The sequence below is a fragment of the Nicotiana tomentosiformis genome, chromosome 1, assembly GCF_000390325.3.
Source record: "Nicotiana tomentosiformis chromosome 1, ASM39032v3, whole genome shotgun sequence".
NCBI lineage: Eukaryota > Viridiplantae > Streptophyta > Magnoliopsida > Solanales > Solanaceae > Nicotiana > Nicotiana tomentosiformis.
In genome coordinates, this window is record NC_090812.1 from 149,684,117 (window position 1) to 149,828,295 (window position 144,179).

Consider the following 144,179-nt stretch of genomic DNA (forward strand, 5'->3'; position numbering starts at 1 on the left):
CTGAAAATCACAACTTTAAGTTCATTTGAAATGAACAATTTAAGCACCATAGATTTCTTTCCGAGAAGTGGAGTAAAATGATTGGCAATTGATGCGCAAGTTTAAATCATCACCAAATAACACACCATTTATTCTTGACACGTTTTCCCTCCACAAAGGGCAATACATAATTTCTACTCACGAATATGTAAAAATACAAAACACATTGGAAATAGTCACAAAGCATAGTATTTGTTAAAACAACCACTTATGGCATGACTTGAGTACGAAAGCTTTTAGGCAATTCTATTTTCTAAGTCATTTTAAAACATTTGAGTCGAGACTCATTTTGTAACCTTTCTCACATCATTTCATTTCATTGGCACCATTGGCCACAAGTATAACTTTCACTCTTGCACATTGGCCACATTTTATATCTCAATTCACTTATTTCATTTCCAATCACCTTTATAGGCTATCAACAATAATACATTTCCAATCCAGACTTTAGGTACACATATGAGCAATTTCAAGTCTTGAGAATATTGAGATTTTCTCACACAATTAGTATACTAGTTCTCATCTAAAACACAACTACAAGCCACAATATTTTAATATGCAAACCATACTATGAACATCTATCTTTTGACATAAGTCTCATTCGGAATAAACAAGTTTATAGGGAATAACCCAAAATATAGAAGTTAGGAATCTTGAGCCAATCATACTTGCTCTTACGGAAATATTATGGATATCTATTCTAAGAGAGAAAGTTTATCCAACATACCTTGCTTTGAGATTTCCTTAAATTACTACAACGTTCTGGAAGATATAACATAACAAAATGAAGTGGTCTCAGCTCATTTGAGACATAACAAAATTGAACCATTATTAGGAAGATATTCATGGTCTCAGCTCATTTGAGCATTTTATCTAACAATATATGTGCAAATTGGTTACAAGATTATTCCACAAGGTTTCTTTCACTTCACAACCCAATCTTTACCCATTTGAGCTCAACAATCTCCCCATAAAACTTTTTGGTACATGAATGTATAAATAATACTCTCACACCCAAGAATCATACTCCAAATCAACCATCTTTTACCCAAATTCGAAATTAAAAACTAGGTTATGTAACCTTACATCTTAGATCAAGAACTTGAGGGATTTCTTGTTGGATTTCAAGGCATGGACAAGATCTTGATGAACAAAGCACTTGAGCTTCTTCCTCTCTCTAGAACACTCTCACTTCTCTCTAAAAATATCATATTTTTCCTCCAAAATGAGCTTCAAGGGTTATTTATCGAAGTTGGATCGGGTTATAACAATAGAAGAATGGATACTCAAAAAATTCCAGACCAGGCTACAGACCTGGCCTCGCCAGGCTAAAGCCTGGTCTTAGTGCGCTACAGGCCTGGTCTTAGCACGCTACAGGCCTGGTCTTACACCTGGCCTCGTGAGCTCTTTAGGGAGCTACAGGCCAACCTTTGGGTATTTGATCATAACTTCTTGTAGGAATGTCCGAATGACGAACTGTTTGAAGCGTTAGAAACTAGACTCAAAGGGCTTTAATTAGATATGTATATTTCCTTATAGGTCGTTATACTTTGGTAGCCGCATACGTTTGAATTAGGATCTTATGCGAATTGAGACATCCTTTCCACTTAATGTATCCTACTTGTTCCACACGAATTCTTTCCATTCACAAAACTCCTTAGTATATTTCAACACACCTTAAACATATACTTTTCATTTCTAAATAATATGGTTCTATCCCATGGGTATCCTTCAATACTCTAACACGTTATTCCCAAATACCGTTGGCATACTTTAAAATATTAAACCGTTAGAAAAGTTTTCTGGGGCTTTACACTTATGACGTGGCTAGTCTCTACAGGTGTTTCGTGGTAATGATCTTGGGTTTTGGTAACCTGCATGGCTGGGTAGAGTTAGATAGATTCGGTTCAGATAGCTTAGTTGTGTGCAAAAGGGTTTCGAAGAGTTCTCAATGGATTTTACCACGGTTCGAGGAGTATATTTTCTATCGGCGTGAGGAATATGTTGTGCATTGGGATTTTCTCCGGGATGATATCAAATGAAAGGCTTCTGACACATCGAGTATGTATTCTTATTGTGAATTAGAGATGATTATGAGATTCTTATACTCTTCGCAAGATGGCATGGTAGACGCGGTGTATTGCTTGGGATTTAGATTTGCATGTGCAAGGTCACAATTCAGTTTTAAAAGGGAGGTCCTGAATTCTTAGGTAGCATAGACGGTTTCAGATTACTAGGTAAATGATATTATTATTTGGTATTGCTTGATGAGAGTGTACATTTCAGAAGGGGCACTATCCATTTGAATTATGGATACTTCATTGGTATTACGGCACTCTCCTGGTTGATCGATTGCTGATATTCAAGTTTTTCTATGTGGCACGCAAGAATTTTAGATGTATTTCTCGTGGGATGAAAGTGTATGAGAGATGTGTTAGACATTCTGGCGGTGGAGTTGGGATCAGATATGGTGATTCGTGTGTTCTATGGATTTGGAGACTAGGAGTTCTCAGGAACAGATTGTTTCATGGGTGTGGATGGTGAGGTTGTGGCCAAAGCTAGCCAGATGATAGAAAGTGTTATGATTCAGTCATTGTGGACTTTCAGAGGCTATTTATCTATCTGTGGGTAACTAGAGCTGATTTGGGAGTCCATTGGTAGGCTCAATTAGGATGTGTATTCTACATCAAGCCAGATTGGTTGGCTCCATGCTGCTATTGTTGAGGGATGTGTCATTTGATTGTTGTTGAGCTTATTCTTATTCTGAAATGATCTGTGAGTTACTCTTCTATGCTACGACGAGTTGTGATTCGTTGGTTATATGCACATATGGTGCGGTTATATTGTGGCCTTATAGCGGAATTTGAGCGAGAACAGTATTGGGTATTGCTTGGTTGATGACGTATTAGTTATGTTCTTTCGGGTTTTGTGTGGCATGGTGTTATTTGCTTCTCCGTGGTTATGGTAATGCAGTTTGGGTACTTGATGTCGAATTTCGCGTGGCTATTGATTTTGAGCACGGTGGCTCGAGGTGTCTCATATGGGTCAGTGTTTGGATGGGGTTGCACATTGCGGCAGAATTATGTTAATACATGATCCTTCGTGTTAGATTCGTTTGTTTTGGTTCTACGGTGTGTGATAGGTTTTTGGCATTGTGTTGGGGTGGTACCCGTCGAGCTTGTGGGACGGTTCTCTTGTTTGAGTCATTTTCGTGATTGAGTACATCTGGAATGTTGCTTATTGGTGCACGAATTGCACCGGTTGTGTCTTTAGATAGTATTTGTCACGACCCAAAATCTCAACAGTTGTGATGACGCCTATTTCAATACTAGGCAAGCCTAAAATCTTAATAAACCACCATATCTTTTTAATTTGAAAACAAAATAATTAAATTCAGCGGAAGAAATCTCACAAGTATAAATATAACACTCCCAAAACTCGGTGTCACTGAGTACACAATCATCTAATATGAATACAATGTCTAAATTATAAAAAACACAGTATGAAAGTATAGAACAATACAATAACTGAAGGAAAGAGAGACAAAGTCAGCGGACGCCAGACAACTACCATGATAGTCTCCAACTGGTAACACACTGAGGTCTAATAGCCACCGTGTCCAGAAACACCTGGATCTGCACACAAGGTGCAGAGTGTAGTATGAGTACAACCAACTCAATAAGTAACAAGACTAACCTCTGGGCTGAAAGTAGTGACAATCTCTGCAGGTACAGTCCAGTATAAATAATGGTACAAAATATAGGCATGCTTTCACGTTCAACAGTGAAACTCAGTACAAGTGAAATAGATCAATTCTACATGATATAAGGAATATGACAACCCAGTAGAAAGATCACTCGGTAAAGTTTATGGCCAATCCAGCCTTGGGGTGTTCCAACCTGTATATATATACATATCGACTGACAGTCAGTCACTCAGTACCGTATAAGGCCAATCTAGTCCTGGGGTAATTTATCCCCAAATATAAATGATACGGACAAGATCCATATCCAGATAAATTCATTACAATACAAATAAGTAAGGCAAGTTCATGCCTTGAGAAAATCCACCCCGAATATATATATATATATATATATATATATATATATATATAAAATCAGTAAGTAAGGCAAGTTCATGCCCTGGGAAGTCCATCCCGAATATATATTAACATCTACGCTCACTGGGGGTGTGTACAAACTCCATAGGGGCTCCTTCAGGCCAAGCGTGATATAAAGCCTTTATGGCCTACTACAGGCGGGTAGTCCCGATCCGTATAATAATAAAGCTTATAAGGCCTGCTGATTGCGGGCAACCCCGATCCATAAAACAGTAAAGCCAATAAGGCCTGCTTCAGGCGGGCAACCCCGATCCAGAACAATAATAATGTATAAAGTCATACTGGTCTGCTGCAGGCGAGCAGACCCGATCCATTTAATAATAACATATATAAAGCCAATATGGCCTTCTGCGACGCGCAACTCGATCCCATAAATATCCTCACAATGGACGTATATGATTGAGTGAGAAATGTACATTTTTAAAACAACTAATTCAAGAGCAACACGCCCCCATGGGTCCCAACATATCGGCACGTAACCTACACATGATTTTTAATAAAAGTCTCATCTCACTTTCTCTAACATGTTCAGATAATAACATGATTCTTTAATCTTTACAACTTCACGGGATTTATTCAAGTCGCAATTTCTTTGGTGCACGTCCACGCGCTCGTCAACTATCGTGTGCGTCACCTACAAACAGTTTGTATAACACAAATTCGGGGGTTCATACCCTCAGAACCAAGTTTAGAAGTGTTACTTACCTCAATCCGAGTAAAACTCTACTCCAAAATGTGTTTGCCTCTCAAATCGATCTCCAAATGTCCTGAATCTAGCCACAAGTAGTAAAATACAATCAATATAGGCTAAAGGAATAAATTCCACAAGAAAATATGAAATTATAGACAAAAATCTAAAATCGGCTCAAACCCGCCCCCCGGGCCCACGTCTCGAAATCCAACAAAAGTCACAAAACCGAAAGTCCATTCAATCACGAGTATAACCATACCAACAAGTCTTAAAGCATCATACGAACTTAGTCGAAACTTCAAATCACGCAAAACAACACTAGTACCACGAATCATACATCAATTCAAGCCTAATGAACTTTGAAATTTTAAGTTTCCACAAACGACGCCAGAACCTATTAAATCAAGTCCGATTGACCTCAAATTTTACACATAAATTATTGGAATATTCTTTAATTGTTATTTATAGTAGGATAAATCTGTATATATAGGGATTTACATTATCAATACAGGGCAGAGAATTTTCCACAATTCCTTCGTATTTTCTTTCATGGTATCGGAGCAGCAGTAGCTCGATCCAAATATCTTTTCTCTCATAATATAGTATTCAACTATGGCAAAAGAAGAAGTTCTTCCAACTCCCTCTACTCTTATTTCCTTTGGCTCAACCAGTCAAACAATTTCACAGGATGTGAATCATCCTTATTTCCTTCACTCGTCTGATGCTCCTGGTTTGAGTCTTGTTACCACTCCTTTTGATGGTAGAGGCTTTGCAGGATGGAGGAGATCAATCCTCATAGCACTTTCAGCCAAAAACAAGATAGGCTTCATAAATGGGGTATGTGAGGAGCCAAAACACGATGCACAAGATCACCCTAAATGGAGAAGATGCAACTTCATGGTGACTTCTTGACTTCTGAATTCTTTATCTAATGAGATAGGTGACAGTATCATCTATTCAAAATCTGCAAAAGTTTTGTGGAATAGCCTTGAACACAGATTTGGACAAACTAATTGAGCCAAGTTGTACCAACTGCAAAAGGAAATATCAATGTTAGTTCAAGGTAACAACAGTATTGCTGGATATTTTACCACACTTAAGAAATTATGGGATGAACTTGATTCTCTCAACTCTCATATGGTCTGCTCTTGTGACTATATTTGTGATGGAAAAAGGAAAGTCACAAAGTTCTTAGAAGACCAAAGGATCATTCAGTTTCTAATGAGACTAAATGGTGTCTATTCCCAGGTAAGAGGAAACATCCTTATGATGAATCCATTGCCTGGAATAGATTTTGCTTATTCTCTCCTTCTTTAAGATGAAAATCAAAGGGAGATACATGCAAGACCACAGTTCAATGCTTATGCTTCCTCATTTATGGTAGGAGTTCAACATAGGGCTCCACAAAGAAACAACAATCAGTCAACAAAAGTCATGGACTAACTCACAAAATGCTAATAACACACAACAGAAACCTAAGGGAAGGAGAGAAAAATTTAATCCTAATGTGACCTGTACACATTGCATGAAAAATAAGCATGTCAGGGCAGACTGTTACAGGCTAAATAGGTTTCCAGATGATTTCCAATTCACCAGATCAACACAATTCAAGGCTAATGCTATAATTGAGGGACAAGACAATGACAATGGGAGCACTCAAAGCAATGATGCAACACCTCAAACTTAGTTTTTCAGTAAGGAACATATGTCTAAGCTGATGAACCTAATCAAGTAGGCACAATTTGGAAATACAGCAACACCAGGAACTACAATCAATGCAAATGCAGTAGCTAGTACTATACTTAAATATATTGGAACTTGTTAGGCAGTTTTTAACACAAAAACCTGAATCATTGATTCAGGGGCTTCTGAACACATGTTTTGATTCAAATTATTTCTTAACTTTAGATCCACTTCCTTTTCCCGTACATATTAGCCTACCTAACTCATTTGAATTATATGTCAGACACATAGGTAGTGTTCATATTCATTCTGATACGATTCTTGAAAGGGTTCTTTATGTTCCTTCCTTCAAATATAATTTACTCTCAGACTATAAGTTGTGTGTCCAGTTTCATTACTCACTCAATCTAACTTCTAGTGGATGCATCATTCAGGCCCCTTTAATGAGGAGGGGACAAGTTTTTGGTGAATCGAGAGGAGGATTGTACCTACTGGAGCCTAGTCCACCTAAGATAGATTCTGGTTCTAGTTTAAATACCAATGTATTTTCAATTCCACAAGGAAGTTCCCAGTGAAGTTTCTTGTTCTGTTTCTAATTCCAATAAAGAGGACTCGAATGTACTCCAATGGCATGTTAGATTGGGGCATCTGCCATTCTCAGTAATAAAAAATCTTTAGTTCATTTATTTTCCTTCCAATTTCAATTGTGTGTGTGATATTTGTCCAAAATCTAGACAAACTAGATTACCTTTTCCTTTGAGTCAAATCAGAACTCATGGAATTTTTGATCTTATTCATATTGATGTATGGAGACCATTCAAAAATACCACTTACAATGGATATAAATATTTCTTGACCGTGGTCGATGATTTTAGAAGGGAAACTTGGACTTTTCTTTTAAGTTCCAAAAATAATACTTTCATTGTCTTACAATCTTTCTTAGTTATGGTGGAGAGACAATTTGCAAGGAAAGTTAAAAGAATCAAATCTGATAATGCAATGGAACTGGGGAAGGGATCTTTTCAGTCTGATTTCTTTCAGTCTCAAGGCATCTTACATGAGACTTCATGTGTAGGCCATCATTCTTAAGAAGAACAGTAATGAAGAAGCATTAAAATACCTAGATTTATACATATGGGATAAGCAACAAGAGTAAGCTGGAATTTAGTAGCAGACCTCAACAACGATAAATTGAAGTAAGAGTTATGGTATATCATGACCTACCTAGATGCAGTAAAGTCATACGGATGGATAACGAGATCTATGAAATAAGATATAGAAATATTCGTAAATTCAACAAAGTACCGAGCGAAGAACTTCAGTATACTTATACATGCCCAGAAGGACATCTTATCAAGCTCTGTATATGTTTACAAAGTGAGGGCTAGAGATTAGCTAAAAACTGGAGGAAAAAGGAGAGAAGAGTCGCATAGACGCACTTACAAAGTCAGAGTCGTATAGGCTACATGATTAAAGGTAGCAACAGTTACAAGATTGGAACAATTCCGACCACAAGTCATGGTATGAGAAAGAGGCTTTAAGGGGGGAATGCCCAAAGGTTTATTCACAGAACAGTTGCCTAGATGGCAAGGAGAGTACTAAAGTATTCAAAAGACATAAGTTACGAAAATGATAAGTGCATCAGTCAACATTCGAGGACGAATGTTTCAAATGGGGGAATGATGTTACACCCCATGTTTTCGTACGTAAAAGTACGCCATAAGTAAATTGATGAAAGTTTGAAAATGAGATTTTACATCCCACATTTTCGTACGTTAAAATTCCGTCGTAAGTTAATCGACGTGAATTCGGGAATGAGGTTATTTTGAAATTATAAGCATTATGCTATTTCAAACACGTGATGAGTAAATTCGTGAAGGATAAAGGGTAAGCAAATCGAAGAAAAGGAATTTCGTCAAAGTTTGACATTTTGGATAAAATACGACCCAAGCTAAAATACCCGATATTTATGGACTAGTACCATATAAGGTACCACATGGCTATGATAGTAAGGTGTATAAAGTGTGTTAAAAGTGAGTGGTATTTTAAGTAATTTAAAATAATTCTTAATTATGTGAGTAATTAGTTAATTGTTAGATTAGTGGGGAATAAAGTGTGCTACCGCCGACTTTAGTGATGGAAGAACGAATAGAAAAATACGGTAACCCTAATGAGTGGAGGGAAGACCAATTTATAGAGATTCCCATTTAATTCGGTATGTTGATCAAGTAATCGATAAAATTTGCTCATTAATTAAATATTAATTATTGGCCTTGAGCCACCAATATACGTATTAAAATCTTACACCCCACCCTGTCCCTTTCTATACTCTCAAGTAATCTTCATCTCTTGCCTCAATTATTCAATGAATAGTTAAGGAACATGACTCCATTATGATATTTTTGTCTTTTTGTGGGTTAAAAGCAGGAGTAGCACTTTTTGAAAAGAGGAAAAAAGGATAGTTTTTCTTACATTACCCGGTGTGTTTATAGTGTGAGGTCTTAGGTTCTATTTCTTGTTGGTTCATTTGTCCCTTTTTTTCCATTGTCTGGTTTGTGTTCTAGGAAGCTAGTTTATATTATCTTGCAATTCAATTAATAGGTAAAATAAAGCTCTTTGTAGAGACTATTTCAAGATTGATTAATGTCTATTTAAGATACTAGAGGCTCATTCCGTACTATAAAGGGGATTAAATTTAAGATAAATTTATTTTATATTTGGTTAGATTAAAATACGGTATAACTAATCTCGAAATTAGTTATTCGCGGATCGTAGTGTTATTTTTATTCATATTGGAGGATAAAAATCGCGGGATAAATTATTTCCCAATCAAATAATATGGATACCAAAACTACTAAACCAACCAATAAAATTTCCTATCATTGTTTAGGTTTTCAACTTCAAAGAGGTATAGTGCAAGAAAATAACAAAACCTTAAACATAAAAAAAATTAATCTCTTCGGTCCACTTTAGTTGATTTTTTGGTATTTTTCTTGTGGATATTAAGAAGAAATTAACTTTTTTTCTCAAAGTTATCCGTAAAATAAAGGGCCTAAAAGTATTTATTATATTGTATAAACAAAATAAGGTTAAGATGATCATTTTCATTGTTAATTAATACTAGAATATGAATTCCATTAATACGTATAAAAACAATTAAAAAAGAAACTAAATTCGGCAGAAAGTTTAAGGGTGTAGTTGGCCTTTGAAGAATGTAGAGCGTAGGATATCATTCATACTTGAGCAATAATTCAGTAGAATCCAACTCTGCACAATTTCTAAAACAATATTCATGATATGGTAGGCCCAATATCAAGGGAGGCCTACAAAAAGACAAAGACTTCATGATATGGTAGGCCCAATTCGGAAGAAACAATATTCTCCAATATGAAGTCTTTCTAAAACAATATTCTCCATTATGAAGGAGAATTTTATTTTGTAAAAATAATACAGGCTAGCAGTTTTTGTACTGGTCATTTAAAAATAGTCAACATTTGTAAAGTTATTGAAAAATAGTCACTATTTTGCTGCAACAAGAAAAGTTCCAGTATAATATACTGGAGATCGGTGCATCTGTATGTGAATTTTCAGCATATTATGCTGGAACTCCAACACGCGGAAAGTTCCAGCATAGTATACTGGAGATTGGAGCACATGTGTATGAACTTCCAGCATATTATGTTGGATCGATATATTATACTGGAACTCCAGTATATTATGCTAGAAGTCCAGTATACTTTGCTTGAACTCTAGTATAAATATAGTAGAGTTCCAATATACTTATGCTGGAACTCCAGTATATTATACTGGAATTTCAGTATATTATGCTGGAGTATTTTCGTTCAAATTTATCTTTACATTAAAAATTGCTAAATTTTAATTATTTTTGAAACTACCGCCAGTAAACCGGCCTATTTTTGAATTTATTTCTTTTATTTTGGGTGAGACTATAATAGTTGTATGAGGCAACCCTTGCTTTTGACAAATGTGCTTGTGGGGTTCATTTGCTGACACTTAGTTATAATTATAATTAAACAAGAAAAAGTGAGTTTAGTGGAATGCAGGCCAACCGAAAGATTAGATAAAATAAAAATGAATGTAAAGTGAATTGTGGTCCCGCGCAAAACCACAAACTTCTCCTCTTCGTTTTTTACCATACCCAAAATAAAAATTTCCCCAACTCAAACACCATTTAGTGTATTAAATTATTATTCACACTAATTTCTTGTACTTAAACCAATTCTTGACCGTTTCATATCTACAATGTTTAACACACTTTATATTCTTTCACTTAACCAAACTTAGATATGGTATTGCTTTGAATGCAACTAGTAAATGGGAAATCAATTAATTGTTGATTGTGATTAACTTCAATGCAAAATTGTAGTTTGTACAGATCAATTTCTGTTAATTTAGCTCAATTCTAAATATCTTCTGCAATGGATTTAAGGTAAAATCTTTTCTCAGAAAAAAGGAAAGTTTTGCTTTTATTTTCAGCAAAAGCAAGAGGCAGATAGCACGGAAGCAGCTAGTATTCTCTGAGCATTCTTCTTTGCATATTACTCTTAGCATTGAACAGGTAAACCTAAGGCTATTTTTAAGATCGAAATATTAATCCTCTCCAAATTGTTATATCATTTTGTGATTTGCTTTGCAACTTTCAGAAATGGATATTGGCTTTTAGCAGTTGAAGAAATAAATTATGATGTTCTGAGAGTTAAAAGTGGAAGACCAGCATCAAAATCTTGCAGAAACAAGCAACAAGCAGGTAAGTGACCTCAACTTAGCAATTTTGTTGAGTTTATAGTAATTATGATGTTCTGAGAGTTTATAGTAATGCAGATATTCATTCTTGAGCTTTGATCTGTCTACTGGACGTCTAAATTCCATTTTTTTCCTACTCAAAGGTACATGAGACAGAATATTTGTTTTCTTATATATAAAAGACAAAAGACCATGTTAAGGTTATTATGTATGATCATCTCAACTTAGCAATTTTGTTTTTCTTTGTCAGGATATTGGTAACTTCTTGTAAACTATTACAACTCCTTAGTCAGTTGGTGAAAGGAAAGTTGTGCTGATATTCTCTATTGAATAGGCAATGACCTCAACTCTGATCTGTCATCAGAATGTAAGTGAAGAATCATACTTCACTTTTGTGTGTAATTTGCCGGCATTAGTTCTCTTTAATCAGTCAGTGAAAAGGGCTAGTCATTTCTCTTAAGTCATCCTGAAGGAGGATTGTCTATTAAAACAAGGTGCTGTAGCAGATGTGTCACGATCCAAAATCCAACTAGTCGTGATGACACATAACTCAATCCTTTAGGTAAGCCAATTACCAAATATCTCATTCCAATAATGATTATTAAAGAAATTTAAGTAAATAAATGTCTTAATCTTATACCATCCCCAAGAACTGGTAGTACAAATCATGAGCTTCTAAGAAAAGAGTATAGAAAACGGAAATGAATTAATTACATAGTATGTTATAATAATACATAAACAGAGCATTTATAAATCTAAGGCTACCCTAAACAAGAGGCAGCTACAACAGGAACGCAGGTACATCTTCAAATCTCGTAACCATCGAGCACAACAACAACAACCAACATCTGCACGCAATGTGCAGAAGTGTAGTATCAGTACAACCGATCTCATGTACTTAGTAAGTAACAAACCTAGCCATAGGTTGAAAGTAGTGACGAGCTTCCACCAAAATCGGGTCCAAAACCAATAGTCGACAATAGTCCATAACAACATAAAGCAAATAATACCAGAAGTAACTCAGAGATAACATGCTCAGCCAAATCATGATTTCAAAAAAATAATAGTTCTTCCTTTCAAATCCATCAGTGAAGACTCAAATCTTTTGCCGAAGTTGCCAAAAATATGACTAAGTTTGAAAACAGTAATTTTTCCAAAATCATTTCAATAATAAATAAAATGTCTCATTTTCTTTCCAGATAACCAGTGTAAAACAAATGCATCACTATGCCCATCTCTCAACATGTGTGAGAAATCACGAATAATATGATACCGTACAGCATGAGGAAAACACATCTTTATAAATGTATGCCATTGTGCATGTCACCGCATGGAAAATGTCAAGATTATTTAACTACAAAATTCCACATAAACAATTATGTTACAATTTCTATAGTACACGCCCACACGCCCATCACCTAGCATGTGCGTCACCTCTCAACAATTCATGAAATACATATATTAAGGGTTCATACCCTCAACTCCAAGATTAGAATAATTACTTACCTCGAACAAGCTAAACAATGCTCCAGAAATCCCATTATACGTGTATCAACTCCCGAACGGCTCGAATCTACCACAATTAATTTGATTCAGTTCACACAAATCGGTATTCAAACTTAAAAAAATCGTTTTGTGACATTATAGAAATTTTCTTCTATTTCTCTTCAAGATTCAATACTCTTACACCAGAAATGAAGATTAATTCATGGAATATAATCACAAGGGAGTTAATAACATTTACCCCAAGTTGTGTGAAAAATTTCCTCTTCAAAATCGCCCAACCCGAGCTCCAAAATTCGAAAAATGGGTAAAAATGTCGAACCCTCGAATTTAAGGTTTTGTCCCAGCGATTTTCGCATCTGCGGACAAGGGGTCGCATTTGCGATCTTCGCTTTTGCGGAAAAAATCTCGCTTCTGCGAGAACAGCTTGGCCAGCGATAATCGCTTCTGCGATGCCAGGACTGCACCTGCGGTCGCGCTTCTGCGCTCAAAGGTTCGCACCTGCGGACCTGCCTCTTCCTCAACTCCACATCTGCGGAGCCTCGCTCGCACCTGCGGGCTCGCAGATGCGGTTAACTCCTTCGCACCTGCGCCCTGCCCAGGCTAGACTAGCTCTGCTTCTGCGTAAAAAGGATCGCATCTGCGGCACCGCACCTGTGGCCAATTCCTCGCAGGTGCGATCACACCAGAAAATAGAAATTTTCTAGATTTCTTCCAAGTTCGAATTTGATTCGTTAACCATACGAAACTCACCCGAGTCCCTCGGAACCTAGTCCGAACATACCAACAAGTTCCATAACACAATACAGACCTACTCGAGATCTCAGATCATATCAACCAATATCATAACGATGAATCGTATCTCAAATCAAAATCTATGAACTTAGAACTTTCAAATTCTACGTCTTGTGCCGAAACACATCAAATCAATCCGGAATGACTTCAAATTTCGCACACAAGTCACATTTCACATTATAGACCTATTCCAATTTTCAAAATTAGATTTCGACTCCGATATCAAAAAGTCAACCCCTCAGTGAAACTTCCAAAAATTCAACTTTCGACATTTCAAGCTAAATTCCACTATGGACGTCCAAATAATTTTCCAGACACGCTCCTAAGTCCAAAATCACCATACGGAGCTTTTGGAATCATCAAAACTTCATTCCGGGGTCGTTTACACTTAAGTCCACATTCGGTCACTATTTTAACTTAAGTTTTAAACCTTGTAACTAAGTGGTCCAATTCATTCCAAAACCTCAATGGACCCGAACCAATTACCTTGTCAATTCACACAACAACTGTAAAGTAAAATTTGAGCAGTAAATGAGAAAACGGGGTTGTAATACTCAAAATAACCAGCCATATCGTTACATTCTCCCCCACTTAAACATACGTTCGTCCTCAAACGTGCCAAGAGTTGTTTCCAAGCCTTCAAATCACTGTTCCATCTTACCGCACACGTACCCGGGGGTGAACCCACGTCACCCTATTCCATATAAGCTTGACAACAGAATACAACTGAAATCATTGATTTAACTTTAGCCCATAAACCTTGGAATTTAATTTCCACCATTCAGAAATTCCTTTTCAAGACACGAATCTTACATTTACACACTGTATGAGTTTGAACAAGTTGTATCAAGCCATAACCATAACCACGAATATAATTAACTAATATATTACACAACTCACATGCTCATAGCACTATTTCTGACCACAATGACTACTCCAAAACCAACCAAATACCAATATTAAACCCATATCGAACCAAACCTCATCCCAAAATATTCGTACACTATTAATAATAAAAGAAACATGTGAAATTTCATGACCACTTACCATATCAACAAGTCACGGAGCTCTCTCACCCCAACCGAAACCATAATCACTTTCTGAGCCGACTCTCAATATTATACTCCCGAATATACTAAAATCAAACCTGATACTAAAACAGATGCACCATGGCTTCTAGCTGGTCCATAGACTGGTTCAACAGGAGAAATGTGTTGAATATCAGGCAACAATCTATGATTGGTAAAGGAATGTCTATTATAATTAGAACTAATAGTAGGCAACAACCTATTATTGGAAAATAACTGTCTACTATAAGTGGAACTATTATCGTCAAACTGAATGCAAATCCTACCATCCGGATTTTGAGTAATATGAGAATACTCAGTATTACTGACAGTATTAGTTATCTGACTGGGGGATATAACCGAATCCAAAGTCCATGTAGTTGAAAAATTAATTTCATCCCACTTAATAGGTCTCCTCGTGGTGACCTTAGACTTTGCAAAATTCGTTTCCACTAAAATAGTCTGATCAGATGTATCATATAATTTACATCTGGGGTTTAACATAGATAGCAATTTGAAATAAATCCTATACGATAAACATATAAGTTCAGAACTAGGCGCATAATTGTAACCATGCATTTTCACATTTAATGTTAATGCATCAAGTATATTAACATCAGATAAAGATAATTGCAGATTGGGTTTGATATTCCTACTAAATCTCGACCTTGTCAGATGAACGCAGAATTAGTAGAATTTTACAAAAAAGAGATTGATAGCTTGCTACAAAAGGGTTTGATAAAACCCTCAAAATCTCCTTGGTCTTGCACAACGTTTTATGTTAATAACGCAGCTGAAAAGGAACGTGGCGTTCCTAAATTAGTCATTAATTATAAACCCTTGAATAAATATTTGAAATGGGTTAGGTATCCTATTCCTAATAAAAGAGATTTATTGTCTATATTATATGATACCAATATATTTTCAAAATTCGATTTAAAATCTGGATATTTGCAGATTCAAATATTTAAAGAGCATACTTATAGGACTGGTTTTAATGTTTCATTTGGGCAATATGAATGGAATGTTATGCCTTTTGTTTTGAAGAATGCCCCTTCAGAATTCCAAAAAATTATGAATGATATTTTCAACCCCTATCTAGACTTCATCATTGTTTATATCGATGACATTTTGGTATTTTCCAAAACACTTGAAATGCATATTAAGCATTTAGACATTTTTAAAATAATTGTTATACAAAATGGTTTGGTTATCTCAAAACAAAAAATGAGTTTTATTCCAAACTAACATTCGATTCTTAGGACATTATATTTGTCAAGGAAAAATTACTCCTATACAAAGATCGATAGATTTTGCTTCAAAATTTCCCGATATTATTACTGATAGAACTTAGTTACAAAGATTTTTGGGAAGTTTAAATTATATTTCGCCTTTTTATAAAGATTTGTCGCGTGATTTAGCCCCCTTATATGATAGGCTAAAAAAGAATTATAAAAATCCTTGGACTGATAGTCATACTACTTTGGTTAAAAATATTAAGCAACGTATTAAATCTTTACCTTACTTAACCCTTGCTAATCCTGCATGGCAAAAGATTATAGAGACTGATGCGTCTAATATTGGTTACAGAGGGATTTTGAAACAGATAAATCCCAATAATAAGCATGAATATCTGATTAGATTCTACTCTGGTAAATGGTCTGAAGGCACATGAAATGTTAACAATAGTAAAATGTGTTTTAAAATTTCAGGACGATTTATACAATCAAAAGTTTTTGATAAAAACTGACGCACAATCTGTTAAATATATGTTTAACAAAGACTTTAAACATGATGCCTCGAAAATGATATTTGCAATACGGCAGGCTCAATTAGCCCCTTTTGATTTTGAAATACAATATAAAAAGGGAATTGATAATTCTCTGCCAGATTTCTTATCCCGTAAATATTTACAGGATGGAATCCCCCTAGGGTAGGGGAAGAGGTAGAGGTTGGGGAAGATTATCCCCACAGTCCAGAGGAAGATCATCACCTTCAGGATCGTCATACGGATCCTCAACAAACTCCCCAGTTATACAAATGGGAAGAAAGAGTTTAACCAATGAGAGGATATCTCTCAGAGAAGAATCATCGATCGGACCATCTGTCCATCTGGAAGATATTTCAGAAGATAGCCCGTTATACGCACATTTGCAGGCCTATTTGACTGCTCAAAAATAGAAAGATATTTATGCCAAGCAAAGTGATACTTTTGCTTCCATCACAAAAGATGACAATGATGATATCAAGTCATATGAGAAAGTGTCAAAAAAGGAAATGATATTTCTTTTAGAAAACTCTGACATTCAGAGAAAAGAAGAGCCGTGGAAGATATTCCAAAGGTATTTAATAAATGGTTTATATTATCCGGGTGAGTGATACAAAACCCGCTCTTATTATGAAACAATACTAACCAGTACGGGCAGTGCAAATTTTCAGCACTTTTCTGGGTATAGCACAGACGAGAACGTTTATAACTTCTCAAAAATTATAATTAAACAGATCATATCTGTTGAAGACTGGGGTATATCCACAATGAAAGAAAGGCAGATAAGCCTTAACAAATCTAGAATGAATTTTACCTATTGGGATTATATCCAGGCATTTGATAAAGTGTTATACTACAATAATGATCGACACAAACATACTTGGTTTATTAAAGTATGTGCAAAGATATTTGCAGAAGCTGTTCCTAATTGGTTTCTGAACTGGTGGTCATACCACGGTCCAACAGTAAAATTTTTACCAGATCCATTTCTCAGGTTATACAAAGAATGGATAAAAATTTCCCTTTTTATAAACAACTGATATCACTCAGATCATATATGTTACCCAGATAAAATTAACCAGATTTATTTCTTTTTGGAATTCTCTATTCCCTGGATATACAAATGGAATCCAGAAGTCGGATTCACCGAAGAACAAGTCTCATGCTTATACATGACTTTTTACAACTTTTGGGACAAGTTAATGAAGAAGGATTACAAAACAAAGACTTTATATGGTCAAGAACTCTTGGATTCAATCGAAATAAAAATCCAAGAGTATTCCAGCCAACCTCAGAAAGAGGTAATTGATGACAGCTCAGTAAGGCATATTGCCAGAAGAATTTCCTTTCAAAAAGAAGATAAAGCAGAAATGATTAACAACTACTTGGAAGAAGTCAAAAGAAATTTACTTTATTCCATTAATCAATATGAGAAATCAGACACTTCTATGCAGAGTGAAACCAACAACGATGATATTGCTGAAGATTCTCAACCATTTGAATCAAAAAAATACTTTCTGATGAAGATTTGCGGAATGCGGAAGAATTCATCCGCAAAATAAAAGAAACGGAAAAAAGACCAGCACAGTGAAACAGCTGGACCCCACAAGAACAGTGAAGCCGCCGGACCCATAGCACAGTGAAGCCGCCGAACCCCACTTAAACAGTAGATACACTGTTTCAACAGTAAAAATACTATTTTGTATAGTAAAAATACTGTAACAGGGATCCACGAGACCCACTTTTTACTGTTCATAGATTCTTTTCTTTTCTATTTATACGTTTCATTCGTTCAGAAGAAAGGGAAGCAAAGTCGAGACCCTCTCTCTCTCTTAAGAAGTGAGGAATACAGACTTTATTCTGACAGATACTCGTATTAGGAAGTTTATACTTTATATCTAAAGCATGTCCGGATGCAGATCTAACCATATGAGTAGTTTTTTGAAAATATTTCGTAAGTATTAAACCTTCTTGAATGCAGCTAACATCTGCTCCACTATCAATCATGACAATGTTTGTAATTGAAAAACTATTATCAATGAGAATAGTACATTTGATATACCATTTATGACTAGTAATAATTTGCATCATTCCTAAAAACACATCATGTTTAGGATTAAAACTAATAGGTTTTTCTTCAATATCATTTTCAAAAATACCTTTATTTTTATCATTAGATTTCTCAGCTGGAGAATTGATTTTCTCAATCTGAGTAATCCTATGATCACAAATCATTTGATTTTGTTTAAGAGATTTGATCTCTCGTTTCAATTTTTTAACTTTAATTTTTAAATCATCGAAAGAAGAATCTCTTACTGGAGTTGCATTTTTGTTTAACAGACGGTTATTAACCTCAAGTAAAGAATAAAGTGGAGAATATTCAAATTATTTTTCAAAAGGTTTTACAAAACTAGAACTTGAATTAGAACTTGAACTAGCAGCCAAATTAATATTTTTTTCACGAAGTTTTTCATCAGTAACTTCTTTTAAAAGTTCTATTACATTATCAGATGTAATAGTTTTCATATTCAAATTTTCAAATTGTGATTGTAATTTATAAAATTCATCATCATAAGCACATGTATCACCTTTGCAAGTTGTACAAGTATTATCAACATTTTTTTCACTATCAGATAAATCAAGTAAATCTATTTCAGCTTCGGATTCTGACTCAGAATAATAATCCGATTCTGATCCAGAAGTGTATAACAAACCATAAACCTTATCACGTAACTCATCGTCTCGTCCTAAGGTTTTCAGCTTTTGAAGCTTACAATTCGGAGCTATATGGCCAAATTTACCACACTTATAACACTTAATGTCAGCTAGATCTCTCTAAAGAAGTGAGGAATACAGACTTTATTCTGACATATACTCGTATTAGGAAGTTTATACTTTATATCTAAAGCATGTCCGGATGCAAATCTAACCATATGAGTAATTTTTTGAAAATATTTCGTAGGTATTAAACCTTCTTGAATGCAGCTAACATCTGCTCTACTATCAATCATGACAATGTTTGTAATTGAAAAACTATTATCAATGAGAATAGTACATTTGATATACCATTTATGACCAGTAATAATTTGCATCATTCCTAAAAACATATCATGTTTAGGATTAAAACTAATAGGTTTTTCTTCAATATCATTTTCAAAAATACCTTTGTTTTTATCATTAGATTTCTCAGCTGGAGAATTGATTTTCTCAATCTGAGTAATCCTATGATCACAAATCATTTGATTTTGTTTAAGAGATTTGATCTCTCGTTTCAAGTTTTCAACTTTAATTTTTAAATCATCGAAAGAAGAATCTCTTGCTGGAGTTGCATTTTTGTTTAACAGACGGTTATTAACCTCAAGTAAAGAATAAGGTGGAGAATATTCAAATTCTTTTTCAAAAGGTTTTACAAAACTAGAAGTTGAATTAGAACTTGAACTAGCAGCCAAATTAATAATTTTTTCACGAAGTTTTTCATCAGTAACTTCTTTTAAAAGTTCTATTACATTATCAGATGTAATAGTTTTCATATTCAAATTTTCAAATTGTGATTGTAATTTATAAAATTCATCATCATAAGCACATGTATCACCTTTGCAAGTTGTTCAAGTATTATCAACATTTTTCTCACTATCAGATAAATCTAGTAAATCTATTTCAGCTTCGGATTCTGACTCAGAATAATAATCCGATTCTGATCCAGAAGTGTATAACAAACCATAAACCTTATCACGTAACTCATCGTCTCGTCCTAAGGTTTTCAGCTTTTGAAGCTTACAATTCAGAGCTATATGGCCAAATTTACCACACGTATAACACTTAATGTCAGCTAGATCTCTCTTAGAAATGAAGTGGCAGGCGGTAATCCTCCATGCCTTCTCAATTAAACTAAAACAGAAATCACCGTTTGACCGGAAACTGGACTTGTTTCACACCTCACATCTGACATTTATATGTCTGGAAGGTTTCCACTAGTTAAAGATTTCTATTTTAACATACTTGAGAATTCTTAATCTAGCTAATTCAGTACCCTTATATTTAAAGACTGGCGATAATCCGCACAATCAGTAAGGATATAAGAATTGAAATATACTTGAATTTTATATATAGTTTAATGACTGTATGGAAGGTTAAAACCTTTACTCAAGAAAGGGGTCTGTCGTAATATAATACATACTTTTATTGAGCCCATGTGTCTAGCAGTTCTAACCGTGAAAGAAGATGCCCTTTTAAACTCCTTTATCGGGCTGAGGTTCACGGCTGGCTAGACGAAGCCACTAAGGCAAAGCCAATAAGAGCAGTGTTATATTAGACTGTACCAACCATCTTGACACCAAGTCAAAACTCTATATATAAAATTAATTTATATTTAAATAGATGCCATCTCTTTCATGGTTTATATAGGAGAGAAGTTAGATATTCAACATAGATATGATGTCTCTTAGCCGGACATCGTCATGGCCAGAGAGGAAAGACTAGAAGAAATACTAACTAAGAAAGAAATATGTACCTTTTGGCTAAGATGCAAGGCCCTGAAGATGAAGAACTGAAAACTTTATTTACTTTTGTTCTTCTATTACAAGCTACCAGCTACAAACTCTTACTTACAACTTTAGAGAGAGAGAGAGTTTTAGAGAGAGAGGGTCTCGACTTTGCTTCCCTTTATTCTGAACGAATGAAACGTATAAATAGAAAAGAAAAGAATCTATGAACAATAAAAAGTGGGTCCCGTGGATCCCTGTTACAGTATTTTTACTATACAAAATAGTATTTTTACTGTTGAAACAGTGTATTTACTGTTTAAGTGGGGTTCGGCGGCTTCACTGTTCTAGTGGGGTCCAGCTGTTTCACTGTGCTGGTCTTTTGTCTGTTTCTTTTATTTTGCGGATGAATTCTTCCGCATTTCGCAAATCTTCATCAGAAAGTATTTTTTCTGATTCAAAGGGTTGAGAATCTTCAGCGATATCATCGTTGCTGGTTTCACTCTGCATAGAAGTGTTTGATTTCTCATATTGATTAATGGAATGAAGTAAATTTCTTTTGAGTTCTTCCAAGTAGTTGTTAATCATTTCTTCTTTATCTCCTTCTTGAAAGGAAATTCTTCTGGAAATATGCCTTACTAAGCTGTCATCAATTACCTCTTTCTGAGGTTGGCTGGAATACTCTTGGATTTTTATTTCGATTGAATCCAAGAGTTCTTGACCATATAAAGTCTTTGTTTTGGGATCCTTCTTCATTAACTTGTCCCAAAAGTTGTTGTAAAAAGTCATGTATAAGCATGGGACTTGTTCTTCGGTGAATCCGACTTCTGGATTCCATTTGTGTATCCAGGGAATAGAGAATTCCAGAAAGAAATAAATCTGGTTAATTTTATCTGGGTAACATATATGATCTGAGCGATATAAGTTGTTTATAAAAGGGGAAATTTTTATCCATTCTTTGTATAACCTGAGAAATGAATCTGGTAAATTTTTTACTGTTGGACCGTGCTATGACCACCAGTTCAGAAACCAATTAGGAACAGCTTCTGCAAATATCTTTGCACATACTTTAATAAATCAAGTATGTTTGTGTCGATCATTATTGTAGTATAACACTTTATCAAATGCCTGGATATAATCTCAATAGGTAAAATTCATTCTAGATTTGTTAAGGCTTATCTGCCTTTCTTTTATTGTGGATATACCCCAGTCTTCAACAGATACGATCTGTTTAATTATAATTTTTGAGAAGTTATAAACGTTCTCGTCTGTGCTATACCCAGAAAAGTGCTGAAAATCTGCACTGCCCGTACTGGTTAGTATTGTTTCATAATAGGAGCGGGTTTTGTATGACTCACCCGGATAATATAAACCATTTATTAAATACCTTTGGAATATCTTCCACGACTCTTCTTTTCTCTGAATGTCAGAGGTTTCTAAAAGAAATATCATTTCCTTTTTTTGACACTTTCTCATATGACATGATATCATCATTGTCATCTTTTGTGATGGAAGCAAAATTATCACTTTGCTTGGCAGAAATATCTTTCTGTTTTTGAGAAGTCAAATAGGCCTGCAAATGTGCGTATAACGGGCTATCTTCTGGAATATCTTCCAGATGGACAGATGGTCCGATCGATGATTCTTCTCTGAGAGATATCCTCTCATTGGTTAAACTCTTTCTTCCCATTTGTATAACTGGAGAGTTTGATGAGGATCCGTATGACGATCCTGAAGGTGATGATCTTCCTCTGGACTGTAGGGATGATCTTCCCCAACCTCTACCTCTTCCCCTACCCCAGGGGGGTTCCATCCTGTAAATATTCACGGGATAAAAAATCTGGCAGAGAATTATCAATTTCCTTTTTATATTGTATTTCAAAATCAAAAGGGGCTTAATTGAGCCTGCCATCTTGCAAATATCATTTTCGAGGAATCATGTTTAAAGTCTTTGTTTAACATATATTTAACAGATTGTGCGTCAGTTTTTATCAAAAACTTTTGATTGTATAAGTCGTCCTGAAATTTTAAAACATATTTTACTATGGTTAACATTTCATGTGCCACAGTAGCGTATTTTTTTCTGGGCTTCAGATCATTTACCAGAGTAGAATCTAATCAGATATTCATGCTTATTATTGGGATTTATCTGTTTCAAAATTCCTCCGTAACCAATATTAGACGCACCAGTCTCTATAATATTTTGCCATGCATGATTAGCAAGGGTTAAGCAATGTAAAGATTTAACACGTTGCTTAATATTTTTAACCAAAGTAGTATGACTATCAGTCCAAGGATTTTTATAATTCTTTTTTAGCCTATCATATAAGGGGGCTAAATCACGCGACAAATCTTTATAAAAAGGCGAAATATAATTTAAACTTCCCAAAAATCTTTGTAACTGAGTTCTATCAGTAATAATATCGGGAAATTTTGAGGCAAAATCTATCAATCTTTGTATAGGAGTAATTTTTCCTTGACAAATATAATGTCTTAAGAATCGAATGTTAGTTTGGAATAAACTCATTTTTTGTTTTGAGATAACCAAACCATTTTGTATAACAATTCTTTTTAAAATGTCTAAGTGCTTAATATGCATTTCATGTATTTTGGAAAATACCAAAATGTCATCGATATAAAGAATGATGAAGTCTAGATAGGGGTTGTAAATATCATTCATAATTTTTTGGAATTCTGAAGGGGCATTCTTCAAACCAAAAGGCATAACATTCCATTCATATTGCCCAAATGGAACATTAAAAGCAGTTCTATAAGTATGCTCTTTAAATATTTGAATCTGCCAATATCCAGATTTTAAATTGAATTTTAAAAATATATTGACATCATATAATCTAGACAATAAATCTCTTTTATTAGGAATAGGATACCTAACCTACTTCAAATATTTATTCAAGGGTTTATAATTAATGACTAATCTAGGAACGCCACGTTCCTTTTCAGTTGCGTTATTAACATAAAAAGCTGTGCAAGACCAAGAAGATTTTGAGAGTTTTATCAAACTCTTTTGTAGCAAGCTATCAATCTCTTTTTTGCAAAATTCTACTAATTCTGCGTTCATCTGACAAGGTCGAGATTTAGTAGGAATATCATCCTCAGAGAAGAGTGACAATATGCTTTTTTTAATTCCAAAAAGCACTAGGATGCTCAACACAAATATCAATAGCAATCTGCTCGGAAATCAATTTGATTTTTTCTTGTACTTAAGTAGAATTCAAAGTATCAAATATATTCATACTAAACAATTCTAATTGTAAAGAATCAACATGTTTTTGCTTCATATCAATTAAAACATTAATATCTATAGTTACTGGATCTGTAACAAAAGTATAACTTATTTCTTTATCCTTATAAGTAGCAGTAAAACCTTTCGAGTCTATGCTAGTAAAAGGATAAATGGCGTTAATAAACAGTGTTACAAGTATAATTAGAGGGTATAACTGGTTTTTTACCAAGAAAAAGAAGTGAGGAATACAGACTTTATTCTGACAGATACTCGTATTAGGAAGTTTATACTTTATATCTAAAGCATGTCCGGATGCAGATCTAACCATATGAGTAGTTTTTTGAAAATATTTTGTAGGTATTAAACCTTCTTGAATGCAGCTAACATCTGCTCCACTATCAATCATGGCAATGTTTGTAATTGAAAAACTATTATCAATGAGAATAGTATATTTGATATACCATTTATGAGCAGTAATAATTTGCATCATTCCTAAAAACATATCATGTTTAGGATTAAAACTAATAGGTTTTTCTTCAATATCATTTTCAAAAATACCTTTGTTTTTATCATTAGATTTCTCAGCTGGAGAATTGATTTTCTCAATCTGAGTAATCCTATGATCACAAATCATTTGATTTTGTTTAAGAGATTTGATCTCTCGTTTCAAGTTTTCAATTTCAATTTTTAAATCATCGAAAGAAAAATCTCTTGCTGGAGTTGTATTTTTGTTTAACAGACGGTTATTAACCTCAAGTAAAGAATAAAGTGGAGAATATTCAAATTCTTTTTCAAAAGGTTTTACAAAACTAGAACTTGAATTAGAACTTGAACTAGCAGCCAAATTAATAATTTTTTCATGAAAGTTTTCATTAGTAACTTCTTTTAAAAGTTCTATTACATTATCAAATGTAATAGTTTTCATATTCAAATTTTCAAATTATTATTGTAATTTATAAAATTCATCATAACAAGCACATGTATCACCTTTGCAAGTTGTACAGGTATTATCAACATTTTTATCACTATCAGATAAATCAAGTAAATCTATTTCAGCTTCGGATTCTGACTCAGAATAATAATCCGATTCTGATCCAGAAGTGTATAACAAACCATAAACCTTATCACGTAACTCATCGTCTAGTCCTAAGGTTTTCAGCTTTTGAATCTTACAATTCGGAGCTATATGGCCAAATTTACCACACTTATAACACTTAATGTCAGCTAGATCTCTCTTACACCTATTTTTGGTAAATCTAGTAGCCTTACGATGGGCTTTCTTAGCTTCTCGTTCTTCTTTGGATCTATATCTAGATCTCTTTCTCCTATAAGGACTGTCTTGGTTTGGGTATCTATGATACTTATATTTCTTCTTCTTATGAGTAGAAGTCTCGGGTAGACCGAACCGAGTATAAAAATCTCCTAACTGGGATTTTTCCCTAAGCTTATCCATTTTAAGCTGTTTGGACAATCTTAATTCATTGCACAAGTTTAATCTTTCCTGTGTGTAAATTCCTATCAACTTACCATAGGTATAGTCTCTGTATGGAATTTCACCATAACTACCTCTTAGAACCTTCTTAACTCTTTCAGCAAATAAGGAGGGAAGGCCATCTATAAACTTAGCTTTCCAATATTCAATCTTATTCTCCGGTAGTTCCATCACTCTACTCATAAAAGTATCTTTATACCATCTAAACTCACCTAAGGTCTTACATCTAAGGCCATTAAGAAGAGTACAGACAGTCTCATTCTGATTGGTAAATCTACCATTAAAGTGTTCTAAAATAGTAAGAATAAGGGTATAAACGACATCTTCTCTATTTGCCACTAGGCCCATGCCTAAGTTATCAACTCCTTAGTCAATGACTTTAGCGTTAATAATCATTGCCCTTTCTTCGACAGTCAAATAATTATCCCACCAGCCACTAAGTTGGCCAGTAAAACCTGCAACAATTATTCTGCAAATATTCCTATCTGTATTCTTCACACTTTTACAGATAGTTGCATACATAAGCATTCTATGTACTAGAATAGTTAACTGCCTATCACTCAAACCATCAAGATTCCATTCGTAAATTTTGGAACCACTATAAGACGTATTAGTCTGATTTCAATCATGTTCCTCTATTAAAACATCTTGAGGAGTAGGACGATTATAATAATAAGTTTGCATTCTGGGTTTATCAGCATATCTGCTATCTGTAAACTTACTATTCTTTTTGGGATAACTTTTGAGTTTATTAAACTCTAATAAAACATCATTTTTATAATCAAAAGTAGCCTCCATTTTATCAGCAAAATCTTTCGATAAATCAATAGGTTTAATATTTAAACCGGATAACTTTTTATCAAGAAGTTCTTCTAAATCATCAAAAGATTTAAATTTAAAATCCTGAATCTCAGGGGGTCTTTGAATATGAGTAACAACAATTTGAGGTTCTGATTTGCTTCTTGAAGTAGAGGCAGTATCAGTTATTCTCTTGCTAGTACTCATATCTTTTATCAAAATTGTTAAATTATCAAGTTTTTCATCAAGAATCTGTTCTCCCAAAACTTTAACATATAAGCTCAAATAATTATTTTGAAAAATTAATTTATTAATTTCTGCGATGCTAACTGCATCAACATTTTCATCAATAAATTTTTGAAATGCAGTAAAAGTAATACCTGTATTATTAGGTAAAACAAAAGGTGCTTGAAGAGGGTAAATGACTTTAGTAATATTGCCACTCCCGTCTTTATAAGATCTTTCTAAAACTTTTATAAAAAGTGGAAAATATGAGGTTATAAAACAATGAACAAAATACATAATTTGATTATGTAAAGCACAAGTTTTACAAAATTCTTGAGAAATATTATTCAAATCCTCTTTACTATAAGTATCAAAAAACCAAGTTTTAAACTGGTTCCATTTATCACTGGAAAATTCTTTTTGAATATAACCTCTAGCTTGTGACCCGGGACAAAAATCCATTTGGTGTAGAATCATTTAAACACCATTTGGGTCAAAATCCATCTAGGACGCCGAAGGAATATCCTTATTAGAAATATTATCACTATCCTGGACAATATTTGTCTGGGGGTTAATCTTAACCTTTTCAACAGGTTTAACCCTTTCAACTGGTTTATCACCTACTTTTATAGAAATTGTGTGCAAAGATGCAGCACGACTTCTAGCTGGTCCATAGACTGGTTCAACAGGAGAAATGTGTTGAATATCAGGCAACAATCTATGATTGGTAAAGGAATGTCTATTATAATTAGAACTAATAGTAGGCAACAGTCTATTATTGGAAAATGACTGTCTACTATAAGTGAAACTATTATCGTCAAACTGAATGCAAATCCTACCATCCGGATTTTGAGTAATATGAGAATACTCAGTATTACTGATAGCATTAGTTATCTGACTGGGGGATATAACCGAATCCAAAGTCCACGTAGTTGGAAAATTAATTTCCTCCCATTTAATAGGTCTCCTCGTGGTGACCTTAGACTTTGCAAAATTCGTTTCCACTAAAATAGTCTGATCAGATGTATCATATAATTTACATCTGGGGTTTAACGTAGATAGTAATTTGAAATAAATCATATACGATAAACATATAAGTTCAGAACCAGGCGCATAATTATAACCATGCGTTTTCACATTTAATGTTAATGCATCAAGTATATTAACATCAGATAAAGATAATTGCAGATTGGGTTGAGTATTAAAATATACTGGGTCGTAGGCAACAGTAGATTCAATAGAACCCATTATAGAGACTGTCTGAAATTCAGATTTCTAGCATCTCTAAGAGCGACCAAAAACGTCTCTGGTAACCCTTTAAGGGTTAATGGCTTAAAAGCAATTTGTACCATACCAATATACAAATAATTATACTGGTGTTTATATACATCTACATTATGCTTGTTTAACAAACGAATAGTCTGTTCAGACGAATTCAAAGCTAAAGATTGCTCAGTTGTTTTAACAGGTTGTTTAGAAGAGAGTTTATCAAACCATCCATAATCATAGATTGTTCTAATAGGGACTTTAAGAATAGTCCATTTGTTTAACAAATCAAAGTTTTGAGGTATATCTACCTCTTCCAACCTAGTATTTTTCATACTAGTTTCTCCTAAATCCATATTTCAGAAACATATCTATGTCGAATATTTCATATCTATCTTATATATACCATGAAAGTACCTAGGCTCTGATACCATTTTAACAGGATCAATGATCTTCCTCTGGACTGTGGGGATGATCTTCCCCAACCTCTACCTCTTCCCCTACCTCAGGGGGGTTCCATCCTGTAAATATTCACGGGATAAGAAATCTGGCAGAGAATTATCAATTCCCTTTTTATATTGTATTTCAAAATCAAAAGGGGCTAATTGAGCCTGCCATCTTGCAAATATCATTTTCGAGGTATCATGTTTAAAGTCTTTGTTAAACATATATTTAACAGATTGTGCGTCAGTTTTTATCAAAAACTTTTGATTGTATAAGTCGTCTTGAAATTTTAAAACATATTTTACTATGGTTAATATTTCATGTGCCACAGTAGCGTATTTTCTCTGGGCTTCAGACCATTTACCAGAGTAGAATCTAATCAGATCTTCATGCTTATTATTGGGATTTATCTGTTTCAAAATCCCTCCGTAACCAATATTAGACGCATCAGTCTCTATAATCTTTTGCCATGCAGGATTAGCAAGGGTTAAGCAAGGTAAAGATTTAACACGTTGCTTAATATTTTTAACCAAAGTAGTATGACTATCAGTCCAAGGATTTTTATAATTCTTTTTTAGCTTCACGCGACAAATCTTTATAAAAAGGCGAAATATAATTTAAACTTCCCAAAAATCTTTGTAACTGAGTTCTATCAGTAATAATATCGGGAAATTTTGAAGCAAAATCTATCGATCTTTGTATAGGAGTAATGTTTCCTTGACAAATATAATGTCCTAAGAATCGAATGTTAGTTTGGAATAAACTCATTTTTTGTTTTGAGATAACCAAACCATTTTGTCTAACAATTCTTTTGAAAATGTCTAAATGCTTAATATTACTAAACACAACTATTTCATAGACATGTCGTACCTATTTAACTCAAAGCCATATCCCGTGCCATCCGTGCACCAATACGCAACAATTCAAATGTACCCAGTCATGGAAAATTATTCAAATGAGAGAACTGCCTTGCCAGATTAACAAGTACCGCCATAACGAAACGTTGAAAATTCATCATACACCATAGAACCATCACCCGATTCTAACACAAGGTTCATACCTTAACATAACTCCGCTGCAATGCGTGACCACATCCAAACGTTGGTCCATAATATATACCTCGAGCCACCCCGCTCAAAATCAATAACCACAGAGAGACAAATGACAAAAATAGTGTCACAAAACCTGAAAGAACATAACCATTACCCAATCGATCATGCAATACTCAAATACTCATCACGTTCAAATTCCGCTATAAAGCTCAAATAGAACCGCGCCATATGTGCACATAACCAATGAATCACAACTTCTCGTAGCATAAAGGAGTAACTCATAGATCATTTCAGAACACGAATAAATTCAACATCAACCGAATGACACATCCCTCAACAATAGCAGTATGAAGCCAACCATTCCGGCTTAGTGTAGAATACATATCTTAATTGGGCCTACCAATGGACCCCCAAATCAACTCAGGTTACCCACAAATAGATAAAAATCCCTCCAAAAATCCATAATGACTAAATCACAATAAATTCTATCATCTGGCTAGCTCCGGCCACAACTTTACAGTCCATAATCATGAAATAATTTGCTCATGAGAACTCCCAAATCTCCAAATTCATAGAACACGTAAATCATCATATTTGATTTCATCTCCACCGCCTGAATGCCTAACACCTCTCTCATACACGATCATCCCACGATAAATACTTTAAAAGTTCTTCCGTGACACTTGAAAAAATTTGAATATTAGCATTCTATCAACCATGTGAGTACCACAATACTAATTAAACATCCGTAAGTCAAAATACAATGCGCCTTCTGAAATATGTACCCTTCTCATGCACCTAGTAGTAATCGTATTCATCTAGTCATATGGAACTGCCCATGTTGTCTAAGAATTCATGACCATTCTGCCCAAACTTCGTTACCTTCTTTCAAGACTGAACTGTCACCTTGTACATGTAAATCTAACTTTTGAACAATTTCTTTAACACATAAAATCACATGGAAAATGCCAAGATTATTTAACTATAAAATTCCACATAAACAATTATGTTACAACTTCTATAGTGCACGCCCGTCACCTAGCATGTGCGTCACCTCCCAATAATTCACGAAATACATATATTCAGCGTTCATACCCTCAACTCCAAGGATAGAAGAGTTACTTACCTCGAACAAGCCGAATCCAATGTCGAGCAAGCTAAACAATACTCCAGAAATCCCATTATGCGTGTATCAACTCCCGAATGGCTTGAATCTACCACAATTAATTTGATTCAGTCCACACAATTTACAGGAATTTATTCCATATCAAAATGCTAATATTTTCCACAAAATTCGAAATTTCGCCCCAAAAATCACCCGTGGGGCCCACATTTCAAAATCCGACGAAACTCACAAAATACGACAACCCATCAAATTACAAGTTCAATCATACTAATTTCACTCAAATTCGACCCCAAATCGGTATTCAAACTTGAAACATTTGTTTTGTGACATTATAGAAATTTCCTTCTATTTCTCTTTAAGTTTCAATAATCTTACACCAAAAATGAAGATTAATTCATCGAATATAATCACAAGGGAGTTAAGAGCACTTGCCCCAGGTTGTGTGGAAATTTTCCTCTCCAAAATTCGAAAAATGGGTGAAAATGTTGAACCCTCGAATTAAAGGTTTTGTCCCAGCGATTTACGCATCTGCGGACAAGGGGTCGCATCTGTGACCTTCGCTTATGCGGGAAAAATCTCGCTTCTGCGAGAACAGCTTGGCTAGCCAGAATCGCTTCTGCGATCCCAAGGACCGCACCTGTGGTCGCGCTTCTGCGCTCAAAGGTTCGCACCTGCAGACCTGCCTCTTTCTCAACTCCGCATATGCGGAGCCTCGCTCGCAGATGCAGTTAACTCCTTCGCACCTGCGCTCTTCCCAGGCTAGCCCAGCTCCGCTTCTGCGTAAAAAGGGTCACATCTGCGGCACCGCACCTGCAGCCAATTCCTCGCAGGTGTGATCACACCAGAAGACGGAAATTTTCTAGATTTCTTCCAATTCCGAATTTGATTCTTTAACCATACGAAACTCACCTGACCCCCTCGGAACCCCGTCCGAACATACCAACAAGTTCCATAACATAACATGGACCTACTCAAGGCATCAAATCATATCAACCAACATCAAAACGACGAATCGTACCTCAAATCAAAATCTATGAACTTTAAATTTTTAAATTCTACGTCTTGTGCCAAAACACATCAAATCAATCCGGAATGACTTCAAATTTTGCACACAAGTCACATTTCACATTACAGACCTATTCCGATTTTCAGAATCGGATTCCGACCCCGATATCAAAAAGTCAACCCCCGGTCAAACTTCCAAAAATTTGACTTTCGGCATTTCAAGCTAAATTCCACTACGGACCTCCAAATAATTTTTCCGAACACGTTCCTAAGTCCAAAATCACCATATGGAGCTATTGGAATCATCAAAACTCCATTCCGGGGTTGATTACACATAAGTCCACATCCTGTCACTATTTTAACTTAAGTTTTAAACCTTGGAACTAAGTGGTCCAATTCATTCCAAAACCTCACCGGACCCGAACCAATTACCCCGGCAATTCATACAATTGTAAAGTAAAATTTGAACAGTAAATAGGGAAATGGTTTTGTAATACTTAAAACGACGTAAGTTATTCTTTCTTTTTTTTATCTCAGCAGCTTTTTATTTTTGGTTACTTTTATTGGCTTGTTTGTTAATTCTTTTCCTTTGTTAAATCTTGTTGAGCAGTGTGGAGCTTATAATGCCACTATGAAGCCGAGGAATCATCTTCAGGTCGGGTTAGATGAGAAAACTAGGTACTTCTCTTTTGCTTGAAATTTGACAGTACTACTGCTCTTCATCAGTTTGAGAAGCAAATACGATGCAATGTTTTATACAGAAGTTTCTTCCATTAAAATGACTATCATTTGCTAGTTTAGCTATATCATCCAGTGCTCTTAACTACCAGCACTGCTTTATAAAACTGAAATGACATTTTTCAGTTTTATATGTATGTTGAGAAAAATCATCTCTAGAATGGTATAATGGCAAATTCAGAACAACTTTTCCTTTTTCTTCTATTTAATCAGGATTTGACAACAGTATGATCGGTGACTTTGCTCTGTTTTGCGAATGATTTGGCTACGATACAATGTCATTTCACCATGGAAGGTTCTTTTAGTCTATTACTTTCCTCTCTGTCTGAGATGTCGACAATTCTTCGAGTATCCAATCCCTTCCGGTCCACTTCTCAAACCACGTCTAGAAGTCGTAAAGAGGGAATACTGGCTAGAAATTGCTCAAATTTCCAGCATATGAATTGATGAGGAATGCATGTAACAATTAAATCAAATGGTGCTGTGATAAATGTAAGTTCTTTCCATCAGTAGTAGTTTTTCAATTTTTTACTACTTACCTTTGCTTGCGTGTTGATAACTTTTATTTGTTATGAAGGAACACGCGATAATCTAAACACATTAGATATCGCGTAAATCGTAAAACGGGAACTTGTTCTTCGTAAAGCGAAAGCGAAAATGGATGAACCGCGGCTGGAATTACTGGTCGACGGTGGTTGTCACGGTGTGTTGGAGGAACCCCCAATTACACACTAAGTGTACTAATATAGGAAATATTAGGGTTAACTAATAACCCTATTGGGCCTTAGAGCACTCGACCTGATTCCCATATTTTCGTGTGTTATAGCCCACGCCTTTCGCATGTGACCGATCCCCCGTATCCGAACCGTCAAAATTTATCCGGACCATGGAAAAAGACCTAAGGTACAATGGTCACCAACCTTCCATGACCGTTCCTCATTTTTAGCATTTTAGGGCCATAAAATGAGAATTCGGCCTGATTCCCTTATTTTCGTGTGCTATATCCCACGCCTTTCGCGTGGGACTAGGCCCCCTAATCCAGACCGTCTAAAATTTATCTGGACCATGGAAAACAGCCTACGGTATAATGGTCACCGCCCTTCCATGAGCATTACTTATTTTTAATATTTTAGGGCCATTAAACGAGAACTCGGCTCGATTGCCATACTTTTGTGTGCTATAGTCAACGCCTTTCGTGTGGGCCCGAGCCTTCGGACTCGGACCGCTTAAAATTTATTCGGGCAATAGAAAAAGAACTAAGAAATATTGGTCACCGACCCGCCATGACTGTTCCTCATTTTTAGCATTTTAGGGGCACAAAATGAGAACTCGGCCCGATTCCCATGTTTTCATGTGCTATTTAACAAAACTGCTCCCCAAGTCATTTATCAAAATGGACCCTTTGTAGCTACTCTAAGAAGCCCAGCTGCAGAGACCATTGATCAGTTACAAGTAATCCGAGCCGATGACTTTGAAATAGATTGGAAAAGTCTAGATGCTCAATGGTTACATCCCAACAATATGATTAATAGAAAATGGTGCGTAGATACGCATTCTTTAAAACAAAGATTATCTTTAAAGATAAATGGATTAAAGATTTAAAAAGAATCAAATGTAATACTGTGTTCTTTAAATGGTTTGAAATAACAGGACAAATTCTAAATCAAAAGGAATACCTGCAAATGGTAGTTAATAAATGGTATATACCAAAAACAAAGTTATAATAGAAGCCACTATTTCACCATTAGAAGAAATTCTAATACCAATCCAAAATGAAGCAATCACAGCTTCTCCTTTCAAAAGAGAAAGCGTGCACATTGAAAGTTGACCAAGTAACGAAGAAATAAATAAAATTATTGTACAAAATAATTACACAAATAACCTATGATATATGGTATCAAACCAATTAAAATATACCAATAAATTAGGGGTTCCGACAAAGTCCATAACAACTCCTAAAATTGAAACACATCCAATAATAAAACTTCCAGAATATTCTAAAGAGAAACAGATAAGCTTCTGGAAAAAATCGAAGAACAACTTAAAACAAAATTGACAATCTCTAAACCAGATACAACTTTCAACCAAGCTAGCACTAGTAAAAATGACAAGACTATAGAACATGTATTGACTTATGTACAGACCTAAAACTTAAAAGTCTTATTTAAGTCTTATTAAAAAGGAAAAACTCCGATCCAAAACAGAGTTAGGAAGTTTCTGCCAAGACTTTGGTTCTAAAAGAGCAAAACAACATAAAAAATCTTCTGAAAAATCCAAAAGACGCCATAAGCGTAAAGAAAAGAAAGAAGGAACCCCTAAAAAGAGAAGGTTCAAAAGGCTTATAAAATCGAAAACGGTGATAAATATTGGTCATGTGGAAAGACAGGGCATAGAGCTAATGAATGCCCAGTCACCAACAAGAAAAAGAAAAAGGTTAACACCTTAGAAATTGATGAAAATACTAAAGAAAAGCTATTCGCTATTCTTGAACAAAATGATAACATCACATCATCATCATCATCAGATGAAAGCTATTCTGACAGTGACGATGAGTTAATCAATATGGCATATAGCTTAGATAATAGCAGTAGCTCTAAATAAGACAACTGTAGTTGCACTGGTGCAATATGTGTGTGCGGTTAAAATTTTATTAAAGTCCTTACTAACGACTCTAAAGAATTCCTATTTGATATCATTAATCACATAGATGATGAGGATATTAAAAAAAAATATTTAACAGAATTAATAAATATCATCATTAATCAGAAAGGAAATCATCATAAAATAGAACCTTTTAATATGAAAGAGGTTATGAATAGATTTTCGGTCAAAGATGATAATCGCACTATTCAACATCTACAGATAGAATTAAAATCTATAAAAGATGAAATAAAAAATAATTAAGCTAAGACTTGACAAAATAGAAATGAAAAATCTCACAAAAGAAATATTACAAGCTGCCAATAAGAAAGAACCAATTGGTGAATATTTCACAGAAGATGATAATTCAAAAAATGATGACGATTCAGTTAGTGGTACAGTTATGGCCAAAATTACAAAAGTAAAAGCCCAAAGCTACCATATTCCCATAACCTTAAAGGTAAAAGATATCACGCTAAATAAATTAGCTCTACTAGACTCAGGAGTAGATATAAACTGCATAATGGAAGGAATAATACCAACTAAGTACCTTGAAAAAAGTACTACAAAATTATATTCCGCCACAGGAGAAAAATTAAAGATAAATTATAAGTTATCAAAAGCCCACATCTGTAATGAGGGAATCTGCTTTATAAACGATTTTGTAGTAACTAGGAATATAAATAAAGAAATTATCCTAGGAATACCGTTTATAACTCAGATTAAACCGTATCATGATAACTTTGATGCAATTTGCACCACAATATTAGGAAAGAAAATAAAATTTTCTTATCTAAATTCTATCTCCAAAGAGGAACGTGACTTCCTCAAATCAAAGACTATATTTAAAATAAACCTGCTTTCAATTCAGGTAAATTATTTAAAAACGATATAAAAGTTCACATAATTGAACAAACTTTAAAAAAATGAGAATGGAGGAAAAGATTAAAATGTTTCAAGAAAAACTCGAACTTGAAGTTTGTTCAGAATTAGGCAATGCCTTTTGGAGGACATGGCACTTGATAGGAAGATGTGGAGGTCGAGTATTAGGGTTGTAGGTTAGGAGGTATTTGAGTTGTGCCTTACTTCGTACCATTGTGGGACTAGCCATGTAGGGTTTTTGTTTAAGATAGCTAGTGGTAATGTTGTGTCTTACTATTTCGCTTTTCAGTACAAGTCCTATTTTCTTCTAGATTTCATGGTGTTCCTATTTTTCTTATGATTGTTGTGGTGATACTAATATTGTCTCCCTTCGCTTTGCATCTTTCTTCTGGATTTCATGGTGTTCCTATTTTTCCTATGATTGCTGTTGTAATACTAATATTGTCTCCTCTTTGTCCTTTTGTCTTTTTGTTTTTTTTTTAGCCGAGGGTCTTTCGGAAATATGCTCTCTACTCCTTCGGGGGTAGGGGTAAGGTCTGCGTACACACTACCCTCCCCAGACCCTATTAGTGGGATTTTACTGGGTTGTTGTTGTTGTTGTATCCAATGCCTTTTGGAAAAGGAAAATGCATGTAGTTGAACTACCTTATATAAATGAATTCACATAACAGGCCATACCCACAAAGGCGAGACCTATTCAAATGAATCATGAACTTATGGAAATTTTCAAAAGCAAAATAAGTGATCTCCTTAAAAAGAAGATTATAAGACCATCAAAATAATCCTGGAGCTGTGCAACTTTCTACGTTAACAATAGTGTAGAAAAAGAAAGAGGAGCTCCCAGGCTTGTCATTAATTATAAGCCATTAAACAAAATCCTATAATGGATTAGGTACCCGATACCTAATAAAAGAGACTTGTTAAAAAAAACTTACAAAGCTAATATCTGTAGCAAATTTGACATAAAGTGAGGTTTCTCGCAAATTCAAATTAGCGAAAAGAATAAATATAAAACTGCTTTCAATGTCCCCTTTAGACAATATGAATGGAATTTTATGCCTTTCGGGTTAAAAATTGGCCCATCAGAATTCCAAAATATTATGAATAATATATTCAACCCATATAGTAGTATGTCAATTGTTTATATTGATGATGTTCCAATATTTTCAGAGAACATAGAATCTCATTTTAAACACTTAAATACAATCTTTAAGATTGTAAAACATAATTGTTTAGTAGTAAGTGCTAAGAAGATTAAGTTGTTTCAAACAACCATTAGATTTTTAGGACACAACCTTTACCAAGGAATCTACAAACCAATCTGTAGAGCCATTGAGTTCTGCAACTTGCTCTGGCCCCGGGTCCTTCCTTGGGAGCATGGGGTGATATCTGCTTTTGACTGATAGAAAGTCATCCAAGTTCCCGGATGAAATAATAGATAAAACTCAATTATAAAGGTTCTTTGGAAGCCTTAACTATGTCACAGACTTTATCCCCAACATTAGGAAAATCTGCGAACCATTATACAAGCGTCTTAGGAAAAACCCAGTCCCATGGAGTATAGAAGAAACATACACCGTTAAAAGGGTCAAGACAATTGTTCAAAAACTTTCGTGTCTAGGTATTCCAAATCCAGATGCATTTATGATAGTAGAAACTGATGCTTCAGACGAAGGGTACGGTGGTATTCTTAAACAGAACATTTCTCCTAGTCTTCAGAACAATTAGTTCGTTTCACTTCCGGAATTTGGAATTTCGCTCAAAAGAATTATAGTATAGTTAAAAAAGAGATTTTATCTATAGTACTATGTATTACAAATTTTCAAGATGATTTAATAAATAAAGAATTCGTGTTAAGAGTTGACTATAAATCCGCTAAAGAAATTTACAAAAGGATGTTAAAAACCTTATTTCAAAATAGATTTTTGCCAGATGGTAAGCATTATTATCTAGTTTTGATTTTCAAATTGAATTTATTAAAGGTGAAGAAAACTCCTTACCCGATTTTCTAACTAGAGAATTCCTACAAGAAAAAAATGAGACCAAACCAGACGGGTCCCTTCAGGGCCTCACCAAAAGGAGAGAATAGGTATTCTGCACTTGCAGACTACTTCCCATCTTTACCTGTGAGACCGCCCTTAAATATAATGGTAACCCCTCCGAGTGTTCCCACTACAAACAAACCATCAACAATGACTGTTCTTGGATCTATCCCAAAAATAGAAGGACCATTCCAACAAGCTTCCTCAAAATTTTCAACAAGCCAAACTAGTCAGTTATTGACCAGTTCAGACTATGTAATGAAGACCCGAGAGTGTTTTGCACAAGCTGCACAAGCAGTAAAGCCCGACACACCATCCAAAACGGAAGGTAAAAAACCAGTTTCTCAAGAAAAGGAAACATTCAAAATTATATCTAAAGCACCAATTAGACAAATGTTATGGAAATTTTGATAAACAAGATTTAATCAGACCTTGCTATACCAATAGAAATTACGTTGAAACCAGTGAGATCTCCTGAAAACAAGGAGGTATTACGAATTAATCCTTACAGATACGGGTTTAGTCACCTTTGAGCATACACTACGAGATATCAAAGATCCCGATAGTATTAGGTATTCAAGATTTACCATTAATAAAGTTATTTGTCCTTTTGAATGGGGAATGGATCACCTGCACACCTCGATTATGCTCTCTGTACAATATAGGCTACAAACCTATAATTTCAAGGATTACATGGATGCATGGTATAATTTTATTTACCTACACCCAGGCTCACCCACATGGTTCGTAAAATATAGCGAACAAGCAGCAAAATCAGTCATTCCAAGGTGATTCTATGACTAGTGGAAAACATTTGGTGGAACAGAGCAATCAATGCCCCGAAATTTTCACACTCACTGTGAGAGATTCCAAATGGAACAAGAAATCTCTACTCTACCTGATCATATTAAAATTTGCAAATATCACTTTGCAAAAAGAATTTCATATATAATCAGTTGGCCGTTCGAAATTGAACATATCGAACGACTTAAATATTTAGTCAAAATATCAAAAATTAAAAGATGGGTTCGTGAATCCAGAGAGACAAAGAAACCCAAGCAAACTAGCAAAATGGGATCAACCAGTTCCCAATCAGAATTAAAAAAGACACTCCTAGAAGTCTTAGCCAATATTGATACATCAAGTCCAATAGAAGTACAGGCCATGCTAGATGCAACATCAGCATCTTCCTCAACGGAGAATCAAGACAATGGAGACTTGGAAGACCCACAAGGTATAGCCCAAGCTTACCATGCCTATGCAGACGAAGAACAACATATGACCCCTTCACAACAAGATAGATGACTTATCCGACAAAAACAAAACAACTTTTTCAAAAGAGAAACAACTCTTCAAAAAGAAAGAGTCACTTGACAACGACAACTGCAGAGGGACAAAAATAGTACCTGCCCCTTCAGCAAAGCAGAAGACAAGCAATCTAAGATCGTCCATTTGTAAGGTTGTGATTAACTCAACACTATAAAAGGCTTTCAAATTGTAATCGTTAATCATCAGAAAAATTCCCAAGATTTTCTTTCTCTCCCTTCTTTCCCTCTCTGTAAAATATTTACTTATCTTTGAATAAAGCTTTTATCAAGTAAGTATTTCTTTCTTACTGTTTTAATCCTCACAAAAGAAATATTACAAGTTGCCAATAAGAAATAACAATTTGGTGAATATTTCACAGAAGATAATAATTCAAACACAGAAGATGATAATTCAAAAAATGATGATGATATTAGTACAATTGTGGCCAAAATTAACAGATTTTAAGTGGTATAAAGACATGTTTATAGAAAAGGTAGTGATTAGAGAAGCCAGAGGTAGTGCTTTCTAGAATGAATGATTTAACAGCGGATTACCAAGATTATTTGTAGAAAAGGTAAGAACTAAAATGAAAGATAGATTTAATGGTCAAATCCCTTATGATAATATTATCTATGGAGATTTAATCAGTTTTATTAATGTAACCGGTGTTGACTTGTTAAATGTGGGGGTTGGGGATTAAACGTGTTAACTGTGTCCTGTCTCTGACGGCACTTCCTAGCCTATGGACGATGACAACTGACAGTAGTTTAATAAGGTTTAATCAATATCCTACAAGGATCTCTCACACTATGAACATATAACAATAACCTCACACTAGAGAATAAGATCTGAAACTTTAAAGAAGATGAACAGTAAACCTATGCAGAGATGAACAATATAGAATAATTAAGATCTATAACATGAACATGATAACAAGATTTCAACGAACCCTAAAGACAGTATGAAAGGTTTAGCCTCTCATATTCAACATGGCTCTGATACCATATAGAGGATCATGGGTTTTATAATCCAGATTATAAAATAAATACGGAATTAAAACAGTAAGAAAGAAACACATACTTGATAAAAGCTTTATTCAAAGATAAGTAAACATTTTACAGAGAGGGAGAGAAGGGACAGAAAAAGAATCTTGTGAAATTTTCTGCTGATTAACTATTACAATTTGAAAGCCTTTTATAGACTTTTGATTTTTTTGAGTTAATCTCAACCTTACAAATGGACGATCTTAAATTGCTTGTCTTCTGCTTTGCTGAAGGGTCGTCTACTGCTTTGCTGAAGGGAAATGTACTATTTTTGTCCTTTTGCGGTTGTCGCTGTCAAGTGACTCTTTTTTTTTGAAGAGTTGTTTGTCTTTTGAAAAAGCTATTTTATCTTTGTCGGACGAGTCATCTGTCTTCTTGTGAAGGGGTTAGATGCTATTCTTCATCTGCATAGGCATGGTAGGCTTGGGCTATACCTTGTGGGTGTTCCATGTCTCCATTGTCTTGATTCTCCATTGAGGAAGATGCTGATGCTGCTTCTAGCATGGCCTGTACTTCTATTGGACTTGATGTATCAATATTGGCTAAGACTTTTAGGAGTCTCTTTCTTAATTCTGATTGGGAACTGGTTGATCCCATTTTGCTAGTTGGCATGGGTTTCTTAGTCTCTCTGGATTTAGGAACCCATCCTTTAATTTTGGTATTTTGACTAAATTATTAATTAGTTCGATTTGTTCAATTTCAAATGACCAACTGATTATATATGAAATTCTTTTTGCAAAGTAATATTTGCAGATTTTAATATGATCAGGTAAAGTAGAGATTTCCTGTACCTTTTGGAATCTCTCATAGTGAGTGTGGAAGCTTCAGGGCATTGATTGCTCTGTTCCACCAAATATTTTCCACCAGTCGTAGAACCACCTTAGTATGACTGATTTTGCTGCTTGTTCGCTATAATTTACGAATCATGTGTGTGAGCCAGGGTGTAGGTAAACAAAATTATACCAGGCGTCCATGTAATCCTTGAAATTATAGGTTTGTGGCCTATATTGTACAGAGAGAATAATCGGGGTGTGCAGGTGATCCATTCCCCATTCAAAAGGGCTAATAACTTTATATGGTAAATCTTGAATACCTAATATTGTCGGGATCTTTGACATCTCTAGTGTATGCTCAAAGGTGACTGAACCCGTATATGTAAGGATTAATTTGTAATACCTCTTTGTTTTTTCAGGGGGTCACTGGTTTTAACGTAATTTCTATTAGTATAGCAAGGTCTGATTTAATCTTGTTTATCAAAATTTTCATAATCTTTGTCTAATGCAAATACTTTAATTGGTGCTTTAGATATTATTTCAAATATTTCCTTTTCTTGAGAAACTGGTTTTTCACCTTCCGTTTTGGATGGTGTGTCGGGCTTTACTGCTTGTGCGAAAGGCTCTGGGGTCTGTATTGCATAGTCTGAACTGGTCAATATCTTACCAGTTTGGCTTATTGAAGATTTTGAGGAAGCTTGTTGGAATGTTCCTTCTATTTTTGGGATTGATCCAAGAACTGTCATTGTTGACGGTTTGTTTGTAGTGGGAACTCTCGGAGGGGTTACCATTATATTTAAGGGCGGTCTCACAGGTAAAGATGGGAAGTAGTCTGCAAGTGCAGAATACCTATTCTCTCTTTTTGGTGAGGCCCTGAAGGGACCCGTCTGGTTTGGTCTCATTGTGTCCGGTAGGAATTCTCTAGTTAGAAAACCAGGTAAGGAGTTTTCTTCAACTTTAATACATTCAATTTGAAAGTCAAAATTAGATAATAATGCTTTCCATTTGGCAAAAATCTATTTTGAAATAAGGTTTTTAACATCATTTTGTAAAATTTCTTTAGCTGATTTACAGTCAACTCTTAACAAGAATTCTTTATTTATTAAATCATCTTGAAACTTTGTAATACATAGTAATATAGATAAAATCTCCTTTTTAACTGTACTATAATTCTATTGAGCGGAATTCCAGATTCCAGAAGTGAAACGAACTAATTGTTCTGAAGACAGGGGAGAAATATTTTATGTAAGAATACCACCGTACCCTTCATTTGAAGCATCGGTTTCTACTATTATAAATGCATCTGGATTTGGAATAACTAGACACGAAAGTTTTTGAACAATTGTCTTGACCCTTTTAACGGTGTTTGTTTGTTCTATACTCCATGGGACTGGGTTTTTCCTATGATACTTGTATAATGGTTCGCAGATTTTCGTAATGTTGGGGAAAAAGTTTGCGACATAGTTAAGGCTTCCTAAGAACTTTTGTAATTGAGTTTTGTCTGTTATTTCATTAGGGAACTTGGATGATAACTCAATAGCTCTACAGATTAGTTTGTAGGTTCCTTGGTAAAGGTCGTATCCTTAGAATCGAATGGTTGTTTGAAACAACTTAATCTTCTTAGAACTTATTACTAAACCATTATGTTTTACAATTTCAAAATGAGACTCTATATCCTCTGAAAATATTTAAACATCGTCAATATAAACAATTGATATACTACTATATGGGTTGAATATATTATTCATAATGTATTGGAATTCTGATGGGGCATATTTTACCCGAAAGGTATAAAATTCCATTCATATTGTCCAAATGGGACATTGAAAGTAGTTTTATATTTATCTTTTTTGCTAATTTGAAATTGCCAGAAACCTGACTTCATGTCAAATTTCCTATAGATATTAGCTTTTATTAGGTATAAGGTACCTAATCCATTGTACGATTTTGTTTAATGGCTTATAATTAATGACAAGCCTGGGAGCTCTTCTTTATTTTTCTGCGCTATTGTTAACGTAGAAAGCTGCACATCTCCAAGTTATTTTGATGGTCTTATTGTCACCACCTAAAACTAGCTCCTGTCGTGATAGCGCCTATCGTGGAACTAGGCAAGCCGACTCATTTCCAAAATAAACCGATATTTTCATTTTAATGAAAATTTCAAGGTTATTTAACATAAACCTTCATTTAAAGAGTTCAAATAAAAAAAAATAGAAGTGTGGAAAAGGAAAGCCCGACATCGGAGTGTCACTAGTCATGAACATATACTACAATCTCTCTAACAATATCAAGGCTAACTCAGCCCGGAAAATAGCTAAATACAACTAGAGGAAGATAAGAGGGAGAAGAGTAGGGGCTACGATCGCCAAACAACTACCTTGCTATCTCCAAGAAAATCTGCAACCAGAACACTCAATAACCGCCACCGTGTCTAGCTACACCTGGATCTACACACAAGGTGTAGGGAGTAACGTGAGTACGCCAACTCAGTAAGTAACAACAATAAATAAAGACTGAGCAGTAGTGACGAGCAATAAAGAATATAAGTTCATATTAGGAAATCTCAGTAAAATACCACACGCTCTTAAAAATAAAGATTTGAATAAAAAAACTTGTGCAAAACCTTCCCTGTTTAGGAATCCCGAACCCAGAAGCTTCTATGATAGTTGAAACAGACGCTTCTGACATAGGTTATGGATGTATCCTTAAGCAAAAGATTTTCATTGAGTCTTCTGAACAATTGGTTCGCTTTACTTCAGGAATCTGGAATTCCGCTCAGAAAAATTATTCTACTGTTAAGAAAGAAGTCTTGTCTATAGTTCTAGTATCGCTAAATTTCAAGATGACCTTATTAACAAAGAATTTTTGGTCAGAGTAGATTGTAAATCTGCTAAAGAAATTCTTCAAAAAGATGTCAAAAATCTCGTTTCAAAACAGATATTTGCTAGATGGCAAACTCTACTGTCTAGCTTTGATTTCAAAATTGAATTTATCAAAGGAGAAGAAAATTCTTTACCTGATTTTCTAACAAGGGAATTTTTACACGGAAAAAGTGAGGCCCTTTAGACCTAACGCTCATTCCAAAGGAAAGGAGACCAATAAACCTCAAATGGCCAGACCATTTGTCCCTCTTGCTATTACTCCTACCAGAACAACAGCCCCTCAAAGGCCACAACTTTCTTTTCAGAACCGGTATACAGCTCTAGCTGAATACCCAAAAATACCAGCACCAATCCTAGTTCTCTCAAAGAAACTAACCAACCTCCAGTCAAAGCCTTTAGAAAAAGGATCAGCATCTAGCTCTACTGTTCAGACAAAAGAGAGCTACACAATGAAAGTTCCAGAAACTTTCGCAGAAGCAGTCAATCCTTCAGCTAAGAAGACACCACAAGAAGATCTTCCTAAAGAAGAAAAGTCCGAGTACATTACCAGCAGGTATTACCTATATTAGCTCTAGATAAGGAGTATGAAGGTCTCAGAATAGAAGACCTAATCAAACCTTGTTACACGAATTCTAATTATGTGGATACTGAAACTCCATACAAAACGAGGAGATTTTACGAAGCCATCCTCATTGATACTGACTCCATTGAAGTAGAACATACTTTATGTCAAAATAGACCAGGATTTATTAATTATTCTAGGTTTACTATTAAGAAAATTTTATCACCTTTTGAGTGGTATGTAGATCATTTGCACACACTAGTGGCACTTACCATGACGCATCGTCCCCAAACTTATTGTTGGCACGATTATAGAGCAGCATGGTTTAATTTTATATATCTTAGGCCAGGACATACTTGGTTTGTTAAATATAGCTTAGATGTTACTAAGACTGTAATTCCCAGATGGTTCTACGAATGGTGGAACTTATTCGGAGGAAACAAAGAAATCCTCCCCCAACAGTTTCTTAACATGTTTGATGATTTTCAGACCAAAGAAGCTATCTCTACCCTACCAGAGCACATAAAAATGTGCAAGTATTTTATCCAGAAACGTATATCCTTCATCATCAGTTGGAATTTCACTAAGATAGAATTTGATAGAATCAAATATCTATCTAAAGAAATCAAGATCAAGGGATGGACTCCTAAGCAACAAGTCCCTACAATCCAGAAGAACATTCAATAAAGCTCTCAGAAAGCTTCACCCTCCAAGGCAGCTCTCAAAGAAAAGCTCAAAACAAGCTCTACAAAACATAGAAGACTATGAAGAAGACCAAACCATGCAATTGATTGAAGACGCTGCTTCTACAGGAGAAAGCAGTAATGGTGACATGTGTGACCCAAAGGGAATTGCTTTGGCATACATGGACCCAAATTATGACTATATAGAATCTGCACCGACAGAGTCTCCATCAACAAAGACCGACAGAGTCTCCATCAGCAAGGACCGACAGAGTCTCCATCAGCAAAAGAATTACCTTTTACTGTTCACCTTTATAAAAAGAGACAACTTTTTACTGTTTACTTTTAGAAAAGAGTGGACCACCCATTTCTGTTTGTCGACCACTATAATTTGTCGATTAAATCAGACCGCACAAAGGAACGCCTAGGATCAAAGGCATCTATCTATCAGTCTATTTAGGACTCCCTAACCCCATTGTAAGAGGCATCAGAAAATTCTCCAATTTTCTAAGACCTCTCCCCCTCTATATTATTATTTTTCTGCTGCAATGTTTTAATGTTCAATCAATAAAACTCTTGTAATTTTTAAAAGGGCTTTTCTTATATTGTCTTAAATTTTTATACTGCATGAATAGCAAAATCAATATTCGTGAAGTAGCTATCATTCACAGAGTCTATTACAGACTCATGGACACTACTCTTGCACCTAGAGCTCGAGTTGAAAGTGTCAAAGGAGTCACTATGCTTATGGAAGCAAATACTGAACATAGCATGGCTAAAATCCAGAAGAACATTCAACAAAGCTCTCAGAAAGCTTCACCCTCCAAGGCAGCTCTCAAAGAAAAGCTGAAACAAGCTCTACAAAACATAGAAGACTATGAAGAAGACCAAATCATGCAATTGATTGAAGACGCTGCTTCTACAGGAGAAAGCAGTAATGGTGACATGTGTGACCCAAAGGGAATTGCTTTGGCATACATGGACCCAAATTATGACTAAATGGAATCTGCACCGACAGAGTCTCCATCTACAAAGACCGACAGAGTCTCCATTAGCAAGGACCGACAGAGTCTCCATCAGCAAAAGAATTACCTTTTACTGTTCACCTTTATAAAAAGAGATAGTTTTTATTGTTTACTTTTAGAAAAGAGTGGACCACCCATTTCTGTTTGTCGACCACTATAATTTGTCGATTAAATCAGACCGCACAAAGGAACTCCTAGGATCAAAGGCATCTATCTATCAGTCTATTTAGGACTCCCTAACCCCATTGTAAGAGGCATCAGAAAATTCTCCAATTTTCTAAGACCTCTCCCCCTCTGTATTATTATTTTTCCGCTGCAATGTTTTAATGTTCAATCAATAAAACTCTGTTACCAAATGGAGACGAGCATCTCTTAGAAGGACGTAGATGGGTACGTCTAAACCTTTCCTAAAGAGAGGTTTGACAACAATCTGAACTAAACCAATATGCAAATAATTGAATCGACTTCTATATCTATTCAAATCTTGCTCAGAAAGTAGTCTAATAATTTCTAAAGAATAATTAATAGCAATAGTGGACTCACAGGTCTTAATGTTATGCTTCTTAACGAAACTGAAATTTCCTAATTCATAAATCTTTTTAAAAGGTCCATTGGGGATGTTCCAATTTTGTAAATCAGTTTCTAATTTAGCAATCTTAGTTGCTGTAGAAGATAAATTAACACTATTTAAAATATGTTAGTTTTTATTTATATTTTAAAAATACAGTCTAGGGGCTTATAAGGCTAAAATAACTATTCAATACGTATAAGTAAACAGTAAATATGTATAACAAGATACAGTACCTTAATCTCTTAGATCTAAAAGTTTCTTAGTAACGTCCTCTTGGTTTTACATCCTTTTCTCTAAAGTCATCTTGGCGACGGGATCACCTAGCAAGGTCTAAACGCCTACCTCGGCAACAACGACCTATTTCTTTCAGGCTAGCCAACGTCTTAGCCGGATATTAATCGGGTACCTCATACTTATAGAGAAAATAATTACCTCATACAGAAACTTTGAAACAGTTAAGAACTGTGATATACATAGATATAGTTTAAATATACCATAATGAAAGTAAATTTTCCATGCCCTAGACAGTATATGTACTTAGCTGCTCATACTAAGTACGCATACTACCAACATGGCTTTGATACCAAATGGAGACGAAACGAAGTGCAATATAAAAATTAAAGACAGTATAAGAAAAGCCCTTTTAAAACTTACAAGAGTTTTATTGATTGAACATTAAAACATTGCAGTGGAAAAATAATAATATAGAGGGGGAGAGGTCTTAGAAAATTGGAGAATTTTCTGATGCCTCTTACAATGGGGTTAGGGAGTCCTAAATAGACTGATAGATAGATGCCTTTGATCCTAGGCGTTCCTTTGTGCGGTCTGATTTAATCGACAAATTATAGTGGTCGACAAACAGAAATGGGTGGTCCACTCTTTTCTAAAAGTAAACAGTAAAAAGTTGTCTCTTTTTATAAAGGTGAACAGTAAAAGGTAATTCTTTTGTTGATGGAGACTCTGTCGGTCCTTGCTGATGGAGACTCTGTCGGTCTTTGTTGATGGAGACTCTGTCGGTGCAGATTCTATATAGTCATAATTTGGGTCCATGTATGCCAAAGCAATTCCCTTTGGGTCACACATGTCACCATTACTGCTTTCTCCTGTAGAAGCAGCGTCTTCAATCAATTGCATGGTTTGGTCTTCTTCATAGTCTTCTATGTTTTGTAGAGCTTGTTTTGAGCTTTTCTTTGAGAGCTGCCTTGGAGGGTGAAGCTTTCTGAGAGCTTTATTGAATGTTCTTCTGGATTGTAGGGACTTGTTGCTTAGGAGTCCATCCCTTGATCTTGATTTCTTGAGATAGATATTTGATTCTATCAAATTCTATCTTAGTGAAATTCCAACTGATGATGAAGGATATACGTTTCTGGATAAAATACTTGCACATTTTTATGTGCTCTGGTAGGGTAGAGATAGCTTATTTGGTCTGAAAATCATCAAACCATGCTGCTCTATAATCGTGCCAACAATAAGTTTGGGGACGATGCGTCATGGTAAGTGCCACTAGTGTGTGCAAATGATCTACATACCACTCAAAAGGTGATAAAATTTTCTTAATAGTAAACCTAGAATAATTAATAAATCCTGGTCTATTTTGACATAAAGTATGTTCTACTTCAATGGAGTCAGTATCAATGAGGATGGCTTCGTAAAATCTCCTCGTTTTGTATGGAGTTTTAGTATCCACATAATTAGAATCCGTGTAACAAGGTTTGATTAGGTCTTCTATTCTGAGACCTTCATACTCCTTATCTAGAGCTAATATAGGTAATACCTGGCTGGTAATGTACTCGAACTTTTCTTCTTTAGGAAGATCTTCTTGTGGTGTCTTCTTAGCTGAAGGATTGACTGCTTCTGCGAAAGTTTCTGGAACTTTCATTGTGTAGCTCTCTTTTGTCTAAACAGTAGAGCTAGATGCTGATCCTTTTTCTAAAGGCTTTGGCTGGAGGTTGGTTAGTTTCTCTGAGGGAACTGGGATTGGTGTTGGTATTTTTGGGTATTCAGCTAGAGCTGTATACCGGTTCTGAAAAGAAAGTTGTGGCCTTTGAGGGGCTGTTGTTTTGGTAGGAGTAATAGGAAGAGGGACAAATGGTATGGCCATTTGAGGTTTATTGGTCTCCTTTCCTTTGGAAGGAGCGTTAGGTGTGAAGGGCCTTATTTTTTCCCTGTAAAAATTCCCTTGTTAGAAAATCAGGTAAATAATTTTCTTCTCCTTTGATAAATTCAATTTTGAAATCAAAGCTAGACAGTAGAGCTTGCCATCTAGCAAATATCTATTTTGAAAAGAGATTTTTGACATCTTTTTGAAGAATTTCTTTAGCCGATTTACAATCTACTCTGACCAAAAATTCTTTGTTAATAAGGTCATCTTGAAATTTAGTGATACATAGCACTATAGACAAGACTTCTTTCTTAACAGTAGAATAATTGTTCTGAGCGGAATTCCAAATTCCTGAAGTAAAGCGAACCAATTGTTCAGAAGACTCAGTGGAAATGTTTTGCTTAATGATACCTCCATAACCTATGTCAGAAGCGTTTGTTTCAACTATCATAGAAGCTTCTGGGTTCGGGATTCCTAAACAGGGAAGGTTTTGCACAAATTGTTTGACCTGGATGACAGACTGTGTTTGTTCTTGACTCCAAGGGATAGGATTCTTCCTAAGTCTTTTGTAAAGAGGTTCACAGGCCTGTCTAATGTTGGGGATAAAATCAGCAACATAATTGAGGCTTCCTAAGAATCTCTGTAGTTTAGTTTTATCAGTAATCTCGTTAGGGAATTTTGATGAGAACTCTATGGCTCTGCAAATTGATTTATAAGAACCTTGGTAAAGATCATGCCCCAAAAATCTAATAGCTGTTTGGAAAAGCTTAATTTTCTGGGCACTAACTACCAATCCATTTCTCTTAACAACTTTCAGGAAGGTGTTGAGATGTTTGAAGTGAGAATCTATATCATCAGAAAATATATGAACATCATCTATATAAACTATAGACATATAACTATAATCATTAAATATTGAGTTCATGATGTTCTGGAACTCGGTTGGGGTATTCTTGGGCCCAAATGGCATTACATTCCATTCGTATTGACCGAAGGGAACATTAAAAGCCGTTTTTGTATATGTCTTTCTCAGCTACTTGAATATGCCAGAAACCAGATTTCATTTCGAACTTACTGTAAACATTGGCTTTGTAAGTTCTTTTCAAGAGATCCCTTTTGTTGGGGATGGGATATCTGATCCATTTAAGGACAGCATTCAACGGTTTATAGTTTATAACTAATCGTGGGGCACCTCTCTCTTTCTCTGCACTTTTGTTTTCATAAAACGCAAAGCAACTCCAAGGATATTTAGATGGACGAATGATGTTGTTTTTGAGGAGATTTGAAATCTCTTTTTTGCAGACTTCCATCATTTCATGATTCATTTGGATAGGTCTTGCCTTGGTAGAGATGACCTGTTCATTGAATCCATCAATGTAGGGAAGTTCGACTAAATGCTTTTTTCTTTCCCAAAATGCATTAGGAAAATCAGAGCATATTTCTTTTTCAAATTTTTTTTGAAGATTAGCTATTTCAGTAACTATCTCCGGGGTTTTTAAAATCTGCTCGATTTTCTTAACTTTTATTTCATCTTTTAAGAAAGTGATATGCTGAGACATTTATTTATACGAAAAACAGTATTTTTTCAAATGAAATTACTTTCATCTTCTGAAAGAGTTTTAACAAAAGGAAAATATATTTCTTTTCCTAATATTTGAGTAGAAATTCTGTCTAAACCAGTAGTAAAAGGTTTTATCTGAGTGATAAAAGGAATACCTAGAATGATATCTTCATTAATATCTTCAATAATAATATAATCATTTGTCAAACAAATACCATTATTACAAATATTAGCTTTTGAAAGCTTATAATTAATACGAAGTTGTTCTCCTGTAGCGGAGTATAATTTTGAAGTACTCTTTTCTAAGTACTGAGTTGGGACAATACCTTTCATGATGCACTTACGATCCGCACTACTGTCAAGTAAAGCTATTTTGTTAATAGCGAAATGTTTGCTAATAACAATCTTGATTGGAATATGGTGACTTTGAGGTTTGATACTCGTAATGACCGTTAGACCGGGATCTTGAGAGGATGAAGTCTTATCTTTGGTAAGACGAAGATCAATAGAGTTTTCATTCTCGGAATGACACTCGCTTTGATGGGGACTGGGTTCTTCATTTTCTGACTTATATTCATAAGTCTTTGCTTGTTTAAGAACCTGTTCTATCAAGACATCAACCTCAACTTTTCCAAGTCTAGATTTAATATCTCTGATTTCGTTTTTGAGTTCTGAGACTTCATGTCTCAGTTCTGAAATAGAAGGTTCAGCTGGTTTGTCGAAGCGAGCCATGACTTGCTTCATGCTGAATGGTTCAACAACTGACCTAGACTTAGGTCTGTCATTCTGCTGAGTGAGGATGAGGTTCTTGAGTTCAATCAAGTACTTCTTCCTAGACTCATCATCTACGATGTGTTGAACAACATCAAACAGAGCTTCTTTGGAGCTATCTGAAAGTACCTTGATAGAAGCCTGGGCTTTATCACAGGTACAGAAGGCTCCAGAACAATGGCATTCGCTGCCAGGTTGGCTCGAGTCAGAGTTATAGGCGATATTGATATCATCTTCATCGCTATACTCATCTGAGGAGTAATCAGGGGAAGAATCTGAATTAGGTTCTTCAAGAATAGAGAAGAGTTCCTTTTTGGTATCTTCGTTGATTTCAAGAAGATTAATCTTCTTCTTCTTCTTCTTCCTATCTGATTTGACTACGGTTTCAATAGCCGTAGCAGAATAGATAGCATGTCTGACATCATCAGAGAAATAATTATCCCACCAATATTTCAGCATGCCTGTAAATCCAGCTACAATCATAGAGGCGGCTTCTTTATCAGAAGATCCTCTTATCTTGTAAGCTGTGATGCAAACTCCCATTTCATGGAGTTTATGGTATATTTGATGTTCTGCTATAGCATCAGTGTTCCATTCGATAATGCTTCTTCCTTCGTGAGAAGTAGAGGCAAGAAAGTGATTTTCCTCATATTGGATATCTGGAAATGAGGGACGCTTATGATAATTTTTGTAATTATGAAAGCGTTCATTGGTAAGCTTATGAAGGAGATCATCCTTTTCTTGGATGGTGGATATTTTGCTATTATCAGGTTTTCCCTTGGAAATGTTGAGATCACCCAATTGCTTGTTGATTTTGTCAAGCACATTTCCACTGACTTCAAAGGTATCTTTGAGTTTTGGATATTTGTCCTTAGAAAACTCAGCGATTTTGAAGCCTGGATTTGTCTCAATGCTCTGGCTAGAACTGGGTTGTGAAAAGGTTGGCTTTCCACTGAATAAAGACTTTTCGTTGGAGTCTTCTATTTGTCTAGAAATGACATGAAGGAGTTGATTCGAGTAATTGTTTTGTTCAACAACTCGATCGAGGTCAGAACAAGTAACTATGTTTGCTTGTTTCTCGCTTTTGATTTTAAAAGGAGAATCAGAGATGACAACATTAGAAATTGGGATTTTTATTCCTTCTAGAGGAGGAGTGACAGATTCAACATCTTTGTTGTTGGCTGTGTACCATTTGTTAATAAGGACTTGCAAGCAGTCCTTCTGATGTTCGTATTTGCCAGATATTTCAAACCACTTAAAGAAATCAATTTCACATCTCATTCTTTTCATGTCTGATATCCAGCAGTTTCTGGATCAAGTTGCGGGCGGTAATCCGCGCGGCCTTCTCAACTAAGCTAAAACAGAAATCACCATTTGACCGGGAACTGGAATTGTTTCGCACCTTCTCGGAACTGAGATGTCCGTAAAGGTTTCCACAAGTTCAAGATTTCTATTTTAACATACTTGATAATTCTTAATCTAGCTAATTCAGTACCCTTATATTTAGAAATTGGCAGTAATATGCACAATTAATAAGGATATAAGAATTGAAATATACTTGAATTTTATATATAGTTTAATGACTGTATGGAAGGTTATAACCTTTACTCAAGCAAGGGGTCTATCTTAATATAATACATACTTTATTGAGCCCATGTGTCTAGCAGTTCTAACCGTGAAAGAAGATGCCCTTTTAACTCCTTTATCAGGCTGAGGTTCACAGCTGGCTAGACGAAGGCACTAAGGCAAAGCCAATAAGATCAGTGTTATATTAAACTGTACCAACCATCTTGACACCAAGTCAAAACTCTATATATAAAGTTCATTTATATTTAAATAGATGTCGTCTCTTTCATGGTTTATATAGGAGAGAAGTTAGATATTCAACATAGATATAAAGTCTCTTAGCCGGACATCGTCACGGCCAGAGAGGAGAGACTAGAAGAAAAACTAATTAAGAAAGAAGTATGTACCTTTTGGCCAAGATGCAAAGCCCTGAAGATGAAGAACTGAAAACTTTATTTACTTGTTCTTCTGTTACAACATTCAAACTATAAACTCTTAATTACACTTTGAAGAGAGAGAGAGAATTCTAGAGAGAGAGGGTCTCGACTTCCTTCCTCTTCGTACGAATGAATGAAACGTATAAATAGAAAAAGAAAAGAATCTATGAACAGTAAATAGTGGGTCCCGTGGGTCCCTGTTACAGTATTTTTACTATACAAAATAGTATTTCTACTGTTGATGAACAGTGTATCTACTGTTTGAGTAGTGCCCGGCGGCTTCACTGTGTTGTGGGTCCGGCGGCTTCACTGTTGTTGTGGGTCCAGCTGTTTCACTGTGCTGGTCGTTTGTCTGCTTCTTTCATTTTGCGGAGGAATTCTTCCGCATTTTGCAAATCTTCATCAGATAGTATCTTTTCTGATTCAAGTGGTTGAGAATCTTCTTCAGCGATATCATCGTTGCTGGTTTCACTCTGCATAGATGTGTTTGATTTCTCATATTGCTTAATGGAACGAAGTAAATTTCTTTTGACTTCTTCCAAGTAGTTGTTAATCATTTCTTGTTTATCTCTGTCCTGTAAAGAGATTTTCTTGGCAATGTGCCGTACTGAGCTATCATCAATTACCTCTTTCTGAGGTTTACTGGAATATTCTTGGATCTTTGTTTTGATATAATCCAAAAGTTCTTGACCGTATAATGTCTTTGTTTTGGGATCCTTTTTCATTAGTTTGTCCCAAAAATTGTTGTAAAAAGTCCTGTATAAGCATGGGACTTGTTCTTCGGTAAATCCAACTTCTGAAGTCCAGTTATGAATCCAGGGAATAGAGAATTCCAGAAAGAAATAGATCTGGTCAATTTTTTCTCGGTAACAGATATGATCTGCGTGATATAAATCGTTTATAAAAGGAGAAATTTTTATCCATTCTTTGTATAACATGAGAAATGGATCAGGTAAAATTTTTACTGTCGGACCGTGGTATGACCACCAATTTAGAAACCAGTTAGGAAGTGGTTCTGCAAATATCTTTGCACATACTTTAATAAACCAAGTATGTTTGTGTCTATCATTGTTGTAGTATAATACTTTATCAAATGACTGGGTATAATCCCAATAGGTAAAACTCATTCGAGATTTGTTAAGGCTTATCTGCCTTTCTTTCATTGTGGATATACCCCAATCTTCAACCGATATAATCTGTTTAATTATAATCTTTGAGAAGTTATAAACATTCTCGTCTGTGCTATAACCAGAAAAGTGTTGAAACTCTGCACTGTGAGTACTGGTTAGTATTGTTTCATAATAAGAGCGGGTTTTGTATGACTCACCCGGATAATATAATCCATTTATCAAATACCTTTGGAATATCTTCCAAGGCTCTTCCTTTCTCTGAATATCAGAATTTTCTAAAAGAAATATCATTTCTTTTTAGGCTCTTTCTCGTATGACTTGATATCATCATTGTCATCTTTTGTAATGGAAGCAAAAGTATCATTTTGCTTAGCAGAAGTATCTTTCTATTTTTGAGCAGTCAGATATGCCTGCAAATGTGCGTATAACAGACTATCTTTTGGAATATCTTCTAGATGGACGGATGGTCCGATCGATGATTTTTCTCTGAGAGATATCCTCTCATTAGTTAAAATCTTTCTTCCCATTTGTATAACTGGGGAGTTTGATGTGGATCCGTATGACGATCCTGAAGGTGATGCTCTTCCTTTGGACTGTGGAGATGATCTTCCCCATCCTCTTCCTCTTCCCCTACCCCAAGGGAGTTCCATCCTGTAGATATTCACGTGATAAGAAATATGGCAAGGAGTTATCAATTCCCTTTTTATATTGTATTTCAAAATAAAAAGGGGCTAATTGAGCCTGCCATCTTGCAAATATCATTTTCGAGGCATCATGTTTAAAATCTTTGTTAAACATATATTTAACAGATTGTGCGTCAGTTTTTATTAAAAATCTTTGATTGTATAAATCGTCTTGAAATTTTAAAACACATTTAACAATGGTTAGTATTTCATGTGACACAGTAGCGTATTTTTTCTGGGCTTCAGACCATTTACCAGAGTAGAATCTAATCAGATATTCATACTTATTATTGGGATTTATCTGTTTCAAGATCCCTCCGTAACCAATGTTAGACGCATCAGTCTCAATATTATTTTGCCATGCAGGATTAGCAAGGGTCAAGCAAGGTAGAGATTTAACACGTTGCTTAATGTTTTTAACCAAAGTAGTATGACTATCAGTCCAAGGTTTTTTATAATCCTTTTTTAGCCTATCATATAAGGGGGCTAAATCACGCGATAAATCTTTATTAAAAGGTGAAATATAATTTAAACTTCCCAATAATCTTTGTAACTGAGTTCTATCAGTAATAATATCGGGAAATTTTGAGGCAAAATCTATCAATCTTTGAATAGGAGTAATCTTTCCTTGACAAATATAATGTCCTAAAAATCGAATGTTAGTTTGGAATAAACTCATTTTTTGTTTTGAGATAACCAAACCATTTTATATAACAATTCTTTTAAAAATATCTAAATGCTTAATATGCATTTCAACTGTTTTGAAAAATACCAAAATGTCATCGATATAAACGATGATAAAGTCTAGATATGGGTTGAAAATATCATTCATAATTTTTTGGAATTCAGAAGGGGCACTCTTTAAACCAAAAGGCATAACATTCCACTCATATTGCCCAAATGGAACGTTAAAAGCAGTTCTATAAGTATGCTCTTTAAATATTTGAATTTGCCAATAACCAGATTTTAAATCAAATTTTAAAAATATATTGGCATCAGATAATCTTGACAATAAATCTCTTTTATAGGGAATAGGGTACCTTACCCACTTCAAATACTTATTCAAAGGCTTATAATTAATGACCAATCTAGGAATATCACGTTCCTTTTCAGCTGCGTTATTAACATAAAAAGCTGTGCAAGACCAAGGAGATTTTGAGGGTTTTATCAAACCCTTTTGTAATAAGTTATCAATCTCTTTTTTGCAGAATTCCACTAATTCCGCGTTCATCTGACAAGGTCGAGATTTAGTAGGAATATCATCCTCAGAGAAATTATCTTCATATGGCAGAGTGACAATATGCTTTTTTCTATTCCAAAAAGCACTGGGATGTTCTGCACAAATATTAATAGCAATATTTTCGGAAATCATTTTGATTTTTTCTTGTTTTTAGTAGAACTCAAAGTATCAAATATATTCATACTGCAAAGAATCAACATGTTTCTGCTTCATATCAATTAAAGAATTTATATCTCTAGTTACTGGATCTGTAACAAAAGTATAACTAATCTCTTTATCCTTATATGTAGCAGTAAAACCTTTCGGGTCTATGCTAGTAAAAGGATAAATGGCGTTAATAAACGGTGTTCCTAGTATAATAGGAGGGTATAACTGGTTTTTAACCAAGAAAAAGAAGTGCGGAATACATACTTTATTCTGACAAATACCCGTATTAGATAGTTTATACTTTATATCTAAAGCATGTCTGGATGCAAATCTAACCATATGAGTAGTTTTTTGAAAATATTTCGTAGGTATTAAACCTTCTTGAATGCAGCTAACATCTGCTCCACTATCAATCATGGCAATGTTTGTAATAGAAAAACTATTATCAATGAGAATAGTACATTTGATATACCATTTATGAGCAGTAATAATTTGCATCATTCCTAAAAACATATCTGTTTAGGATCAAAACTAATAGGTTTTTCTTCAATATCATTTTCCGAAATACATTTGTTTTTATCATTAGATTTCGCAGCTGGAGAATTGATTTTCTGAATCTGAGTAATCCTATGATTACAAATCATTTGATTTTGTTTAAGAGATTTGATCTCTCGTTTCAAGTTTTTCACTTCAACTTTTAAATCATTGAAAGAAGAATCTCTTGCTGGAGTTGCATTTTTATTCAAAAGACGGTTATTAACCTCTATTAAAGAATAAGGTGGGGAATATTCAAATTCTTTTTCAAAAGGTTTTGCAAAACTAGAACTTGAATTAGAACTTGAACTAGCAGCCAAATTAATTATTTTTTCACGAAGTTTTTTATCAGTAACTTCTTTTAAATGTTCTATTACATTATCAGATGTAATAGTTTTCATGTTCAAATCTTGAAACTGTGATTGCAATTTATAAAATTCATCATCATCACAAGTACATGTATTACCTTTGCAAGTTGTACAAGAATTATCTAAATTTTTATCACTATCAGATAAATCTAGTAAATCCATTTCAGCTTCTGATTCTGACTCAGAATAATAATAATCAGATTCTGATCCAGAAGTGTATAACAAACCATAAACCTTATCACGTAACTCATTGTCTAGTTCTAAGGTTTTCAGCTTTTGAAGCTTGCAATTTGGTGCTATATGGCCAAAATTACCACACTTATAACACTTAATGTCAGCAAGATCTCGCTTAGACCTATTTTTGGTAAATCTTGTACACTTGTGATGGGCTTTCTTGGCTTCTCGTTCTTCTTTGGATCTATATCTAGATCTCTTTCTCCTATAAGGACTGTCTTGGTTGGGGTATGTATGATACTTATGCTTCTTCTTCTTATGAGTAGAAGTCTCGGGTAAACCGAACTGGGTGCAAAAGTCTCCTCATTGGGATTTCTCCTTAAGCTTATCCATCTTAAGCTATCTAGATAACTTTAACTCATTGCACAGGTTTAATCCTTCCTGTGTGCAAATTCCTATCAATTTTTCATAGGTATAGTTTATGTAGGGAATTTCACCATAACTACCTCTTAAAATCTTTCTAACTCTTTCAGCGAATAAAGGGGGAGGGACATCTATAAACTTAGCTTTTCAATGTTCAAGTTTATTCTCTGGTAGTTCCATCACTCTACTCATAAAGGTGTCTTTATACCACCTAAATTCTCCTAAGGTCTTACATCTAAGGCTATTAAGGAGAGTACAGACATTCTCATTCTGGTTGGTAAATCTACCATTGAAATGTTCTAATATAGTAAGAATAAGAGTATAAACAACATCTTCTCTATCTGCCACTAGAGCCATGCCTAAGTTATCAACTCCTTCTTCATTGGCTTTGGCATTAATAACCATTGCCCTTTCATCGATAGTCAAATAATTGTCCCACCAGCCACGAAGTTGGCCAGTAAAACCTGCAACAATCATTCTGCAAATATTTCTATCTGTATTTCTCACACTTTTACAGATAGTTGCATACATAAGCATTCTATGCACAAGAATAGTTAATTGTCTATCAGTCAATCCATCAAGATTCCATTCGTAAATTTCGAAACCACTGTAAGACGTATTAGTCTGATTCCAATCACGTTCCTCTATTAAAACATCTTGAGGAGTTGGACGATTGTAATAATAAGTTTGCATTCTGGGCTTATCAGCATATCTGCTATAAGCAAACTTACTATTCTTTTTGGGATAACTTCTGAGTTTATTAAACTCTGATAAAACATCCTTTTTATAGTCAAAAGTAGTATCTAATTTATCAGCAAATTTTTTTGATAAATCAATGGGTTTGATAATCAAACCGAATAACTTTTTATCAAGAAGTTCTTCTAAATCATTTAAAGATTTAAATTTAAAATCCTGAATCTCAGGAGGTCATTGAATATGAGTAAAAACAATTTGAGGTTCTGATTTACTTCCTGAAGAAGAGGCAATATCAATCAAAGTCTTACTAGTACTCATATCCTTAATCAAGAATGTTAAATCATCAAGTTTTTTATTAAGGAAACTGATGTTTTCACCCAAAAATTTAACATATAAACTCAAATAATTATTTTGAGAAATTAATTTATTAATTTATGCGATGCTGACTGCAACAACATCTTCATCAATAAATTTTTAAAATGCAGTAAAAGTAATACCTGTATTATTAGGTAAAACAAAAGGCGCTTGAGGAGGGTAAATGTCTTTAGTAATATTGCCACTCCCGTCTTTATAAGATATTTCTAAAACTTTTATAAAAAGTGATAAATAGGTGGTTATAAACTAAGGAACAAAATACATAATTTGATTATGTAAAGCACAAGTTTCATAAAACTCTTGGGAAATATTATTTAAATCCTCTTTACTATAAGTATAAAAAAACCAAGTTTTAAACTGGTTCCATTTATCACTGAAAAATTCTTTTTGGATATAACCTCTAGCTTGTGACCCCGGACTAAAGCCAATTTGGAGTGGAATCATTTAAACATCATTTGGGTCAAAATCCATCTCGGACGTAGAAGGAATATCCTTATCAGAAATATTATCATTATCTTGAACAAGATTTGTCTTGGGGTTAATCTTAACCCTTTCAACAGGTTTATCACCTACTTTCGTAGAAATTGTGTGTAGAGATGCAGCACGATTTCTAGTTGGTCCATAGACTTGTTCAACAAGAGAAATGTGTTGAATATCAGGCAACAGTCTACGATTGGTAAAGGAATGTCTATTATAATTAGAACTAATAGCAGGCAACAGTCTATTTTTAGAAAATGACTGTCTACTATAAGTGGAACTATTATCATCAAACTGAATGCAAATCCTTCCATCCGGATTTTGAGTAATATGAGAATACTTAGTATTACTGACAGCATTAGCTATCTGATTGGGGGATATAACCGAATTCAAAGTCCATGTAGTTGGAAAATTAATTTCTTCCCACTTAATAGGTGTCCTCGTGGTGACCTTAGACTTTGCGAAATTCGTTTCTAGTAATATAGACTGGTCAGATGTATCATATAATTTACATCTAGGGTTTAACGTTGATAGCAACTTAAAATAAATTCTATATGACAAACCCTATATGTAAATTATATGATACATCTGACCAGACTATATTAGTAGAAACGAAATTTGCAAAGTCTAAGGTCACCACGAGGAGACCTATTAAGTGGGAGGAAATTAATTTTCCAACTACATAGACTTTGGATTCGGTTATATCCCCCAATCAGATAACTAATGCTGTCAGTAATACTGAGTATTCTCATACTACTCAAAATCCAGATGGAAGGATTTGCATTCAATTTGATGATAATAGTTCCACTTATAGTAGACAGTCATTTTCTAATAATAGACTGTTGCATGCTATTAGTTCTAATTATAATAGACATTCTTTTACAAATCGTAGACTGTTGCCTGATATTCAACACATTTCTCCTGTAGAACAAGTCTATGGACCAGCTAGAAATCGTGCTGCATCTCTACACACAATATCTACGAAAGTAGGTGATAAACCTGTTGAAAGGAATTACCCAAAAATAAGTACGACCATTGGAAAGCTAAGTTTATAGATGGCCTTCCCTCCTTATTTGCTGAAAGAGTTAGAAAGACTCTAAGAGGTAGCTATGGTGAAATTCCTTACAAAGATTATAACTATGGTAAGTTGATAAGAATTTGCACACAGGAAGGGTTAAATCTGTGTAATGAGTTAAAATTGTCCAGACAGCTTAAGATGGATAAGCTTAAGGAGAGAAACCAACTAGGAGACTTTTGCACCCAGTTCGGTTTACCCGAGACTTCTACTCATAAGAAGAATAAACATAAGTATCATAGATACCCTAACCAAGACAGTCCTTATAGGAGAAAGAGATCTAGATATAGATCCAAAGAAGAATGAGAAGCTAAGAAAGCCCATCGCAAGTCCACTAGATTTACCAAAAATAGGTCTAAGCAAGATCTTGCTGATATTAAGTGTTACAAATGTGGAAAGTTTGGCCATATAGCTCCAAACTGTAAGCTTCAAAAACTGAAAACCTTAGAACTAGACGATGAGTTACGTGATAAGGTTTATGGTTTGTTATACACTTCTGGATCAGAATCTGATTATTATTTTGAGTCAGAATCCGAAGCTGAACTTGATTTGCTCGATTTATTTGATAGTGATAAAAACATTGATAATGCTTGTACAACTTGCAGAGGTAATACATGTACCTGTGATGATGATGAATTTTATAAATTGCAATCTCAGTTCCAAGATTTGAACATGAAAACTATTACATCTGATAATGTCATAGAACTTTTAAAAGAAGTTACTGAAGAAAAACTTCGAGAAAAGATTATTAATTTGGCTGCAAGTACTAGTTCAAGTTCTTCAAAACCTTTTGAAAATTCAAAAAAGGAATTTGAATATACTGCTCCTTATTCTTTGATAGAGGTTAATAACCGTCTTTTAAATAAAAGTACTACTCCAGCAAGAGATCCTTCTTTTGATGATTTAAAGGTTGAAGTTGAAAACTTGAAAGGAAAGATCAAATGATTTGTGATTATAGAATTACTCAGATTGAGAAAATCAATTCTCCAACTGAGAAATCTAATGATAAAAACAAATGTATTTCTGAAAATGATATTTCTACTGAAAAACCTATTAGGATTAATTCTCAACTTGATATGTTTTTGGGAATGATGCAAATTGTTACTGCTCACAGATGGTATATTAAATGTACTATTTTTATTGATAATAGTTTTTCTATTACAAATATTGCTATGATTGATAGTGGAGCTGTTGTTAGCTGCATTCAAGAAGGTCTAGTACCTACTAAATATTTTCAAAAAACTACTCATATGGTTAAATCTACATCAAGACATGCTTTAGATATAGAGTATAAATTACCTAATACTGGTATTTGTCAGAATAAAGTCTTCATTCCTCACTTCTTTTTCTTGGTGAAAAACCAGTTATACCCTTCAATTATACTTGGAACACCATTTATTAACGTTATTTATCCTTTTACTAGCATAGACTCAAAAGGTTTTACTGCTACTTATAAGGATAATGAGATAAGTTATACTTTTCTTAGAGATCCAGTAACTAGAGATATAAATACTTTAATTGATATGAAGCAGAAACATATTGATTCGTTACAGTTAGAATTGTTTAGTATGAATATATTTGATACTTTAAACTCTACTAAAGTACAGGAAAAGATCAAATTGCTCTCCGAGAATATTGCTATTGATATTTGTGCAGAACATCCCAGTGCTTTTTGGAATAGATAAAAATATATTGTCACTCTGCCATATGAAGATAATTTCTCTGAGGATGATATTTCTACTAAATCTCGACCTTGTCAGATGAACGCTGAATTAGTAGAATTCTGCAAGAAAGAGATTGATAATTTGTTACAAAAGGGTTTGATAAAAACCTCAAATTCTCCTTGGTCTTGCACAGCCTTTTATGTTAATAATGCTGCTGAAAAGGAACGTGGAGTTCCTATATTGAATATTAATTATAAACCATTGAATAAGTTTTAAAGTGGATTAGATATCCAATTCCCAATAAAAAGGATTTATTGTCAAGATTATATGATGCCAATATATTTTCAAAGTTTGATTTAAAATTTGGATATTGGCAGATTCAAATATTTAAAGAGCATACTTATAGAACTACTTTTAATGTTTCATTTGGGCAATATGAATGGAATGTTATGCCTTTTGGTTTAAAAAATTCCCATTCTAAATTTCAAAAATTCATGAATGATATATTCAACCCCTATCTGGGTTTTATCATTGTTTATATTGATGATATTTTGGTATTCTCCAAAACATTTGAAATGCATATTAAGCATTTAGATATTTTTAAAAGAATTTTCATACAAAATGGTTTGGTTATTTCAAAACAGAAAATGAATTTATTCCAAACTAATATTCGATTTTTAAGACATTATATTTGTCAAGGAAAAATTACTTTGATTCAAAGATCTATTGATTTTGCTTCAAAAATATCCCGATGTTATTACTAATAGAACTCAGTTACAAAGAATTTTGGGAAGTTTAAATTATATATCACCTTTTTATAAAGATTTATCCCGTGATTTAGCCCCCTTATATGATTGGCTAAAAAAGTATTATTAAAGCCCTTGGACTGATAGTCACATTATTTTGGTTAAAATATTAAGCAACATGTTAAATCTTTACCTTGTTTGACCCTTGCTAATCCTGCATGGCAAAAGATTATCGAGACTGATGCGTCTAATATTGGTTACAGAGGGATTTTGAAACAGATAAATCCTAGTAATAAGCATGAATATTTGATTATATTTTACTCTGAAAAATGGTCTGAAGCCTAGAGAAAATACGCTACTGTGGCTCATGAAATGTTAACCATAGTTAAGTGTGTTTTAAAATTCTAAGATGATTTATACAATCAAAAGTTGTTGATAAAAACTGACGCACAATCTGTTAAATATATGTTTAACAAAGACTTTAAACATGATGCCTCAAAAATGATATTTGCTAGATGGCAGGCTCAATTAGCCCCTTTTGACTTTGAAATTCAGTACAAAAAGGGAATTGATAATTCTCTACCAGATTTCTTATCTCGTGATTACTTGCAGGATGGAACCCTCGTGGGGTAGAGGCAGAGGTAGAGGATGGGGAAGATCATCCCCACAATCCAAAGGTAGAACGTCCCCTTCAGGATTGTCATACAGATCCACATCAAACTCCCCAGTTATACAAATGGGAAGAAAAAGTTTGACTAATGAGAAAATATCTCTCAGAGGAGAGTCCTCGATGATTGGACCATCCATTCACCTGGAAGATATTCCAGAATATAGCCCGTTATATGCGCACTTGCAGGCATATTTGACTACTCAAAAGCAAAGTGATACGTTTGCTTCTATTACAAAAGAGGACAATGATGATATCAAGTCCTATGAAAAATTACCTAACAAAGTAATGATATTTCTCTTAAAATATTCTGATATTCAGAGAAAAGAAAACTATGGAAGATATTCCAAAGGTATTTGATAATGGATTGTATTATCCGGGTGAGTCATACAAAACCCGTTCTTATTATGAAACTATATTCGCCAGTACTGGCAATGCGGAATTTCAGGACTTTTCTGGTTATAGCACGGACGAGAACGTTTATAACTACTCAAAAATCATAATTAAACAGATTATATCTGTTGAAGATTGAGGGATATCCACGATGAAAGAAAGGCAGATAAGCCTTACCAAATCCCGCATGAATTTTACTTATTGGGATTATATCCATGCCTTTGATAAAGTCCTTTATTACAATAATGATAGGCACAAGCATACTTGGTTCGTTAAAGTATGTGCAAAGATATTTGCAGAGCCCATTCCAAATTGGTTTTTAAACTGGTGATCATACCACGGTCCAACTGTAAAGATATTATCGGATTCATTTCTCATGTTATACAAAGAATGGACAAAAATTTATCCTATTATAAATGAACTATACCACACAGATCATATCTGTTACTTAGAGAAGATTGACCAGATATATTTCTTTCTAGAATTCTCTATTCCTTGGATTCATAAATGGACTCCAGAAATTGGATTCACCGAGGAACAAATTACGTGTTTATACAAGACCTTTTATAACAATTTCTGGGATAAACTAATGAAGAAGGATCCTAAAATGAAGAACTCTTGGATTCCATCAAAACAAAAATCCAAGAATATCCAAGCAACCCTCAAAAAGAGAAGGTTGATGATAGTTTAGTTCGGCATATTGCCATAAAGATCTCCTTTCAAGAAGGGGATAAAGAAGAAATGATCAGCGACTACTTGGAAGAAGTTAAAAGAAATTTGCTTCGTTCTATCAATCAGTATGAGAAATCAGACACTTCGATGCAAAGTGAGACCAGCAACAATGATATCGCTGATGACTCCCAACCTATTGAATCAGAGAAGATATTATCTAATGAAACCCTACAAGATGCGGAAGAATTCCTCCGAAAAATGAAAGAGATAGAAAAGCGACCAGCACAATAAAGCCACCGGACCCCACTACACAGTGAAGCCGCCGGACCCAGCAGCTGTAGATACTATGTTCATCAACAGTAGAAACACTGTACAGGGACCCATGTGGGACCCTATTTTACTGTTCATAGATTCTTTTTCTTTTCTATTTATACGTTCATTCATTCATTCAGAGGGTGACGAAGGAACCCCTCTCTCTCTCTCTCAATTGTAATTAGAAGTTTGAAGTTTGTAACCGAAGAACAAAGTAAATAATGTTTTCAGTTCTATCATTAGAAAGTTTTCAGGTCACCACGAGGTCTATTATTAGAAAATGACTGTCTACTATAAGTGGAATTATTATCATCAAACTGAATGCAAATCCTACCATCTGGATTTTGAGTAATATGAGAATATTCAGTATTACTTACTGCATCAGTTATCTGACTAGGAGATATAACCGAATCCAAAGTCCAAGTAGTTGGAAAATTAATTTCTACCCACTTAATAGGTCTCCTCGTGGTGACGTTTGATTTTGCGATATTCGTTTCCACTAATATAGTCTGATCAAATGTATCATATAATTTACATCTAGGGTTTAACGTAGATAGCAATTTGAAATAAATTCTATACGATAAACATATAAGTTCAGAACTAGGTGCATAATTATAACCATGCGTTTTCACATTTAATGTCAAAGCATCAAGTATATTAACATCAGATAGAGATAATTGCAGATTGGGTTGAGTATTAAAATATACTGGACCATAGGACACAATAGATTCAATAGAACCCATCATAGACTGTCTAAAACTCAAATTTCTGGCATCTCTGAGAGCATCCAAAAACGTCTCTGGTAACCCTTTAAGGGTTAATGGCTTAAAAGCAATTTGAACCATACCAATATGCAGAAGAACGTTTATCAAACGATCCATAATCATAGATTGTTCTAATAGGGACTTTAGGAATTGTCCATTTGTTTAACAAATCAAGGTTTTGAGGTATATCTACCTCTTCCAACCTAGTATTTTTCATACTAGTTTCTCCTAAATCCATATTTCAAAAACATATCTATGTCGAATATTTCATATCTATCTTATATATACTATGAAAGTACCATTTTAACAGTATCAAGTGGCGGGCGGTAATCCGTACGACCTTCTCAACTAAGCTAAAACAGAGATCATCGATTGCTCGAGAACTGGAATTGTTTCACAACTATTATATGTCCACCGAGGTTTCCACCAGTAGAAGATCTCTATTTTAACACATTTGAGAATTCTTAATCTAGCTAATTCAGTACCCTTATGTTTAAAGACTGGCGGTAATCCACACAATCAGTAAAGATATAAGAATTAAAATATACTTGAATTTTTTATATAGTTTAATGACTGTATGGAAGGTTAAACCTTTTTAATCAAGCAAGGGGTCTGTCTTAATATAATACATACTCTCATTGAGCCCATGTGTCTAGCAGGTCTAACCGTGAAAGAAGACGCACTTTCAACTCATTCATCAGGCTATGGTTCACGGCTGGCTAGACGGACCTACTAAGGCAAAGCCAATAAGAGTAGTGCTATATTAGACTGTACCAACCATCTCGAAACCAAGTCAAAATACTATATATAAAACTCATTTATATTTTAATAGATGCCGTCACTTTCATGGTTTATATAGGAGAGAAATTAGATATTCAACATAGATATGAGGTCTCTTAGCCGGACATAGTCATGACTAGAGAGGAGAGACTAGAAGAAAAACTTAAGGAAGAAAACCAGTACCTTTTGGCCGGGATGTAAGGCCTGAAGATGAAGAACTGAAAACTTTATTTACTTTGTTCTTCGTTTACAAACTTCAAACTTCTAATTACAATTGAAAGAGAGAGAGTTTCTAGAGAGAAAGAGGGGTTCCTTCGTCTGCCTCTGAATGAATGAATGAACGTATAAATAGAAAAGAAAAAGAATCTATGAACAGTAAAATAGGGCCCCACATGGGTCCCTATACAGTGTTTCTACTGTTGATGAACAGTGTTTCTACTGTTGATGAACACAGTATCTACTATTGAGTAGGGTCCAGTTGCTGGGTCCGGCGGCTTCAGTGTAGTGTGGTCCGGTGGCTTTACTGTGCTGGTCTCTTTTCTATCTCTTTCATTTTGCGGAGGAATTATTCCGCATCTTGTAGGGCTTCATCAGATAATATCTTCTCTGATTCAATAGGTTGGGAGTCATCAGTGATATCATCGTTGCTGGTCTCACTTTGCATCGAAGTGTCTGATTTCTCATACTGATTGATAGAATGAAGCAAATTTCTTTTAACTTCTTCCAAGTAGTCGTTGATCATTTCTTCTTTATCCCCTTCTTGAAAGGAGATCTTTCTGGCAATATGCCGAACTGAACTATCATCAACCTTCTCTTTTTGAGGGTTTCTTGCATATTCTTGGATTTTTGTTTTGATGGAATCCAAGAGTTCTTGTGGGGATGATCTTTCCCATCCTCTACCTCTGCCTCTACCCCATGGGGGTTCCATCCTGCAAGTATTCACGAGATAAGAAATCTAGTAGAGAATAATCAATTCCCTTTTTGTATTGAATTTCAAAGTCAAAAGGGGCTAATTGAGCCTGCCATTTAGCAAATGTCAATTTTGAGGCATCATGTTTAAAGTCTTTGTTAAACATATATTTAACAGATTGTGCGTCAGTTTTTATCAACAGCTTTTGATTGTATAAATCATCTTGGAATTTTAAAACACACTTAACTATGGTTAACATTTCATGAGCCACAGTAGCGTATTTTCTCTGGGCTTCAGACCATTTTCCAGAGTAAAATCTAATCAAATATTTATGCTTATTACTAGGATTTATCTATTTCAAAATCCCTCTGTAACCAATATTAGACGCATCAGTCTCGATAATCTTTTGCCATGCAGGATTAGCAAGGGTCAAACAAGGTAAAGATTTAACACGTTGCTTAATATTTTGACCAAAATAGTGTGACTATTAGTCCAAGGGCTTTAATAATACTTTTTAGCCAATCATATAAGGGGGCTAAATCACGGGATAAATCTTTATAAAAAGGTGATATATAATTTAAAATTCCAAATATTCTTTGTAACTGAGTTCTATCAGTAATAACATGGGGAAATTTTTGAAGCAAAATCAATAGATCTTTGAATCGAAGTAATTTTTCCTTGACAAATATAATGTCTTAAAAATCGAATATTAGTTTGGAATAAATTCATTTTTTGTTTTGAAATAACCAAACCATTTTGTATAACAATTCTTTTAAAAATATCTAAATGCTTAATATGCATTTCAAATGTTTTGGAGAATACCAAAATGTCATCAATATAAACAATGATAAAACCAGATAGGGGTTGAATATATCATTCATGATTTTTTTGAAATTCAGAATGGGCATTTTTTAAACCAAAAGGCATAACATTTCATTCATATTGCCCAAATGGAACATTAAAAGTAGTTCTATAAGTATGCTCTTTAAATATTTGAATCTGCCAATATCCAGATTTTAAATCAAAGTTTGAAAATATATTGGCATCATATAATCTTGACAATAAATCCTTTTTATTGGGAATTGGATATCTAATCCACTTTAAAACTTATTCAAAGGTTTATAATTAATATTCAATCTAGGAACTCCATGTTCCTTTTCAGCAGCATTATTAACATAAAAGGCTGTGCAAGACCAAGGAGATTTTGAGAGTTTTATCAAACCCTTTTGTAACAAATTATCAATCTCTTTCTTGCAGAATTCTACTAATTCAGCGTTCATCTGACAAGGTTGAGATTTAGTAGGAATATCATCCTCAGAGAAATTATCTTCATATGGCAGAGTGACAATATGCTTTTTTTTATTCCAAAAAGCACTGGGATGATTTTCATAAATATCAATAGCAATATTCTCGGAGATCAATTTGATCTTTTCCTGTACTTTAGTAGAGTTTAAAGTATCAAATGTATTCATACTAAACAATTCTAATTGTAACGAATCAATATGTTTCTTCTTCATATCAATTAAAGCATTTATATCTCTAGTTACTGGATCTCTAAGAAAAGTATAACTTATCTCATTATCCTTATAAGTAGCAGTAAAACCTTTTGAGTCTATGCTAGTAAAAGGATAAATAACGTTAATAAATGGTGTTCCAAGTATAATTGGAGGGTATAACTGATTTTTCACCAAGAAAAAGAAGTGAGGAATGCAGACTTTATTCTGACAAATACCAGTATTAGGTAATTTATACTCTATATCTAAAGCATGTCCTGATGTAGATTTAACCATATGAGTAGTTTTTTGAAAATATTTAGTAGGTACTAGACCTTCTTGAATACAGCTAACAATAGCTCCACTATCAATCATAGCAATATTTGTAATAGAAAAACTATTATCAATAAGAATAGTACATTTAATATACCATCTGTGAGCAGTAACAATTTGCATCATTCCCAAAAACATATCAAGTTGAGAATTAATCCTAATAGGTTTTTCAGTAGAAATATCATTTTCAGAAATACCTTTGTTTTTATCATTAGATTTCTCAGTTGGTGAATTGATTTTCTCAATCTGAGTAATCCTATGATCACAAATCATTTGATCTATCCTTTCAAGTTTTCAACTTCAACCTTTAAATCATCAAAAGAAGAATCTCTTGCTGGAGTAGTACTTTTATTTAAAAGATGATTATTAACCTCTATCAAAGAATAAGGAGCAGTATATTCAAATTCCCTTTTTGAATTTTCAAAAGGTTTTGAAGAACTTGAACTAGTACTTGTAGCCAAATTAATAATCTTTTCACGAACTTCTTTTAAAAGTTCTATCACATTATCAGATGTAATAGTTTTCATGTTCAAATCTTGGAACTGAGAATGCAATTTATAAAATTCATCATCATCACAGGTACATGTATTACCTCTGCAAGTTGTACAAGCATTATCAATGTTTTTATCACTATCAGATAAATCGAGCAAATCACGTTCAGCTTCGGATTCTGACTCAGAATAATAATCAGATTCTGATCCAGAAGTGTATAACAAACCATAAACCTTATCACGTAATTCATCATCTAGTTCTAAGGTTTTCAGCTTTTGAAGCTTACAGTTTGGAGCTATATGGCCAAACTTTCCACATTTGTAACACTTAATATCAGCAAGATCTCGCGTAGACGTATTTTTGGTAAATCTAGTGGACTTGCAATGGACTTTCTTAGCTTCTCATTCTTCTTTGGATCTATATCTAGATCTTTTTCTCCTATAAGGACTGTCTTGGTTAGGGTATCTATGATACTTATGTTTCTTCTTATTATTAGTAGAAGTCTCGGGTAAACCGAACTGGGTGCAAAAGTCTCCTAGTTGGTTTCTCTCCTTAAGCTTATCCATCTTAAGTTGTTTGGACAATTTTAACTCATTGCACAGATATAACCCTTCCTGTGTGCAAATTCCTATCAACTTACCATAGTTATAATCTTTGTAAGGAATTTCACCATAGCTACCTCTTAGAGTCTTTCTAACTCTTTCAGCAAATAAGGAGGGAAGGCCATCTATAAACTTAGCTTTCCAATGGTCGTACTTATTTTCGAGTAATTCCATAACCCTGCTCATAAAAGTATCTTTAAACCATCTGAATTCCTCTAAGGTCTTACATCTAAGGTCATTAAGTAGGGTACAAACTGTCTCATGTTGATTGGTAAATCTACCATTGAAATGTTCTAATATTGTAAGAACGAGGGTATAAACAGCATCTTCTCTATTTTTCACAAGAGCCATGCCTAAGTTATCAACTCATTCTTCAGTGGCTATAGCATCAATAACCATCAACTTTTCATTAGCAGTCAAATAATTATCCCACCAGTCACGAAGTTGGCCAGTAAAACCTACAACAATTATTTTACAAATAGTTATATCTGTATTATTCACTCTTACAAATAGTTGCGTACATAAGCATCCTATGTACAAGAATAGTCAATTGTCTATCAGTCAAACCATCAAGATTCCACTCATAAATTTTGGAACCACTATAAGACGTATTAGTCTAATTCCAATCACGTTCCTATATTAAAATATCTTGAGGAGTAGGACGATTGTAATAATAGGTTTGCATTCTAGGATTATTAGCGTGCCTACTATTCTTTTTGGGATAACCTCCGAGTTTATTAAACTCTGACCAAACTTCATTTTTATAATCAAAAGTAGTATCTAATTTATCAGCAAAATCTTTTGATAAATCAATAGGTTTGATATTCAAACCGTATAACTTTTTATCAAGAAGTTCTTCTAAATCATTTAAAGATTTAAATTTAAAATTCTGAATCTCAGAAGGTCTTTGAATATGAGTAAGAGCAATTTGAGATTCTGATTTGCTTCATGACGTAGAGGCAATATCAGTTGAAATCTTATTAGTACTCATATCTTTTATCAAAACTGTTATATCGTCAAGTTATATCTCAAATAATTATTTTGAGAAATTAATTTATTAATTTCTGCGATGCTGACTGCAGCAACATCTTCATCAATAAAATTTTGAAATGCAGTAAAAGTAATACCTGTATTATTTGGTAAAACAAAAGGTGCTTGAGGAGGGTAAATGACTTTAGTAATATTGCCACTCCTGTCTTTATAAGATATTTCCAAAAATTTTATAAAAAGTGGTAAATACGTGGTTATAAACCAAGGAACAAAATACATAATTTGATTATGTAAAGCACGAGTTTCATAAAACTCTTGAGAAATATTATTCAAATCATTTTTACTATAAGTATAAAAAAACCAAGTTTTAAACTAGTTCCATTTATCACTGAAAAATTATTTTTGAATATAATTTCTAGCTCGTGACCCTGGAATAAAATTTTTGACAAGGTGGGTTGCTCTGATTGTAAGCGCCCTCCACTTCCAACCAAGAGGTTGTCAGTTCGAGTCACCCCAAGAGCAAGGTGGGAGTTCTTGGAGGGAAGGATGTCGAGGATCTATTGGAAACAACCTCTCTACCTCAGGGTAGGGGTAAGGTCTGCGTACACACTACCCTCCCCAGATCCCACTAATGGGATTATACTGGGTTGTTGTTGTTGACCCTGGACTAAAATCTATATGGTGTGGGATCATTAAACATCATTGGGGTTGAAATCCATCTAGGACGCAGAAGAAATATCCTTATCAGAAATATTATCTCTATCCTGAATAATATTTGTCTGGGGGTTAATCTTAACCCTTTCAACATGCTTATCACCCACTTTTGTAGAAATTGTATGCAAAAATGCAACACGATTTCTAGTTGGTCCATAGACTGGTTCAACATGAGAAATATGTTGAATATCGGGTAACAGTCTACGATTGGTACAAGAATGTCTATTATAATTAGAACTGATAGCAGGTAACAGTCTATTATTAGAAAATGACTGTCTACTATAAGTGGAACTATTATCATAAAACTGAATGCAAATCCTACAGTCTGGATTTTGAGTAATATGAGAATATTCAGTATTACTTACTGCATCAGTTATCTGACTAGGAGATATAACCGATTCCAAAGTCCAAGTAGTCGGAAAATTAATTTCTTCCCACTTAATAGGTTTCCTCGTGGTGACCTTTGACTTTGCAAAATTTGTTTCCACTAATATAGTCTGATCAGATGTATCATATAATTTACATCTAGGATTTAACATAGATAACAATTTGAAATAAATTCTATACGATAAACATATAAGTTCAGAACTAGGTGCATAATTATAACCATGCGTTTTCACATTTAATGTCAAAGCATCAAGTATATTAACATCAGATAGAGATAATTACAGATTGGGTTGAGTATTAAAATATACTGGACCATAGGCCATAGTAGATTCAATAGAACCCATCAGAGTCTGTCTAAAACTCAGATTTCGGGCATCTCTGAGAGCAGCCAAAAACGTCTCTGGTAACCCTTTAAGGGTTAATGGCTTATAAGCAATTTGAACGATACCAATATGCAGATAATTATACTGATTTTTATAAATATATATATACATCATGCTTGTTTAACAAACGAATAGTCTGTTCAGACGAATTTAAAGCTAAAGATTGCTCAGTAGTTTTAACAAGTTGTTGAGAAGAAAGTTTATAAAACCATCCATAATCATAGATTGTTCTAATAGGGACTTTAGGAATCGTCCATTTGTCTAAAAAATTAAGGTTTTGAGGTATATCTACCTCTTCCAATCTAGGGCTCGATCATGGCCATGGACCTCGACCCTAAGCTCGATCTGGGCAGAAGCAATTTCCAACAGAAGGAAATTGCAGCAGCTGTTCTAGTTCCGAAACTCACCTGAGCCCCTCGGGACCTCAACCAAATATACCAACAAGTTCTAAAACATCATACAAACTTAGTTGAATTCTCAAATCACCTCAAACAACGCTAAAACCATGAATTACACCCCAATTCAAGCCTAATGAACTTTGAAATTTCTAATTTCTACAAACAACTCCGGAACCTATCAAATCACGTCTGTTTGACCTCAAATTTTGTACACAAGTCCTAAATGAAATAACAGAGGTATTACAATTTTCAGAATCGGATTCCGACCCCGATATCAAAAAGTCATCCCCCCCCCCGGTCAAACTTCTCAAAAATAAAACTTTCGGCATTTCAAGCCTAATTCCTCTACGGACTTCCAAATAATATTCCGGACACGCTCCTAAGACCGAAATCACCATACAAAGCTATTGAAATTATCAAAATTCAAATCCGAGGTCGTTTAGACATAGGTCCATATCCGGTCCACTTTTCTAATTCAGTTTTTCAATTATGAGACTAAGTATCTCATTTCACTCCGAGTTCTTTCCGGGCTCGAACTCACTAACCCAATATAACATAATATAGCTGAATAACACAAAAAGTAGGAATGAAAAAATGGGGTTATAACTCTCGAAATGACCGGCCGGGTCGTTACACTTATAATCTTCTTTTTAAGGATATCATTTATTTCTCTTTTGCAATTTTCAATAAGTTCATGATTCATTTTAATAGGCCTAGCCTTTGTGGGTATGGCATGTTCTGTGAATTTATTTATATAAGGCAGTTCAACTACATGCCTTTTCCTTTCCCAAAAGGCATTGGGTAATTCTGAACAAACATCAAGTTCGAGTTTTTCTTGAAATTGTTTAATCTTTTTCTCCATTCTCGGGGTTTTTAAAGTTTGTTCAATTTTGTGAACTCTTATATCATTTTTTAAATAATTTACCTGATTTGAAAGTATGTTTATTTTAAATATAGTCTTTAATTTGAGGAAGTCACTTTCCTCTTTGGAGATAGAATTTAGATAAGGAAATTTTATTTCCTTTCCTAATATTGTGGTGCAAATTGCATCTAAGTTATCATAATATGATTTAGTCTGAGTTATAAATGGTATTCCTAGGATAATTTCTTCATTTATGTCACTAGTTACCACAAAATCATTTATAAAGCAGATTCCCTCATTACAAATGTGGGCTTTTGATAACTTATAATATATCTTTAATTTTTCTCCTATGGCGGAATACGGTTTTGTAGTACTTTTTTCAAGATACTTAGTTGGTATTATTCCTTCCATTATGCAGTTTATATCTGCTCCTGAGTGTAGTAGATCTAATTTATTTAGCGTGATATCTTTTACCTTTAAGGTAATGGCAATATGATAGCGTTGGGCTTTTACTTTTGTGATTTTGGCCACAGCTGTACCACTAACTGAATCGTCATCATTTTTTGATTTATCTTCTGTTAAATATTCACCAATTGGTTCTTTCTTATTGGCAGCTTGTAATATTTCTTTTGTGATATTTTCATTTCTATTTTGTAAGTCTTAGCTTAATAACTTTCATTTCATCTTTTACAGATTTTAATTCTATCTGTAGATGTTGAATAGTGGGATTATCACCTTTGACCGAAAATCTATTCATAACCTCTTTCATATTAAAAGGTTCTATTTTATGATGATTTCCTTTCTGATTAATGATGATATTTATTAATTCTGTTAAATATTTTCTTTTAATATCTTCATCATCTATGTGATTAATGATATCAAATAGGACTTTTTTTAGAGTCGTTAGTAAGGACTTTAATAGAATTTTGACCGCACACACATATTGCACCGCAACTACAGTTGTCTTATTTAGAACTACTGCTACTGTCTGAGCTATATGTCATATTGATTAATTCATTGTCACTGTCAGAATAGTGTTTATCTAATGATGAAGATGATGTGTTGTTATCGTTTTGATCAAAAATAGCGAATAGCTTTTTTTTAATATTTTCATCAATTTATAAGGTGTTAACCTTCTTTTTCTTGTTGGTGACTGGGCATTCATTAGCTCTATGACGTCTTTCCACATGACCAACATTTATCACCGTGTTCGTTTTTAGAATGCCTTTTGAACCTTCTCTTTATAGGGGTTTCTTCTTTCTTTTCTTTACGCTTATAGCGTGTTTTGGATTTTTCAGAAGATTTTTATATTGTTTTGCTCTTTTAGATAGAGCAACAATTGTTGTAAAATCAAAGTCTTGGCAGAAACTTCCTAACTCTGTTTTGGATTGGAGTTTGTCACTTTTAATAAGACTTTTAAGTTTTAGGTAAGTACATAAGTCAATACATGTTAAATTAATAAAACTAATTAAATCTCCATAGGTAAGATTATCATAAGGGATTTGACCATTAAATCTATCTTTGACTTTAGTTCTTACCTGTTCGGTAAATAATCTTGGTAGTCCGCTAATAAATCTTTCTTTCCAGAAACCACTATCGCAGTCTTCTCTAATCATTATATTTTCTATAAATATGTATTTATACCACCTAAAATCTGTTAATTTTGGGCAGTTAAGAAGTTCTAAATACCTGTCTTGGAATAGTCTTGGTTCTCCAATGAAGTGTTTAGCAATATAGTAGATTAAAGTTGCAAAAACATCTTCTTTAGCTTCTTGTTCTGCAACTTGCATATGACCTTCGATTTTTATTATGGTTGCTATTGTACGAGCTCCTATGATTTGACCTTTATTTTCTTCGGAAAGATAATTATCCCACCAATTTTTTAACATTCCAGTAAATCCTGAAATTATTAAGGTTGCAGCATATTTGCCTGATGCATTTTTCATTTTATAAGTAGTAACTGCAATTCCAATTTCATGAAGTTGTTTTTATAGATTTGACTTTCTGCCAATCTATCTATGTTCCATTCCGTAATTCCAGTTCCGTTATGACTGGCTCTAGTTAAATAGATATCTTCTTGGAATTGAACATCTAGGAATGATGCTCTACCATAGTAATTCTTTTTATTAGAATGTCTTGGGTCATCAGTAATTCTATTGATTTCGCAGTCAATAGTTTTGATTGTAGAGATCGTTTTTATTTTATTAATTGCCTCAAAAATTTCTCTATAAGTTTTTATTAAATTTTCTAGTCTTCTTTTTTATCACGAAAATCTTCTTTTGCCTTTAAAGCAGTATATTCGCTTTCAATTTATTATTGGACGTGTTTCAATTTTAGGGGTTGTTATGGACCTTGTGGGAACCCCTAATTTATTAGTATCTTTGAATTGGTTTAATACCACATGTAATAGGTTACTTGTTTAATTATTTTGTACAATAATGTTATTTATTTCTTTGTTAGTTCGTACACTTTCAATGTGCACCCTTTCTCTTTTGAAAGGGGATGCTATGGTTACTTTATTTTGGACTGGTATTAGAATTTATTCTAATGGTGGAATAGTGGCTTCTATCATACCTTTGCTTTTGGTATACCATTTATTAACTAACATTTGCAGGGATTCGTATATACGTACCATTTTCTATTAATCGTATTGTTGGGATGTAACCATTGAGCATCTAGACTTTTTCAATCTATTTCAAAGTCATCGTCTCGGATTACTTGTAATTGATTAATGGTCTCAGCAGCTGGACTTCTTGGAGTAGCTACAAAGGGCCCATTTTGATAAATAACTTGGGGAACAATTTTGTTAAAATCTACTCCTTTAAGTTTTTTATTAATTTCTTCGATTACTTCTTCATTACTTTTGTTACTTCCAATATCCTTCGGGGGTTTGGAAGAAGAAGGTATAGTAAAGGATATTCTTCTACTGGAAGAAGCTTCACTAGCTGAGCCTGATCTTAAAAACTTTAAGTCAATGGCTCCTGTTGGATATTGAATGACTTGGTCGATGAAAACACTCTCAGGTTCGTATTTTGGTTGAGTGGTGGCATTAAAACTCCATTCATCTTTTGTCAAAATTTCATCCCATTGAATCTTTCTAGGGACGAAAGATGAATGGAGTTTTAATGCCATCACTCAACCAAAATACGAACTTGAAAGTATTTTCATCGACCAAGTCATTCAATATTCAACAGGAGCCATTGACTTAAAGTTTTTAAGACTAGGCTCAACTAGTGAAGCTTCTTCCAGTAGAAGAATGTCCTTTACTAGACCTTCTTTTTCTAAACCCTCGGAGGATATTGGAAGTAACTGTCACGATCCAAATCCACCTATAGGTCGTGATGGCGCCCAACATCTCAGCTAGGCAAGTCAACTAATGATTTAAACATATATTCATTTCTTTAAAAATTATCGGAATAATAAAACTCAGAGTACTTGCAAAAATTAAGACAATGTGAAAAATAAGATAAATTAAAACCCAAGTAAAATAATTAAATCCAAAAAGTTTACTAGTGTGCCAAGACACGGTGCCACAAGTGTATGAGCACCTTGTAGATTATACAAAATTCTAAATACTGTCTGAAATAAAATAGATAGAATACAAATATAAGAAGAGGAACTAGTTGCTGATGAACGGCTCAGAAAGACGGCTCACCACTAAGCCTCTGGATAACGTGGGTGGGCGCCGATAGGTCCTCCGAAAGTACGTATCTCAGATCCCGCACAAAGAGTGCAACAAGTATAGCATGAGTACGTAAACAATGTGTACCCAGTAAGTATCATGCCTAATCTCGAAGAAGTAGTGACGACAGATCGACTTTGACACTCACTGGGTCAATAATATTACAATAGAATATATTGAATTAAACATGATTTTTAGATGAACAACAATAATTTTCTTAACAGCAGAAATAATTAATTCCTTACATTTCAATAATTTTCAATTTATCAATTAACTTCAGAAGCAGCAATTAAAATATCAAGGTATCGTGCAATTATTATTATTAGGCACGGTTTTTGCCGAGGTCGTACAACACGAACCAGTATGTCGTGTACACTATCGAGGGACGTGCAGAGCGATCCATTTTCTTAGGAACCTCCGGAATGGGAAGTTATTATAATACCAACATGTAGGATGTTCAATCTCTATTAACAATTCAATAATTTACACATAATTTCGAGTATATGACGTTTCGATCTTTTACTATTTCCTCAAATAATTTGCAATATAATTCCAGTAATTTAATTAAATAAAAGGAGCAATTATAACAAGTAATTCATGAGTTGAGTCCTAAACTACCCGGATATTAACATAATTAGTAGCTACGCACGGACTCTCGTCACCTCATTCGTACGTAGCCCCCACAATTAGCAACAATTATTAATGTGAATCACCTATGGGGTAAATTCCTTCTTACAAGGTTAGGTAAGAGACTTACCTTGTCTCAAAGTCCACTACCGATCACGATGTCGTGTAAAAATCCCAATTCGGTGCCAAAATCCGAAATTATCCAAATGTTATATAAAATAATTAATACATGCTCAATAATTCGAAATTAGGATATTAAATTAATTATTCAACCCAAAATGGTAAATTTCTAAAATTCACCACGGGCCCACGTGCCCGGATTCCGGAAATTTTGGAGAAAATCATTACCCATAATCTCAAGAACTCAAATATACAATTTCATGGCTAAAATTTCATTTTTATACAAATCTAGGTTTTACCTCTAACCCTTAATTTCCACAATTTATACGTTATAATCTACCCATAATCTATGTATTTAACTCAAAGTTTGTAGAATTAACTTACTTTCAAGTTTCTAGTTGAAATCCCCTCTCAAAAAGCTCCAAAATCGAACAACAATGGAGAAAAAACGGACTAAATTGACTGAGCCTCGCCCCTTTTTATCATTCTATCCAACAGTCATTTCCGCACCTGCGGAAATAGCCTCTCAGGTGTGAGATTTTCCTCTTGGCCTGGCTCCGAACCTGCGCCCAAAGGACCGCACCTGCGCGTACTCTTCTGCGCCCCAAGCCTTCGCACCTACGGAATTGTCCGCTTCTGCGAGCTAAAAGTCGCACCTGCGAGTCTCGAACCTGCGAGTCTCGCACCTGCGGCTGGCCAAGCGTAGGTGCGATTATGACAGTAGCTGGGAGCTTCAACTTTGGCTCCCAATTTCTAACTTGGTCCGAGCCTCGTCCGAACATACGAACAAGTTTTAAATCATGAAACGGACCTTGCTCGAACCCTTGGAATGTGTGAAACAACATAAAAACTAAGAATCATACCTCAAACCAATCGATTCAATTTAAAATTTTCAAATTATTCAAACTTACTCCGAACGTGTCGAAATATACTTATACTACTCGGAATAACACCTAATTTTGCATGCAAGTCTTAAATCACCATACAGAGCTATGCTCAGTCGCGGAATTCCAAACGGACCTCAATTACTCCAAAACCTACTCCAAACCAAATTTAAAGAACATTAAACCCTATAATAGTTGATTTTTACCATTAAGCGCTGAAACGCTTCCAGGTTGTCCAAAAACCGATTCGAACATACGCCCAAGTCCAAAATCGTCATACGAACCTATTGGAACTTTTAAATCCCGATTCCGGGGTTATTTTCTCCAAATGTTGACCGAAGTCAAAATTGGGCTTTTAAAACGAAATTAAGGAACTAAGTGTGATTTCGACCCGAAGACTTCCAAATCCCAAACCAACCATCCCCGCAAGTCATAAATTAGTAAAAGCACATACGAGAGTTTTATTTGGGGGAACAGGGTTTTAAAGTCAAAATGACCGGTTGGGTCATTACATTCTCCACCTCTTAAACAATCGTTCGCCCTCGAACGAGTTTAGAATTTTACCTGAAGTACTGAATAAGTGTGGATATCTGCTCCGCATGTCCTCCTCATTTCCCAAGTCACTTCCTCAATTGGTTGGCCCCTCCACTGTACCTTTACCGCATAAATCTTCTTGGACCTCAACTGGTGAACCTGTCTATCAACAATGGCAATTAGTTCCTCTTCATAACCCAAGCTCTTATCTAGCTGAACTGTGCTAAAGTCTAACACATGTGATAGGTTGGCATGATACTTCCGGAGAATAGATACATGAAAAACTGGATGAACTCCTGATATATTGAAAGGCAAAGCAAGCGCATAAGAAACCTCCCCAACTCATCCTAACACCTCAAATGGTCCTATAAACCTTGGGCTCAACTTTCCCTTCTTCCCAAATCTCATGATTCCCTTCATCGGCGAAACCTTCAAGAGAACTTTTTCACCCACCATAAACGATAAATCACACGCTTTATGATCCGCATTATTTTTCTTCCTGGGCTGTGTTGTACGAAGTCGCTCCTAAATTAATTTTACCTTTTCCAAGGCATCCTTTACAAAATCAGTACCATCTATCTTAGCCTCACCGGGCTCAAGCCATACGATGGGCGAACGACATCGCCGACCATATAAAGCTTCAAATGGAGCCATCTCAATGCTGGATTGGTAACTATTGTTATAAGCAAACTCAGCCAAAGGCAAGAAACGATCCCACTGACCTCCAAAGTCAATCACACATGCCTTGAGCATATTTTCTAAAATCTGAACTACCCGCTCCGACTGCCCGTCGGTCTACGGATGAAAGGCTGTGCCGAGCTCTTTGTGGGTTCCCAATTCACTCTTTACTGCTCTTTAGAAATGTAATAGTGACTTAATAATGTTGGGTAATTAACATAGTATTATTAATGACTCCAAGCGAGTATGAAATGATAAGAATGGAATTGAATAGGCTAATGGGTGAGCCCATTGGATAATTTGTGATGGTTGAAGGTTTGTTACCGAATTTTGGAACCAACATGGATATTAATTAATCTTTTCGCATTTATTTTGAAGTAGTTGGGATATCTAATGGTAGGTATTGATATGTGGGTGATATTTGGACATTTTATGAATTGGAGCATTGTAGTATTTTCGGAGCTTGAAGGTTGAGGTAAGTAACACATTTAAACTTTGTTTTGAGGGTATAAATCGCTAAATTTCGTGTTGTATGAATTGTTTGGAGATGATGCACATGCTAGGTGATGGGCGTGCATCATGGAATTGTTAGCCTGAGAGACTGGAGAGAGTGATGAATGAGTTAGACCGAGGGCCTGATTGTGAGGTAATTATTATGGGATCGGGCTGCACGCCGCAGTGAGTTTTATTTACTTATGCCTGGATCTGGCTTATTATAGCGCTTGGGTTGAAGGAGCCCCTCAGGAGTCTGCACCCCCACAGTGAGCGTAGCTGATATATATATATATATATATATATATATATATATATTGAGGGATGGATCTTGCCCGAAGCATTTATATTGAGGGATGGATTATCCTTGGGCTTGGATCTTGCCCGAAGTATTTACATTGAGGGATGGATTTTCCTGGGACCTGGATCTTATCCGAATCTTTGATATTTGGGGATGGAGCTTCCCATGGGCTGGATTGACCTTATACAATACTGACTGACTAACTGTCAGTTGATGGATCTACATATATATTTTAGGATGGATCTTCCCTTGGTTGGATTGGCCATATACTGTACTGAGAGATTGAGTATTTTAGATTGTGAGTACATAGAGTTTTCATTAAGGTGCATCACATACAGTATGTACATTGGCATGTAGATACATAGATCTGATATTCCTCGTATTATCATAATTGATCTATTTTATTTGTACCAAAAGCAATTGTTGAACTTGAAAGCATGCCTACATTTATGTATAGATATTATTTATACTGGATTGTACCTGCGGAGTTCATCACTACTTTTAGCCCAGAGGTTAGTTTTGTTACTTATTGAGTTGGTTTTACTCATACTACACTCTGTACCTCGTGTGAAGATCCAGGTACTTTCGGATACGGCGGTTGCGAGATTTAAGGATTTAACTGTTAGAGACTATCAAGGTAGATGCTTAGTGTCTGCTAACCTTGTCTCTCTTTCCTTCACTTATTGTATTGTTCTATATTTTTAGATAGTTTTTGATGAGTCAGACTCAGTATTCATATTAGATGCTCATGTACTCAGTGACACTGGGGTTTGGGAATGTATTTTTATGTCAGAAATTGTGAGATTTTTTCTATGATATTCAACATTATGTTTTCAAACTTAATGGAAATTGCAGTTTATTGAGGTTGTCGGCTTGCCCAGTATTGAAATAGGTGCCATCACGACAAGTTAGGATTTTGGATCGTGACGAGTTGGTATCAGAGCCCTATGTTATATAGGTCTCACGAGGCATGAGCAGGTTTAGTAGAGTCTTGTGGATCGGTACGGAGACATCTATACTTATCTTTGAGAGGATGCCAAACCCTTAGGAAATTTCACTTTCTTGTATTCCATCGTGCTACATTGATTCAACTTGAAACATAACTCTTTGAATTCCTTCCACGCATTCGTATGCACATGTGAGCACTCAGTATCAACTGTGCATCGCTGGCTTGTGATTTCACGAACGTGGTTCGAGATGTGTATTCTGTGTTTTGATGATGGACCAGTATAGAGTACTTGAGGCCATGTTTAGACCGCAACTTAGACTCAGCATTTTTGGTTGTGAGAACTTGTACATTTGGACTCATATGTCCTGTAATGTTCCTACGAGAAGAATTTGTGGCTCGATGAGCGGTTAAATGGCTATATGATAAGTATAATATTATTGCGGGACTCATATGTCTGGTAGTGTCTGTTTTGATTTGACGTATAGTCTCAAGTATGAATGTGTTGAATGATTTTTTACGTTGTTTAATTGTGGGACAAATTAAATTCTCATGTCGTGTTGATGAGTTCAAACTCAAAAATATTAAGTGATTCCATAGTATTTGTGGTTGCGAAAGGGTATAGCAAGATGCCAATTTGAGGCTAAGCGGGTGGGTTATCTCCTAAGGAGTAATCTATGTAGGTGTGTTCCTTATAATGTTGAATGTAGAGTTTCTTTTCTACCAGCAAAGTGTATGGGTTGAGAAAGTTGACTTAAGTATCAAGAGAATGAATGCAAACTTAGCGGCTGATTGAGGTATTTTATGGTTTGTGTTACCTGATCTTGTGAAATATTTTTGTTGTACTGACTGGAGTATTATGGCAGTAATAGAGTATGGATATTGTGAGTTATGGAATGTTTTGTTCTATGGCCTTGAGCCAAGTGGGGGAGCCTGCTATTGACGATTTGATTTCATGGTTATGTGTTGTACTGTTTTCGGTTTAATGCATACATGTGAATTGGTTATGACATGTAGAGATTTAGATCGAGTATGACTCAAGTAAAGAAATTCCTAAATATAGGTTATATTGCACTTTATGAGTATATAAAAATCATAGAATGATTAAGTTGTTATTTAAAGGATGTAGTGCGCACGAAGTATGAATTTAATTGGTAGTATTAAGGCAGGGTTACTTTTTTGGGTGTTGTTGTGATAATGGGGCGCATGTGTTTTGGCCCGTTTGGGTGGTGCAATTTGGATTTGAGCAAAGTGGGTGACTCTCGAGAGGGTTCTAATGGATTCAAAATGTATATGTGGCAATTGAGAATTTTTCGGATTCGTATATCGCTATAATTGGTTATTTACATTGTATGGTGTCGGAACTTGCGGTAATAATGTAAGACTATGGATTCTACATTTTTAATATAATAAAGGAAAGAGAAACAATTTTAAATTCACATAAGGTCCTTCAGAGTGGGTGTCTCGGTTGTGATACTTTGTGGTGCTTAAGAAAAGTACAATGTCTTATGGGCCTTAGGGCGGTGTCATTTTATGTTAAGATGTCTTGTAGTGAGCTTTGGGTAAGGATGGTAGTGTTCTGACAAGGAGAAGTGTCAACTTTAGGGTAATTATAATGTGGTGAGGCTCTAAAGATGTTTTGGTGGCAATATTCTTGGGTTTGGTGACCTGCGTGGCTTGGTGGAGTCCGAGGAATTTAGTTCTGATAGCTTGATTAGGTGCAAATGGATTTCATAGTGTTGTTGATGGTTTCTACTAAATATTTTCTACCGCTGTAGGGAACATGTTGTGTATTGTGATTTCCTCCTGGAAGGAAGCAAGAGGAAGGTTTCTAAATAACCGAGTGTGTAATTTGCTTGTTACCCATAGTTGATAACGAGATTCTTGTGCTTGACACATAGTGGAATGATAGATGCAGTGTGTTGTGTAGGATTAAGAATTTCATGTATAAGGTGGCAGTTCAGTCTTAAAAAGGAAAATCACGAATTATGGAGAGAATGGTCAATTTTATATGTTTAGACGAATGTTATAACTGGTAGGTAATCCTTGAGAAGGGTGCACATATCAGCAGGTGCATTGTGTTTTGACTTACGAATGTTCATTAGTATTGTTGTACTCATCAGGTTGATAGAATGTTGATATTCAAATTATTGATATGTGGTACGAAATAATTATGAAAATATCCCTAGTGGGATGATCGTGTATGAAGGAGGTGATAGTCAGTCGAGTGCTGAAGTTGTGATCCGTTACGATGGTTCATGTGTTCTATGAATTTGGGGAACTAGGAGTTCTCAGAAGCATATTGTTTCAGGGTTGCGGCATGTTTGAGGCGAGCATTTTATTTAAACTCAGTGGAGGCTCTAGTTGCGTTAATTATTTGTGATGTCTACGCGCTATGTGTGTGAGGTTTGAGCCATGTGCGGGCATCAGGGCAACTATTCAGATTCGGGAGAATGTTTAGTCTATGATATGCCTAGAAATACGGTTAAGCGTAAACTTATGATATTTCTCGTATTCGTACCTTTGTTGAGAACTATCTGTGTTATATTTGAAGTTACAAAGAGGTTAATTCCTTGAATAAATTGGGTAGTTACTATTTCTACGTTAACTTGTCGATTTGAGTAGTGATAGCACACTTTGCACCTGCCTACTCTATGGCGCGTTATTTACACTAGTCCAGGAATAGGAGAATCATAATTAGTTTATCATATACATGTGTACTTATTCAATTGCTCATGTATGATATGATTGGACTAGAGGCCTGTGACCATGCAAGGCGGATTCATTTTTATTGGCACGTGAGTTGTCCGTGCGGGTCCAGATATTGATACTATAGTACATGAGTTGTCCGTGCGAGGGATGTTAATGTGAGCTCTAGAAGAGTTGGTTACTGTTATTAAATTTGTGTGTCTTGGTTCCATGATTTAATGAGCTAATAGCATTGTCACTTGGGAATTGGAAGCCTATAATCAATGGTAATAATCCTATGGTAGGCATTGAATCTATGAAAGATAAATATGACAAAGGACATGGTGGTATCTATGAGTTGGTTAAGGTTAAGAAAATAGAAATATGTACAGTGATGCTCGAGAATGAATGGAAACTTGTGCAATGAAAGGGAAGGAAGTGGATTGAAAATTTCTCATTTAGCGGAATTGTTAGCAACCGTATCAAACAATTAGAGATCTAAAGGAAACTCAAAAGTTACAATGTAAGTGGAGGCATAAATCACCCATGTGAATGGATCTAAGTAAGACAAATATCCTGTTGGTATTCAGATGGAATAAAAGAGTATTTTGGAAGGACTTGGCAACTATAGAATCAAATGTCCTATGTGTACAAACTATGCTTAGAAGTAATTTTATATTTATGAGAAAGTATTCGAATGGAAGAAATGGAATTTTAATATAGGCAAGAAATGCTCTTTCACGTGTGACTTGGTGCACATATACTAAAGAGAGAATACATATATGTATGGTAGTAATATGTGTTGCAATATAGGGTAACCGATGTTGGAATGAGAGAGGTATAGATATGCAACTATTTAAAATAATAGAGAATTATTTGATGCAATTTTGGTATATGCACAGCCATGCGAGACTTGGATATTTTGTTGTTATACGTTGATGAAGTATGTGTGGTCGTGGGGGTCCTAAATAGTTTGTTGTTGTACATTGAGCATATATATGCGATTGTGTGGGGCCTAGACATCATATTATGTAAAGATATTTGGTTTTTGAATTATGTTGAAATTGGTGCCCGTGTGGGGGCTTGTTCTGGACAGGTTGAAGTTTTGGGATAGTCTCAATTGCAAGGGATACTCTGCCGAATTATTTAAGAATTTAGAGAGTTAGCCAAATTTTGGGAGCCTTAAGGAAGTCGAAATATTGGAAGACCCATATAAATAGGCATGAATAAGAATGATGGTTAAGGTGAAAGGAGGATAATGATATTCCTAATAATGACTTGCAAAACATTCGAGAACGAATGTTCATAAATGAGGAGAATGTAACACCTCGGAAAATTTCGTAGAGTTTTAAGACCATTAAGAAGATTGGCGGGTGCTAATTATATTAATTCAGGTGTGAACAAGACTGATAATTTGAATGATATCAATTGATCATGATAATATGTATTAGGTGCATTAAGAATAGTTTATGGTCTAAGAAGAGCCCTACGGCTAAGTCAAGTTGAAAATTATTTGATGAGATAAAGTTTCAAGTGAGTTCGCACAAGACATAACTTCAAACGAGCATACCTCTCACTATATGTCTAGTTATTTCTGCTTCAAACAGTTTGTCATTTGGATATTCCTACAAGAAGTTATGACCTTTTTACTAAAGGGTGGCAGAACAGCTACGCGTGTCTTGCATAGGCTACGCACCATTGCGTAGGCAAATACACCAGATTCCAACTGAATGGGGATAGAAGTCCACCCTGTGTAGCCTTTGTGCGTACACTACGTAGGGAGGCTACGCACCTTTAGGGGCCATTTTAAAGGGGCTAAAACAAGGGGTTTAGAGAGAGAAAATATTAGTTCTTCAACTTGGAATTGATTTCTAGAGAGAAGGAGGAGCTCTTCCTCCATGGATACAATTGAAGGTAAGTTATATTGGTACAAGGATGATTATATATCATCATTTAGTGATAACACTAACACTATTATGGATCAAATCCATTGGAAATGGGTTGCATCTTCAAGAACACCAAAAAGAGGAAAAGTTAGATTTTTCCATCAAGAGGTAATCCCTTCACTTGAGCTTCATATATATGTCATATTGGAGTATGGGTATCATGTTTATGAATTTTATTTGAAGTTGTAATGGTATTTTGTATGAACCCTAAGAGAGGGTCTTAAAAATGATATTTTGGGCAAAGAAAAAAGATAAATAGTGATGAATTGAAATAAAAGGGATTGTTTTAAGTTTCTAATGATTCTAATGGACTTGATAACTTAATTGATGAATGAATTGAATAGGGAATCACCATTTGGACAAGATACAACACCAGTTCTTGAAATGGGTGTTCTTGAACATAGAGTTTTGTTGGAGAAGACAATGAATAGTGACTTAATAATGTTGGGTAAATAACATAGTATTATTAATGACTCCAAATGAGTATTAAATGATAAGAATGGAATTGAGTAGGCCAATAGCTAAGTCCATTGGATAATGTGTGATTGTTGAAGGCTTGTTGCAGAATTTTGAAAGCTACATGGATATTTAAATCTTTTCGTATTTATTTTGATGTAGTTGGGATATCTAATGGTAGGTATTGAATTATGGGTCATATTTGGATATTTTAATCAATTGGAGCATTGTAGTATTTTCGGAGCTTGAAGGTTGTGGTAAGTAACACTTATAAACTTGGTTTTGAGAGTATAAATCCCTGAATTTCGTGTTGTATGAATTGTTTGGAGATAATGCACATGCTAGGTGACGGGCATGTGGGCATGCATCATAGAAATTATGACTTAAATTGATTCCGTGGAGTTTCCTAATTAAATAAATGACATTTTTCGCATATCCTCCACGTGTTAGATAAATTGAGCTGAGACTCATATTAAAGATCATGTTTAGGCTACACACTGATATATTTTGGGACCTACATGGGTCGTATTGTTGTTGAATTGTTGATTAAATTTACAACTTTGTACTCAGTCACTTCTATCACTTGCATATCATATCTCAGTCTTTGTTATTATTCATTGATACAACATATCATCATTTTGGTCTAGTTTCATGATGTTGTGAGCGCGAGAGATTGAAGAGAGTCATGACTGAGTAAGGCCGAGGGCCTGATTCTGAGGTTGTTATTATGGGATCGGGCTGCAGGCCGCAACAAGTTTTATTTACTTAGGCCTGGATCTGGGTTATTATAGCGCTTGGGCTGAAGGAGCCCCTCCGGAGTCTGCAACTCCACAGTGAGGGTAGTTGATATATATATCTGAGATGGATCTTCCCTGGGCATGGATATTGCCATGGATATATATATTGAGGGATGGATCTTGCCCGAAGTATTTATATTGAGGGATAGATTTTCCCTGTGCATGGATCTTGCCCGAAGTATTTACATTGAGGGATGGATTTTCCTTGGACCTGGATCTTATCCGAATCATTGATATTTGGGGATGGAGCTTCCCATGGGCTGGATTGACCTTATACAATACTGAGTGACTGACTGTCAGTTGATGGATATACATATATATTTTGGTATAGATCTTCCTTTTGCTTGATTGGCCATATACAGTACTTAGTGATTGAGTATTTTCGATTGTGAGTACACAGAGTTTTCATTAAGGTGCATCACATACAGTATGTACATTGGCATGTACATACAAAGATGTCATCTTCCTCGTATTGTCAGAATTGATCTGTTTTATTTGTACTGGAAGCAACTGTTGACCTTGAAAGCATGGCTACATTTATGTATTGATATTATTTATACTGGACTGTACCTGCAAATTGCGTCACTACTTTCAGCCCAGTGGTTAGTTTTGGTACTTATTGAGTTGGTTGTATTCATACTACACTTTGCACCTCGTGTGCTGATCCAGGTACTTTCTGATACGGCGGTTGGTAGATTTGAGGATTAAACTGTTGGAGACTATAAGGTAGTTGCTCGGTGTCCACTAACCTTGTCTCTCTTTCCTTTCGTTATTATACTGTTCTATATTTTCAGACACTTTTTTATCAATCAGACTTTGTATTCATATTAGATGCTCATGTACTCAATGACACCAGGTTTTGGGAATGTATTTTTATGTCAGAAATTTTGTGATTTTCTATGAAATTCAATATTATGTTTGCAAACTTAATGGAAATTGCAGTTTATTGAGGTTGTCGTCTTGCCTAGTATTGAGATAGGTGCCATCATGACAAGTTAAGATTTTGGGTCGTGACAAGGTGGTATCAGAGCTTTAGGTTACAAAGGTCTCACAAATCATGAGCAGGTTTAGTAGAGTCTTGCGAACTGGTATAGAGACATCTATACTTATCTTCGAGAGGCTGTCGAACCTTTAGGAAATTTCACTTTCTTGTATTCCATTGTACGACATTGATTCACCTTGAAACATAACTCTTTGAATTCCTTCCACGAATTCTTGTGCGCATCTGAGCGCTTGGTATCGTCTGTGCATCACCGGATTGTGATTACATGAATGAGGTTCGAGATGAGTATTATGTGTTTTGTTGATGGGCCAGTCTGGAGGACATGAGGTCGGAGTTAGACCGCAGCTTAAGCTCCATAGTTTCGGTTGTGAGAACCTGTGCGATTGGACTTATGAGTTTGGTATATGATAAGAATGATGTGAATGCGGGATGCGTTCAGATGGGTTAAATGCAACAAATAAATTTTACTTGTGACTCAAGATTTTCTATTGATGATTTTTCTTCATTTTGATGTGACTTACAGTGTCAAGTATGAGTTCATTGAAGGATCTTTTTTGTTGCTTAATGCTGGAAAGAAATAGGTTCTCATGTCTTGTTAATCAGTTTGGACTAAGAAATATTAAGTAATTGCATAGTAATTGTGATTGCGAAAGGGTATAACAAGATACCGATTTAAGGCTAAGCAGGTGGGCTATCCCCTGTGGAGTAATCTACGTAGGTGTGTTCCTTATAAAGTGAGTGGAGAGTTTCTTTTCTGCCAGCGGGACATATGTGTTGAGACTTGAATTGGAATCTGGTTGAGAAAAATGGCTTGAGTGTTAAGAGAATGAATGTGATCTTAGCGGACGATTAAGGTATATATTTTATGGTTGGCGTGGTATGAGGTTGAGAAGAATTTTCATTAAATTGACTGCGGTGTTAATTCAGTAATAGAGTATGGGTACTGCAAATTATTGAGTGTTTTAATTTATGGCATTGAGCCAAGTGGGGGAGCCTGCTATTGACAATTCAATTTCATGGTTATATGTTAATTTTTAGTTTTGGTCTGAGGCATATTTGTGGATTAGTCATGACATGCAGAGGTTGAGAATGTGGATGAATCGAATACTTGAATTCCTAGATACGAGATATATTACACCTTATGTGTAATGACCCGGCCAGTCATTTTGAGAATTTAAGTCCCGTTCGGCGGCATAAGGCCCTGAGAAGCTTTGTATTATGTGTATTTACTTGAGTGCATGGTTGAATTAAATTACCGAGTGATTCGGAGTGATTTGGGACACTTACTCCCTAAAACGGAAGCTTAAGTCTTAAGATTTTGATCATAGTTGGAACTATGTGAAGACGACTCAGGAACGGAGTTTTATCGGTTTCGTTAGCTCCGTTGGGTGATTTTGGACTTAGGAGCATGTCTGGACTGTGAATTTGAGGTCTGTAGCTGATTTAGGCTTGTAATAGCGAAAGTCAAATATTTGGAGATTTTGACCGGAAGTGGACTTTTTGATATCGGGGTCCGAATGCATTCCGAGGAAGCGCAGGTGCGGTTTGGATGTGCGCACCTGCGGTTGCGCGGATGCGGCTAATTATGTCACAGGTGCGGTCATGCCTGGGCAGAAGGTTATAATCGAGGGTTTGGCCATTTTCACCATATTTTGAGTTTTGGACCTTGGTTTTGGGAGCTTCTTTGTGGGTTCTTCACCTTGAATTTATCATATTCCACGATTTTATCTTCATTTTAATCATTTAATTTGTGTTTTGAGTTGAGAAAAATGTTGGTTTTTGAAGAATGTTTTCAAAATGAAAAATCATAATTTGAGGGAAAAATGGTATCGAAATTTGATAATTTTAGTATCGAAATTTGTCGGGTTCCGAGGTGCAGGCCCGGGGGTCTACTTTTGGATCGATTTTTATATTTTGATAAAGATTGAAGCTTTATGATCCGGAATAGTTTCTTATTAGTTTTATTTGCGCTTTGAAGTTATTTTGATTAGATTTGATCTGTTCGGGGTCTTTTCACCCGAGAAGTTTTTTTTTGAGTATAAGTTTATCTTATTTGAGGTAAGTATCTTCCCTAACCTTGTGTGGGGGATTTTCCCTTAGGATTTGAGTCTTCTATGTTGATTGTAGTCCATGTACGCGAGGTGACGAGTACGTGCTCGAGCTTATTTATGAAAAGTTGGCCTTTTAGGATTCTTAGGTCCTTATATTCTCTAAGTATGAAATTATTCTTGATATGATTAAGTTCTTATTTACTAGTTTCACCTATACATGCTTTAATTTGAATTAATTTCTTCAGGATTCACTCTTATTTCCTATTTGACTCTTATTTGACTTAACTGAAGATTTTACCTCTTCTATTGTCATGCTATCTTTTCATAGCCGCTTATCTTTATTTGGAATTATTATTATCTCATCTTGTCATAGTTCAGTATTAATTGAGGTTATGATTATCTATCCGATGCTTATCCTTAATTTAATTGTTGAATATCCTACGTAATTTCTCAACCTTAAAAGAAGTTAGATATCCTACTTCTTAGTCGACTTATTTTATTTGGAATTATTTGACTCGTGTTAACTTCCCTGTTGTTGAAATGTATATTGTGGGGTCATTGCTACACATTAGTTTTCCCCTTGTTGAGCTATTCTTTTTACGCCTAGCATTCTTTACTGTGGTTATTTCTTGTGAATTGGTTCTACCGTTCTCGTGATTTAAAGTTCTTGAGTTGATTTACTTGTCCCACTTTGTATTATTGCCATTGTTGTTGTTGTACTTGTTGTGGTGATGCATGAGTTTTCTACCGTGCCATTGTTATTATTGTGATGTACGAGGTTTCTGCCGTGCGGTTGTTGTTATGGGGTTGTACGAGGTTTCTTCCGTGCTATTATTACTATTGATATTTTCACATGAGGCGTGACAAGGTGGGATATATATATATATATGGGGGGGGGGGTTGCACATGTGACGAGACAAGGCGGGAACATTATTATGCACGTGTGGCGAGACAAGGCGGACATTTATGTTACTATTTCACATGTGGCGAGAGATGGTGGGAACATTATTATGCACCTGTGGCGAGACAAGGCGGACATTTATGTTACTATTGCACATGTGGCGAGACAAGGTGGGCTGTGTCAGGGATTGATTTGTGATGATTTGTGGCCTGGGGAATTCTTGTTGTTGACATTTGTGAAGTGGTATACGTTCCTGTGTGAGCTTTATCTTGTGAAAGTTGTGTGAAAATATTCTACGTGTTGTCCATTCTTTTTCCTTATGCTTATTGACTGATATGGACTATGGTAGTACACTTGCACATGCATACACGTAGTTAAGCACTATTATCGGATAAGAGGTGTTCTTGATATTGTTGAGCATAGATGTTCACCCTTGTTTACTTGCCTTCTATGTGAGAATGGCTCTATTGGCACGTGAGCCGTTAGTGCAGTTATGAGGTGTTATGAGGGTACATGATGCCAAGTGTTAGGGTTCAGGTATTGAGACCTGTGAGTTGTGAATTGTCCGAGGTTCGGTACCTCGTGGAGTTGGTGACTAAAACCGGATGTAAAAGCAGTTGTAGATGCTGAGTTATTTCTTGTCCTTGCTGTATTTGTGATTCCGGATTTAGGTTGTGTTACATTCACTTTTCGGTGTCATTTTCATGATATTCTGCTGATACTTGTTGTTTTCTTTCTTATTGTCATTACTGTATTGTGAGCCATAATGCAGATTATCTATGGAGATGTCATATTTATGTTGTTCATATACTATACTTGTTCAGTTTATTAGAAAAGTGGGTATCTTGAAGGTTCCTCATCATTACTCCACCGAGGTTAGTCTTGATACTTACTAGGTACCATTGTGGTATGCTCATCTACACTTCTGCACATTTTTGTGCAGATCCATGTATTTGTTCGTTAGCAGTTGAGCGAGTCATTGCTATGGAAACTCAAGGTAAACCTGTCGCTGCGTTCGCAGGCTTCAGAGAGACCTTCAAGTTTTCATTTTGCACTGTTTATTATTATTCATGGACAATTGTATTTAGAAGTTTTCTAGCAAATGCTCTATAGAGCTTATGACTTGTACTACCGGTTTTGAGAATTGTAAATTTTAAGAGATTTCTATTTCAAATTGTTGGATATTATTTAGATAATGTTGTTGTTTCAATTAGTGTTAGGATTACCTAGTCCCTTAGACTAGGTGCCATCACGATACCCAAGTGGAGGGAAATTTGGGTCCTGACATTATGAGTATATGAAGATCATAGGATGAGTGAGTTATTATTTGTGAAGGATGAAGTGCCCATAGAGTTTGAAATTGATTGGTACTGTTAGGGCAGGGTTACCTCTTTGGGTATTGTTGTGCTAATGACGCACGTGTCTTTCAGCCCATTTGGGTGCTGCAATTTAGATTTGAGCAATATGGGTGACTCCCGAGAAGGTTCTAATGGGTTTGACAATTATATATAGCAATCGAGAATATTTGTGTATGTATAAGATCTGAGATTTACAATTAGTGGTGCCGGGATTTACGATAATTCTGTATGATTATGTATTTTACATTTTTGTATAAGAAAGGTAAGAAGAAAAAATTTAAATTCACATAGGTATTTTTAGAGTGAGTGTTAAGGATGTTCATCAGTATTACGGTACTCATCTGGGTGATAGACTACTAATATTATAACTATTGATATGTGGCATGGGAGAATCATGAAAATATCCCTAGTGGGATGATCGTGCATGAAGGAGGTGATAGTCATTCGAGTGTTGGAGTTGTGATCAGTTACGATGGTTCGTGTGTTCTATGCATTTGGGGAAACTGTGAGTTCTCAAAAGCATATTGTTTCAGGGTTGCGGCTTGTTTGCGGCGAGCATTTTATTTAAACTTGGTGGAGGAACTAGTTACATTAATTATTTTTGATGGCTACGCGCTACGAGTGCGTATATATAAGCTATGTGAGGTTTGAGCCATGTGCGGGCATCGGGGCATGTATTCAGGTTTGGGAGAATGTTTAAGCTATAATATGCCTAGAGTTATGGTTAAGCGTAAAGTTATGACATTTCTCACATTTGTACCTTTGTTGAGAACTATATGGGTTATACTTGAGGTTACAAAGAGGTTAATTCCCTGAATAAATTGGGTAGTTACTATTTTTGCTTTAACTTGTCGATTCGAGAAGTGATAGCCTATGGCGGATTATTTACACCAGTCCAGGAAAATGAGAATCATAATTTGTTTATCATATACATGTGTACTTATTGAATTTCTCTTGTTTGATATGCTTGGACTGGAGGCCTGTGACCATGCCATGCGGATTTATTTTATTTGCACGTGAATTGTCCGTGCGGATCCATGTACTGATATTATTGGCACGTGAATTGTCTTTGAGGGTCCAAATATTGATACTATAACACCTGAGTTGACCGTGCCGTTGAATATATAATCAGTTGGTTGTTAGAAATTGAACAAATCGAACGAATTAAATATTTAGTCAAAATATGAAAAATTCAAGGATGGGTTCCTAAATCGAGAGACTAAGAAACCCAAGGCAACTAGCAAAATGGGATCAACCAGTTCCCTATCAGAATTAAAAAAGAGACTCTTAGAAGTCTTAGCCAATATTGATACATCAATTCCAATAGAAGTACAGGCCATGCTAGAAGCAACATCAGCATCTTCCTCAATGGAGAATCAAGACAATGGAGACATGGAAGACCCACAGGGTATAGCCTAAGCCTACCATGCCTATACAGACGAAGAATAGCATTTGTCCCCTTCACAAGAAATCAGATGATTCAATGGGATGGGATGAAATTTATGCCTAATGCGTATGCAGACGACACTGAACATAGTAACACTTTCGTCCCTAGAATGATTCGTTGGGATGAAATTTTGAAAAAAGATGAATGGATTAGGTACCCAATACCTAATAAACGAGATTTTTAAAATAACTTACAAAGCTAATATCTATAGCAAATTTGACATGAAGTCAGGTTTCTGGCAAATTCAAATTAGCGAAAAGGATAAATATAAAACTGCTTTCAATGTCCCCTTTGGACAATATGAATGGAATGTTATGCCTTTCGGGTTAAAAAATGCCCCATCATAATACCAAAACATTATGAATAATTTATTCAACCCATATAGTAGTATGCGAATTGTTTATATTGAGGATGTTTTAAAATTTTCAGAGGACACATATTCTCATTTTAAAAACTTAAATACATTTTTTAAGATTGTAAAACATAATGGTTTAGTAGTAACTGCTAAAAGATTAGGTTGTTTCAAACGACCATTAGATTCTTAGGACACAACATTTACCAAGGAACCTACAAACCAATATGTAGAGCCATTGACTTCTCATCCAAGTTGCCTGATGAAATAACAGACAAAACTCAATTACAAAGGTTCTTAGGAACCATTAACTATGTAGCAGTTTTATATCTATGTCGCACACTTTATCCACAGAGATATTTTGAATGTTTCCTTTTCTTGAGAAACTGGTTTTTTACCTTCCGTTTTGGATGGTTTGTCGGGCTTTATTGCTTGTGCAAAAGACTCTAGGGTCACATTGCATAGTCTGAACTGGTCAATGTCTTACTAGTTTGGCTTGTTGAAACTTTTGAGGAAGCTTATTGGAATGGTCCTTTTATTTTAGGATAGATCCAAGAACTGTCATTGTTGACGGTTTATTTGTAGTGGGAACTCTGGGAGGGGTTACCATTATATTTAAGGGTGGTCTCATGAGTAAAAATGGAAAGTAGTCTGCAAGTGCAGAATACCTATTCTCTCTTTTTGGTGAGGCCCTGAAGGGACCCGTATGGTTTGGTCTCATTGTTTCCCTGTAGGAATTCTCTAGTTAGAAAATCGGGTAAGGAGTTTTCTTCGCCTTTAATAAATTCAATTTGAAAATAAAAACTAGATAATAATGCTTGCCATCTGGCAAAAATCTGTTTTGAATTAAGTTTTTTAACATCCTTTTGTAAAATTCCTTTAGCTGATTTACAGTCAACTCTTAACAAGAATTCTTTATTTATTAAATCATCTTAAAAATTTGTAATACATAGTACTATACATAAAATATCTATTTTAACTATACTATAATTCTTTTGAGCGGAATATCAAATTTCGGAAGTGAAACAAACTAATTGGAATACCACTGTACCCTTCGTCTGATGCATCGGTTTCTACTATCATAAATGCATCTGGATTTGGAATACCTAGACATGGATGTTCTTGAACAATTGTCTTGACCCTTTTAAGGTTTTCAATTTGTTCTATACTCCATGGGACTGGGTTTTTCCTAAGACGCTTGTTTAATGGTTCGTAGAGTTTCCTATTGTTGGGGATAACGTGTGCGACTTAGTTAAGACTTCCTAGCCTTTGTATTTGAGTTTTGTCTGTTATTTCATCAGGGAATTTGGATGAGAACACAATGGCTCTACAGATTGGTTTGTAGGTTCCTTGGTAAAGGTCGTGTCCTACAAATCTAATGGTTGTTTGAAACAACTTAATCTTCTTAGTACTTACTACTAAACCATTATGTTTTACAATCTTAAAGAATGTATTTAAGTGTTTAATATGAGAATCTATGTCCTCTAAAAATATTAGAACATCGTCAGTATAAAGAATTGACATACTACTATATGGGTTGAATATATTATTCATAATATTTTCAAATTCTTATGGGGTATTTTTTGACCCGAAAGGCATAACATTCCATTCATATTGTCCAAAGGGGACATTGAAAGTAGTTTTATATTTATCTTTTTCGCTAATTTGAATTTGCCTGAAACCTGACTTCATGTCAAATTTGCTATAAATATTAGCTTTGTAAGTTCTTTTTAACAAGTCTCTTTTATTAGGTATCGGGTACCTAATCCATTGTATAATTTTGTTTAATGGCTTATAATTAGTGACATGCCTGGGAGCTCCTCTTTCTTTTTCTGCGCTATTGTTAACGTAGAAAGTTGCACAACTCCAAGGTGATTTTGAGGGTCTTATAATTTTCTTGTTAAGGTTGATCCCATTTTGCTGGCTGTCTTGGGTTTCTTAGTCTCTCTGAATTTAGGAACCCATCCTTTAATATTTGGTATTTTGACTAAATATTTAATTCGTTCGATTTGTTTAATTTCGAACGACCAACTGATTTTATATGAAATTCTTTTTGCAAAGTAGTATTTGCAGATTTTAATATGATCAGGCAGAGTAGAGATTTCCTGTTCGTTTTGGAATCTCTCATAGTAAGTGTGGAAGTTTCGGGGCATTGATTGCTCTGTTACACCAAATATTTTCCACTAGTCGTATAACCACCTTGGTATGACTGATTTTACTGCTTGTTCGCTGTATTTTATGAATCATGTGTGTGAGCTTGGGCGTAGGTAAATAAAATTGTATAAGGCGTCCATGTAATCCTTGATAATATAGGTTTGTGGCCTATATTGTACAGAGAGCACAATCGGGGTGTGCAGGCGATCCATTCCCCATTCAAAAGGGCTAATAACTTTATTAATGGTAAATCTTGAATACCTAATACTGTCGGGATATTTGACATCTCGTAGGAAAACACACTGGCTCCCTGTAATAGATCAAATAAGTCATCAATACGAGGCAATGAACATTTGTTCTTCACTTAAACTTTGTTCAGCTGGCGATAATCAATGCACATATGCATAGAACCATCCTTTTCCTTCACAAACAAGACTGTAGAACCCCAAGGTCACACACTAGGCAAAATGAAGCCCTTATCAAGCATCTCTTGCAACTGCTCCTTCGACTCCTTAAACTCAGGAGGAGCCATACGGTATGGAGGAATACATATGGGTTGAGTGCCCGACAACAAATCAATACCGAAATTAATATCTCTGTCGGGAGGCATGCCCGGAAGATTAGCTAGAAAAACATCTAGGAAGTCCCTCACTACTGGAACTGACTCAACTGTAGGGGTATCAGTACTAACATCTCTCACATAAGCTAAATACGCGTCACACCCTTTCTCAACCATTCGTTGAGCCTTAAGAAATGAAATAACTCTACTGGAAGTATACTCTAAGTTACCCCTCCACTCTAATCGCGGTAAGCCTGTCATAGCCATCGTCACGATCTTAGCGTGACAATCAAGAATAACATAATGGGGCGACAACCAGTCCATGCCCAAGATAACATCAAAGTCTACCATGCTAAATAATAATAATTCGACTCTGGTCTCAAAACCACTAAGAGCAATCAAACACGATTGATACACGTGGTCCACAACAAGAGAATCTCCCACAAGAGTAGATACGTAAATAAGGGAACTCAAATGTGGGGCAAAATAAGAGGACACATAAGAATACGTAGAGCCTGGGTCAAATAACAATGATGAATCTCTATAACAGTCTAGAACAATATGTGTAATGACATAGTCAGAAGCAACTGCCTCTATACAAGCAGGATGAGCATTATACATGGCTCGGACTCCCCCTCTAGGGCGACCTCGACCTCCCCGACCAGCTCGAGGTGGGGTGGTAGCTGGTGCTGGAATCATAGCCTGAGGACCCGGTGGAGCACGTGATGGCTGAGAAGTCTGTGAAGGTGCACCCCTCCTAAGTCTGGGGCAATCCCTAACCATATGGAGAGTGTCTCCACACTCAAAACTAACTCCCGGAGGGCATGGCTTTTGTGACTGACTCGGGCCAGATCTGCTGGACTGGCCGCTAAAAGCACCCTGATATGGAGGCACACTATATACTTGCGGTGCATAATAAGGCTCCTAGGGCCTAGAAAGGGCTGGAATACCACTGGCGGTTGGAAGAGTTAAATGAATGGGGCGACTCATATAACCCCTACCATGTCGAGCTATAGTTGGGCGCGTGTACCACTATAAGTGCAATACTCACAACCTGCTGATAAGAAATATGCATCTCCAACTCCCTAACCATACTGATCCAGATGCTGGGGTGGAGTCCCTAAAAAAACGACGAACCCTCTCCCGAACTGTGGCAACCAAGGCCGGTGCATGTACGTCCAAATCACCGAAACGGACTGCATATTCGAACACAGTCATAGCACACTGGCACAACTTCTCAAACTCTGCGCGCCATGAGTCCTTGAGACTCTGTGGGACATTCTCTCTCAAAAACATAGCCGAGAATTGAGTCCATGTAAGTGAGGATGCCTCGTCCGGACTACTCACCTCATAAGCACGCCACCGCTAATAGGCTGCTCCTCTAAGATGGAAGGTGGTAAAAGAAACTTCACGCGTCTTACCCATGCCAATAGTACGGAGAATACGATGACACTCCTCCAAAAAACCATGAGCATCATCTGTAGCCAATCCGCTGAAGTCTGAGCTGCTCTTCCTCATAAGCGGTTGATCTAGTTTCGTGATGAACCGAAGCTACCAGCTATATAGGGAAGAACTTTGGCGCCTGAATAACTTGGACCCTTTGCTCAGGGGTGCGGGAGTCTGTGCCCCTCCCGCGGCCTGAGATGTGGCGGGAGCTAATGGATTCAATCCAGCTGAGCTAAGGTGCTGAACATGCTCATAAACTGGGCTAGAGTCTCCTGGAAGACTGGTGCAGCAATAGGCACCTCCGGTGCCTACCCTCCAGCTGGAGCTGCTGGAAGCTCTTATGTCGCAGCTCGCACGGGTGCTCTTGCTGCACTGTGTGATCTTCTTCTACCCCGGCCCCGGCCTCTGGCAGCTCTAGCAGGGGGGCGGGTGCCTGGTAATTAGATCTTCTGGTACGGGTCCTCACCATCTGTGAGAAAGAATAGAATAGAAACAATAGAATAAAGAAGTTTAGAATTTGATGCTAATAACTCGCATGACAAGGACTTAAAAGAAGTATGATTGTTCCTAACAGTTCCATAGCCTCCCACAGATGAGTACAGACATCTCCGTACCGATCCGCGAGACTCTAATAAACCGAGTTGTGACTCACGACTCCTATGAACCTAGAGCTCTAATACCAACTTGTCACGACCCAAACATCCCTCCGAAACATGTCGTGATGGAACCTAGTCTCTACAATTAGGTAAGCCTAACAATTTACAGAAAATACCAATAATAGAAACAAAGTTTTACTTCTAACTGCAATAGATACTGAATAATCAAAAACGATGTCGCTTGGCATGTACAATAACCAAACACTAACTTACACAGCTTTCCCAAAAACACGGAATATCATGAGTCACAAGCTATGGTAAGGAAATAACATCTCTATACACTGGAGTCTAATAAAAAGCAAATACAAAACGTGTTTGACATGGGAAGAATAGAAGGGGTCTCCGAGGTATGCGGACGCGGCCGATATACCTTGAAGTCTCTAAAAGCTATCTCGAACTCACTGGTAATGCGGATGATGTCGAGCACCTGAATCTTCACACAAAACATGTGCAGAAGAGTAGCATGAGTACACCACAATTGGTACCTAGTAAGTGCCGAGCCTAACCTCGGTCGAGTAGTTACGAGGTTAGGTCAGGCCCACTGGTATATAATAATAAAAACAGGAGAATAAAGCAATATAATAAGAGACTAGAGTTCAACAAAGGAAACCACTTTGAAATAACAAAACAATACGTGAAAATAGGCAACATGGGATCTCCCGAGATACCGTCTCGTAGTCTCAAAAGTAAATATGTAGGGAGAACTCTCGAGGTACCGCCACCTATTCTCAAAAGTAAATGTACAGGGGGATCTCCCAGGATACCGTCCCGTAGTCCCAAAAGTAAATATGTAAGGGGATCTCCTGGGATACCGTCCTGTAGTCCCAAATTAAATACACAACAAAATCAATTACAGACGATAAGTGCAGTGGGAGAATCTACAGTCTAGACTAAGTACAAGTCGGGAAAATGAAGCAGGAATTCAATAGACATGTTGCAAGGAGTTTAGTTAAGCAACTAAGGCATATAGACATGTTATACTAGGCTAAAAGGGTAACTACGCATGCTAGTATATTTGATTAAGGTGAAAACAGGTAATTACTTAGTAAAAATCAGTTTTTTCAACAAATAGCCCGTGTACGCACTCGTCACCTTGCGTACACGACACTCACATAGATCAGTACCAAATCTTAAGAGAAATTCCCCCACACAAGGTTAGGGAAGCCACTTACCTCGAACGAAGCTCAATCAATCGATAACAATACTCTTCCCACGAATATATGACTCTGAATGGCCCGAATCTATCTAAAATCAATTACATACAATAAATATACCTATAAGAAACTAATCTAGTCAATGAAATCTAAGCTAAAGCGAGGAATTAGGAAGTTGTCTAAAAACACCTCACGGGCCCACGTCTCGGAATCGGGTAAAAGTCACAAAATACGAACATCCATTCACTCACGAGGCTAACCATACAAGAATTACTCAAATCCGACCTCAAATCGCCTTCCAAAACTCGAAATTATAGCCTATGAAGGTTCTACCATTTTTCCCAAAATTTCCAACTCAAATCCCTAATTATTAGATGTAAATAGCAATAGATTCGTAAAATATATCCCAATCCGAGTTAGTATCACTTACCCCCAACCATCTTCTCGAAGAAACCTCGAAACATTGCCTCATACCGAGCTATCAAAGTCCCAAAATCGAAAATGGGAATTAACCGTCGAATTTCCCTTTTTCTACCCAGTAAACTCGCTTCTGCGAACCTTCAACCGCACTCACGGTGCTGCACCTATGAAAATTTCATCGCAGATGCGGACTTAACTTAAGTCCCCTGGGTCCGCATCTGCGAAAGGAGGGACGCACCTACGGATCCGCTCCTGCGACAAAGGGAGTCGCAACTTCGACCCTATCCTCACCTATACACTGACCAACCGCAGAAGCGAGGCCGCTTCTGCGCACGTATCTCCGCACCTAAGAACCCAGTTTGGGCTGCAAAATTCCGCATCTTCACCTCTTCATCCGCACGTGCGAGTCTGCACCTGCGGTTTCCCTTCCGCATGTGCGAAACACCAGAAACAAGCAATCTACAGCACATGCCTAAGTCCAAATCTCATTTGGTTAAGCATATGAAGCACACCCGAGGCCCTCGGGACCTCAACCAAACATACCAACCATTCCTAAAACACCTTACAAACTTAGTCGAGCCCTCGAACCATACCAAACAACGCTAAAAACACAATTCACTCTCCAATTCAAACTTAATGAACTTGAAACTTCTAATTTCTACAACTAATGTCGAAACCTACCAAACCACATCTGATTGACCCCAAATTTTACACACAAGTCACATTCAATCTTACGAACGTACTCCAACTTCCGGAATTGGAATCCGTCCCTAATGTTAAAAATTCCACTGCCGGTCAAAACCTCCAAAACTTTCACTTTCGCAATTTCAAGCCTAAATAACCTAAAAACCTCCAAAACACAATCCAGACATGCCCCTAAGTCCAAAATCACCCAACGGATCTACCGAAACCTACGTAACTCCATTCCGGGGTCGTCTTCACACAGTTCCGACTATGGTGAAAAAGACACAGGAAAGACACATAAGCAGAAAAAAACACAGGAAAAGCAATAGATAGGGGATCAGGGCTATAACTCTCAAAATGACCGGCCATGTCATTACAAGTTTCTTGCTTCTTCATGAATTTTCAATATGAAAATGGCATATAAGAATAACACAAAAATATGAAAAGTTATGCACATATATTACAATAAATCATCTAAACTTTAGCTAGAACAATCCTAAGTTAATAGGTACTCACTCGCTCCAATTAAGTACGTATTAACTCTTTTAAGCAATTCATCAAACACCTTGTATGCGTTCTTTTGTGCGTTAAACCACTTTAGTAAAGGGTTATATCAACTCACCTCAAAACTGCTCGAGCCAATAAGTAGGCCCCAGACCAATTTATACCCGTCAAACAATCGATTCTACAACACCTAGTGCATTTTAATCAATTTTAGTATTTTATACCTAAACATGGAATTTAATGTTGATACAGATAAAGAAGGGGATTAACAATTAAATTCTTACCTACTACTATTGTAGGATAATTTACAATAGAATATTTTATTTACATGTGTTCAAGAACTACTTATTTGTAAAGAAGTTCGTTGCCTCTGTTGCCTGCGTGATAGTTCGCTGCCTCTGTTTCTTGAGCAAACAGAATGTTAAATCTGTTTTGTTCTTACAAGGCTATTTACGGCTCTTGCCTTCCAACAACCCTTTATGGGCTTAGGCTTGGCACGTGCTTTATATTATTGTTTTTTATTTTTGACTTAATTCGTATTTAGTTATACCCACTTTTAATAATTAATAATATTAAAATTATTAATATTGCCCTAATTGTATATCCAATTATTTATAAATAGAGAAGTAACTCAAAAATAAATCACAAGGGTTTAAATCCGTAATAGAAGTATAATTTAAGATTTAAAAAATTAAATTCTATATTTAGCGTGTCTTGAAACTTGTATAGATTTGAAGAGTTTTACAATTAGGGGTAGCAAAATGGTTAAAATAAAATAGTTAACCACCATATTATCCACTGAAAAATGGGTTGGATAATGAACTTTTTAAAAACGGGTCAAATATAGATAAGAACCATATTATCCATTTAGAAAATGGATAACCAATGTGTAACCAATGGGTCTAACTTTTACATTTGTAAAACCTCAAATTGGGGCGTCCTCAAGTTAGGGTGAATAATAATTCTCCCCAAATGATCATATGCAAGAAGTGGATAATATGGTTACCCGTATTATCCACCAATTAACCTATTTTTTATCCGTATTAAACATAGATTGGGTCGGATAGTTTATCCATTTTTTCATTACCTGTTTTCGACCCGAACCATATCCGACCCGACCCGCTTGTTTGTCACTCCTAGTTACAATCTTCCCTTCTTAAAAAACATTCGTCCTAGAATTTTGCTAGGGCCTAATTCTTAAGCTAACAATCATTCCTTAGGTCCTTAAACTTCTTAAGTTTTCTTAGCACTACTCACTTTCTCAAGGGACTCAAAATTTTGGCTAACTCCCTAAAGTTTCAAACATTTTGGTAGAGTTTTCCCTGTGAATTGAACTATCCAAAATTATATCCCTGTCACAAATACAACAACTACACCAACCACAACCAAATATACTATAACAGGCCATCCATAGGCACCATACACAACTCATAAACTAATTACTCATACTCCGGCAAGGAGGCACCACAATAACCAACCAAACTCTAAAGCACAACACTTCAGCAAAAAGTAATAACTTTAATGAATTAAATGTACTTTGGCATGGTACTAAATTATTTAATAGCTAAATATACACTACCAGGAACTAAATTACTTGAACAACTAAGTATAATCCAACAAGGACAAAAACACATGTTAACTTATATTTAATAAATGAGATATAAATGCCAAGCCAAACCTAGGTTCATATTCCTTGTTTCTCAAATAAATAAGGTTACGTCTTCCTCATATCTTCCTCTACCTCCCACGTAGCATCTTTTGAATCATGATTACTCCACAAAACGTTTACCGATGCTATATTTTTTGTTTTCAACTTTCTTACTTGCCTATCGAGAATATTTATAGGTACCTCTTCATAAGTCAAGCCTTCTTTAATTTCTATGGTGCCGGCGGGTATTATATGCGACTCGTCATAAATGTACTTTCTAAGCATAGACACATAAAAGACAGGATGAAAAGAGGACAACTCAACGGGCATCGCTAGTTCATAAGCCACTTTTCCCTTCTTTTCTATAATATCATAAGGTCCGATAAACCTAGGACTAAGTTTCCCTTTATTACCGATCCTAATAACTCCTTTCACTGGTAAAACATTCAAAAATATCTTGGCACCAACCATGAACTCTAAGTCACGATGTATCTTGTTGGAACAAGACTTTTGATGACTCTGAGTCCCTTTCAGTCTTTCTCTAATTACCTGGACTTTCTCTAAGGCCTCACAAATAAACTCTGGACCAATCAACATCACCTCTATTGGTTCAAACCAACCCACTGGAGACTTACAACTTCTCCCATACAACGCTTCATAAGGAGCCATACCAATGTTAGCCTAATAGCTGTTATTGTAACCAAATTCAATAAGTGGCAATTAATCATCCCAATTACCTCCAAAATATATAACACGTACACGTAACATATCTTCGAGAGTCTGAATGTTCTTTTCTTCCTAGCCATTGGTCTGTGGATTGAAAGCGGTGCTCAAATTGACCTTGGTACCTAATCTTTTCTGAAATGCCTGCCAAAAATGCGTTGTGAACTCAGGGTCTCTGTCAAATATTATTGAAACTGGAGTACCATGCAATTAGACTATTTCTTTGATGTACAACTGTTCATACTGCTCTGCATAATCTATCGTCTTTAGTGGTAGAAAATGCGCGGACTTTGTCAGTCTGTCTACAATAACCCAAATTGAATCATGCGTACGGTATGTACGAGGCAGAGCTACTATGAAATCCATATTAATCATCTCCCATTTCCACTATGGTATATCTATATCTTGAGTTAGGCCACCAGGCCTCTGATGTTCTTCTTTGACTTACTCGTAATTAAAATATTTGGCGAAATGATCTGCTACTTGCTTCTTCATGCGTTACCATCAATACAACTCTTTAAACCCCAATTACCTTTTGGTAGCACCTGGTGGATAGAGTACCTCAAGTTGTGAGCTTATTCCATTATGGCCTTTCTAAGACCATATACATCAGGCACACACAATCCGATCATTCAACTTCAAAACTCCATCACTTCCTAAGGTGAAAGTAGTGATTTCTTTGTTTCTGACTCCTTATTTTAACTTCACTAAGTATGGATCCTCGTCTTGTTTATCCTTAAGGCATAAGCAGTTATACCTCCTTCTTCGGTCTCATCCAACCTAATTCCATCATTTGCCAGTTTTTGAATTTCTCGACCCAATGTTCGCCTTTGTACTGTAAGATGGGCCAGGATACCCACTGACTTCCTGCCAAGTGCATCTTCTATCACATTAGCTTTTCCCGGGTGATAAAGGATATTGATGTCATAATCTTTCAATGGCTCGAGCCACCTTCTTTGTCTCAAATTTAATTCTTTCTGCTTGAAAATGTACTGGTGTCTTTTGTTGTTTGTAAACACTTCAGAATGCTCTCCATAAAGGTAGGGTCGCCATATCATTAACGCAAATACAACTGCAACATGCTCTAAGTCGTGAGTGGGGTAGTTATTCTCATGATTCTTTAACTGCATGGAAGAATAAGCAATAAATTTTCCATCTTGCATAAGAACACAACCGAGGCCAACTCTAGAGGCATCACAATACACTTTGAACCCACTCGAACCTATCGGAAAGGTTAACATAGGTACAGTGGTCAACCTCTTCTTATACTCTTGAAAACTCTGCTCACAAGCGTCAAACCACTTGAACTTAACTGCTTTCTAAGTCAACTTAGTTAAGGGAGCTACAAGTGAGGAAAACCCCTCTACAAACCTTCTATGGTAGCCAGCTAACCCCAAGAAACTCCTGATTCTGGTTGGCGTTGTCGGCCTTGGCCAAATCTTTACAACTTCTGTTTTCTGAGGGGTCTACTTTGATGACTTCACTAGAATTCCACTGACTGCAACCAGAACTCACATTTTGAAAACTTGGCATAAAGCTCATTTTTATTCAAGGTCTACAAGGTTGTCCTGAGGTGGTCTCCATTCTCATCCTTGCTCTATGAGTATACCAAAATATCGTCTATAAACGCGATAATAAAGGTATCAAGGAATGGGTTGAAAACTCTATTCATGAGGTCCATGAATGTAACTGGAGCATTTGTCAACCCGAAGGACATTACTAAAAATTCATAGTGCACGCAGCGAGTTCTAAAGGCTGTTTTAAATATACCATCTTCTCTGATTCTCAACTTATGGAACCCCGACCTCAAGTCTATCATTGAAAAGTACTTTTCACCCTGAAGTTGATCAAATAAATCATCAATTTCTTGGCAGTGGGTACTTGTTCTTGATGGTAACTTTATTCAACTACAGTTAGTCAATGCACATTTTGAGAGACCCATCTTTCTTCTTGTTAAACAGGACCGGGGCACCTCACATTGAACCACTCGGCCTGATGAAGCCCTTGTAAAGAAGCTTTTTCAACTATTCTCTCAACTCATTAAGTTCTGTTGGAGCCATGCTATAAGGCGGTATAGATATGGGCTGAGTGCCTAGCATGAGATTGATGTCTAAGTCTATGATTATTTCAGGAGGAAGTCTAGGAAGGTCATCTGGGAAAACTTTTGAAAATTCTCCAACAACTGGCACATACTGAAAAGTTGGTGGTTCTGATTCTGGGTTAATTATGTGATCCAAAGAGGCGAGACACCCCTTACTGATCGTTCGTTGTGCCTTAATGTAAGAAATAAACTTACCTACAAATGATGGTGAATTACCCTTCCACTTTAGGACCTTTTCATTTGGAAATTGCAACCTGCCTATCTTGGCACGACAATCTTACATTGCATATATGAAAAACAACCAATCCATATCCATGAGCACATCAAAATCCACCATTTCTAGCTCTATGAGAGAGGACTCGGTGCTGAGACCTTGGACTAAAACTATACAACCTCTATAGACTTTTTTCGCGTTCACAGACTCGCCAACTGGAGTAGAGACTAGGAATGTCTCACTAAGCTGTTCAGATTCTAGCCCGAGGTTAGTCGCAAAGTATGGAGTCACGTACGAAAATGTTGAACCTGGATCAATTATGGAATAAATATTATGTGAGAAGACTAGAAGTATACCTGTAATAACTTCTGTAGATGCCTCTTCACTATGACGATCAAGTATAGCAAATAAACAGGGTTGTCCCCCTCCCTGAGTAACTCGATCTACACCTCTGCCTACTCCATGCCCTGCATAATTATGAAAACCACGAGCCAGAGGTGGTGCAACTGTAGTAGTTGATGAACTAGAAGGACGAGTTGATCCCCCACTAAAATTACGTTGCAATTTTAGACAGTTTGCCTTTATATGACCATTGTCTCCGCAATGATAGCAACCGTGGAACTCGAGCTTGCACTGACCTGAATGTTGTCGCTTACATGTACCACAAAGACCTTGTTGTTGTGAATGTGGCTCAACACGACTCTGGCTATATGAGGATGGTGTCCTAAAATTATAATTCTGGAGAGACTGGTTTCCACAACTCCGAGTTCCTTTGAAGGAAGACCCACCACCTGACTGATGATTGGACTGAGCTGGTGCTAATGACTCATTTTTGAAGGAACCCTTTGCTCCTCTGCTGGATGTACCATTAAACTTACCCGATGTCTGGGATTTCTTGTTATTCTCTTTTTCTTCTCTCCTTTATTGTCTGTATTTTTCTAAGTGCTTGATAAATCTGTACAACAGAGGAGAAAGCTGTCATTCCTACCACTACAGCTGATGTTGTATCCTTAATATGGTAAGCCAAAACGCCAACAAACCAATGAATCTTTGTTTTTTTTGTCTTAACCATGTGAGTAGCATGCTTACCCAGATATATGAGTTCCATGTAGTATTCACGCACACTTTTATTCCCTTCCTTGAGCTACTCGAACTCTGTAGCCTTAGCTTCCCTATCCTCTTCTGGTATAAAATTAGCCACGAAGGCCTCTTCAAATTCTTCCCAAGTATTGGGACCATCATCTTCACCTATCATATTTATCTCTTTCCTTTTCCCACATCTTAAACCAAGAACCTACCATATCTCTAAGTTGGTTGGAAGATAGCTCCACAACTTCATCATCAAATGCCTTCATCGTTCAAAGGGATTTCTTGACACCCTCCAGCCACAACATTGGATCTTCATCAACTATAGTACCACGGAACAATGGAGGACTCAGCTTTAAAAATTCATTCACTCTTGAGGACTCAGAATTGTTCTGTCTATTTGATTGAGGTGGAATCTCATCTATTCTCTCATTTTAGTTGGCCATGAAGGCTTTAAACATCTCCATATCACAGTTGACATCATTTGCATCTGACCCATCTCTGGAGATATAGTTGTCTGAGTCGGAACTGCGGTTGGGGGTGGCACTGGATCCTGTGGTACATGTTCATCATTCTCCACTCCTACTTCATGCTCTACCAGGGGTACTTGATCCCTTTTCCCTTTTTGTTGATTTACCCTTCCTTTTCTGAGTTGAAGCCTTATTAGTTCTACCTTGAGACACAATAGTAGCAATAGTTTATTAAGCAGCATCCCAAGTGTCTGTGTCAGAATTGCGAGTACGAGCCATTTCTGCGAGTTTTGGAGAAAAAATACATTAGATAATTTCTTAGAGGTAGTCTATACTGCACGATATAAAGTATGAAAGAAATGAGACTTTTCCTAAATGCTTGTAGCCTCCTACTTATAAGTATGGAATGTTTCATACCCATAAATAAGACTCTACTGACAAGCCTTCATAGACCTCTTGTCACGCCCCTTTTTTCTTGTGAAATCGGGCATTGACATGTGACAACTCTTTTAAGTGAAGAGGTAGGGTGTTAAAAGAGAAGCGTCGCCACCTAATGATTTTTAAGGTGCGTTAGGGCACCTATTTGCTAATGAATCTGTTTTAATTAGTCTACACCACCAAAGTTTTTGTAAGGGCTCAAATTACCTCAAAGAGAAGTTTTTAGGCACTATTCGAGGTCCACAACTGTGGGTCCCGGCCGAACTTAAGACTATGTGGATTATGTAATTAGGCTAGATGATCAAATAAACGGAAGAGAATGTAAAGGTCAAAGAATTACAACACAAAAGGAATTGGTACAAATCTTAGCACGACTATAGGTATACAACTACTTTGGTCTAATAGAAATTATATAAAGAAGGGGGGGTCCTAAGTTTTTTATCCTAAAGGATCACCCCGTGTAACATAAATAATATTTTACAACTCCTTCTGGAGAGGAGTTATTCATATTATTCAGCGAGCACAGACTATCATCTCTTGCTACCCGATTACTATGTTGACGTTGTTTACCTAAAGAGTTCTAGTTCAATTCTAAGTCATATCCTACGTGTGAACTACCCGTCCCATGCCTGTGACCCAGGAGGCTTTGGACTTACTATTTGTGGGATTGTAGACTTTACTTAGATTGCTCAAAAAAGTATAAAACTAAACGACATTCAAAAGAGATAGGACTTCACATAAAGACAATTAAGGCCCAAGTTAGCCTCCACACATAATACCAAATGCACGTGGGTAGATTTCAAATTATGTATAGGCATTTTCAAATTCGAGGTGTTGTTTTAAACCTATAGACATGGTCTCCAAGTGACCACACAGTTTAAAAATGTCTCAGGGCAGTTCTACTATTCCAATCATTGAGATTACATATTACAAATTATAAAACCTATAGACATGATCCCTAAGTGATTTGCGCAAGGGGGCAGTGATAACCATTGAAAAACTCATAATTACTCTAGTTTGACCCTATTGGAATGTTTTATAAGCGAGTAGAAGTATTTATAACTAGGTTCTAATAATTGGAAGATTTATCGCGTATTCTTATAGGCATATTATCTAGGTGGGCAGAATAGTAAGACAACATAATCAATCGATTAGTTAATCAATTAAAGTCCTACAGACATGGTATCTAAATAAGGATTAGCATAGCATAATTTAATATAATCCTATAGGCATGGTATCTAGTAAGTACACTGCAATTGCACAAATTGAGGAAATAGTTGTTGATACTTGATTCTTATAGGCATGCTATCTAATAATACATAGCAGTCGACATGGGAGCAGTAAAGTACTTAAACTTGCGCTTCTGATAGTAAAACAAGTTGAGTGAGTGTGTGACTCCCTATAGGCATGGTTTCTACTAGTGTATAAATCACATCGAATAAAATAACAAACAAGATCAAGTAGATCCTATATGCATGTTTGCTACTGTTTATGCAAGCATTAGAATATACCCATTTTGTCAATTTCACAAACACCCCAATTGCTTGTTATTAAAAATTATTACAGGCCCAATTAATTAACATAAATATAAATATTACACGCGGAAAACTATAGGCCCAAGAGCAGACCCAAAAAATAAAAATAACCTAGTACTGCATGGGCCTTCAACAAGCTCACATCACACGAATAGTAGGCCCAGATCCAAGAGCCTCTCAAATAGGACAACAAGACCATTTTAAAGCCAAGGACACACATGAATTCATACCAGGTCAGATAATTACAGATTGACCACTCCGCCCAAATAAATTAACGAACCACACATGAAGTCAATTAAACGGCCTTGAGGTAATACCTCATAGAGACGGGATTGTATGACAATTAGCAGGATTCGCATATTCCATATTGGTATTTCAGGAGCAAGATTGACTAAACAAAGAACAAGGTAATTAGGAGAATCAGCAGGGCCTAACTTCAAAATTGGTGGATTTGACACGGCAAATTATCAACATAGGTTCAATCATTCAACAAGTGATGGCATGCGTGGGACAAACATAACCTTACAGAATTGAGGGGACATGCTACTTATAGTAATTGAATGAGCATGCCAGACACATATAAGATGAATACGCTAAATCTTCCAGAATGAGTTTAAAGCAAAGCATTAAACTAGAATTAGCCTGAAGCTAAGGTTCTAAGTCATGGAGGTCTGATAGAGTTATAATCAGAGGGCAGCAAGTAGTAAATAGGTAGGTGGGCCTGATTTGTAACAGCCAGTGAGAATCCTAATCATGCTGAGTATAACACAAAGGTTCCCAAGTTCAAAGACATCATGACAGAAAGACATGTCAACTTAAAGTCGAGTAGAGCATGCAGAATTCAAAACTTATGCCAGTTGACTATGCATAGTAAAAACTAAATATACTGAAATTCAACTAGAAGCTTAGGGCAATATTAAAGAGTGCACAACATTATAGTTCTCATCAATAGAGCCATGTGTTTTTCTAAACATTGAGACAATAATTCACACATAAGTTTCACGTAAGTATTTAGTAGATCATACATAAAGGATTCATCAGAAAGAAATCTTTTCAAACAAGTTTTGGGCAGGAGATGATCTCCTAAGAGTTCCAGTATAAGAAATCCAGGAAAGGCATGGGACAAGACTCATAACAAACAATGGGTTGTTAGAATAGCAGGACATGCTTAAGGTAATCATGAATCATTCATGTTCCACACAAAAATGGGCATGCCACGAAAATCAAAATTCAAACAGGTTCAGGTACTAGCAAAACATAGGGGGTATAGGATAATTCTAAGGCAAACAAGAATATGAACATAGGAAAACAATAGTATATTGATTCACGAAAGACTAAATGACATGAGCATACAAAGCATGAATACCAAAAAAAGAGAATGAACTTGCGAAAGTCTCATTACGTACTAGTTTGCAGAACTAAAGAGAAAATAAGGTAGAAGATTAAATGCCAGAAGCAGCTCGCTTATCAGTAGTAAATAGAGAACAACAGAAACCCTAAATTCCCAGTGTGTCAGAGTTCGCAAGTATCTTAGATGAACCCTGGGCAGTGCTCATATTGAGAGAGGTTCGAGAATCGAATTCAGGTGGCCTTGGCGTTCATTCGGCCAAGAGCCAAAGTTCAAAACAAAAGAATGAGAGATTAAGAGAGAAATAGCTTTGAATTTCAGTGAATCCGCTGATTAAAGTCTATCCAAAAGGGAAATTGGGGAGGGGCTTATATAGTTATCGAAATTGAACAAACAAACAAGTAAACACTGAAAAATCAAACATAATAAACAAAATAATATCATGAAAAATCAATTTAGTATCAGATTAGGAGAAAAATTAGGTGAACCCTAGTTCATGATGGAGAACCAAAATAGTTAAAAATCTCATTGAATCGGACCCATATAATCTCGGCATGAATGTATATAGATGAAAAATTGCCTCAATCTTGAGAAGCTAGAGATATTTGTGCTTGATTCGTAGGTTGGTACTTGCCAAAAATGGGGAAACTACTATGTAATACCATAATCTTGTAAGTAACAATTAGGCAACGCATAAAAGATAAGAAAATCACAGAAATAATCCATGACTTGATCGGATTCGGAGAAGATTGAGGAAGGCGTCTAGGGTTTCTGAAGGAGGGAGTGTTTATGTGATGACCCAAAATATCATCTTTAAATTTAATAAGTAATTCTATGTTCTAATACCTTGAAAAGCACAATTTATCCTTCCTCGAATTGCATGCACAATCCGTAAAATTTTCTGGAAAGTTTTTATGTGAAATATGAATTAAAATGTGAAATAGAGCTTTAAAATTCAAGTGAGTTGACTTTGGCCAATATTTTAGCAAACGGACCCAAATTAGTGTTTTGACAGTTCCGGTAGCTCCGTATCGTGATTTGGAACTTGGGCATATGCCCGAAATTTAATTTGGAGGTCCCTAGCTTAAGTTATGACCATTTAACGGAACTAGCAATTTAATGGCTAAAGATTTCCAAATTTGACCACGGGGTTGACTTTTTGATATCGGGGTCGGAATCCGATTCGAAAAATTAGAATAGCTCTGTTATGTCATTTATGACTTGTGTGCCAAATTTAAAGTCATTACGGATTCATTTAACATGTTTTGGCACAAGATTTGTAAATTGAAAAGTTTGGAAACTCAAAAGATCGAATCGAGGTGTGAATTATAATTTCAGCGTCGTTCGACGTGATATGAACCCCTAATAAGTCTGTATAATGTTTTAGGACTTGTTGGTATATTTGGTTGAGATCCCAAGGGCCTCGGGTGGATTTCGGGTGGTCAACGGAATTTAATTTTGCCATTTCAAGAACGTTCGACTTCGTTTATTCAAGACTAAGTGTTATCCCATTAAGCAAATGAATTCCAAATTCAGTTTTGATGGAATCATTAGATCCGTACTGAAATTTTGGAGCCATAGCAAAAAGAATCGTCGAATTCAGAAATCGTATGAGAGAGTTATGTCCATTTTCGTGTCGGGAAAGATTTTTCGTAGCCGCCAGCGCCCAGGGTAGCGTGGGGCGCTAGCCCTGGCGCTGGGAATTATTGGTGTACTGGAAAGTGCGCCACAGGCAGCGCCCCACGCTACCTGTGGCGCTCGAAAATGCCAGAAACCCCATAAAACGGGGAGTTTAGCCATTTTACTCATTTTTGAGTTTGGGGAGCTCGATTTAGGCGATTTTTGGGCGATTTTCACGGGAAAAAATTGGGGTAAGTGTTCCTTATCCTATATTGATTATATTTCATGATTCCATACTCATTTACATCATGAATCCATGAATTTATGGAAGAAAAATCATATTTTTACAAAACCTTCCAAAAATGTAAAACGGAGATTCGAAGGTCAATCTGATGTCGGAATTTTGATAATTTTTGTATGGTTGTACTCGTCTCGGAATGGGTGTTTGGATTTCGTAAGTTTTTCCGAGATTTGAGATGTAGGCCCCACTGTCAATTTTTAAAGTGAATTTTGGATTTTTATCCGGAAAATTAGTAAATTCATATGGAATTAATTCTTACGATTTCTATTGAGTATATCGAATTATTTGTGAATAGATTTGAATCTTTTGGAGACAAATTTAAAAGGAAAAGTTGTGGTCGAGTAATTTATTGGAATTTGCATAGCGAGGTAAGTGTCGTGTTTAACCTTGACTTGAGGGAATAGAACTCTTAAATTATTTGTTATGTGAAATGCATGTGAACGACGCATAGGCGAGGTGACGAGTGTCTATACGTCGTCAAATTAATTATTTGCATAATTAATTTTGATAATAATTTGCTAATTATCATTGCTTGTTTCATAATTAAATCATAACAATTAAATGCTTGTTGTTTTAAACTTTTATATTAATTGTTGCATTTATTGAGGCTATTTATTCTATAACAATTGGTAAATGAATATATTGGAGGATCGGGTTGCACGCCGCAACACACTTGTTTAAAAGTCCATATTGGAGGATCGGGTTGCACGCCACAACAGACTTGTTTAAAAGTCCATATTGGAGGATCGGGTTGCACGCCGCAACAGACAAGTTTAAAAGTCCATATTAGAGGATCGGGTTGCACGCCGCAACAGACTTCTTTAAAAGTCCATATTGGAGGATCGGGTTGCACGCCGCAATAGACTTGTTTAAAAGTCCATATTGGAGGATCGAGTTGCACGCCGCAACAGACTTGTTTAAAAGTCTATATTGGAGGATCGGGTTGCACGCCGCAACAGACTTGTTTAAAAGTCCATATTGGAGGATCGAGTTGCATGCCGCAACAGACTTATTTAAAAGTCTATATATATACTTGATTGAAATAAATATATGACATACTTGATTAAAAGGAAAATATTGGGAGAGCGGGTTGCACGCTGCAGCAGAATTGAATGTGAATATATTGTGAGAGCGGGTTGCACGCTGCAACAGAATTTGTGGAAATGATAATTGGTTATAACTGCTGAGTTGGATTCAACCATTATAAATGAGTTACCTGATTTATTTCTATTATTGATGTTGTTACTAATATTGCGTACAAGTTAATGTAAGTGAACCGCCTTAGCCTCGTCACTACTTCGTCGAGGTTAGGCTCAACACTTACCAGTACATGGGGTCGGTTGTACTGATACTACACTCTGCACTTCTTGTGTAGATTTCGGAGTTGGTCCCAGCGGCGTACCATAGACTTGCTCGGATTTTAGCTACTCAGAGGAGACTTGAGGTATAACTGCACGGCGTTTGTAGTTCTGAAGTCCCCGTCTACTGTACCTTAGCTGTGTGTTTATTTCCAGACAGCTTTATTTTATTCAAACCTTTATTTTTATTATTCTAGAAGCTCGTGCACTTGTGACACCAATTTTGGGATTGTATTTAGACGCCGTTATTTTTATGGATTATTCACTATATTTCAGACCTTACTTTCGTATTTGTTTCTTTATTATTAATAAATTTAAAAATAGTTTTAAAATGGATAATATTATTTTAACGTTGGCTTGCCTAGCAAGTGAAATGTTAGGCGCCATCACGGTCCGAAGGTGGGAAATTTGGGTCGTGACAGTTGGTATCAAAGAACTAGGTTACATAGGTCTCACGAGCCACGAGCAAGCTTAGTATAGTCTGAAGGATCGGTACGGAGACGTTTGTACTTATCTCTCAAAGGCTATGAAGTTTAGGAACAATATCACTTCTTTCTTATTCTGTCGTGCAATTTTATTCAATCATCGATGATTGAACCATTCTACTCTTATTCACTCGCAGATGGTGAGAACGCATAATACCTCTACCGATGGATAGGGACCAGAACCCCCGGTGCCAACTATGGCCAGGGGTGGAGGTCGAGGCCGAGGTCGTGCTAGAGGCCGAGGCAGAGGCCGAGGTAGAGCTCAGTCCAGAGCTCGAGCAACTGCACCTGTTAAAGAACCTCAGGTAGACCTTCAGGAGGAGGTCCCAGTTCAGAATGTACCAATTGGACCAGTTCAGGTCCCGGAAGGATTCATAGCCACTCCAGTGCTTCAGGACGCTCTAGTCCGATTGGTGAGTCTTTTGGAGGGTGTGGCTCAGAATGGTACATTTCTAGTGGCACCAGCCGTCTCACAGGATGGGGGAGGAGCACAAACTCCCACTACTCCCGCCCCGGAGCAGATGGCTCCCCAGAATGAGGCTCCAGTAGCCCCGCTAGTTGGGGTAGTTCAGCCAGTTATTGCGGCACAGACCGGTGATAGGCCCGCCATGTTGTTTGAGGCCTTATTGATACTGGATAAGTTTACTAAGCTCTTTCCAGTTCACTTCAGTGGTACACCTTCTGAGGACCCACAGGATTATCTTGAATGTTGCCACGAGGTGCTGCGAAACATGGGTATAGTTGAGACCAATAGAATTTATTTTGCCGTATTCCAGATGACGGGTTCTGCCAAGAGGTGGTGGAGAGATTATACATTGACCCGACCAGTCGGATCACCTACACTTACCTAGGAGCAGTTCTCTTAGCTATTTCTGGAGAAGTTCTTCCCTATCACACTTAGAGAGGAATTTCGCAAGCAATTTGAGCGTCTACAGTAGGGTAGTATGATTGTTACTCAATATGAGTCCCGTTTTGTAGATTTGGCCCATCATGCTCTCCTTTTTCTACCTACGGAGGGAGAGAGAGTGAGGAGGTTCATTGAGGGACTCACTCACCCTATCAGACTTCAGTTGGCCAAGGAGACCGGAAGTGAGATTTCTTTTCAGGCGGCTGCTAATGTCGCAAGGAGGATCGAGATGGTCCTAGCACAGGAAAGAGGGCAGAGGTCCGATAAGAGGCCTCGTCAGTTCAGTGGTTACAGTGGTGCCTCGTCTGGAGGCAGGGGTAATTTTGGTAGGGGTCGTCCTCCCAGACTGTTTCATTCAGCACTCCATGTATCTCCCGGTGCTTCAGGGAGTAACGGTCCTATTATGCCTTACTCTTGGCAGCCAGTATTCAGTGCACATTCAGCTCCTATCAGTGCACCACCACTCCAGAGTTACTACAGTGGTTATCCGCCCCATCTGGGCCATCTTCAGCTTCAGCAGCCACGATATCAGGATGGGTGTTATGAGTGTGGGAACATTGGTCACATCAGGAGGTATTGCCCTAGATTGGTGAGTAATAGATCTCGGCAAGATTCTCGTGCCATCATACCGGCACCGGTTACTTCACCGCCTGCTCAGCCAGCTAGAGGTAGGGGTCAGACAGTTGGAGGTGGAGGTCAGGCCATTAGAGGTGGAGGTCAGACTATTAGAGGTTGAGGCCAGCCAGTTAGAGGCCGTCCCAGAGATGCAGTTCAGAGTGGTGGGGCCCAGCCCCGATTTTATGCTTTTCCAGCTAGGCTTGAGGCCGAGTCATCTGATGCTGTGATCACAAGTATTATTCCAGTTTGCCATAGAGATGCTTCAGTTTTATTTGATCCAGGATCTACTTATTCCTATGTGTCCTCCTATTTTGATTCTCTGAGTGCTTCTGTATGTATATCTACACCGGTGGGAGACTCTGTGGTAGTAAATCATGTCTACCGTTCGTGTGTGGTTACTATTGGTAATCTTGATACTAGTGTGGATCTTCTACTTCTTGATATGGTAGATTTTGATGTCATCTTGGGTATGGATTGGCTGTCTCCTTATCATGCTATATTGGACTGTCATGCCAAGACAGTGACCCTAGCTATGCCGGGGTTACCTCGATTAGAGTGGAAAGGAACTCCTGGCCATTCTGCCAGCAGGGTTATTTCTTATATAAAAGCTCGGCGTATGGTAGAGAAAGGGTGTCTGGCCTATTTGGCTTATATTCACGATCCCAGTGCGGATGTCCCTTCTATGGACTCAGTACCAGTTGTTCGTGAATTTTTGGAAGTATTTCCTGCAGATCTGCCAGGGATGCCACCCGACAGAGATATTGACTTCTGTATTGATTTGGCTCCAGGCACTCAACCCATTTCTATTCCACTATACCGTATGGCCCCGCCAGAGTGGAAAGAATTGAAAGAGCAGTTACAAGCCTTGCTTGATCGGGGATTCATTAGACCCAGTGTCTCGCCCTGGGGTGCACCAGTATTATTTGTAAAGAAGAAAGATGGCTCGATGCGGATGTGTATAGATTATCGGCAGTTGAACAAGGCCACTATCAAAAATAAATATCCGCTACCAAGAATTGATGACTTAGTTGATCAGCTTCAGGGTGCCAATGTATTTTCGAAAATTGATTTGAGATCTGGTTACCATCAGTTGAAGATTAGGGCATCTGATGTCCCTAAGACAGCTTTTCGGACTCAGTATGGGCATTACGAGTTCCTAGTGATGTCATTTGGGTTGACAAAAGCTCCAGCAGCATTTATGGATTTGATGAATCGGGTGTTCAAGCCTTATTTGGATTCTTTTGTGGTTGTATTCATTGATGATATCTTGATTTACTCCAGCAGTCGAGAGGAGCATGAGCGGCATCTTCGAAGTGTGCTTCACACCTTGAAGAATAATCAGTTATATGCCAAATTTTCAAAATATGAGTTTTGGTTAGACTCAGTTGTGTTTTTGCGACATGTTGTATCGGCAGAAGGCATAAAGGTGGATCCTAAGAAGATTGAGGCTATTCAGAATTGGCCTAGAGCTGCTTCGGTTACAGAGATCCAGAGTTTCCTAGGTTTGGCAGGTTATTATCATCGGTTCGTGGAAGGGTTTTCATCTATAGCAAGCACCTTGACCAGACTAACCCAGAAAGGTGTTCCATTCAGATAGTCAGACGAGTGTGAGTTGAGCTTTCAGACGCTCAAGACCGCTTTGACTGCGGCGCCAATATTGGTATTACCCATTGGTTCAGGATCGTATACGGTATATTGTGACGCATCTCACATTGGGCTTGGTGCAGTATTAATGCAAGATGGCAAGGTAATTGCATATGCGTCGCGGCAGTTGAAAGTTCACGAGAAGAATTATCCTGTTCATGACTTAGAATTAGCAGCCATTGTTCATGCGCTGAAAATTTGGAGGCATTACCTCTACGGTGTCTCGTGTGAGGTATTTACTGATCATCGCAGCCTTCAGTACCTGTTCAAACAAAAGGATCTTAATTTGAGGCAAAGAAGATGGATGGAGTTGTTGAAAGACTATGATATCACCATTTTGTATCACCCTGGAAAGGCCAATATGGTGGCCGATGCTTTGAGTAGAAAGGATGTGAGTATGGACAGTCTTGCGTATATTCCGGTTGGTGAGAGGCCATTAGCTGCAGATGTTCAAACTTTGGCTAATCAGTTCTTAAGGATAGATGTTTCAGAACCTAGTCGGGTTCTAGCTTATACAGTCGCTCGGTCTTCTTTATATGAGCGCATCAGAGAGAGGCAGTATGATGATCCTCACTTACTTGTCTTTAAGGACACGGTGTGGCACGGTGATGCCAAACGGGTTGCTGTAGGGGAAGATGGAATTCTGCGAATGCAGGGCCGTATTTGTGTGCCTACTGTGGATGGGCTTCGTGAATTAATTCTTGAAGAGGCACACAGTTCTAGGTATTCTATTCATCCAGGTGCCGCAAAAATGTATCAAGATTTGCGACAACATTATTGGTGGAGGAGAATGAAAAAGGATATAGTTGCACATGTAACTCGGTGTCTGAATTGTCAGCAAGTTAAGTACGAGCATCAGAGACCTGGTGGTTTATTTCAGAAGTTAGAAATTCCTGAGTGGAAGTGGGAGCGTATCACAATGGATTTTGTTGTAAGGCTCCCGCGGACTCAAAGAAAATTTGATGCAGTTTGGGTCATTGTGGACAGGTTGACCAAGTCAGCCCATTTCATTCCAGTGGCAGTTACCTATTCTTCAGAGAGGTTAGCTGAAATTTACATTGGTGAGATTGCCCGCCTTCACGGTGTGCCCGTGTCTATTATTTCAGATCGAGGTACGCAGTTTACCTCACATTTTTTGAGGGCTGTATAGTGTGAGTTAGGCACGCGGGTGGAGTTGAGTACAGCATTTCATCCATAGACAGATGAACAGTCAGAGCGCACTATTTAGATATTGGAAGATATGCTTCGCGCTTGTGTTATAGACTTTGGAGGTTCTTGGGATCATTTCTTGCCACTTACGGAGTTTGCTTATAATAACAGCTACCATTCGAGCATTCAGATGGCTCCATATGAGGCATTATACGGAAGGCGATGCCGATCGCCAGTTGGTTGGTTTGAACCGGAAGAGGCTCGGTTGTTGGGTACCGATTTGGTACATGATGCCTTGGATAAGGTCAAGATTATTCAGGATCGACTTCGCACAGCTCAGTCTAGGCAAAAGAGTTATGTCGACCGTAAAGTTTGTGATATTGCATTCATGGTTGGAGAACGAATATTACTTCGGGTTTCACCTATGAAAGGTGTAATGAGGTTTGGAAAGAAGGGCAAGTTGAGCCCTAGGTATATCGGACCCTTTGAAATTCTTGAAAGGGTGGGTGAAGTATCCTACAGGCTTGCATTACCACCTAGTTTATCAGCGGTTCATCCGGTGTTCCATGTGTCTATGCTCCGAAAATATCATGGTGATCTGTCCCATGTGTTAGATTTCAACTCAGTCCAATTGGACAAAGATTTGACTTAGAGGAGGAGCCGGTGGCTATTCTAGCCCGGCAGGTCCGACAATTGAGGTCTAAGAGTTATCCTTCAGTTCGAGTGCAATGGAGAGGTCAGTCGGTAGAGGCATCTACCTGGGAGTCCGAGTTGGAAATGCAGAGTAAATATCCACACCTTTTCTCCAGCTCAGGTATTTTTTTTTTCTAACTCCGTTCGAGGACGAACGTTTGTTTTAGAGGTAGAGAATGTGATGACCCCAAATATCATCTTTAAATTTAATAAGTAATTCTATGTTCTAAGACCTTGAAAAGAACCATTTATCCATCCTCGACTTGCGTGCACAATCCGTAAAAGTTTCTGGAAAGTTTTTATGTGAAATAGAGCTTTAAAATTCAAGTGAGTTGACTTTGGTCAACATTTTTAGCAAACGGACCCGGATTAGTATTTTGACAGTTCCGGTAGCTCCGTATCGTGATTTGGGACTTGGGCGTATGCCCGGAATTTAATTTGGAGGTCCCTAGCTTAAGTTATGACCATTTAACGAAACTAGCAAGTTTGACCACAGGGTTGAGTTTTTGATATCGGGGTCGGAATCCGATTCGGAAAATTGGAATAGCTTCGTTATGTCATTTATGACTTGTGTGCCAAATTTAAAGTCATTCCGGATTCATTTAACATGTTTTGGCACAAGATTTGTAAATTGAAAAGTTTGGAAACTCAAAAGATCGAATCGAGGTGTGAATTATAATTTCAGCATCGTTTGACGTGATATGAGACCCCGAGTAAGTCCGTATAATGTTTTAGGACTTGTTGGTATATTTGGTTGAGATCCCAAGGACCTCGGGTGGATTTCGGGTGGTCAACGGAATTTAATTTTGGCATTTCAAGAACGTTCGACGTCGTTTCTTCAAGAATAAGTGGTATCCCATTAAGAAAATTAATTCCAAATTCAGTTTTGATGGAAGCATTAGATCCGTATTGAAATTTTGTAGCCATAGCAAAAAGAATCGTCGAATTCGGAAATCATATGAGAGAGTTGTGTCTATTTTCGTGTCGGAAAAGATTTTTTGTAGCCGCCAGCACCCAGGATAGTGTGGGGCGCTAGCCCTGGCGCTGGGAATTATTGGTGTACTGGAAAGTGCTCCACAAGCAGCGCCCCACGCTACCTGTGGCACTCGAAAATGCCAGAAACCCCATAAAACGTGGAGTTTAGCTATTTTACTCATTTTTGAGTTTGGGGAGCTCGATTTAGGCGATATTTGGGCGATTTTCATGGGGGGAAATTGGGGAAGTGTTCCTTATTCTATATTGATTATATTTCATGATTCCATACTCATTTACATCATGAATCCATGAATTTATGGAAATAAAATCAGATTTTTACAAAACCTTCCAAAAATGTAAAACGAAGATTCGAAGGTCAATCTGATGTCGGAATTTGATAATTTTTGTATGGTTGGACTCATCTCGGAATGGGTGTTTGGATTTCGTAATTTTTTCCGAGATTTGAGATGTGAGCCCCACTGTCAAATTTTAAAGTGAATTTCGGATTTTTATCCGAAAAATTAGTAAATTCATATGGAATTAATTCCTACGATTTGTAGTGAGTATATCGAATTATTTGTGAATAGATTTGAAGCTTTTGGAGACAAATTTAAAAGGAAAAGTTGTGGTCGATTAATTTATTTGAATTTGCATAGCGAGGTAAGTGTTGTGTTTAACCTTGACTTGAGGGAATAGAACCCTTAAATTATTTGTTATGTGAAATGCATGTGAACGACGCATAGGCGAGGTGACGAGTGTCTATACGTCGTCAAATTAATTATTTGCATAATTATTTGAAAATCATAAATTGTTCTAAGACACGAATTAATTATTATAATAATTATTTCTTTCCTATTCCTTGATAAATATTAATTCTTGAATTCCTGCAATAATTGTTACATGCTATTTGATTTATGTGTATTAATTGCTACTTGACATTTAGCATATTAAATATTAAACTGTCTATTTTCTCCCCGATTTTCATAATAAATTGCTAATTGTCATTGCTTGTTTCATAATTAAATCATAATTATTGAAATCTTGTTGTTTTAAAATTTTATATTAATTGTTGCATTTATTGGGGCAATTTATTCTATAAGAATTGGTAAATGAATATATTGGAGGACCGGGTTGCACGCCGCAACAAACTTGTTTAAAAATCCATATTGGAGGATCGGGTTGCACGCCGCAACAGACTTGTTTAAAAGTCCATATTGGAGGATTGGGTTGCACGCCGCAACAGACTTGTTTAAAAGTCCATATTTGAGGATCGGGTTGCACGCCGCAACAGACTTGTTTAAAAGTCCATATTGGAGAATCGAGTTGCACGCTGCAACAGACTTGTTTAAAAGTCTATATTGGAGGATTGGGTTGCACGCTGCAACAGACTTGTTTAAAAGTCCATATTGGAGGATCGAGTTGCAAGCCGCAACAGACTTATTTAAAAGTCTATATATATACTTGATTGAAATAAATATATGACATACTTGATTAAAAGGAAAATATTGGGAGAGCGGGTTGCACGCTGCAACATAATTGAATATGAATATATTGTGAGAGCGGGTTGCACGCTGCAACAGAATTTATGGAAATGATAATTGGTTATAATTGCTGAGTTGGCTTCAACCATTATAAATGAGTTACCTGACTTATTTCTATTATTGATGTTGTTACTAATATTGCGTACAAGTTAATGTAAGTGAACCGCCTTAGCCTCGTCACTACTTCGTCGAGGTTCGGCTCAACACTTACCAGTACATGGGGTCGGTTGTACTGATACTACACTCTGCACTTCTTGTGTAGATTTCGGAGTTGGTCCCAGTGGCGTACCATAGACTTGCTCGGATTTCAGCTACTCATATGAGACTTGAGGTATAACTGCACGGCGTTCGCAGTTCTGAAGTCCCCGTCTACTGTACCTTAGCTGTGTGTTTATTTCCAGACAGCTTTATTTTATTCGGAACTTTATTTTTATTATTCTAGAGGCTGGTGCACTTGTGACACCAATTTTGGGATGGTATTTAGACGCCGTTATTTTTATGGATTATTCACTATATTTCAGACCTTACTTCCGCATTTGTTTCTTTATTATTAATAAATTTAAAAATTGTTTTAAAATAGATAATATTATTTTAACATTGGCTTGCCTAGCAAGTGAAATGTTAGGCGTCATCACGGTCCGAAGGTGAGAAATTCGGGTCGTGACAGTTTGTTAGAGTATAGAGATGGCTGCTGAAGGGAAATGGGGATTAGGGTTTGAGGTTGGGTAATTAAAAGGGGGAAATGGTTTATGGGTCGTTGATCTCTAAGATCAACGACCAAAATTAAAAGAAAAGTGGGGGTGGGTCATGGAGACGGGTCCCGATCAGGTTAGAATTGGAGGGCTCGTCTATCTTGGGCTTTGTGAATTGGGCCAGGGGTATCGGTTTTGTGGACCATTGATATGGTCCGAAAATTGGCCTAACTTGGGCTATATTTTAAAATACAAGGACTTCTGGAAAATAATTTAATAAAATAGTTAAATAGAATATAAAAATACTATTTATGAAACTTAATACTTAAAAACAACAACATAAGATTAAAAAATGTAAAAACTTATTTTGACCTTGAATAAAATGACAAAATGCAATAAATTATAAAAATAGGCTATTATTGCAAGTTACGTATTTGGCATAAAAGTACAATAAATGTGATTATATAAAATGAAGTAAAATATTATGAAATATATATATATATATATATATATATATATATATATATATATATATATATATATATATGGATGAAAATAATAATTTTGGGTAATTAAATCGTCAAAGAATAATTTCAAGGACAATTTATAAATATTCAAATAATTTAAATGCAAAAAAATTAATTTTAAAGCTATAAAAATTATGAAAAATTGTAAAACAAATGCTTGTTTAACTCTTGTAAATTAGGTAATGATTCAAATTGATATTTTACATATATATATATGTATTACTTTTAAAATGTGAGGGCAAAATTGGGTATCAACAACTGCCCCTCTTTACCCGTGAATGATGAAAGAGTTGTCGGGTAAAGAAAATGATGACCATTTTTTGCCGAATTCAGTGGGAATGATGCGATTAAAACAAAATGGGGTCCATACCCTGGTTCTTGAGTTGCCTACATATTCTTGGTGTTACAAGAGTCAGACTGTGTGTAGTTCTGGATCCAACGACGAATGAAACCGATAGAGTTGTTATAAGTGTTATTGTATGTTTCAAAAAGGATCTTTTTCAGTAGAATAGTATCGTAAGCGGAGTCATGAATGTGAAATGAACGTTACGGGTGTATCACAAGGCAGATATCTGAACGGTCATAGAGTAAAAGGTAGGCAATGTCAGTTACGTTTGAGGTAGTCAAAGGATGTGAACGTTGTGAACGGAAATCGGAGCAAAGATTGCTCATGTTTGCAGAACAATTATCTCCCGAGTTACCTGCAAAACTCAAAACATGGTGCATACGAACATATATAGGTTATTGCGAAAATTTAAATATGATGCAGATGCCCTTTGGACAATGAAGGTTGTCTTGGGACAATGAGGATGATGTCCTTATACAATGACGCCCTGGGCCATGAAGCGTATGATAAGGGATTCACAGGCCATGAAATGGTATCCTCGGGCCATGCCGATGGTGCCTCTGGACTATAACACCTTTGAATAATGATATGCAATATCGAGAGACCCTCAGGTCATGAGATGGTGTCTTTGGGCTATGAGGATGGGGCTTTCGGACTATGATGCCTTTGGACAATGTGGCAATGTTTCAGCCTATGAAATGCAAAGATATGGCAGTATCGATTGTTTGATAAAAGAAACAGGTGATGCTTAGTCATATGTGAGAACGAGACAAGACAAGGCATGGTGTTGTGTGAGATGAGGGCAGTGCTTACATTGATGCGAAGAAGGGAGACCATGCTTAGTCTTATGCAACGAAAGGCAGTTCTTAGCCTTATGCAGTGTGGAGGCAGTGCTTAGCCTTATGTATTAGGGAGGCAGTGCTTAGCCTTATGCAAATAATGCAGACAGTGCTTAGTCTTATGCAAGGAAAGGAAGTGATTAGCCTCATGCAAAGAATGGAGACAAGGCTTAGTGTCATGCAATGAAAACGCAATGCTTAGCCTTGTGTAATTTTGGAGGCAATGCTTAGCCTCATGCAATAAGCGGATACAGTGCTTAGTCTTATGTAGGGAAAGGCAGTGCTTAGCCTTATGCAATTATGGAGGCAATGCTTAGCCTCATGCAAGAAGTGGAGACAGTTCTTAGTCTCATGCAGGGAAAGGCAGTGCTTAGCCTTATGAAATTATGGAGGCAATGCTTAGCCTCATGTAGGGAACATAGACAACGCTTAGTCTCGTGCAGGGGAAGGGAGACAAGGCTTAGTCTCGTGCAAAGAAAAGGCAGTGCTTAGACTTATGCAGGAAAAGCGATGAGTGACTATGAGATAGTGAAGTATTTCTTAGCTGGATGTGTATGCATTTGGCAACTCGTCGTCATGAAGGTAGTGATTTGTTATGCGTATGTATTCGTGAATATTGTTGTTTTATCGTGCCTGCATTCAAAGAAAAATCGTGAGTTTTGTGTGGGAGGGGGGAGGTTGGTCCGTGCTCTTGACTCCTTGCTTTGCCTTCTTGTCTTGAGGTCCTGCTTGAGTTACCCTGGGTAACCTCTGGCTGTCATAGAAACAAAGTTTTCGAAAACATGTATGCATTTGACAAATTATTTGCAAGGATATAGTTGTTTGAAATGATTATAGTAAGGAAGATCAAATAATTTAGATGAACCAGTGACTGTGACACATTTAGAGACATTGCAACCTCCTTGCTTTAGAATTTTGATGGTCCTCCTCAAAATTATGCCCCATTTTAAATGCATACTTATGACAATACATTTTTGTTGTTCTACACATGATGATGTCGACTGAACTTGTGATCTTGCCCCGGTTTCTGATGATGGGAAAATGAAGATTTTATTAAGATGTGACCGAACCCACAAGGCTGCCTACGTATCCCCTCTTAAATGGGAATCAGGTCAACCGTAGTTCAGTTACATCAAATAAGGAAATGCAAATAATCCTAAACATAGTATCTCTTGACTGCGTCTGAGTTGATAGGTTTTGGCCAAATCCCTCCGTCCATTTCTGCAAGTATAAGTGCTCCTCCTGTTAGTACCAGATGAACCATGTAGGGACCCTTCTAGTTTGGTGAAAACTTCCCCTTGGCTTCATATTGATGTGGGAAGATTCTCTTTAGCACCAATTTCCCCGGTGTGAATTGCCTTGGTCTGACCTTTTTGTTGAAAGCTCTTGCCATCCTGTTCTGGTAGAGTTGACCGTGACATACCGCATTCATCTTTTCCCATCAATGACAACTAGTTGTTTATATCATCTCTGTACCCATTCTGCACCGCTGAGCTCAGCTTCTTGTATAAGTCCTAAAGAATGGATTTCTACTTCGGCAGGAATAACCACTTCAGTACCATAAAACCAATAGGTAGGAGTTTCCCCAATTGATTTGCAAATCGTCGTACAATACCCGAGCAGAGCAAATGGCAGCTTCTCGTGCCATTGTTTGTAGTTATCTACCATTTTCCTCAATATCTTCTTGATGTTCTTGTTGGCGACTTCTACGGCTCCGATCATTTGTGGCATGTATGTTGTGGAGTTCTTATGCTTGATCTTGAAGGTTTCACACATGGCCTTCATCAAATCACTGCTGATATTGGCGGCGTTATCGGTGATGATTGACTCTGGTACTCTGAACCGATAAACAATGCAGTCCCGAACAAATTCTGCTACGACCCTCTTAGTTCCAGCTTTGTAAGACCCGGCTTCAACCTATTTCGTGAATTAGTCTATGGCCACTAGAATCAATCTATGCCCATTTGAAGCAGCGAGTTCGATCGGGCCGATGACATCCATCCCCCAGACCGAGAAAATCCAGGGCGAATTTGTTGTGTTTAGTTCATTAGGTGGTACTCATATCATGTCAGCATGTACTTGGCATTGGTGGCACTTCTGAACATACTTGATGCAATCTATTTCCATAGTCATCCAGAAATACCCCGCTCTTAGTATCGTTTTGGCTAAGGTGAACCCATTCATGTGCGGTCCGCAGGTTCCGGCGTGTTATTCCTCGAGCAATCTGGATGCCTCCTTGGAGTTGACACACCATAATAATCACAGGTCTGGAGTCCTTCTATATAGAATTCCTCTTCTTTGAAAGAAATGGTTGGCTAACCTTCGAAGTGTGCGCTTCTGAGTATGGGTAGCGTGCTCTGGATATTCTCCATTTTCCAAATATTCCTTGATGTCGTGGAACCACGGATTTCCATCACTCTCTTCTTCAATATTAGCACAATTAGTTGGCTGCTAATGAATTCCTATTGGGATGGGATCGATGAAATTCTCTTCTGGGTGTTGTATCAAGGAATATAAAGTGGCCAATGCATCTGTGAACTCATTTTGAATTCTCGGAACATGTTGGAAAACTATCTTTGTGAATATATTGATCAGCTCTTGTAAACAGTGCAAATATGAAAATATTTAGTGTTCTTTGTGGCCCATTCATCTAGAACCTGGTGCACCAAAAGATCTAAATCTCTGATTACCAGCAACTCCTGAACATTCATGTTAATGGCCAACCGGAGTCCCAGTATCCAGGCGTCATACTCCGCTATATTGTTTGTGCATGGAAACCTGAGTTTTGCGGATACTGGATAGTGTTGGCTGGTTTTTTATACCAAGACAACTCGGATACCCCACCATTGTATGCCTCGGTGATTTCTTTTCCCATAAATGACACCTCCTCATCGAAAAAATACATTTTCAATGGTTCGTATTCTCCATCTACGGGACTCTCTGCCAGATGATCCGCCAATGTTTGCCCTATAACCTCCTTCTGAATTACATAAACGATGTCGTACTCACTCAACAAGATTTTCCATTTTGCTAACTTACCCGTAGGCATGGGTTTCTGAAAGATTAGCGGATCCATCCTTGATATGAGATATGTAGTGTATGCATAGAAAGCATGCCGTAACGTCTGAGCTATCCATATCATAACACAGCAAGTGCATTCTAGCAAAGAATACCAGACTTTGTAAGGCGTGAATTTCTTGCTCAGATAATATATTGCCTGCTCCTTTATCCTAGTCTCATCATGTTGTCCCATAACGTAACCAAAAGATCCGTCCAGTACGGAAAAATAAAGTAGCAAGGGTCTTCCTGGTTCTAATGGAACCAGAACGGGCGGTTTAGATAAATATTCTTTGATTTTATCGAAGGCTTTCTGGCATTCTTCAGTCCAGCCTGTTTTAGTATCTTTCCTCAGCATCCTGAAGATGGGCTCACATATCACGATTGATTGTGCTATGAAGCGGCTGATGTAATTGAGACGCCTTAAAAGCTCATCACATCTTTCTTATTCTTCGGAGGTGGCAAGTCTTGGATTGCTTTGACTTTTGACAGGTCTAACTCAATCCCTCTGCGAGTGACGATGAGTCCTAAAAATTTTCTAGCGTGGACTCTGAAAGCACATTTTGTAGGATTCAGTTTCAGATTGTACTTACGAAGCCGATAGAAGAATTTCCTCAGATTCACTATGTGGTCCGTACTCTTTTTGGATTTGATGATAACCTCAGCGATGTACACCTCTATCTCCTTGTGTATCATGTCATGGAAAGTGGTTGCCATAGCTCTCATGTAGGAGTTTCCAGCGTTCTTCAAACCAAACGACATCATTTTGTAACAGTATATTCCCCACAATGTGATGGAGGGTATCTTTTCAGCATCCTCTTCATCCATCCAGATATGATGGTACCCTGCAAAGCAATCCACAACGGATTGGAGTTCATTCTTGGCACATTTTTCAATCATTATGTGTATATTTGGGACTCGCTCTATTCAGATCTCGGTAGTCAACACATACTTTGATTTTCCCATATTCTTCGGAACTGGCACAACGTTGGCCAACCAAGTCGGGTATTCGAATACTCTAAGATCCCTGGCTTTGATTGCTTGGTGATTTACTCTTTTATCTTCAAACATATATCCGGCTTGAACTTTCTGAGCTTCTGCTTCACCAGTGGGTATGTAGGATTAGTGGGTAGATGTGAGCCACTATGGATTTCCTCAAACCAGTCATATCGCCGAAGGACTATGCAAATATATCTTCATATTTTTTTAAGAATCTGACGTACTCTTATTTCTCTGACGGTGATAGATGAATGTTTATGCGTGTTTCCTTGACTGTTTCAGAATCCCCTAAGTTAACTGCTTTAGTTTCGTCCAGGTTAGACTTTGGTTTGTTTTCAAAATTTGCACTTCTCTGACGATTTCCTCAGGTGTTGAATCATCGTCCAGATCCTCTGAATCACTATCCTTATGTTGCGTTCTCTCACTACATGTCATAGTCGCAGGTTCATCGGGATAGGTAATAATAATTCTATAAAGAAACAAAATGAATAGAATAATAAAAAATACAAAAAGTAGTCATACGTTAATAAAATCTCGAAAACGTCAACAAGTGTGGCTCAATGACTCGAGCATTTATTTTAAAAAAACAATACTGAAAATGTCTTAAATACTCAAAACTATTTTTTAAAAATAATTGATGCTAATTTGCCAAGCTACCCAGGAACTCGACGCGCCTGGGATGGTGCAGTTGTCCAGTTCTTGAGAACAACACCTTTCTCCACGGTCTGAATGATAAGGTCCTCCTCCTCCTATTCCTCCTCCTCAACTATCTGTTACACCCTATATTTTCGTACGTAAAAATGTGTCGTAAGTAAACTAATGTAGGACCAAAAATGAGATAATATTTAAAAGTATATAAAGTAAGTTAATAATGTTACCTCTGAGGTTACAAATATTGAAGATCATGAACAACAAGTACAAAGAGGGTTGGACAGTTCAGAAGCTAAAGCAATTGAATAAAACAATGTTTCGTCGAAAGTCGACAAGTTGGGAATGTTATAACATGTACCTTTGGGGTGAGACTAGGGTGATTAACATGATAAGGAGATTATGTTATGATTTATATTATTCGTATGACATCCGTTTGTTATGTTTTGAAGTCAAGAGAGTTGTGGAACAAAAGTCGATGAAAGTCATCACAAGTTACATTCATAAGTTTTACTGAAACTTTGGGTCAAATGTAACTGCGATTTTCTCCCAATATACTTAGGGTTATGGGGTGTTCCATCCATCCAATTAAATATCTATGAGTCTATTTTCCAACGCATTAAACCGTTTGTCAATACGACATTGGAGTAGAGAGATATGGGCATTTTTGCAACACTGCGCAAGCTGCTAGGTGACAAGTAGGTGTGTCACCTCCTTGCTTAAATGAAAGCCCAAAAATGGGCCATTTCGGGTCGTCCAAAGAGGCCTTTTAAGGGCCTATTTTCTTCATATATTAGACTTAAAATAGAGCATAATAACCAGACATAAGCTCTGCAAAGAATCCTCCCAAAAAGTTCCCACAAACCCTAATTGATTTTCTCTCCCTTTCAAGTTCCAATTGGAGGTAAAACTTAGAGTTTGAAGAACCAAGATAGGAGCTGAGTTATCCAACAAATAAGGTGAGTTTACTGCTCTCTTTCATCCATTTTTTCTGCTGTAAATTCATGGTAAGTCGTTCTATACTTGTAAGAACTCACGGGACGGTGATCGGAAGCCGTGAGTTCGAGTTATTCACTTGTAGCGGACTGTTTTGTGGACTGTTTTGTGTTGCTGTTGGGCTGCGTGTTTTACTACTATTTTGTGGAGTTTTGGAGGAGGAAGGGGGTTTATAAACACCATATAAATGTAGGGTGGTTGGCTGGTCGTTCGTCATAACATTTTCGGGTCGTTTGACACTACTACGGTGGTCGTTTTGTGTACGAAGAGATTGGGGTGTGTTGGGCTGTTTTGTAGTATTTGATGGTGTATATAGGGCTGGAAAATGATGTATATATGTTGTTATTGTTCTGTTCTTGTATTGTTGGTGTTATCTTGAATTTGGAGGAAGGGCATATTATAGGGGAGATGCTGCCCGTTTTAATACAAAATAGGTTTGTCGTTCGTTGTGCGATAGTTGTACCTTTCGTAACTTAACGATAGTATTATTATCATTCTTGTAGATTAAGGTGTGAAGAGGTGAGTTCAACTTGGTGATTGGAAAGATTGTGATAAGGTATGTTAAGGCTAAGCCTTCCTTCATTTTGGCATGATCTCGTAGCTACATGTGTTAATAATGAGACAAAAAGAGAAGTTCATATTCATGAATTTATTCACACTATTCTAGTCTCATAAGTTACAATATTATTCCTTATCGAGATTCTATATTCAATTTAGTATTGTCTTCTTCCAGTCAAGAGAGCAACAAGCCTATATATACAGTATTACAGTATTTTCATTACCATCGAGCTATAATCGATGGGCAGGCCCCTATTGGGCAACCTCTGATCAGATGGAAAGTTATATACCGAGCCTACTGTGGCCGAGCGCCTATGAGCGAGCCCAGCATGGTCGAGATACATAGCCTAGTATGGCCGAGCGCCTATGAGCGAGCCTACTATGGCAGAGCAGTTATATATACCGAGCCTTATAAGGCCGTACAATTATTTTACTTACTATATTGAAGGAGTTGAGTCAGTATCAGCAGGTAAGTATATCTCCAGATCATCTTGACTCCTGGTCCGTGCTCTTGACTCCTTGCTTTGCCTTCTTGTCTTGAGGTCCTACTTGAGTTACCCTGGGTAACCTCTGGCTGTCATAGAAACAAAGTTTTCGAAAACATGTATGCATTTGACAAATTATTTGCAAGGATATAGTTGTTTGAAACGATTATAGTAAGGAAGATCAAATAGTTTAGATGAACCAGTGACTGTGACACATTTAGAGACATTGCAACCTCCTTGCTTTAGAATTTTGATGGTCCTCCTCAAAATTATGCCCCATTTTAAATGCATACTTCTGACAATACATTTTTGTTGTTCTACACATGATGATGTCGACTGAACTTGTGATCTTGCCCCGATTTCTGATGATGGGAAAATGAAGATTTTATTAAGATGTGACCGAACCCACAAGGCTGCCTACGTATCCCCTCTTAAATGGGAATCAGGTCAACCGTAGTTCAGTTACATCAAATAAGGAAATGAAAATAATCCTAAACATAGTATCTCTTGACTGCGTCTGAGTTGATAGGTTTTGGCCAAATCCCTCCGTCCATTTCTGCAAGTATAAGTGCTCCTCCTGTTAGTACCAAATGAACCATGTAGGGACCCTTCTAGTTTGGTGAAAACTTCCCCTTGGCTTCATATTGATGTGGGAAGATTCTCTTTAGCACCAATTTCCCCGGTGTGAATTGCCTTGGTCTGACCTTTTTGTTGAAATCTCTTGCCATCCTGTTCTGGTAGAGTTGACCGTGACATACCGCATTCATCTTTTCCCATCAATGACAACTAGTTGTTTATATCATCTCTGTACCCATTCTGCACCGCTGAGCTCAGCTTCTTGTATAAGTCCTAAAGAATGGATTTCTACTTCTGCAGGAATAACCACTACAGTACCATAAAACCAATAGGTAGGAGTTTCCCCAATTGATTTGCAAATCGTCGTACAATACCCGAGTAGAGCAAATGGCAGCTTCTCGTGCCATTGTTTGTAGTTATCTAGCATTTTCCTCAATATCTTCTTGATGTTCTTGTTGGCGACTTCTACGGCTCCGATCATTTGTGGCATGTATGTTGTGGAGTTCTTATGCTTGATCTTGAAGGTTTCACACATGGCCTTCATCAAATCACTGTTGAGATTGGCGGCGTTATCGGTGATGATTGACTCTGGTACTCTGAACCGATAAACAATGCAGTCCCGAACAAAATCTGCTACGACCCTCTTAGTTACATCTTTGTAAGACCCGACTTCAACCTATTTCGTGAATTAGTCTATGGCCACTAGAATCAATCTATGCCCATTTGAAGCAGCGAGTTCGATCGGGCCGATGACATCCATCCCCCAAACCGAGAAAATCCAGGGCGAATTTGTTGTGTTTAGTTCATTAGGTGGTACTCATATCATGTCAGCATGTACTTGGCATTGGTGGCACTTCTGAACATACTTGATGCAATCTATTTCCATAGTCATCCAGAAATACCCCGCTCTTAGTATCGTTTTGGCTAAGGTGAACCCATTCATGTGCGGTCCGCAGGTTCCGGCGTGTTATTCCTCGAGCAATCTGGATGCCTCCTTGGAGTTGACACACCATAATAATCACAGGTCTGGAGTCCTTCTATATAGAATTCCTCTTCTTTGAAAGAAATGGTTGGCTAACCTTCGAAGTGTGCGCTTCTGAGTATGGGTAGCGTGCTCTGGATATTCTCCATTTTCCAAATATTCCTTGATGTCGTGGAACCACGGATTTCCATCACTCTCTTCTTCAATATTAGCACAATTAGTTGGCTGCTAATGAATTCCTATTGGGATGGGATCGATGAAATTCTCTTCTGGGTGTTGTATCAAGGAATATAAAGTGGCCAATGCATCTGTGAACTCATTTTGAATTCTCGGAACATGTTGGAAAACTATCTTTGTGAATATATTGATCAGCTCTTGTAAACAGTGCAAATATGAAAATATTTAGTGTTCTTTGTGGCCCATTCATCTAGAACCTGGTGCACCAAAAGATCTAAATCTCTGATTACCAGCAACTCCTGAACATTCATGTTAATGGCCAACCGGAGTCCCAGTATCCAGGCGTCATACTCCGCTATATTGTTTGTGCATGGAAACCTGAGTTTTGCGGATACTGGATAGTGTTGGCTGGTTTTTTATACCAAGACAACTCGGATACCCCACCATTGTATGCCTCGGTGATTTCTTTTCCCATAAATGACACCTCCTCATCGAAAAAATACATTTTCAATGGTTCGTATTCTCCATCTACGGGACTCTCTGCCAGATGATCCGCCAATGCTTGCCCTATAACCTCCTTCTGAATTACATAAACGATGTCGTACTCACTCAACAAGATTTTCCATTTTGCTAACTTACCCGTAGGCATGGGTTTCTGAAAGATTAGCGGATCCATCCTTGATATGAGATATGTAGTGTATGCATAGAAAGCATGCCGTAACGTCTGAGCTATCCATATCATAACACAGCAAGTGCATTCTAGCAAAGAATACCAGACTTTGTAAGGCGTGAATTTCTTGCTCAGATAATATATTGCCTGCTCCTTTATCCTAGTCTCATCATGTTGTCCCATAACGTAACCAAAAGATCCGTCCAGTACGGAAAAATAAAGTAGCAAGGGTCTTCCTGGTTCTAATGGAACCAGAACGGGCGGTTTAGATAAATATTCTTTGATTTTATCGAAGGCTTTCTGGCATTCTTCAGTCCAGCCTGTTTTAGTATCTTTCCTCAGCATCCTGAAGATGGGCTCACATATCACGATTGATTGTGCTATGAAGCGGCTGATGTAATTGAGACGCCTTAAAAGCTCATCACATCTTTCTTATTCTTCGGAGGTGGCAAGTCTTGGATTGCTTTGACTTTTGACAGGTCTAACTCAATCCCTCTGCGAGTGACGATGAGTCCTAAAAATTTTCTAGCGTGGACTCTGAAAGCACATTTTGTAGGATTCAGTTTCAGATTGTACTTACGAAGCCGATAGAAGAATTTCCTCAGATTCGCTATGTGGTCCGTACTCTTTTTGGATTTGATGATAACCTCAGCGATGTACACCTCTATCTCCTTGTGTATCATGTCATGGAAAGTGGTTGCCATGGCTCTCATGTAGGAGTTTCCAGCGTTCTTCAAACCAAACGACATCATTTTGTAACAGTATATTCCCCACAGCGTGATGGAGGGTATCTTTTCAGCATCCTCTTCATCCATCCAGATATGATGGTACCCTGCAAAGCAATCCACAACGGATTGGAGTTCATTCTTGGCACATTTTTCAATCATTATGTGTATATTTGGGACTCGCTCTATTCAGATCTCGGTAGTCAACACATACTTTGATTTTCCCATATTCTTCGGAACTGGCACAACGTTGGCCAACCAAGTCGGGTATTCGAATACTCTAGGATCCCTGGCTTTGATTGCTTGGTGATTTACTCTTTCATCTTCAAACATATATCCGGCTTGAACTTTCTGAGCTTCTGCTTCACCAGTGGGTATGTAGGATTAGTGGGTAGATGTGAGCCACTATGGATTTCCTCAAACCAGTCATATCGCCGAAGGACTATGCAAATATATCTTCATATTTGTTTAAGAATCTGACGTACTCTTATTTCTCAGACGGTGATAGATGAATGTTTATGCGTGTTTCCTTGACTGTTTCAGAATCCCCTAAGTTAACTGCTTCAGTTTCGTCCAGGTTAGACTTTGGTTTGTTTTCAAAATTTGCACTTCTCTGACGATTTCCTCAGGTGTTGTATCATCGTCCAGATCCTCTGAATCACTATCCTTATGTTGCGTTCTCTCACTACATGTCATAGTTGCAAGTTCATCGGGATAGGTAATAATAATTCTATAAAGAAACAAAATGAATACAATAATAAAAAAGACAAAAAGTAGTAATACGTTAATAAAATCTCGAAAACGTCAACAAGTGTGGCTCAATGACTCGAGCATTTATTTTAAAAAAACAATACTGAAAATGTCTTAAATACTCAAAACTATTTTTTAAAAATAATTGATGCTAATTTGCCAAGCTACCCAGGAACTCGACGAGCCTGGGATGGTGCAGTTGTCCAGTTCTTGAGAACAACACCTTTCTCCACGGTCTGAATGATAAGGTCCTCCTCCTCCTATTCCTCCTCCTCAACTATCTGTTACACCCTATATTTTCGTACGTAAAAATGTGTCGTAAGTAAACTAATGTAGGACCAAAAATGAGATAATATTTAAAAGTATATAAAGTAATTTAATAATGTTACCTTTGAGGTTACAAATAGTGAAGATCATGAACAACAAGTACAAAGAGGGTTGGAAAGTTCAGAAGCTAAAGCAATTGAATAAAACAATGTTTCGTCGAAAGTCGACAAGTTGGGAATGTTATAACATGTACCTTTGGGGTGAGACTAGGGTGATTAACATGATAAGGAGATTATGTTATGATTTATATTAGTCGTATGACATCCGTTTGTTATGTTTTGAAGTCAAGAGAGTTGTGGAACAAAAGTCGATGAAAGTCATCACAAGTTACATTCATAAGTTTTACTGAAACTTTGGGTCAAATGTAACTGCGATTTTCTCCCAATATACTTAGGGTTATGGGGTGTTCCATCCATCCAATTAAATATATATGAGTCTATTTTCCAACGCATTAAACCGTTTGTCCATACGACATTGGAGTAGAGAGATATGGGCATTTTTGCAACACTGCGCAAGCTGCTAGGTGACAAGTAGGTGTGTCACCTACTTGCTTAAATGAAAGCCCAAAAATGGGCCATTTCGGGTCGTCCAAAGAGGCCTTTTAAGGGCCTATTTTCTTCATATATTAGACTTAAAATAGAGCATAATAACCAGACATAAGCTCTGCAAAGAATCCTCCCAAAAATTTCCCACAAACCCTAATTGATTTTCTCTCCCTTTCAAGTTCCAATTGGAGGTAAAACTTAGAGTTTGAAGAACCAAGATAGGAGCTGAGTTATCCAACAAATAAGGTGAGTTTACTGCTCTCTTTCATCCATTTTTTCTGCTGTAAATTCATGGTAAGTCGTTCTATACTTGTAAGAACTCACGGGACGGTGATCGGAAGCCGTGAGTTCGAGTTATTCACTTGTAGCGGACTGTTTTGTGGACTGTTTTGTGTTGCTGTTGGGCTGCGTGTTTTACTACTATTTTGTGGAGTTTTGGAGGAGGAAGGGGGTTTATAAACACCATATAAATGTAGGGTGGTTGGCTGGTCGTTCGTCATAACATTTTCGGGTCGTTTGACACTACTACGGTGGTCGTTTTGTGTACGAAGAGATTGGGGTGTGTTGGGCTGTTTTGTAGTATTTGATGGTGTATATAGGGCTGGAAAATGATGTATATATGTTGTTATTGTTCTGTTCTTGTATTGTTGGTGTTATCTTGAATTTGGAGGAAGGGCATATTATAGGGGAGATGCTGCCCGTTTTAATACAAAATAGGTTTGTCGTTCGTTGTGCGATAGTTGTACCTTTCGTAACTTAACGATAGTATTATTATCATTCTTGTAGATTAAGGTGTGAAGAGGTGAGTTCAACTTGGTGATTGGAAAGATTGTGATAAGGTATGTTAAGGCTAAGCCTTCCTTCATTTTGGCATGATCTCGTAGCTACATGTGTTAATAATGAGACAAAAAGAGAAGTTCATATTCATGAATTTATTCACACTATTCTAGTCTCATAAGTTACAATATTATTCCTTATCGAGATTCTATATTCAATTTAGTATTGTCTTCTTCCAGTCAAGAGAGCAACAAGCCTATATATACAGTATTACAGTATTTTCATTACCATCGAGCTATAATCGATGGGCAGGCCCCTATTGGGCAACCTCTGATCAGATGGAAAGTTATATACCGAGCCTACTGTGGCCGAGCGCCTATGAGCGAGCCCAGCATGGTCGAGATACATAGCCTAGTATGGCCGAGCGCCTATGAGCGAGCCTACTATGGCAGAGCAGTTATATATACCGAGCCTTATAAGGCCGTACAATTATTTTACTTACTATATTGAAGGAGTTGAGTCAGTATCAGCAGGTAAGTATATCTCCAGATCATCTTTGACTCCCAGTTAATTATCAGTTCAGTTTCAGATTTCAGTTATTTTATTGCCTTACATACTCGGTACATTATTTCGTACTGACGTCCCTTTTTTGGGGACGCTGCATTTCATGCGTGCAGGTTCAGACAGACAGACGGGTAGACCTCCTCAGTAGGTGTTTCCCGAGTTCCGCCTGATCGGTAAGCTCCACATCTTTCGGAGTTGCCAGGTCTAGAGTTTTGTGTACATCTTATGTATATCTGTATATATGTTATGGGTAGGTCGGGGCCCTATTCCGATCACAATACATCTATCCGTAGAGGCTTGTAGGCATATCCTGTTGGTTAGTGCAGTATGTATGGTTTGTATAAATTGGTGGTTTGTCAGCTGTAGTAGCTATGACGGCCTTGTCGGCCTAGCTTTATATTGATATTTAGTTAGCGCTAGTTTCCATTCAGTTTTATATTTTGCTTCGCAAATTGTCTTGCAAGGTGGCCCCATGGCCAAAGTATGACATTATGTGTTCAGAGTCCCTTAGTCGCAATTTGGTACGCCAGGTTAGGTGAGGCACAGGGTGCTTGTCTCGCTCCTAGGTTCGGGGCGTGACAAACTTGGTATCAGAGCAGTTCTGTCCTAGGGAGTCTACAAGCCGTGTCTAGTAGGGTCTTGTTTATAGATGTGTTGTGCACCACATTATATAAGCAAGGAACTACAGGGCATTTAGGAGTTGGTTACACTTCTTTGAAATCTAAATCGTGCTATAGAACTGAGTTATAGGAAATTTGAATTAAACTTATGTGTTGGTGTTTGCATGCACAGATGACGGTGACTAGGAAGACTATGGCTAGCCAGAGGAGAGATACAGTAGTAGGTGAGGGGACCAGTAGGGTACCCCCAGTAGATGGGGCCCAGTCTGAGGCTCAAGGGGATACCCCTACTCTGCCATTACCGGCTCATCCACCAACTACGGAGATTCCTAGGGAAACCGCACATACAGTTCCCCCTCCACTTCCATCAGATCAGGACTTAAGGAGTGCGGTGCATTTGTTGACACAGTTGGTAGCTACCCAGCAATATGCTAGGGCATCAGCTAGTGCAGGAACTTCTGAGGGGTCTGGGAGTTCAAGGGTCCGAGAGTTTATTGCTTTGAGTCCCCGAGAGTTCACGGGGACAGATCAGAGGGAGGACCCGCAGGATTTCATAGATCAGCTTCACAGGATCTTTCGTGTTATGCATGCCACGGAGAAAGAGGCAGTTGAGCTAGCAGCTTTTCGACTTCGAGATATAGCCATCCTTTGGTATGAGGGATGGGAGAGGTCCAGGGGACGTGATACACCTCCATCTATTTGGGAGAATTTTTCAGATGCTTTCCTTGACCAGTACTTACCGCGGGAGATCCGACAGGCTCGAGTCGATCAGTTTCTAGCCCTCAAGCAGGGTAATATGAGTGTTCGAGATTATAGTCTCCCTTTTGACTCATTGGCCAGATATGCACCATCCATAGTTTCTACTATGCGGGACAGGATTCACAGGTTTATAGCAGGGTTAGCCTCAGAGTTAACCGAGGCATGTGCCACCGTTGCATTGCAGGATAGTATGGATATCTCCTGGATTCAGGCATTTGCCCAGAATATAGAAAGGGGTAGGCGTCAGCAGCAGGGTACAGAGAGGGCTGAGCAAGGTCAACGTAAGAGGATGAGATTTTCCAGGTCTCAGGAGCAATCTCAGGGTAGTTATAGGACCCAGTACTTCGGACGGCCACCTAGGCCTCCGCTACCTCGGTTACAGGGTTACAGGTATGACCGCTATACTCAGTCAGGACCAGGTGAGAGCTCACGGGTATCGGGTTTGCAGCGACAGCGAGGATCTGCGCAGACATGGTCATTTCCTCCACGGTGTGACATCTGTGGTAGAGGACACTTGGGCCAATGCCGAGCAGGTTCTGATGCTTGTTATATATGTGGGCGTCCGGGGCATATGATGCGAGATTGCCCAAATAGAGATTCGGGGGGAATGGCACAACCAGCGAGTTCAGCAACAGGATCATCTATGTCCGTGCATCCTTCAAGGCGCGAGTCTAGAGGTCGGGGCAGAGGTAGAGGTTCCAGTTCAAGTGGTAATCAGAACCGTATCTATGCTTTAGTGGGTCGACAGGACCAGGAGTCTTCACCAGACGTTGTGACAGGTATATTAACCATTTGCTCTCACGATGCTTATGCTTTGATAGACCCAGGATCTACTTTATCGTATATTACCCCATTTGTCGCGAGGAAGTTTGGTATAGTGCCTGAAATACTAAGTGATCTTTTTGCGGTATCTACACCGGTCGGAGAATCGATTATTGCTAGACGGGTTTACCGAGGTTGTACGGTGACAATTTGTAGTCGTCAGACCTCAGCTGACCTAGTTGAGCTAGAGATGATGGATTTTGATGCTATCATGGGCATAGACTGGTTGGCAGCTTGCTATGCCACAGTTGATTGCCGAGCAAAGGCAGCCAAATTTCATTTTCCGGGTGAGCCAGTCCTTGAATGGGTAGGTAATACACCAACACCCAGAGGTAAGTTTATTTCCTATCTGAAGGCGAGGAAAATGATCGCAAAAGGGTGCATTTATCATATTGTGCGAGTTAGAGATGCAGATGCTGAGATACCTACACTTCAGTCTATTCCCATAGTCAAAGAGTATGCAGATGTGTTTCCAGATGAGCTTCCAGGTATTCCTCCAGAGCGAGAGATTGATTTTAGCATCGATTTGATTCCAGGAACTCAACCAATATCTGTCCCTCCGTATAGAATGGCACCTGCCGAATTGAAGGAGTTGAAGGAGCAGTTAAAAGATTTGCTGGAGAAAGGTTACATTAGGCCCAGTACCTCACCTTGGGGTGCACCAGTACTATTTGTGCGGAAGAAAGACGGCTCGCTGAGGATGTGTATCGATTATAGGCAGCTGAACAAGGTAACTATTAAGAATAAGTATCCACTTCCAAGGATCGATGACTTGTTTGATCAGTTGCAGGGGGCTAGATGCTTTTCAAAGATAGATTTGAGGTCGGGGTACCACCAGGTCAGAGTTCGGGAAAAAGATATTCCGAAGACAGCCTTCAGGACCCGATATGGCCACTTCGAGTTCCTTGTCATGTCCTTCGGGTTGACTAATGCACCCGCTGTATTTATGGACTTGATGAATAGCCTATTCCAACCATTTTTAGATCTGTTCGTGATAGTATTTATTGATGATATTCTGGTTTATTCCCGTTCAGAGGATGAGCATGCGGACCACCTGCGAGCGGTACTCCAAACCCTCCGTGATCGTAAGTTGTATGCTAAGTTTTCTAAATGTGAGTTCTGGTTGAAGTCTGTAGCATTCTTGGGGCATATTGTATCAGATGAAGGGATAAAGGTGGACACTCAGAAGATTGAGGCCGTGAAATCTTGGCCTAGACCTACCACTCCGACAGAGGTTCGTAGCTTTCTAGGCTTAGCAGGATACTATCGGAGGTTCGTAGAGGGTTTTTCTTCCCTTTCGGCACCATTGACGAAGTTGACACAGAAAGAAACTAAGTTTCAATGGACAGAGGCTTGTGAGCGGAGTTTCCAAGAGCTTAAGAACAGGTTGACCTCAGCTCCAGTTCTAACACTTCCAGAGGGTCTAGAGGGTTATGCCGTGTATTATGATGCATCAGGTGTCAGGTTAGGATGTTTCCTGATGCAACATGGGAAGGTAATTGTGTATGCTTCAAGGCAGTTGAGGAAGCACGAGAGGAATTATCCGACCCACGACCTCGAGTTAGCTGCGGTTGTCCATGCACTTAAGATATGGCGGCGTTATTTATATGGTGTTCATGTTGATGTATTTACTGATCATAAAAGCCTACAATATATTTTCAAGCAGAAAGAGTTGAATTTGCGACAGAGGCGATGGCTTGAGTTATTGAAAGATTATGATGTTAACATTCTCTACCATCCAGGGAAAGCTAATGTTGTAGCAGATGCCTTAAGTCGCCGATCTATGGGTAGTTTAGCACATGTAGAGCCCGAGAAAAGACAATTAGCTAGAGAGATTCATCAATTGGCTTCGTTGGGGGTTCGGTTAGTATATTCTGAGGATGGTGGAGTTGTAATCCAAAACACTGCAAAATCATCCCTCATAGCTGAAGTCAAGGAAAGGCAGTACGAGGACCTAGAGTTGGTCGAGTTGAGAGAGCGAGTTCCGCAGCAGAAGAAGCCATTGTTAGAGCTCAAGGGAGATGGGGTTCTCAGATACAGGGGCCGTTTGTGTGTTCCAGATGTAGCAGGGCTACGAGACAAGATTATGTCAGAGGCACATTATTCATGGTATTCCATCCATCCTGGATCGACGAAGATTTATCATGACATTAAGGATGTGTACTGGTGGAATGATATGAAGAAGAACATTGCTGAGTGTGTCGCCCAATGTACTAGTTGCCAGCAAGTGAAGATAGAGCACCAGAAGCCTGGAGGGCTAATGCAGACTATAGAGATCCCGACATGGAAATGGGAGGCGATAAACATGGACTTTATCGCGGGTTTACCTCGTTCTAATCGTAAGTTCGATTCCATATGGGTGATAGTCGATAGGCTCACGAAATCAGCTCACTTCTTACCGGTCAGATCTACATATACAGCAGAAGATTATGCAAAGTTATATATTAAGGAGATAGTGCGGCTACACGGAGTACCAGTTTCTATTATATCTGACCGTGGGGCTCAGTTTACAGCACATTTTTGGAGGTCATTTCAGAGAGGTCTAGGGACTCAGGTGAATCTCAGCACAGCTTTTCATCCACAGACTGATGGACAAGCCGAGCGCACAATTCAGACGCTCGAGGATATGTTACGAGTATGTGTGTTGGATTTTAAAAGAAGTTGGGATGAACATCTACCTCTTATCGAGTTTGCATATAATAACAGTTACCACTCCAGTATCCAGATGGCTCCGTACGAGGCTTTGTATGGGCGTAAGTGCAGATCTCCTATAGGGTGGTTTGATGTTGGAGAATCTGGGTTACATGGGCCAGACCTGGTTCAGCAGGCCATAGAGAAAGTAAAGGTTATCCGGGAGCGACTGTTGACAGCTCAGAGTCGTCAGAAGTCATATTCTGACGTGCGGCGACGAGACTTAGAGTTCAGGATTAATGACTGGGTATTCTTAAAGGTATCACCTATGAAGGGCGTGATGAGGTTTGGCAAGAAAGGAAAGCTTAGCCCACGGTATAT

At 36.8% G+C, this 144,179-nt stretch overlaps 4 protein-coding genes and 1 long non-coding RNA gene across 9 annotated transcripts; 1 reads left to right on the top strand and 4 right to left on the bottom strand.

Moving 5' to 3' along the window:
* Positions 1-10,688: 10,688 nt before the first annotated feature.
* LOC104120879 (uncharacterized) lies at positions 10,689-56,334 on the top strand. Of its 5 annotated transcripts, none has more exons than XR_011413154.1 (5): positions 10,689-11,112; positions 11,198-11,664; positions 32,174-32,241; positions 32,515-32,793; positions 56,170-56,334. It is a non-coding gene; the product is annotated as an uncharacterized lncRNA (long non-coding RNA). The 5 variants fall into 5 exon arrangements; XR_011413157.1 differs by lacking the exon at positions 56,170-56,334 and having other exon boundaries at positions 10,690-11,112; positions 11,198-11,301; positions 11,376-11,664; positions 32,515-32,925; XR_011413155.1 differs by lacking the exon at positions 56,170-56,334 and having other exon boundaries at positions 10,691-11,112; positions 11,198-11,440; positions 11,548-11,664; positions 32,515-32,925.
* A 41,566-nt stretch (positions 56,335-97,900) lies between these two features.
* On the bottom strand, positions 97,901-98,275 carry LOC138891564 (uncharacterized). The gene has a single exon (XM_070175058.1). The coding sequence runs from the start codon at positions 98,273-98,275 to the stop codon at positions 97,901-97,903; it is 375 nt and encodes a 124-aa protein (XP_070031159.1).
* Positions 98,276-105,950: 7,675 nt separating this feature from the next.
* On the bottom strand, positions 105,951-108,913 carry LOC117275524 (uncharacterized). Its single transcript, XM_070175062.1, has 5 exons — positions 108,807-108,913; positions 107,915-108,411; positions 107,626-107,866; positions 106,636-106,741; positions 105,951-106,523 (listed from the first exon to the last, which is right to left on the bottom strand). The coding sequence occupies exons 1-5, from the start codon at positions 108,911-108,913 to the stop codon at positions 105,951-105,953; spliced, it is 1,524 nt and encodes a 507-aa protein (XP_070031163.1).
* Positions 108,914-127,594: 18,681 nt separating this feature from the next.
* Positions 127,595-129,545, bottom strand: LOC138891566 (uncharacterized). The gene is made up of 2 exons (XM_070175064.1): positions 128,970-129,545; positions 127,595-128,047 (listed from the first exon to the last, which is right to left on the bottom strand). Exons 1-2 carry the CDS (start codon positions 129,543-129,545, stop codon positions 127,595-127,597), a joined length of 1,029 nt encoding a protein of 342 aa, XP_070031165.1.
* A 4,127-nt stretch (positions 129,546-133,672) lies between these two features.
* Positions 133,673-135,623, bottom strand: LOC138891567 (uncharacterized). The gene is made up of 2 exons (XM_070175070.1): positions 135,048-135,623; positions 133,673-134,125 (listed from the first exon to the last, which is right to left on the bottom strand). Exons 1-2 carry the CDS (start codon positions 135,621-135,623, stop codon positions 133,673-133,675), a joined length of 1,029 nt encoding a protein of 342 aa, XP_070031171.1.
* Between the last annotated feature and the right edge of the window lie 8,556 nt (positions 135,624-144,179).

What these genes read in the sequence shown, in the direction of transcription:
- LOC117275524 (XM_070175062.1), bottom strand. Translation starts at nt 108,913, where the DNA reads ATGAAGGCATTTGATGATGAAGTTGTGGAGCTATCTTCCAACCAACTT. An exon ending in GAAAGAGATAAATATGATAG is followed by an intron (nt 108,412 to 108,806) that starts GTGAAGATGATG and finishes TACATCCAGCAG; the next exon opens with AGGAGCAAAGGGTTCCTTCA. An exon ending in AGAATCAGGAGTTTCTTGGG is followed by an intron (nt 106,524 to 106,635) that starts GTTAGCTGGCTA and finishes GCTTGTGAGCAG; the next exon opens with AGTTTTCAAGAGTATAAGAA.
- LOC138891564 (XM_070175058.1), bottom strand. Translation starts at nt 98,275, where the DNA reads ATGGCTATGACAGGCTTACCGCGATTAGAGTGGAGGGGTAACTTAGAG.
- LOC138891567 (XM_070175070.1), bottom strand. Translation starts at nt 135,623, where the DNA reads ATGCTGAGGAAAGATACTAAAACAGGCTGGACTGAAGAATGCCAGAAA. An exon ending in CCGAGGCATACAATGGTGGG is followed by an intron (nt 134,126 to 135,047) that starts GTATCCGAGTTG and finishes TTCACGAAATAG; the next exon opens with GTTGAAGTCGGGTCTTACAA.
- LOC138891566 (XM_070175064.1), bottom strand. Translation starts at nt 129,545, where the DNA reads ATGCTGAGGAAAGATACTAAAACAGGCTGGACTGAAGAATGCCAGAAA. An exon ending in CCGAGGCATACAATGGTGGG is followed by an intron (nt 128,048 to 128,969) that starts GTATCCGAGTTG and finishes TTCACGAAATAG; the next exon opens with GTTGAAGCCGGGTCTTACAA.